General features: G+C 39.6%; 2 protein-coding genes and 1 long non-coding RNA gene across 3 annotated transcripts; 1 reads left to right on the top strand and 2 right to left on the bottom strand.

Annotated features, from left to right (window-relative positions):
• Positions 1 to 48,615: 48,615 nt before the first annotated feature.
• Positions 48,616 to 61,583, top strand: LOC104210648 (protein TPLATE). Its single transcript, XM_009759602.2, has 7 exons — positions 48,616 to 50,039; positions 50,915 to 51,511; positions 53,172 to 53,533; positions 53,947 to 54,250; positions 55,413 to 55,535; positions 60,125 to 60,571; positions 60,783 to 61,583. The coding sequence occupies exons 1-7, from the start codon at positions 48,912 to 48,914 to the stop codon at positions 61,305 to 61,307; spliced, it is 3,486 nt and encodes a 1,161-aa protein (XP_009757904.1). The 5' UTR covers positions 48,616 to 48,911; the 3' UTR covers positions 61,308 to 61,583.
• A 113-nt stretch (positions 61,584 to 61,696) lies between these two features.
• On the bottom strand, positions 61,697 to 64,829 carry LOC104210657 (uncharacterized). Its single transcript, XR_706940.2, has 2 exons — positions 64,043 to 64,829; positions 61,697 to 61,763 (listed from the first exon to the last, which is right to left on the bottom strand). It is a non-coding gene; the product is annotated as an uncharacterized lncRNA (long non-coding RNA).
• Positions 64,830 to 77,501: 12,672 nt separating this feature from the next.
• On the bottom strand, positions 77,502 to 89,113 carry LOC104210638 (putative methyltransferase At1g22800, mitochondrial). Its single transcript, XM_009759591.2, has 12 exons — positions 88,885 to 89,113; positions 88,547 to 88,753; positions 88,311 to 88,391; positions 87,035 to 87,113; positions 84,656 to 84,797; positions 84,482 to 84,551; positions 84,284 to 84,348; positions 84,121 to 84,199; positions 83,063 to 83,150; positions 81,661 to 81,725; positions 81,459 to 81,548; positions 77,502 to 77,823 (listed from the first exon to the last, which is right to left on the bottom strand). Exons 2-12 carry the CDS (start codon positions 88,661 to 88,663, stop codon positions 77,704 to 77,706), a joined length of 996 nt encoding a protein of 331 aa, XP_009757893.1. The 5' UTR covers positions 88,664 to 88,753; positions 88,885 to 89,113; the 3' UTR covers positions 77,502 to 77,703.
• Between the last annotated feature and the right edge of the window lie 55,066 nt (positions 89,114 to 144,179).

Consider the following 144,179-nt stretch of genomic DNA (forward strand, 5'->3'; position numbering starts at 1 on the left):
CGAAACAGCAAACACACAGCAACAAACAGCAACAGTACCCAGCAACAATGGTGAAACCCACAAATGGACGAGCAACAAGCAATAATCCCAGAAACAGGGTAGTGAAAACAGCCGAATACCCAGAATGTTCAATGCAAATAGCCACAGCAATACAGTAGTCACAAACAGCTTGACAAATAACCAACAACAATTGGCAAAGACAGCTTGACCAGTTTAAATTCTTAGACAATTTTCAGACAATAGTTGGTTCAATATCCTGAAATTTCTTCTGTTATTCTTTCTTTTCAGTTTTTCTCACTCACAGAATCTCTCTGAAGACTAAAAAATATCCAGCCCCTTTTAATGTTCTGAAACAGCTCTATTTATAGGCAGAAATGGCAAGCACCCAGCTGCCTTGAACCCCTCCCCTCTTTCCTGCCCATAACTCCTTTTTTAAACTAATCAAAATATTCCCCATGCCCATCCATTCGACAGGCTTTCAGCCTGTATTTTCTGCCCAACAACATGGGCACCCCTTTTTTATTCAATCAGCCTCATGCCAACAAGTTTGGCTCCCCACTATTACCTTATTTTAATCCTAATCCAGTACCCTATTTGTCAGCTCATTTAAACTAATCATTTCTGTTCTTTTTAACACCCAAATTACCCCTGTTAATCCCTGGTTATCACTGTCTTGACCCATTGCAACAGTAGGGCATTTTTGAACTTCTGAAAGTTCAGATTTAGAGCTGCCCTGGACTGAATCTTTTCAGTCGTTTTGCAATGCAAATAAACCAATTTCAAACAATGTCGGGCATTCAGTCAATGACAGGGTTCAATCAGTCATGTGGAGTTATTAGTCCATTTGATCATTTAGTTATAGAATATTAATCGACGACGTTTATCAGGTCGACTATACTAATTATAACCAGATATAACAAATCGATTAAATAAACAATACGTACGGGGTCCTGAATAACTTCAGCTTACTTTGCACAATACTGGGAGGCCATACGAATTATTTATATGACGACTAATCTAATCGAACATGGATATCACAGACTGCATTCAGACATGCACAGAAACAATCGACCAAATAAAAGGCCTTACAAAGACGGAAGAAATCGGAATGAAAAATACCAGAAATACAAAACAATCATAACAGAACATGCTAACAAACTCAATTGGTGTTCAAATAAAACAGAAACAAAAAAGGAAAACTTACTAAAAATGTTCAAACCAAGCCGACCCAAGTCTGAATTAGATTTGACCATTGAGGCCAAACAAACTTTAACCGGGGTGTTCTCAACCAAGAACACCTTGCTTAAGGTCTATTAGACCTCAAGCCCCTATTAAAACTAGCCGGATTCCCCAGGTTCTGGTGTTCTAGGGTTTGGATCTTCAGATTTGAGATTCTAGGAGTTGTGGGTAGATTCGGACCAAACCAAGCTTGGTTTGGTCACGAGGAAGTCAGGGGGTTGTCCAGTGTGAGTTTGGGTTGATTTGGTATAGATCGGGGTTTGGTCTCGAATCTTCAAATCAAGATTCGAGATGATGGAGGGTGATTCGAGGCTAGGGGGTAACAGATTTGGGTTCGGGGTGGTGAGATGCATCAAGGGTGTTAAGGGGGTGGTCACCGGCGTCCTTGCCGCCGGCTTTAATGGTGAGGGAAAAGGGGGCGGCATTAGGGTTTCATGGGGTTTGGGGTTTGGTGAAGAAGACGAGTGAAGGGATGCTTGGATAGGGGGCGTGGGGTATGATGGAGGGCTTATATACGGAAGGGGAAGAGAGATCGTAGCCGTTAGATCAAGTGATCTGAACGGCTGGGATCTATTGGTGGGTGACAGGACGGGGTTGTTTGGTATGGGAACGGGGTCGTTTTGGTTTAGGGGAGGGGTTGGGTTGACCCGAGTAAATAGGTCGGGTTATGGGTGTAAGTGTGGACCGTTGGATGAATGTGATTGAATGGCTCAGATCAGATGCCTTATACGGCGTCGTTTTGGGATGTGCCTGGGCAGGCCTGGTTTGGACCGGATAGCAGACACGGTTTGGGCCTGTTGTTCTAATTTCTGGCCCAATCCGAGTATCCTCATTTTCTTTTGTTTTTCTATTTTAATTTAATCAAAAATATCCTAAATAAAACAAAGTAAAATTATACACCCAAAAATTAACATTCAATAAAAATCAACCAATGACAAGAAACACTTATGCATATATTTTTGATTTTCTTTTCTTTTGGAGTAATTCTCGTGAAGCAAAAATCACGTGCTTACAACATCCACTGCAGAGTGTTCGTATTCATTGTATGATTCTTAGGCTTGATAGTGTTCCCAATGAAAAAGGGAAGAATCCACTCTAGATTGGCCATGGTCGCCAAGACTTTGATGGAAGGGATTAATAGATAGGCATATACCATAGTCCCCATGATCATAGCCGACATCTACAGGGCTCTGGAGTGCTGTCAAAGAGGGTTCAAGCATTTCGAGGGTTGTAACTTGTTGCTGCAGTTATAGTTGTTGGAGCATTTCCAAAAGGGTCACTGTCGCAAAGAATTTCCGTGAAGGGCTTGGAACGACCAGATTGCCTTCCATCACCCCAAGTGGATGACTTACATTCCATACAGATTTTCTCAGCCAAAAAGTGCCAAAGAATGGGTAGCGTTCTTCAACAATCTGACTGATGAAAAAGTGCAATGGATGTTTGAATGGTTCCCAACATATGAATTTATCATCAGATCCAGAGACGCTCCACACTTGGTACTGATTGGGTTGAGAGGGATATACCCTTACATCCCTATCCAAGTTATAAGGCAAGCAAGTAGGAAACAGGTTGTACCCAGGGTTGCCAAGATGAGCCATTTCAGGGCAGACTTTCAAGATGACGACGTCCCTTACAAGTTCTAAGCTCAGCATATATGGCATTGCAAAATCATTGTTGAAAAGAACACCCTTGATCCAGACAGGTATTATGCAGGGTGTGAGCCTCTCTACCCAGCCTGGTTGGAGGACAATTTGAAAGGGATGGTGATGCTAGGAACTGGTCGAGGGAATAGGATCATAGACAAGGAAGTTGAGGCTCACGTTAAATACAACAGGCTGCGCAAGAGGTTCCATGACTCCGAGAATGAGCATCGGTAAATACATGAAAGGAATGTAAGGTTGATTGAAGAATGGAAAGAGATGGCAGTCACTTCCAACAGGAAACTAGAATACCTGGAGCGAGGAATAGTAGAGCTGGAAGGCAAAGTCATAAAGAGGATCGAGGATTGCTAGAACGCTGAAGGAGTTGAAGGAGGACATTTGGCCAGAGCCTACTTGATGTTGGGTCTGCGCGAGCTGGGGTACCTATATGATGGAGTCAGGATGATTGAATTGGGGGAAGGTCCTTCTGGGACCAAATAGGCTAGATTTATTTGCTTTCCTAAATGTAATAATGTTAAATGCCACTAGTGACTTATTTTTATTATCTTAGTGCCGTTTTGGGATTCGTCTATTTTTATATTATGAAATGAAGCTTTATTGGCATTTAAGTTCTCCAAATTTATTTATCGCTAGGCCTATCTCGGGCACAACGAGGTTCCCAACGTAGGACATGAATTTACATTTCCGCAATATGTGTTTAAGTACTGCAAACATTTCAAGATCCTCACTGACTTGTTACCTTTTTGTTTTTGCTTATTGTTTATTATTCCCATCCCCTTAGGTTGGTTCACACATACTAGCCTCATCAGTGTATCATACCAGATCTAGAGGCCCTCCACCTCTTCCTCCTCCTCCTCCAAGCAACACAAAAGCGTTATTATTAGTTTTCCTGATGATCCAGTGACTGTGACATGTAATAAGGCAACGCAACATGAGAATAGTGATTCAGATGAAGAAGATGAGATACCCGAGAAAATTGTCAGGGAGGTTGAAAATTTTGAGAATAAGCCTAAGTCCAATCTAGACGAGACCAAGGCAGTAAATTTGGGAGATGTCGAGATCGTCAAGGAGACTCGCATTAGCATCTACTTGTCACCGACAGAGAAGGAAGAGTACATTCGATTCCTAAGAGAGTATGAGGATATTTTCACATGGTCATATGATGAAATGACCGGTTTAAGCATATCCATAGTAGCTCATAAGCTGCCTACTAATCCCACGTGTCCGCTAGTAAAGCAGAAACTCAGAAAGTTCAAACCAGACATGAGTTTGAAAATCAAGGAGGAAGTTACCAAGAAGATCAAAGCCAAGGTTCTCAGGGTGGTTGAGTACCCAACTTGGTTAGCTAACATTGTTCCAATTCCGAAGAAGGATGGGAAGGTTAGAGTATGTGTTGACTATCGGGATCTAAATAGAGCAAGTCCCAAGGATGACTTCCCACTGCCAAAAACACATTTTGATCGACAATTGTGCCAAGTATGAACTCCAATCCATTGTAGATTGCTTCGCAGGCTATCACAAAATTTGGATGGATGAAGAAGATGTAGAGAAGACAACTTTTATTACACCTTGGGGTGTATACTGTTACAAGATGATGCCATTCGGTCTGAAGAATGTTGGGGCCACTTACATGAGAGACATGACAACTATCTTCCATGACATGATCCATAAAGAAATAGAGGTGTATGTAGACAACGTCATTATCAAATCCAAAAGGGTCACAAATCACATAGCGGACCTGAAAAAGTTCTTTGACAGGCTAAGGAGGTACAATTTGAAACTTAACCCCGCAAAATGTGCATTCAGGGTTCCCACAGGAAAGCTATTGGGATTCATTGTCAGTCGCCGGGGGATCAAGATGGATCCATCCAAAGTCAAGGCTATTCAGGAGTTACCACCACCTAAGAGCAAAAAGGATGTAATGAGCTTCCTAGGATGTCTCAACTACATCAGTCGATTTATAGCACAGTCCATAGTCATATGCAAACCCATCTTCAAGATATTGAGAAAAGATGCCGAAACAAGCTGGACAGAGGATTGCCAGAAAGCTTTTGACAAGATCAAGGAGTACTTGTCCACACCACCAGTTCTGGTCCCGCCAGAACCAGGACAAACTTTGCTACTCTATTTATCTGTATTGGAGGGAGCCTTCGGATGTGTTTTGGGACAACATGATGAGACAGGAAAAAAGGAGCAAGACATATATTACTTGAGGAAGAAGTTCACACCTTATGAAGCACGGTATTCTCTACTTGAACGCACTTGCTGTGCTTTGACCTGGACAGCTCAGAAATTGAGGCATTACTTTTGTGCCTACACTACATACCTCATATCCAGGATGGACCCTCTGAAGTACATATTTCAGAAACCCATGCCTATTGGGAAGTTGGCTAAATGGCAGATAATATTAAGTGAGTTTGATATCGTCTATATAACTCAAAAGACGGTCAAGGGACAAGCATTGGTAGATTACCTTGCCAAAATCCGGTATGAGGAGTATACAAGCCTTTAAAAACATATTTTCCTGATGAAGAAGTGTCATTCGTAGGGGAAGACATTACCGAAGCATATGATGGTTGGAGGATGTTCTTTGATTGAGCTGCAAATTTCAAAAAAGTAGGCATTGGAGCAGTTTTGGTATCAGAAACAGGTCATCATTATTCGGTATCTGCTAAACTCAGATTTCCTTGCACCAACAATATGGCAGAGTATGAGGTCTGCATATTAGGACTCAAGATGGCAGTCAACATGAACATTCAGGAGCTGCTGGTGATCGGTGATTTAGATTTACTCGTGCACCAGGTACAAGGAGAGTGGGCCACCAAGAATTCCAAGATATTGCCATATTTTCACCATGTGCAGGAATTGAGAAAGAGGTTTACAAAGATAGAATTTCGACATATGCCCAGAATTCAGAACGAGTTTGTCGACCCATTGACCACTTTGTCATCTATGATACAACATCCATATAAGAATTACATTAATCCCATTCCGGTGAGGATCTATAATCAGCCGACATATTGTGCTCATGTTGAAGAAGAAACATATGGAAAGCCTTGGTTCCATGACATCAAGGAGTATTTGTCGAAGGGAGAATATCCGGAGCATGCAAACCACACTCAGAAACGCACATTCCGGAGATTGTCCAATCACTTCTTCCACAACGGAGGGAACTTATACAAAAGAACTCCTGATTTAGGTTTACTAAGGTGTGTCGATGCAAAGGAAGCTTCTAATCTACTCTAGGATGTGCATACTAGGACATGTGGCCCGCACATGAATGGTTTCGTCTTGGCTAAGAATATACTCAGAGCAGGTTAATTTTGGATGACCATGGAGACTGATTGCATTTAGTATGTCCGCAAATGCTTTCAATTTCAAGTTCATGCCGATATGATAAAAGTGCCACTGAATGAGCTCAATGCAACAAGCTCACCTTGGCCATTCGTCGCCTGGGGAATGGATGTTATTGGTCCGATTGAGCCCACTACTTCAAACGGACATAGGTTTATTCTGGTAGCCATTGATTACTTCACAAAATAGGTAGAGGCTGCATCTTACAGAGCTATAACCAAGAAAGTCGTCGCAGATTTTGTCAAGGATCATATTGTTTGCCGATTAGGAGTTCCCGAGTCCATTGTTACTGATAATGATGACAATCTCAACAGTGATTTGATGAAGTCCATGTGTGAAATTTTCAAAATCAAACACAATTATTGCACAGTCTATAGACCTCAGATGAATGAAGCCGTAAAAGCCGCCAACAAAAACATCAAGAAGATACTAAGGAAGATGGCAGAGAATCACAAACAGTGGCACGAAAAGCTACCTTTTGCTTTATTGGGATACCGCACTATGGTTCGCACATCAACCGGGGTGACTCCCTACATGTTGGTTTATGGTACCGAGGCTGTCATCCCAGCCGAGATAGAGATTCCTTCTTTAAGAGTCATACAGGAAGCTGAACTCAGCGATGAAGAGTGGATAAGGAACCGCTATGAACAATTGACCCTTATATATGGAAAAAGGATGAACGCAGTGTGTCATGGCCAACTTTATCAGAACAGAATGTCTAGAGCTTTCAATAAAAGGATCAAATCAAGGCAATTTGCACCGGGTCAATCGGTGTTGAAGAAGATTTTCCCACATCAAGATGAAGCCACAGGGAAATTCTCTCCCAACTAGCAAGGTCCGTACATGGTTCATAGGGTGCTGACAGGGGGAGCACTCCTACTTGCAGAAATGGACGGAGAAATCTGGCCAAAACCAATCAATTCAGACGCAGTCAAGAGATACTATGCCTAGATTATTTTACATTTCTCATCTGATGTAATTGAACTATGCTTGACCTGATTCCCGTTTAAGAGGGGATACGTAGGCAGCCTTATGGGTTCAGTCATATCATAATAAAATTTTCATTTCCCCCAAATATCAGAAACTGGGGTAGAATTTTGAGGAGGACCCTCAAAATTCCGGAGCAAGTCCAGCCAATGCCATCGCATGTTAGACGGTCAAGAATCGGTTAACAAACTGGGGCAGAATTTTGAGAAGGATTCTCAAAATTCTGAAGAAGGTTCATCCAGGTCTATCATTCGCCAACAGTCAAAAAAATCAGGCACGAACCAACCTTCCCCTACAAAACTTACAACTTTTCTTTGAATGTGGGCACATTTGACGTAACGGTAGCGCTTGCAAACATATATACATAAAGCAAATTCACTATCTATCCGGCCATCAGACACTGAATATATCTCCAGCTATGACATACACTACCCTAATTTGCTACTCGCACTTTGCATGGGACTAATCCCTCTCCCCCTATATTTGAATGAGGCTAATCCTTGCCTCCACATCTACATAAGGCTAATCCTTGCCTCCATATTTGCATGACGCTAATCCCTGCCTCTATATTTGCACGAGGCTAATCCATGCCTCCATACTTGCATGAGGCTAATCCTTGCCTCCCTATTTGTATGAGGCTAATCCTTGCTTCCATACCTGCATGAGGCTAATCCTTGCCTCCATACTTGCATGAGGCTAATCCTTGCCACCATATTTGCATGAGGCTAATATTTGCCTCCCTATTTGTATGAGGCTAATCCTTGCCTCCATACTAGCATGAGGCTAATCCTTGCCTCCCTATTTGCATGAGGCTAATCCTTGCCTCCATACCTGCATGAGGCTAATCCTTGCCTCCATATCTACATGAGGCTAATCCTTGCCTTCACACCTGCATGAGGCTAATCCTTGCCTCCACACCTGCATGAGGCTAATCTTTGCCTCCACACCTGCATGAGGCTAATCTCTGCCTCCATATTTGCATGAGGCTAATTCCTGCCTCCATATTTGCATGAGGCTAATCCATGCCTCCATATTTGCATGAGGCTAATCCCTGCCTCCATATTTGCATGAGGCCAATTCCTTACCTCCATATTTTCATGAGGCTAATCCCTACCTCCATATCTGCATGAGGCTAATCCCCCCCCCTCCGCATTCGCATGGGACTAAGCATTGTCCCCTTTTGCACAAATTTTGCTCTCTTTCTAGCACTATCTATTTGCTTTTCGATCGGGCTAAGCTCTGCCCTCCATTTCACAAGACTCCATTTCACAAGACTAAGCCTTGTCTTGTTAACATCATTACTGCATATCTTGGGTTGAAATATCACCAATCTATCCGAAGGCGTCATAGTCTAAAGGCATCATCCTCATAGCCGGAAGACACCATGTCATGGCCTAAGGATCTCTCAAATTTGCAAATCATTATTCAAAGGCGTCATGGTTCGGATGCACCATTTTCATGGCCCGAGAACGTCATTTCATGGCCTGCGAATCCCTCACTAAATAATTCATGGCCCAGGATATCATAGTCCAAGGACGTCATCTTTAACCGTCCAAAGACAACCTTTATGGTCCGAAGGAATCTGCATCATGTTTAAATTTTCGCAAATACATGTTTGTAGCATCTTTTATCTGTAGGTAACCAATAAGAAACCGTTATCCTAGCAGGAGCGATCTCGCTCCAGTTCCTTCAACTATCCCGATCCTTAACCACTCACCATAGCCGCTTCCGCATCGCGTGTCCGTTCCTGCAATAATTTCATCGGCATATTCCGCCAATGAATCCAAAACTACACATGGCCTAATTCCTGTAAAACCAGGGATATGTAGGAAACTCGAAGACCGAAGTCGGGCCTCTGTCTTTCAAAATATCCCGCCCGATCAAAATTGGCCATCATTTCTTTACCCGAAAACTCTTTCATCCTTCCCGGGTAAAGAGGGGCAGCTGTTGATACCCAATTTTTCCCTATATATATTTTTAATATATGTAAATACTTTCAAAATAGTGTATATGCATATATATATATATATATATATATATATATATATATATATATATAAGCATGCATAATCATTTTATAATTTTTTCTATAATTTTAAAGGCTTCAAATTGATTTATTTCCTCCTTTTTTACTAATAAAATCTCCAATAATTATCCTCTAAATTATTTTTTGTGGTGAGTTAGCCATCTAAATTCTTTATTTATACCAAAATATTGCTAAAACAATTTTAGTGCATTTTTTACAATTGCATTTGCATTTTTAAGCTAATTTGCATATATTTGCAATACTAGCCCTATTAATGCATAATTACATTTATCCGTAAAAATGATCTTTTATATTTTTAAACTGTTAAATAGCTATTTTTTAGAAATCATTTATTATTTATTAAAAATTATATAGGGTTAAATTAAATATTTAAAACTTAGCCAAATTGTATTTCAATTTAAGCCTAAATTCAACCCAATACCCAGCCCAATTCCTGATTAAATTACCCGACCCAGGCCCTAAATACACCTACCCTACCCAAGACCCCATTAGATCAAGATCAATGACTCTCATTAAAACTTGCCTTTTTAATTCCAAACGACCCCCAACCCTAATCATTTCAACCCACCCTGCCGCCCTAAGGTCCTCTCTACTCTCAAAACACTCTCAACCTAACCCTAATCTTCCAACGCTAATTTCCCATCTCCGGCCATCTCCGGTGACCTCTCATCGTCTCTTACGCCTCCAATGGCTTCTCTCATGCCATTCTCGCCTTCTCTAAGGTCCTCAAGGGCCCAGGTCCACGCCGACTTGCATCTAGGGTTCATCTCCTGCCTGTTCCTAGCTATTCCAGTGTGATTTCAAGCAGAATCATTCTATATTTGCTATGATTCTTGGGATTCTAGACAGGTTTCTTCATCTTTATATGGGTTTCTTTCGAAACCCTAATTTCTTTTCTACACCTCCTAGATCTATATAAATCTAGGATGATTGGAGTTTGTTTCATGAATCTTTTATACTATCCTTGAAGTTCTTTAAAAGAATCATGTGATTTCAAGTATTTTTCATTTTCTTCTAAAACAAGGGTTTTTGGAACTTCTTTTTAAAACCTTGTCTAATTGATTCTTTTTGTTTAAACTTCTATTTCTTACATATTTTGACTAATTCTATGAGTCTACCACGTCTTAACTCGTCTATGCTGAAAGCCGTAATTTTTAGGGTTCTTTCGTTTGGTTCTGTGTATTAGCATGACTGATCGGTCCTCGTTTTTGAGTTTCTATGATTTTTTGTGACTATCTTGCCTTGATATGTTTCTACTGAGTTTCTTAGCCTAAACTTACATTGATTCTCTGTGCTTGTGTTCATCTTGATTGTTCAAGACTTGCCTCTTTCTCATTGAATCAGTATTGTTTTTGCTAGAGTTGTATGTCGACTCTTGACTATCCATGTCTTACTTTATTTATATGCTAAACGCTAACTCTTTTCATGACTTTCTCTTTGATTGATTCTGAATTCCCTGTTTCTTGGTTTGATTTGAAAACTTTCCTTTAAACCTTCGATTTTTACCTTCCTACTCAATGTGATTGATTTGCTTTCCTAAACTAACTTTCCCTTACCTTATCTGAATGGTTACTTGATTCTTACCGACTATCTCCTTAATTAGAATTTTCTGAACCTAGCCCTAATTGTTTACTCTATGACTACTATGTTTGAATTATTTCCTTGTCTATTGTGCTCTAGTTACACATTGATTTCTTTCCTTATTTGCTACTTGTTCTTACCGTTTGAACTGATTCCCTTAATTAAGGGAACACTTGTACTGATTTTGCTCTAATTGGTTCTGAATTCCATAATTACTGTACAATTGTGATTCATGTCTTATTTTACCTAGTTTCGAACTACTATATATATGCTCTCTCATTAACAGTCAACAAACACGGACACATTAGTTCAAAACTCTCTCACACTCAAAACTTTTCTGCTTTCTCTCTTGGGTTACTTGCTATTATTCTGAGTTAGCCAGCTGCAAGCCAAGGCTAATTGTTGTGCTCTCCTATTCCTCACTTTGTGTTTACTATCTCTCTACCGGTATGATCTGATTTCAATTCAAGTCCCAAAACCAATATGTTTCTTTTACTGCTTCATTTTATCATGCTTCTAAGTTGTTTCTATCTGTGGTTCTGTTGTTCAATATGTAATTGACATGTTTACATTACTGCTTCATCTAGCATGCTAGTCTAACCCTCTTAGGGCCTTTCAGAACATGTTCTGCCCCCCCCCTCCCCAATAGTCTGTCTCAACATGACTCTACCTGTTTTGAATGCTTGTCTATTTGTTATCCAGTTTTGATATGCAAATTGATCTGTCACTTTAAATGGTTGATTCTATGATTGTTTCTAAAATTGCTACTGTGTTGGTACCCCTAGCTATTCCCTAATCCCTTAAACCCCCATAAGAACTGTTATGCTCTTGTATACTATGTGCTCTATGTGTCCTCAATTTCCATCACCCTTGTGTGAAGGACTGTTATTTGAGTGTTGCTGAATCTGTCTTGGCTATATGTTTGATCAGTTGTTCGTTTAATTACACAACTCTTGTTAAAACTATTTTACTAAACAACTCTTCTATTTATAAAACTACTAAGTCTTTTCAAATACTGCTTTCCTATTAAAACCCATTTCAAAAACCATGTCAAGCACTCTCTCACTCCATTCTTAGGTTCTTAAGTTCTGCTTCTCCAGTGTGTGACTGCCTTGGGATCCCTATGAGATCCCTCTGAACTCAGATGCACTAGAGCTGGCTCTTCTACACTGCACTTACTCAGTTCTGGTTATAAAGTCTAGGTGTGAGCACTGCCCGGGATCCTTGAGATCCTTAGGGAACTCTGACGCACCTAGACAATGATATTGTCTATGGAATTTGGCATTTAAGGCTATTGGAGGCTTGGGAAAATCATTTGGGCCTGCTTCAGGCTCCCTATAGTGTAACTTCTTATTTTTCTTATTTACTTGTGTAATTCACTCGATATTGGTCTGTAATAATTTGTTGTAAACGAATATTGGGGTTGGATAGTGAAAAGGGAAGGGTAGTCATATAAGTTATCAATATCAATGGGTGAAAACATGCTTTAGGTTTATATTTTCTGTATGTGCATTGGAATTCATGTTTAGGACCAATACATGCAAAGCATATCATGCATTAGATACCATGCTCCTAGGTTTCATGTGTACTGTTTTAAGCATCTCATTTTGAATCTTTATTATCACTTAGAAATCCTATTTCTAGGATAAACGACAACATTAAAAGTAAACTATTACTTATGCATATTTTGAAAATCATGTTGTGCATTTAGAAATCCTACTTTAGGAATTCTGCATATAAACCATTCTAAACCTTATGTATGCGTATTAGATACCATGTTAAGGATCTAGTTCATACTCACTCAGTCACATCTAGTTAAACTATTACTGCATGAAAAGGGTATAAAACAGTTTCCCGACTAATTATCCTATTAGTAATAACCCTGTATCTTTGTAATACCTAGAACAACATGCTCTTAGGCAAAAACAACTTCTAAATTTCTAATAGTTCTGGTAACAACTGTGCACTACCCTACTCATATGCAAGCCTTAGGTAATCAACTCTTATAAAAAACTGGAAACTACTCCTCTGTGTTTACTTCTTAATGATTGACTGGCTTAAAATCAGTAGGCAAACTGATTAGGGCATCTGCTTCTGAGCTTATAAAATAAAACTGCCTACCTTATATGTTTTGATATTCACTTAGACACCATGCGTTAGGATCCTATTTAATAATACTGCCCTTATTTGTGTTTGAGTGGTGTTGCTTATGTGCATTGTTTGTGGAGGTAAACCTGAGCCTCTAGTTGTTTGTTTTCTGCCTTATGTGCTAAAGTCCTATTTGTTCTTGCTTGTCGTCTAGTATTTTCTCCTTTTAAACCTTAGGGGTCTGTCTAGAACTGCATGTAGTTAGAGGTCTTAATTTCCTTCGGGACCATTAAGAAGGGACGGGTAACAGCACGTAATATTACTGACCAACACTCGCTTTAATAACCGCTAAGGGGTGAAAAGGGTAGATATGGGATATGATGACTATGTGCTAATGTCACGCGTAGCTCCTTATTGAAGAGTGTTTACCGGACATTGCCTGGGGTGATCTTGTAGGCTAACCAACCTAGGACCCCTTCTTTCCCAAATTCCTTTTGATTAAAACTTTATTTTATATGTACACAACTTGTTCAAATCTTTTGTCTTATTATCTGAGTCATACAATGTCTAACATACTTTGCTTGCAATTATTTATTTCAACTACTTATTTGTTAAAGGACTAATTCATAAGTGTAAGTTCGGTTGGGACCGACTGTTGTGGACTAAGAGGGGTGCCTAACACATTCCCCTCAAGGTTATTTCAAGCCCTTACCCTAAGTCTCTGGTAATGCAAACGTATTCAGGAGCTAACCGCTCTGGGTGTTCTAACGCACCGTAATTCATTAGGTGGAGACTCTTCAAATACCCAATTCCCAAAAAGAAATGAGTTATTACCCCATATAATGTCGAAACCCAAACTTCTCTCTCCGCGGAGGGAAAAAAGGGGGCGCGACACTGATACATCTTCACGACACCCAGATGGATGGAATACCGCGAGCTATGGGCCTCCTCCAGAATCATCTCCCAAAGCCCATCTACGTTGGGCACACATATCCGGCCCTGGATCCTCAATACCCCATTATCACCAATAGTCACATCTTTGGCATCGTCGTGCTGAACTTTGTCCTTAAGGACAAGCAAATGAGGATCATCATACTGGAGCTATCTAATGCGATCAAACAAGGAAGACCGAGAAACCACACAAGCTAAAACCCGACTAGGCTCCGAAATATCCAGCCTTACAAACCGATTGGCCAAGACCTGAATGTCAATTGCAAGAGGTCTCTCCCCAATAGGAATATATGCCAAATTTCCCATTCTCACCGCCTTCCTCCTTAAAGTATCGGCCACTACATTGGCCTTCCTTGGATGGTACAAGATAATGATATCATAGTCATTTAGCAACTCCAACCATCTCCGCTTGAGATCCTTCTACTTGAACAAGTGCTGGAGGCTACGATGATCAGTAAACACCTCATAAGATACACCATAAAGATAATGCCTCCAAATCTTCAATGCATGAACAATGGCAGCCAACTCTAGATCATGAACATGGTAGTTCTTCTTATGGGGCTTCAATTGATGAGAAGCATAAGCAATCACTCTACCATTGTGCATCAACAAACACCTGATACCAACTCTTGAAGCATCATAATACATTGTATATGAACCTGAAGCTGATGGCAAAACTAACACTGGAGCTATGGTCAAGGCAGTCTTGAGCTTCTGAAAGCTCGCCTCACACTCATCCGACCACCTGAATGGAGCACCAATTTGAGTCAATTTGGTCAAGGGTGATGCTATAGATGAAAATCCCTGAATGAACCGACGGTAATAGCCCGCTAAACCAAGAAAGTTGCGAATCGCTATGACTAAGAATGGTCTGGGCCAACTCTGAATCGCCTCTATCTTCTTCGGATCAACCTAAATACCCTCACTGGACACATGTGCCCCAAGAAATCCACTCAACTGAGCCAAAACTCACACTTGGAGAACTTTGCATAAAGTTTCTCCTCTCTCAACCGCTGCAATACCACTCTCAAATGCTTTGTGTGCTCCTTCTGACTATGCGAGTACTCCAGAATATCATCAATTAATACAATGACAAACAAGTCGAGATAAGGCCGAAACACATTGTTCATCAGATGCATGAACGCTGCTGGGGCATTAGTCTGCCCAAAAGACATCACAAGGAACTCATAATGACTATATCGGGTCCTGAAAGCTGTCTTAAGAATGTCTGAGTCCCTGATCTTCAACTGGTGATACCGTGAATGGAGATCAATCTTGGAGAACACCCTCACTCCCTGAAGTTGGTCAAATAAATCATCAATACGAGGCAAAGGATACTTGTTCTTAATTGTGACCTTGTTCAACTGCATGTAATCAATGCACATCCTCATAGTGCCATCCTTCTTCTTCACGAATAAAACAAGTGCAACCCACGGCGACACACTAGGATGAATAAACCCCTTATCAAGGAGTTCCTGAAACTGCTCCTTCAACTCTGTCGGTGCCATATGATACGGTGGAATAGAAATGGGTTGAGTGCCCGGCACCAAATCAATACCAAAATCAATATCCCTGTCTGGTGGCATGCCCGACAAGTCTACAGGAAACACATCCAGAAAGTCCCTCACTATTGGGACTGAATCAACGGTAGGAGTCTCTGCACTGACATCCCTCACGAAGGCTAAGTAACAAAGACAACCCTTCCCAACCATCTGCTGGGCCTTCAAAAATGAAATTATCCATCTGGGAACAAAATTAGTCGAACCTTGCCACTCAACCCGTGGCACACCCGACATAGCTAACGTCACTGTCTTAGCATGACTGTCCAAAATATCATGCACGGAGATAACCAATCCATGCCCAATATCACATCAAAATCGACCATACGAAGAAACAAAAGGTCCACTCGAGTGTCCAACCCCCAATAGTCACCACACATGACCGATATACACGGTCTATAACAACAGTACCGCCCATTGGAGTAGATACATGAACAGATGAAACAAGAGACTCACGAGGCGTATCTAAATAACGGGCAAAATATGATGACACATATGAAAAAGTGGAACCAAGATCAAATAACACAGAGGCATCTCTATGGCAAACTGAGACAATACCTGTAATCATAGCATCTGAAGCAATAGCATCGGGTCTTGATGGGAGTCCATATAAATGGGCCTGACCACCATCTAATCGACCTCCCTCTCTAGGGCGACCTCTAGCTGGCTGGGTGGGTAGTGAAGTAACTGATGTTGAAGTCGGTGGCTGACTCCTCTGCTGAGATGAACCCCCAAGACGACGAGGACACTGCCTCCACATATGCCCCAACTCGCCACACTCATAACAACCCACTGGCACTTAAGATGGGGACTGAAGGGAACCTCTAGGACCGGAATGACTAGCAGAAGAACCTGGCATAGAAGAGCCCTGAATTGATGGAGCACAGGACAAACTCTAGGCTGGAAGGGTACTAAGTGAGGAATGGCCCTGATGAGAACTGTGAAAACCATAGCCCGATGATTCCCCACAATAAACTGGGCGAGCTGACTGAGCATGCCTGAATGGACGTCTTCTGCCATGCTAAAACTGACCTCCGTGAGGAGTACCGCTGAATCCATCCTGACCACGAGGCCTCTTAGCCTCCCTCTCAACCCTCTCCTAACCACAAACCATCTTAATTTGTCGAGCTATGTCAACAACCTCATCAAAGGTAGCACCAGATACTCTCTCTGGTCATGAGCAACCGAAGCTGAAAACCGAGGCCATCTAAAAACCTCCTGATCCTCTCTCGGTCTGTGGGAACCAACCAGACCGCATAATGATCTAACTCAAAGAACTGCATCTGATACTATGTAACAGATCTATCACCATGATGAAGCTGCTCGAACTGCCTGTACAGCTCCTCTCGGCGAGACTCGGGTACAAACTTCTCCAGAAAGAGAATGGAGAACTACTGTCAAGAAAGGGGCGTTGCACCAACTGGCCTACGCCTCACGTAAGCCTCCAACCAACTAAATGCAGCCCTAAAGAACTGGAAAGTACTAGTCTCCAAAATACCCGCAGCCCAAAGCATCCTCTGACACTTGTCCAAGAAACCCTGGCATCCTCGCCCTCTGCACCACTGAAAGTCGGAGGCTGAAGTATACCAAACCTCTCCAATTTGCGTTGCTCGTCCTCTAGCATAATAGGAGCTACATAGTCCTGAGAAGCTGCAACCGGCTGGGCTGGAGGTGCCCCCGGTGTCTGAAATCCCTGCACAACCTGCTCAGGTGTGCGAGCGGCGGGAGTCTAAGTGCCTCTCCCACCCTGAGAAGTAGATGTAGTTGTAGTAACTGAGAACGCCTGAGCTAGGCTAGTGCACACTGATAGAATCTGGGCCAGGGCTTCCTGAAGGCTTGGGATAACAATAGGCATAGTTGGTGCCTGAGCTGGTACTGCTGGAGCGTTCGGAACTGGGACTTGATCATGAACTGGGGCAGTTTGTGGATTTGCAGGTGCTGCCCTGGCTGTTGTACGGGTTGCACCCCTACCCCTACCATGCCCTCAACTGCGTCCTCAGCCTCTAGTGGCCCCAACTGGTGGTACTGGTGGTCGTCTATCCTAACCGGTAGCAAAGGTCCTCACCATCTGTGAGATAATAGAATAACAGAAGTTTAGTTACCAGAATCAACAGATTCGCACGACAAGAATTCAAGAATGTGAAGTTTTTCCTAAAGGTTCTACAACCTCCCAAGGATAAGTACAAACATCTCCGTACCGATCCACGAGATCTACTAAACCTGCTCATGACTCGTGAGACCTGTCGCGCCCCCTTTTTCCTCGTGGAGTCTGGGTTTCGACATTCATTGGGAACAACTCATTTCCTTTCGGGAATTGGGTATTGAATTTGAAGAGTCGCCACCTAATGGATTTAAGGTGCGTTAGGGCACCTAGAGCAAATAACTCGTGAAACCGGTTTGTATTACTAGAGACTTGGGTAAGGGCTCGAAATAACCTTGAGGGGAAGGTGTTAGGCACCCCTCGAGGTCCACAATGGTGGGTCCTGGCCAAACTCATTTTTTGTGAATTAGTCATTTAACAAATAGGTAGTCTAAGCACACATATAAGATAAAAGAGATTTAATAAATAAGCAGTCTAAGCACACATATGCAAATAAGATGAGGGAAGTCCTAGGTTTGTTAGCATATAGGATCACATCTGTATAATACCCGGTAAACCTTCCTCAACTAGAGGGGTTTCTAGTGGAATTAGTGCACAGGTCATCATATCCTTTACTACCCCAATTATCATCCCCTTGGTCTTAGCCTAAAGCGTTCTAGAAACCTTAAGATGTATCTTATGCGTGCACTACCCATCCTTTTACTTATATAGTCCCGGAGGTATTTAGAACTTCTAGTTAAAGTGGATCTAGACTCTCCTACAGTAATTAAAAGGAGAAAACTCTAGGCGAGAAACAAAACACGTAGGACTGGACCAAGGATAGAACAGTTAAAAGGCTCACATTTTACCTCCACAAATAGAGCAATCAAGTGCACGTCTCAAACAGCAGTGTTTCAGACACTTTTAAAAAATATCCTAATAATAGGATATCTAGGTGAGCACAAATCAGAACATATGCAAAGTTTTATTAAAGTGGGGAACTAATACCTAATCAGTTGCCTACTGATTTTAGAGGGGCTGGAAGCCTCCTTTGCGTCAACGCACCTTAACAACCCTAGATCAAGAGCTCTTCTATACAGGGTCCCTCCACTTTGGAAGAAGTGATTGGATAGCCTCCACAGCATGTGTTTCTGAGTGTGGTTTGCCTACTCTGGATATTCTCCTCTTACCAAATATTCTTTGATGTCATGGAACCAAGGTTTTCCATCTGTTTCCTCTTCAACATGAGCACAGTAAGTTGGTTGGTTGTGGATCCTTACTGGGACGGGATCAATGAAATTCTTGTCTCGATGTTGTATCATTGATGACAAAGTGGCCAGTATCTGTCACTTGGCTAACTTTCTGGTCGGCATGGGCTTCTAAAAGATGTACTTCATAGGGTCCATCCTGGATATGAGGTACGTGGTATAGGCATAAAAGTAATGCCTTAATTTCTGAGTCGTCTAGGTCAAAGCATAGCAAGTGTGTTCCAACAGAGAGTATCATGCTTCGTAAGGTATGAAATTCTTACTCAAGTAGTATATGGCTTGCTCATTTCTCCCTGTCTCGTCATGTTGTCCCAAAACACATGCAAAAGCTCCATGTAATACGGATAGATATTTTATTTTATCAAAAGTCTTTTGACAATCTTCGGTCCAACTTGTTTCAGCATCTTTCCTCAACATTTTGAAGATAGGTTCACATACAACTATGGATTGTGCTATGAAGCGACTGATATAGTTGAGACATCCTAGGAAGCTCATCATATCCTTTTTACTCTTTGGTGGCGGTAATTCTTGAATAGCCTTAACTTTGGATGGGTCCAACTCAATTCCCCGAAGGATGATAATTAATCCTAATAACTGTCCTGTGGGAACCCCGAATGCACATTTTGTGGGGTTCAGTTTTAAGTTGTACCTCCTTAACCTATCAAAGAACTTTCTCAAGTCTGTTATGTGATTTGTGGCTCTCTTGGATTTGATGATGACATCATCAACATACACCTCTATTTCCTTGTGTATCATATCATGGAAGATGGTTGTCATGGATCTCATGTAAGTAGCTCCAGCATTCTTTAGACCGAATGGAATCATCTTATAGCAGTATACCCCCCACGGTGTGATGAAACATGTTTTCTCTATGTCTTCTTCATCCATCCAGATCTGGTGATAACCCGCGAAGTAATCTACAAAGGATTGGAGTTCATTCTTGGAGCAATTGTTGATCAGAATTTGTATGTTTGGTAGTGGAAAGTCGTCCTTGGGACTTTTTCTGTTTAAATCTCGATAGTCGACACATACTCTGACTTTCCCATCTTTCTTCGGAACTGGTAAAATGTTGGCTAACCATGTTAGGTACTCAACTACCCTAAGGAATTTGGCCTTGATCTGCTTAGTGACCTCCTCCTTGATTTTTAGGCTCATGTCTGGTTTGAATTTTCTGAGTTTCTGCTTCACTGGCGGACACATTGGATTGCTAGGCAACTTGTGAGCCACTATGGATGTGCTCAGACTGGTCATGTCATCATATAACCATGCAAAGATATCCTCATATTCCTTCAAGAAATGAACGTACTCCTCTTTCTCTGGCGGTGATAAGTGAATACTTACGCGAGTTTCCTTGACGGTCTCAGCGTCTCCCAAATTTACTACTTCGATTTCGTCTAGTTTGGACTTAGGTTTATTCTCAATGTTCTCGACCTCTGGACAATTTCCTCATGTATTTCATCTTCTTTCTCCGAGTCACTATTCTTATGTTGCGTTGTCTCATTACATGTCATAATCATCGGTTCATGAGGAAAAGTAATAATAACGCTAGGGACTCGAAGGGCCCGAGATGTTGTGGCGGTCCAGTTCCTGAGAACAGCTCCCTTCTCCATAGTCTGAATGGTGATGCCTTCTTCCTCCTCCTCTTCAATTATCGCACTGCAATCCATATCCTCGTCCTCTAGGAACAGATTTCTCAGCCTAGCTAAAGTTTCTTCTTCTGCAGTTCCCCATATTGTATCAGCCTTGTGAAAAATCTGACCCAGATATGGCACTAGTTGCTCGAGAGGGTAATAAGGTCCTCTCTATAGAGGCGACCAATCATCATACTCTTTCCATGTATACTGGTATCTGATCCCAAAGGTTGTACCATGGCATTTCATCTGTATTGGTTTAGTAATGCCCTGGAGATTCTTCTCAAGTCCATTGCCGGGTTCATACCCAGACCATGCCAGTATGCTTTCTAATTTGTTACTTCACAATTTGTCTTTCTCAACTGCATTGACATGTTCGATGCAGTGATAAGTTTCCCCTCCTAGCCTTCTTCTGTTCTCGATAACTGGGATGGTTTGACTAGTGTAAATAGGATTACATTCATCTCTGTGAATGATCACCTCCTGATGGTTCCATTCGAACTTCACGCCTGGTGTAGTGTGGAAGCCACAGCCCCAGCGGCATGTATACAAGGTCAACCCAACAGAAGATTGTATGTAGCTGATATGTCAAGCACTTGGAATTCAATATCGAACCAAGTTGGCCCCATCTGTAGACAAAGATTAATCTCCCCAATCATAGCCCTTTGAGACCCATCAAAGGCTTTCACGTTCATACTTCCTACCCGTATCTCATGAAAACCTTTGTCCAATCTTTTTAGAGTAGACAATGGGAAAATGTTGAGGCTTGAACCTCCATCTATCAGGACCTTGGCAATGAATTTATCTTCAAATCGCACAGTGATGTGCAATGCCCGGTTGTGACTAAACCTTCGGGCGGTAATTCATTCTTGTGGAAGGTAATCTTATGACTTTTCAACACATGCCCTACTATATTCGCCATTTCTCCACATGTGATGTTGTTAGGCACATAAGCTTCATTCAACACCTTCATCAAAGCATTCTTGTGTGCCTCTAAATTTTGCAATAATGATAAGATGGATATCTCGGCGGGGGTTTTGTTCAAATGATCAACAACGGAGTATTCCCTCGCCTGTGCTTTCCTCCAAAGATCATCCGGTCCAGTTTCAATGACAGGTTGTTTAGTAGCAGCCTCCTTACTCAATTCTCCCAAATGTTCAAGTGTATAGATCCTTCCCGTTCTGGTTATTCCTTGTGCAACATTAGATTCTTCCCTTTTTACTTTTCCCATACGCCTAGATTCGGTAACGTAATCCCAAGGTATAGCCTTGGAATTGAAAGGAGGTGTGGTTGATACTGTCACTATGAAAGGCATGGCCACTTCTACCTCAAATGGAGCATGTGTAGCTGTGGACGGAGCTACCTCTACCTCAAATGGAATTGATGTGGTTACCTCAACCTCGACTGACAACTACATCTGCACCACAATAAGAGTGAGTGTGACTGCAAGTTTAAAGTCATCGTCTTCCCGAATAAGCCCAATTGACCCCTCAGGATCCCATTCCTCATCTGTCTCTATCACGTGTATCCCGCCGCCACTATGATCTGGGAGAGGACTGTTGCGGACGTTGGGTGTAACATCCTTGGCCTGTATGATCTTGCTATCAATCAATAATTGGATTTTATCTTTCAATGTTCGGCACTCGTCAATGGTGTGCCTTTTCATACCGGAATGATACGCATAGGTTTGTTTTGGGTTGACCCATTGAGATGGGTTCTCCACTGCCACAGTAGGAATAGGAGTGACATAACCCGCGGCCTTCAACCTTTCGTACAGTTGGTCGATGGGTCCAGCAATAGCGATGTATTATCTGGGTGGTTTGCGATCAAAGTTAGGTCGGGGTTTCTCGTAATTTGGACAAGTTGGAGGTGAGTGATAGTAGGTTGGCTGGGTGTTATAGGTATGATAGGCGGTGGCAGGTTGAGAATGTCTAGGAGGTGAGGGTTGGTATATGGGTTTGGTATGTGGGTGGAGGTGTTTGGTATGTGAGTGGAGATTTTGGGTCTTGAGCCACCATTACTACCCCCATGTCTTTCTTCTTCGATATGCCACCTGATTGCAATGCTTTGTTCGTGGACTGTAGTGCCTCAAAATTTGTCATCATCCCTCTTTTGATACCTTCTTCAATCCTTTCTCCGAGTTTGATGATATCGGAGAATTTGTGAGTCTCAATGACTATTAGCCTTTCATAATGATGTGGGTCATGTGCTCTGACAAAGAACTTGTTCATTTGTTCTTCTTCTAGTGCTGGTCTGACCTTGGATGCTTCTGACCTCCACCGAGTAGCGTACTCGCGGAAGGTCTCAGTTGACTTATTCTTTAGATTCTGGATGTAAAAGACATCCGGTGCATTCTCCGTGTTGAACCTGAACCGGTCCATAAATTCTGATGTCATGCTCACCCAATTGGCCCACTTCTTAGGGTTCTGGATTATTTACCAGGACAGGGCATCTCCAGTAAGACTTCTCATGAAGAGCTTCATTCGGATCCTTTCATCTTTGCCGACCCCCACGAGCTTGTCACAGTAAGTTTGCAAATGAACCTTAGGATCACCTGTTCCATCAAACATTTCAAACTTGGGAGGTTTGTAACCCTCCAGTAGTTCCATGTCCGGTTGTATGCACAGATCCTCATAATTCATATCTTCTACCCCTTTGCCTCCTTCAAAACCCTAAACTCGACTTTTCAATTCCTTGAGTTCCTCGGTCATGTTCTTGATGAGCAGGTCCTTCTCAGCAGATTCTGGTGTATAGGAGATTGGTTGAGTAGAGTGAGGTATGATTTCCACATATATAGGGTTATTTTGATAAGTGTCAGGGACTTAGGTGTAGTGGTGGTCGTTGGTTGAGTTTTGAGGATCGGGAATAGGTTGTGGTGTGTTCTGAGGAGTGTGATAGGTAGTGTCTTGTGGGTATTGGATTGGTTGATGATGGTGTTGTGGTGGAGTGGGTATTGGTAAAGGATTGGGATTTTGAGGTGGAGTTGCATATTGATGTAGTGCGGGAGGAGGTTGGTTTGGTGTGTTTTGGGGAGGTGCTGGGCTTTTGGTATTTTGTTGGTTGATGTCAGGGACGTTGAGCGTGAGGGAGAGGTTTTCTAAGTTGTAGACCTACTCGAGTTCTCCCTGTAACTCTAGTATCTTCTATTCCAACCGCAAAACTAAGTCATTTGGCATCGGAGTACTTCGACCGTCTAAAGTTTCCGCATTCTCAGTGTTTTCATTTCGAATACTACTTAAGTCATTTATCTTAGATTTCCCTCTACTTCTCGTGTTACTTAGAGGAGGAGGAGGTGGAGGGCCGCTAGATCTAGTGTGATATACTGATGATGCCAGTATGTGCGAACCAACATTATGGGATGGGAATAAGAATAAAGAAAAATAAAAGGTAAACAAGTCAGTAAGGATTCTGAAAAGTTTGCGGTATTTAAACACATATTGCGGGAATATAAATTCGTGTCCTAATTTAGGAGCCTCGTTGTGCTCGAGGTAGGCCTAGCGACAAATAGATTTGGAGAAATTTAGTGCCAATAATTGCCTCATTTCATTAATGTAAAAATAGACGATCCAAAATAACACTAAATAAGATATTGTCACTAATGGCTCTTGGCCTTATTACATTTTAAAAAGCAAGTAAACCTAATCTATTTGGTCCCATAAGGACCCTCTCCAGACTGGATGCTCTTGTCGATCAGTTTCCCCAGTTCCCGCAGGTTCAGCAGTAAGAAGCCCTTGCCAAATGTCATCCTTCATTTCCTTCAGCGTTCTGGAAATCGGTGACTCTCTTTCTCATTTTCCCTTCCAATTCCATCAGAATGTACTCCAGATATTCCAGTCTTTCGCTGGATTTAACAGCCCTCTCTTTCCACTCATTAATCATTTCCATGTCGGTCTTATGTTGCTCCATATGCTCAGCTTTAGACTCACGAATTCTTTTGTGCAATTTGTTGTGCTTCACATGTGCTTCGACAACTTCATCTATGACCCTGTTTCCTGGACCAACCCTTGGCTCGAAGATCCCTACTATGTTATCATCCAACCATGAGGGGTAGAAGTATAAATGACCTTCATGATATCAATCCGGCTCAATGGTATCCTTTTCCACGATAATTTTCAAGTGCCACATGTGTTGTGCTTTATTCTTATATGGGATGGCGTCACCCTGAAAATCGGCTATGAAGTGACTCATTTTAGCGACTCGCGGTATGACCAGTCTCCTGCATGCCTGTCTTATAACCTTGAGGAGAGCATAAGGGTATATGCCTCTTAACCCAATCAGTACCAAGTGGGGAACATATCTGGATCTGATGATGAACTCGTCGGTAGGAAACCACTCGAACATCCATTGAACCTGGTCCTCGATTAACTTGTTGAAAACTGCACCCATCCTACAACATCCTTAGGTTGGGCAAACATGTCTATAATATAGGTCATTCTCTTGGGATGATGAAATGCTATGTGATCATTTCACGGCCTTCGCGGAAATTCCTGACGATATTGACCCTTTTGAAGATGTTCTAGCAGCCAAACCTGCAGCATCAAATTGCAACCCTCGAAGAATCTGAACCCCTTCTGACAGCGTTCCAAGGTCTGGTACATATCTACAATGATCATTGGGACAATGGTATATGTCTGCCCCTCGATCTCGTCCATCAAAGTTTTGGCCACGATGGCTAGCCTGGTGTGGATTTTGTCCCCTTGGATCGGGAACACTAGCATGCCTAAGAAACACATAATGAACACAAAGACCCTGCGGTGAATCCAACCCAAGGAGGTGATGGAGAATTCATCATCAAAAATATGGTAAGAGCTGTTGTGATTGTATCGTTCATAGAGGAAGTCGAAAGGTATGTAGGAGTTTTTCAGGCACTCCAAGTCAACATTCTTCTTTAACCCCATCATCTTCAGAAACCCCCTAGTGGTGCGATTTTTAGGTGCCAATAAACTAGGGCTATCCCAAGGTAGCCCAGCAAATCCCCCTATTCTTCCAAGAGAGGGGTCATTTCTAAGTTTCCAAAGTGGAAGACAACCATTTCTTTGTCCCAGAACATGGTGGCAGCCTCGATCAACATTTTGCTTGGCTGTAGGTCTAACAAAGAAGACAGATTTTCGAAAACCCTTTTCAAATGATTTTGGTCACTTGAAGGAAGATCCCTCCACCAATCTAGCAAAAGTGAAGGTATGCTACCAACCATACCGAACCTGAGGACTTCGTGCCCCATTTTCTGGAAAAGAAAATGTAGGTTAGGCCATTTCGTTCTCCATGTTCGTCTATTTATACAATAATGATTAGCATATTGGCACTTATTTCTCCAAAATTAATGCACACAATCGTGGTTGCGCCCATTGGTATTATGGAAAACTCGATGGACTTTTGGGTGAGGCTTGTCTTAAAGGGTTATTATGTGGACAATATATTAACCCGGCTAGGTTTGACCATGATGCATGCACAATTGATCAGAGTAAGGTTGTTATAGAGGTCTAGACTAGAACACTCAAGCGGACAACTTGAGGGGGAAATGCACGGAACCATCAAACGCACCGTTGATCGACTAGTATTACCGCAAATACGCCTTTCCAAATTTAAAAGGGTGATATATAGGAAGAGCACAAACACTCATCAAGCGTTGCTATAGGTTGATTACGCACGAATGGAATATGATGTTGAGCATGATTTATGCAACAATAAATAGCATGTTGTCAAGTATTTGCACGTTTAAAAATGATAAATGCGGTATTTAAATAATTGAAAGACAATTACAAGAAGAAAACAAGGAGACAAGTCAGTTTCGGGAATAAAAGAAATCATAAATACTTGAAAATAAGCAATTAAATCCAAGTAAGGGTAGGGGTGCACAGGACAAATCATGCTTAAGACTAATTCACAAAACAAGTTCGTTATGGTAAGAGCCTAAAAATATCCCCAGCAGAGTCGCCATGTTGTCACGCCCCTTTTTTCCTCGCGGAGTCCGGGTTTCGACATTCATTGTGAACAACACATTTCCTTTTGGGAATCGGGTATTGAATTTGAAGAGTTGCCACCTAACAAATTTAAGGTGCGTTAGGTCACCTAGAGCAAATAACTCGTGAAACTGGTTTGCATTACCAGAGACTTGGGTAAGGGCTCGAAATAACCTTGAGTGAAAGATGGTAGGCACCCATCGAGGTCCACAACGGTGGGTCCTGGCCAAACTCATTTTTTGTGAATTAGTCATTTAACAGATAGGTAGTTTAAGCACATAAATAAGATAAAGAAGATTTAACAGATAAGCAGTCTAAGCACACATATGCAAATAAGATGAGGGAAGTCCTAGGTTTCTTAGCCTATAGGATCACATCTGTACAATACTCGGTAAACCTTCCTCAACTAGAGGGATTACACGTGGCATTAGCGCACAGGTCATCATATCCTTTACTACCCAATTATCCTCCCCTTGGTCATAGACTAAAGCGTTCTAGCAACCTTAAGATGTATCATATGCGTGCACTACCCGTCTCTTTACTTATATAGTCCCGGAGGTATTTAGGACTTCTAGTTAAGGTGGATCAAAACTCTCCTGCAGTAATTAAAAGGAGAAAAATCTAGGAGACAAACAAAACACGTAGGACTGGACCAAGGATAGAACAGTTAAAAGGCTCACATTTTACCTCCACAAATAAAGCAAGCAAGTGCATGTCTCAAACAGTAGTGTTTCAGTCACTTTTAAAAAAATCCTAATAACAGCATATCTAGATGAGCATAAATCAGAACATATGCAAAGTTTTATTAAAGCGGGGAACCAATAACTAATCAGTTGCCTACTGATTTTAGAGGGGCTTGCTGAATCTGGAAAGTTAATAAAAGCATAGTTTTACAGTATACATGATTTTAATCGCCCTACAGGCTTTCCTAGGCGTGTATCAGTGATGTCCTATTAGCATGATATCTAATTAATCAAAAGTACAATAAACCAGTAAACAATTTTGAACAGACAGTTTGGTTCGTTAGACCCTATAGGCATGCTGTCTAGATGTGAGGACTGATTTTAGACAATGGAAACTAAATGCAGCAATTAGTTTTAAACCTTGTTGGCATACCAAGACTGATTTTAAATTACCGGCAAAGTGTCCAGAATGCAAGATTAATTTTACCCTATAAGCATGGTTTCTAAATGCTGAATATGCTGAAATCCTATTTAGCATGACTCCCAAATGCAGGATATTGATTTAAAACTTATAGGCATGGTATCTAAAAGTGCAAGATTGATTTTTAACCAATAGGCATGGTATCTAGAATGCACGCAAACAGACAAACAGCACAATGATATGATTTCTGATTGCAAAAGTTGATTTGAACCCTATAGACATGATATCTATAATGCACACAAGTGATGAACATTGCAATGTCCTATAGGCATGGTTTCTAGGATGTAAACACTGATTTTAAAACCTATAGGCATGATATCTACTCATTCTCAACAAAAATATGTATAATAATCCTCCCAGTTTTACTAATTTCCCCAATATCTATTTACAAAGAAATTAATATTACAACCCCAACATAAATGAATTATAGGAATAAACAACACTATACTATAGGGAGCCTAGATAGGCCCAAAGTAAAACCTGGGAAACCAGGCCTTCAAATAGTCCCAAGTACCATATCTCATAGTGCAAAAGAGGGTACTCTGATGTGTCAAAGTTCCCAAGGACCTCAGGGACCCCGAGTAGTACTCACACCAAGGTCCTCTTTAAAGATCAACAGCTTGTGCAGTTTGGAGTAGCCAGCCCCAGTGTATCAAAGTTCAGAGGGGTCTCATGGACTCCAAAGTAATGCTCACACGGGAGGGGCAGGACCCTAGATGTTCTAAGAATTTTGAAGTAGATAGTGATTTACAAGAGTAGTTTTGAGAAAAGCAGTTTTAGACTTTCAGGAAACAAGAAGCAAATAGAGTCATTCAATTCCTGGAACTTAGGCAACGGTTCCAGCAAACAAACAACATTCAAAAATAGGATTACTTAAGTTATCTATTACTAAGTAACCAAACACAAAGACAAGACATGTTGAGGATCAAACAATCACATACAAAGGTGCAGTAGGGATTGGGGAGCAAAGTTGTGAAAGGTGAACATCTAAATAGGGAGAACATGCTAGTAGGGAAGTAGACAAAACACATATCTAATTTAGACATGAGTAAACATGCAAATTTGTTGAAATATGCTATTGTAGTAAACACATATATTGGGCAGCAGTAGGCATGTTAGTGCAGTAAACACATAGATTGAACGTTAATAGACATGCTAGAAAACGCATAGTTAGACATGCTATTGAACATACAGATTGAACAGAAGTAACCACGTAGATTAGATAGACGCAATCATGTTAGTAAATATATGGATTTAAACATAAGTAAACAAGCTGATAAACACATGGATTTAAACATAAGTAAATATGCTGATAAACACACAGATTAATTGAATGACAGTGGTAGAGGCATACCAGTTGGAAATTGCAATAAAAGAGTGAAGTAAAGAGGATCCAAGATCTAGTCTTGGCTTCCAGCCGACTAGATAGTGCAGTAGACAAGTAACAACAGTTTGCAATATAGAGAGAGCAGGAATTTTAAGTATTTTTTGCTTAGGTATCGGTGTGTGTATGTGTTTGAAACAGAGTCTTGTACTTATAGGAGTCGAGTAGTGTAAAGTAAATAAGGCAAGGCAACTTAATATTGTAAATAAGGTAAAGGAAGAAATCAAATAATCAATTAAGCTTGACAGGGTAGACAATCAGGGAATTATTCCCATATGTAACTCGGATTGAGTTTCAAATAAGGCAAGAAGTGAGTCTAACAGCCAATTAAGGTTAGAACCCATAAATCAAGCAATCAATCACACAAATAAGGTAACCTGAGCAATTAAAGACCATTCTGGGGTCAAACAGCACCCTAAATAGGCAAGAGACGTTAATTCAGTAAATCATTTCAACAAAAATGAAACCCTACATAATTGAGTCAGTCGGTCAGTTATTCAAAACAATAACGGGAAAAATGTTGAAGTGAACAACAAACAGTCAAACAATCAAGCCTGGAACAGAGTCATTACCGAAATATTAAATGAAAACATAAGAAATTTCAGAAAAGCCTTTTGCAAGAACAAACGAAGTAGAAACCCTAATTTTGAAAATACTTAAAGTCGATTAACAGTAGGGAAATCAGAAGACTCTTAAAGAAAACGGTCATGGAAACTTGAAACCACTTCAAACACAGAGATTTGACCAACCAATAATCAAGGAAACCAAAACCCTAAAATAACAAAGTACCGAAATCGATTGACAGAAAGAAACAAGAGATCTTTAAAGAAAAGTCATTGAAGAACTCAAAATCATTCCAGATCTACAAAGATCTGGACGGATTCATGTCCAAAGATTAGGGTTTTGAGGAAAAAAGGGAACGGGTAAGGAAAATCTGGTTTTGAACCAGAGATTTGAACCATAAACATCGAGATAGTAGCACTCACAAACGAAGGTGGCCGTAGGCGGACTCTTCTCGAACAAGATCTGGGCCAGAACCTTGGGATTTCTTTCATGGAATAGAAAAATCGAACAACCAGAAGAAGTAAGAGACCAATGGAGGTCTGAAACAATCGTGGAACCTCATAGAACAGGTACGAATCGCAGGGATTAGGGCTAGGTTTAGGTGGTGGCGATTAGGGTTAGGGTTGGGTCTCAGAGAGAACGGAGAGGAGAGGATTTTAGGGCGGTTGCACGGGAGAAGTGATTAGGGTTTAGGGGTCTCTTGGACTAAAAAGGAAAGTGGAACGGTGGTCGTTGATCTCTGTGATCAACGGCCAAGATCAAAGGGGTTTAGGGCCGGGTAGAGTCTTTAGGTTTGGGCTGGGGTGGATTTGGGCCTTGTTCTAATTGGATTGGGATTGGGGAATTGAAATTGGGCTGGTTTAATAGGCTAGGTCGGAAAAAATAAAAGGGATATTTGTTAAATACTCATTTAATTGATAAAAATAATTTTAAAATAATTAATAGATTATAAAAAATGGTTTTGATGCCTAGAAAGATTTTAAAACAATTACGTAGTATTTAAAAAATACAAAAAGTTATTTTTTTATTAAAATAATGCAATAATGCATGCATGGGTTGTAATTGCAAAGTTATTACAATTATAACCCCAAAAATGCAAATATGGCTATGTGTGAAATAATTAAAACTTAGTATAAATTCAAATGATAAAATTAAGCCGCAAAATTATTATAAAATTATTTGTGATGTAATAAGTAATTGTTTATATAAATAAAAATGCTGGAATAAATTAATTAAAACCCTTAAAATGCAAAAATTATGGAAAAATATTAATTGACGCTAATGCATAGTTTTGGAGGTATATATGCATTTTAAAAAATATTATAAGGAAAAATTGGGTATCAACAAGACCTATGTAACCTAGGCTCTAATACCAACTTGTCACGACCCTAAAACCGACACGGTCGTGATGGTGCCTATCGTGAAACTAGGTCAGCCGACACAATTCCCAAATCAAATAAATACTCTATAAAAGTCATTTTTAAGTCATTAATTAACAAAATCTCATAATATAAGTTTAAATAACCAGTGCGGAAACATAACACAAGCCCGACATCGGGGTGTCACAAGTCACGAGCAACTACAACTATGTCTCAATACAATAAAGTCAGAAAAAGTTTGAAAGACAATACTAAATAAATCTAGGGAAGATATGGAGGAGAAGAACAGGGCTGCGAACGCCATGCAGCTACCTTGTCGACTCCGAACCTTCTGAATGAACGATCAATGCTCACTATCGCGACCTGCACCTCTTGGATATGCACACAAGGTGCAGAGAGTAATGTGAGTATGCCAACTCTGTAAGTAATAAAAGTAAATAAAAGTTGAGCAGTAAGAAAATAGATAATTCCATGTCATATCAGCTCAACAAATACAATACATTTTCAAAACAGTATCAGAATCAATTATCTCGTAAAACAACTCAGTTTCAGTAAAACCTTTTCTTTTAAAATATCTTTCAATAGTTTCAAATAGGTGATGAAACAGTGAGTAAAATGATGGAAACGTAAATATCCCCTCAGGCATAACATGTACCATAAACCGCCTCTCGGGCAAAATATCAATAGAACCAGCCCCTCAGGCTACCTCACAATCACTCGTAATCAGCCCCTCGGGCAACAACATTAATCAACAATAGCCCCTCGGGCAATATCACATCACTCACACTGGGTACCCGTGCTCACTGGGGTGTTTAGACTCCGTAGGGGCTCTTACAGCCCAAGCGCTATCATAGGCCATCTCGTGGCATAATAAATCAGGCCCTCGACCTCTCGTATATCACAAATCAGTACAACATGCCGCAGCGTGCAGCCCGATCCCATGATATCCTCACAAAACAAGACCTTGTCCTCACTCAATTAGAAACCTCTCAAGCCACTCGAGCAACAGATAAAACAGGATGCTCGGCCCAAAATATCATTTAAAGTATCAAAACAGAGTAAATACGACTGAGTTTTGAAATCAGTAAAACACAGCATGACTGAGTACAGATATTAATTCAAAACAGTAAGGAATAGTAGTAAAAATCCCCTAAGGGTCCAAACAGTTGGCACGAGGCCCAAATATGGAATTCAGCCCAAAACATAGTAATACTTTCCAAAACACAATAGTATCAAATAGTTTTCAATCAAATACACGACTTAATAGCCGTACGGGATGGACCAAGTCACAATTTCCAACGGTGCACGCCCTAGCGCTCGTCATCTAGCATGTGCGTTACCTCAAAGTAGCACAACGATGTGAAATCTGAGGTTTCATACCCTCAAGACAATATTTACAATCATTACTTACCTTAAACCGGTCAAAACTCTAGCCCACGATGCCTTTGCCTCTCGAATCGGCCTCCAAATGCTCCGAATCTAGCCAAAATCAGTATTACATCATTAAAACACGCTAAAGGAACGAAGACCAAGCGAAAATAATCAAATCAACTTAAAAATTCCAAAATTAGCCAAACCCGACCCCCAGGCCCACATCTTAGAATTCGATAAAAATCACATCACTAGAATCTGTATCCTCCCACGAGTCTATAAATACCAAGAACATCAAAATCGGACCTCAAATGGCCCCTCAAATCACCACTCAAAGCTCTCCAAAACTCAAACCCTAACCTTCAATTTTAACCCTTAAATCCCATAAATTTCATGTCTAATCAGTTAGAAATTACCCTAGGATCGAGTATTGAGTGCAAAAATCTTACCTTCAAGTGTTACCCCTTGAATCCCTCTTCAATTTCTCTCAAAAAGCTCCAAGTCTGAACTCAAATGGTGGGAAAATGACCAAATTTCGCGAAGGCCTCTATTTATACTTTCTACCCAGCAAAACCGCACCTGCGATACCAATGACGCATCTGCGGTCCACACCTGCAAACAAATCTCCGCTTCTGCGGATTCCACTTAAGAGAACCAACTTCCGCACCTGCGCCCCAAGCCTCGCACCTGCGGGCCCACAGGTGCGGTTAATCATCTGCTCCTACGACTGAGTCCGCTCCTGCGGCTGCCTCCACGCGCCTGTGATCATCGCACTTGCGGTCCCCAATCCGCAGGTGCGGAAACAACAGAAGCATAAATTCTGTAGCACAACTCAAATTCTAAACTTTCTAAAAACCACCCAAATCCGTCCAAAGGCCCACGGGAACTCAACCAAACATGCCAATAAGTCACACATTCAAACTCATACAAACCCTTGTAACACTCAAAACAATGTCGAAACACCAAATCACCCTCGGATTCAAGTCTAAAGATTTCCAAACTTCTGAATTACACCACCAATCCAAAAACCTATCAAACCTCATCCGAATGACCAAAAATTTTACGCACATCACAAATGGCACAACGGACCTATTCTACTTTCCAGAATTCTGATCCCATCCCGATATCAAAATTTTCACTGCCGACCGAAAAATGACAAAATTCTAATTTCGCCAATTCAAGCCTAAATCTACCACGGGCCTCTAAAATATATTCTGATCAAACTCCTAAGTCCCAAATCACCTAACAAAGCTATCTGAACCATCATAATTCACATCCGAGACTTTTTACCTATAAGTCAAAATCTGGTTGACTTTTCCAACTTAAGCCTACTCAAAAGAGACTAAGTGTCTTATTCCTCTACAAAACCACTCAGAACCTAAACTAACCAACACGATAAGATAAAATACAGCTGAACAACACATGCAAAAGTAGAAATTGGGAAATGAAGCGTAACTCATGAAATGACCGGTTGGATTGTTACACGTGTGCGGTCGAATTTAGCTTTCGGATGATTCAGGATCAATTTGGAAAAAGGATTCTTATTTTAGAAGCTTAAGCGGTAAGAGTTGATTGGAGTTCTGACTTTTGTGCAAACGACTCCGAAAAGGCATTTTGATGATTCCAATAGCTTCGTATTGTGATTTTAGACAAAGTCCTACATCCATATTTGGATTTGGAGGTTCGTAGGGTGGCAAAAGTTAGAAAGTTGAAGTTTTGAAAGGTTGAGAGGTTTGACCGGTAATTAAATTTGGTGATGTCAGGATCAGAATGAGATTTAGAGAGTTGGATTAGCTCCGTTATGTCATTTGAAACTTTCATACAAAATTTGACGTCATTCCGGGTTGATTTGATATGTTTCGGCACAAGTTTTGGAAGTTAAAAGATTTGAAAATTCATAAGTTTGATTCGAGGTGTGATTCATAGTTTCGACATTATATGATGTGATTTCAGGCCTCGAGTAGGTCCACATAATATTATAGGACTTGTTGGTATATTCGAACAGGGTCCCGAGTGGCTCGGATAAGTTTCCGACGAGTTTCTAATTCGTTTCCATGTTTTGGCAAGTCTGCTTCTGGTATGTCGCACCTGCGCATTTTTGGAGTACAGGTGCAGAGCCGCTTATATGAAGTGTTTATTGGTTCTGTGATGTTGAGGCCTAGGAGTAAGCTTCGCTTTTGAGGAGTTTTTCACGTAGGTGCGATAACCGCTTTTGCGGTCCAGTGATCGCATATGCGAAGCTATTTGCTTCTACGGCTCGTTTGGCGCTTCTACGCTATCGCAGCGGCTGTGTTTTCCGCAGATGCGGATCCTGACCTAGTAAGTTGGGTTCGTATATGTGAACTCTATCTCACAAATGTGAGGCTGCAGATACGGTGTTTCTGTTCGCAAATGCGAAGAGGCCTGGGCAGAATCATATAAGTCGAGGGTTTGACCATTTTCTTCATATTTTGAGTTATAGACCTCGGTTTTGAGCGATTTTTGAGGGGTTATTCATAAGTTCAATTTGGGTAAGTGTTCTATATCCGAAATTGATTACATTTCATGATTTCATACTTATTTATATAATTAAATTAGTGAATTGAATAGAAGAAAATGGAAAATTTTGTAAAAAACTTTCAAAATGTAAAATGAGGATTTAAAGGGCGATTTGATATCGGAATTTAATAATTTTGGTATGGTTAGACTCGTATCGGAATGGGTGTTTGGGTTTTTTTGAATTTTATCAGGTTTTGAGATTCGGGCCTGGGGGTTGACTTCTGGGTTGACTTTTTAGTTTTAATTAAAGATTGAAGCTTTATTATCCGGAATTATTTCCTATGAGTTTTATTTATGATTTAAGGTTATTTTGGATAGATTTGAGCTGTCCAGAGGTTGTTTCACTCGAGAAGGTCATTTTAGAGTATCAGTCTAGCTTCTTTGAGGTAAGTATCTTGCTTAACTTTGTGTGGGAGAAATACCCCTTAGGATTTGAGCCATTTGTACTAATTGTGTCATGTGAAGGCCGTGTACGCGAGGTGACGAGTACATACTCGGGCATAATTGTGGAAATTTGACTATTTAGGGCTCTTAGATTCTTATGTTCATTAGATATGAAGTTGTTTTGTTATGTTAAACCCTCCATTTACTAAATTCACTTTTACGTGTCTTAGTTGAAATTAATTATTCATGTTCTGCTCTTATTGCCTATTAAACTCTTACGTGCCTTAACTGAAGTTGTTGCCTCTTTTATTGCAATGCTATATTTTTCGTAATTGCTTAACCTTAATTGAAGTTATTATTTTCTTTTTCGTAATTGCTTAACCTTAATTGGTGTTATTATTATCTTTTCTGTAATTGCTTAACATTAATTGAAGTTATTATTATCCTTTCCAAAAAATTTTAACCTTAATTGAAGTTACTATTATCTCTTCTGTAATTGGTTAGCCTTAATTGAAGTTGTTATCCCTTTCATTGTTGACGTATTCTTATTGGGGTCATTGATTCATGATATCTCTCTTATCGTCGAGTTGTACTTTTGTGGAATCATTGTTACATATTATCTCTCTCCTTGTTGAGCCATTATTGTTGAAAACATTATTACCTGTTGCGTCTTGCATTGTGAGCTCGTTCTTACATTCTATTGTGGTTTTTGAAATTCTTGTGTTGATTTAATTGTCGTACTCCCAGGTTATTATTGTTGTTGTTGTACTCAGTGTTGTTGAGCCGAGGGCTATATGTGGTTGTGGTATTAAAATTATGTTTAAGAAATATTGTGGCATATGGGCACATGTGGTGCATGACACACGTGATATTGTTAGGAGGATTGTTTGGGTGTTTGCGCGAGGTTTCTACCGTGCTATTGTTATTTTTGATTTTGAACATGCGGTGTGATAAGGAGGGTATATATGGGGGTTTTCGCATGTGACGAGATAAGGTGAGAACATTATTATACGTGTGTAGAGAGACAAGGCGGGCATTTACTTTACTATTGTACATGTGGCGAGACAAGGCAGGAACATTATTATGCGCATGTAGAAAGACAAGGCGGCATTTACTTTACTATTGCGCACCATGTGGAACAAGGTGGGCTATGTCGGGAATGATTTGTGATGCCTTGTGATGGTCTTGGGGCATTGTTATTGTTCATATTTGTGTAGTGGCGTGCCTACCTTGTGAGTTTTACCTTGTACATTTTGTGGTGATCATTTCTTATGTGCCATTCATCGTCTCTACTCTTACTTGTCGGCTTGAACTGTGATAGAACACTTGCACAAGCATACACGTAATTAATCACCCATATCAGTTTAAGAAGATGAATCCTGATATTATTGACCATTTATATGTACTCTCATATACTTGCCTTCTGTGTGAGAGTTGTTCTATTGGCACGTGAGTTGTCCGTGTAGTCATGAGTCATTTTTATTGTTGGCACGTGAGTGGTTCATGCAGATATTAGATATTGTCACCCTATTGGCACGTGAGTTGTCCATGCATTTTATTGTTGTAATATGGGCACAAGATGCCAAGTGATTAGGGTTCACGAATTGGGACCCGTGATTTGTGATTTTGAGGTTTGGTACCTCATGAAAATTCTTGGATAACTTGGTGTGAAAGCGGTTGTTCTTATTGAGTTGTTACTTGTTTTCCACTATTTGGTGTCACCGGATTTAAACTATGTTCAACTTACTCTACAGTGTTATTATCTATTGTGTCTCATTGCTAACTGTTGCTTTTAGTTCCTATTACAAGTATTGTATTATTATTGTCATCATGCCTAGCTTTATAGTGATATTGTTCCCTATTAGTTCTACATTTATACTTGTTCAGGTTATTTAGACTGGTGGGTGTCTTGATTGTCCCTCGTTACTACTCCACCGAGGTTAGTCTTCATACTTACTAGGTACCGTTGTGGTGTACTCATGCTAAGCTTCTGCATATTTTTGTGCAGATCCAGGTACCTCGGATGTTGTTGATTATTAGCTAGTTGATCGAGCATTGCTGTGGAGACTTAAGGTAAACCGGCCATCTCGTTCGCATGCCTCGGAGTAACCTTCTGAAATTTCATCTTGTACTGTTTATCACTCTTCCGGAACAGTTGTATTTAGGGATTTTCTAGAAAACTCGGTAGAGCTTATGACTTGTACTACCGGTTTTGGAATATTATATCATGTTGGAAATGTCAACTTCATTTAGAAATATATGGTTTCTGCTTAATAGTTCTGTTGGTTAATTTCTATCATTTAATTCAGTAAGTGCTAGGCTTACCTAGTCCCTAAGACTAGGTTCCATCACGATATACTACGGAGGGAAATTTTGGATCGTGACAAGTTAGTATTAGAGCTCTAGGCTCATAGGTGCTACGAGTCATAATCGCATTTAGTAGAGTCTTACGGATCAGTACGGAGATGATTGTACTTATCTTCGAGAGGCTATGGAACTATTAGGATAGTTTCACTTCTTTCATTCTTATCGTGAGAGTTTATTGATCTTGGAGCTTGAGCCTTTGTCATTCTATTCTCTCACAGATGGTGAGGACACGAGCTATAGTTACCGATAATGCTTCCCCTAGAGCTGGTGTTGCTACGGGCCTGGGTAGAGGTCGAGGAAGAGCACGTGCTGCAGCTATAGCACCTGTTAGAGAAGCAGTTGAGGAGCCGCCAGTAGCTCCGGTTGGGGAACAGGTACCGGAAGCACCTGTTGTTACCCATGACTTCAGGTGACTTTAGCATAGCTCCTGAGCATATTTGGCACATTAGCCCAGGTGGGGTTGATTCTGGTTGCACCAGCTACTTCACAGATTGGGGGAGGAGTTTAGACTCCCGACACCTGAGCAGTGATTCCATGTTGGTTTCCAGGTATCATGCCGATACAGCCTGTTATTCCAGTTCAGCTCGTGGTTAAGGCAAAAACATCTAAGGAAAAACACCATAGACTTGCAAGGTTCAGGAAGTATCACCCTCTTACTTTTAGTGGTTTGGCTTTAGAGGATGCACATGGTTTTCTAGAGGAGTGCCACCGCATTTTCCACATTATGGGTATTGTGGAGACGAGTGGGTTTGCTTTTATTACATTCCAACTTAATGGAGCGGCATATCAGTGGTGGTGAGTGTACAAGTTGGGTAGCCCGACGATGCAGCTTCACTTTCATGGGCTCAGGTTTTAGAGATATTCTTGAGAGAGTTTGTTCCCCAGACTCTTCGGGATGCATGGCGTGCGAAGTTTGAGCAGCTGCATCGGGGCACTATGTCAGTATTAGAGTATACCGTTAGATTCAGCGATTTGTCCAGACATGCACCTACTTTGGTTTTTACAGTTAGAGAGCGAGTCCATAGATTCATTGAGTGACTCAGTCATGATATCTGGTTTAGCATGGTTCGGGAGTTACAGTCAAATGTTCCCTTTCAGCAGGTGGTAGATATCGCTCACCGATTAAAGGGCATGTGAGGTTAGGAGAGAGAGGACAAGGATGATAAGAGGCCTCGAAGACCAGTATGATCTACTGGTCCCTATTTTGGAGGCAGGATACGACATGGTAGATGTTTTGTGAGTCAACCAGTTTAGTTTTCACTTCGGGCTTCGCACGGTGTTTCAGGTATTCGTGGGTCTCAAGGTACCCGCACAGGACAGCTTCCACAGCCACGTCAGTGAAGTGGTTGCTTTGAGTGTGGAGATACCAGCCACATGGTGAGAGATTGTCCCAAACTATAGATATATATGTCACAGCAGAGTATTCAAGCTATGAGTTCTACTCCAGTTGTTGATATCCCTACACCGCCAGCTTGGGGTACAAATTAGGTAGGTAGAGGGCGCCCAAGGAGGAGGCCCGACCCGTTTATGTGATTTCTATGGTAGGTTGAGGTCGTTGCACTAGATGATGTACATGTGTGGTTTCGATTTGTTATAAAGGAGCATCATTCGTATTTTGTTTCGGTTCTGCTTATCGGGGTGAGTTCTCCTATCTTGCTTCCCATATGGGTGAGTTTCGTGATTTTGTACCATGCTTATGTGTTTGCTCCTATTGGGAGATTCTATAGTGGTAGCCCATGCCTATCGTTTTGTTTTGTTCATTATTGAGAGCTATGAGACTAGAAGTGAATTTCTATTACTCATTACAATAGGTTTTGATGTGATTTTTGGGTGATTGGTTACGATTTATGATTTAGATGCTCTACTGGTGTGGGAGTTCAGTATGTGTTATGAATTTGTTCGCAAAATTAAATTAGTGGAAGGTTTCAGATGGTATGATGTGTATACTACTTGTGATTTAGAGTTGAAGATGGAACCCTCGCATTTCATATGGTTTGATATATTGAACCGGGCTATGTGGTGCGATGGAAGTCAAATCAGGATGAGATCTGTGTGATTAGTTCATGTGTTTCGATTCTTCCTTGTGAAATTGATTCGTAGTATGATACTGATAGGGGAGTTATGCATGTCGGGCTTGTTTGATAGTTCTCTGATGTTTTCTCTTTGCATATTTAGTCATATTCGCGTTGTGCTTATTGGGTTTTAGCTTACGAGGTGTGTGCCCAGCTGGCATTAGATGTGACTTGTTGATTCGGGTGAATAGTTATGAGGTCTTCATGTTTCTTGTATCGTTGTCGGCATTGTGAAGTTGTAGGACGAGGTTAGTTGTGATAAGGTTATTCGTCGGTGTTATATTTGATTATGGGCAACTATTATAGCCAGAGTATTGTTATGGGCATATTCATGATGTGTTACGTCATTTGGTTGTACCATGTGGGTGTATGCATGAGTTGTTGTAGCTGGTTGAGGCTGATACCATGTGTGGATGTGGAAATCGGGTCCTTTGGGAATGATCGGGTGGTGAGAAATTTGGTTCTAAGATTTATTAGTATGGATAGGAGAAATAATCTTCAACTGAGATGGTATTATCGGGCTTATGTCGATTGGAGTGACGTGGGATCACCCACGAGTGTATGTATGGTAGTTCATTCAATGATTTGAGGACTTTGGAACGGTTCTTGGCATGTTCGAGGACGGATGTTTGTTTAAGATGGGGAGAATGTAACGACCTGACCAGTCGTTTTGATAATTAGCATCTCGTTCGATGTCTTAAGGTCTCGAGCAGCTTCTTATTGTGTATTATGTCTTGCATGTGCGATCGAGTTCGGTTTTTGGATGATTTGGGATTAATTTAGAAGAAGGATTCTTGTTTTAGAAGTTTAAGCAATAAGAGTTAACCGGAGTTTTGACTTTTGTGCAGACGAATCCAAAATGGCGTTTTGATGATTCCAATAGCTTCTTATGGTGATTTTGGACTTTGGAGTGCGTCTGGATTTGGATTTGGAGGTCCGCAGGGTAATTTGAAGCATTTCGGTGAAAATTGAAAAGTTGAGAGGTTTGACCGGGAGTTGACTTTGGTGATGCTGGGGTCGGAATGCAATTCCGAGAGTTGGATTAGCTTCGGTATGTCATTTGTAACTTGCATGCAAAATTTGATGTCATTCCGCATTGATTTGATATATTTCGGCACGAGTTTTGGAAGTTGAAAGATTTGAAAATTCATAAGTTCGATTCGAGGTGCGATTCATAGTTTTGACATTGTTTGATGTGATTTAGGTCCGCGTTATGCTATAGGACTTGTTGGTATATTCGGACGAGGCCCCGAGTGGCTCGTATGAGTTTCGGACGAGTTTCGGATTCGTTTTCATGTTTTGGCAAGTCTGCTTCTAGTGTGTCGCACCTGCGTATTTTTGGAGCGTAGGTGCGGAGCCGCTTCTGTGAAGTATTTGTTGCTTCTGCGATATTGAGGACTGGGAGGAAGCTTCACTTCTACGGAGTTTTGCACGCGGGTGTAATGGCCGCTTTTGCGGCCCAGTGATCGCATATGCGAAACTATTTTCTTCTGCGGCTCGTTTGGCACTTCTACGCTATTGCAGATGTGGATCCTGTCCTGGTAAGTTGGGTTCGCAGATGTGAACTCTTTCTCGCAAATGCGAAGCCGCAGATATAGTGTTTCTGTTCACAAATGCGAAGAGGACTGGGCAGAATCATATAAGTCGAGGGTTTGGCCATCTTCTTCATATTTTGAGTTATAGACCTCGATTTTGAGCGATTTTTGAGGGGTTCTTCACGTGTTCGATTTGGATAAGTGTTCTATATCCGAAATTGATTACATTTCATGATTTCATATTTGTTTATATCATTAAATTAGTGAATTGAATGGAAGAAAATGGGAAATTTTCTAAAAAACTTTCAAAATGTAAAATGAGGATTTGAAGGGCGATTTGATATCAGAATTTGATAATTTTGGTATTTGGACTCGTATTGGAATGGGTATCTAGATTTTGTGAATTTTATCAGGTTCTGAGGTGTGGGCCTATGAGTTGACTTTCTAGTTTTAATTAAAGATCGAAGCTTTATTATCCGGAATTACTTCCTATGAGTTTTATTCATGATTTGAAGTTAATTTGGCTAGATTTGAGCCGTCCGGAGGTTGTTTCACTCGAGAAGGTCATTTTAGAGTATCGGTCTAGCTTCTTTGAGGTAAGTATCTTGCCTAACTTTGTATGGGGGAACTACCCCTTAGTATTTGAATCATTTGTACTAATTGCATCATGTGAAGGCCGTGTACACGAGGTGACGAGTACATACTCGGGCTTAATTATGGAAATTTGACCGTTTAGGGCTCTTAGGTTCTTATGTTCATTAGATATGAAGTTGTTTTGTCATGCTAAACCCTCCATTTACTAAATTCACCCTTACGTGTCTTATTTAGAATTAATTGATTCATGTTCTACTCTTATTGCCAATTAAACTCTTATGTGCCTTAACTAAAGTTGTTGCCTCTTTTATTGCCATGATATCTTTTCCGTAATTGCTTAACCTTAATTGAAGTTATTACTATCTTTTTCGCAATTGCTTGACCTTAATTGAAGTTATTATTGTCTTTTTTGTAATTATTCAACATTAATTGAAGTTATTATTATCCTTTCCGAAATTGCTTAACCTTCATTGAAGTTACTATTATCTTTTCCGTAATTGCCTAGCCTTAATAAAGTTTGTTATCGCTTTCATTGTTGATGTATTCTTATTTTGGGGTCATTGATCACGCCCAACTATGCTTTATAAAAAGGACTAAGCGATCGTTGCAAATATAATCTGGTTTACAAGTCCGTAGTTGAATCCCACATAGAACTAAGGCTTAGCTACAGTTGTTCAGTATCGCTAAGAAACACAAGTCCAAACAATTTCCTAATTATAAAGATTAAAATGTTTATTTTTATCTAGTTAACTAACAAATCTAAAAAGCAGTAAAACTATCAATTAACAAGGATAAGGATTGGAGATAAGATTAAGGAGGTCAAGAGTTATGATTTCCCCAATTGTTGGAATCCTTCCCGCTATGTCTTCTATAAATTTCGCCTAAGTTTTCTCTACTGATCGTGAGTACTTTGGTTGTCGTAATTCTCTCTCGAGCAACTACTATAATTTACTAGATGTATTCTCTCAAACTATACTTGATGGCACTAATTCACCGTTCACTACGATCGCACCAAGGTTACGTTATCTCTAATCCCGCCTTTAAACCCTCTGTATTGATATCTCACATACGTTAGGAGTGATGTTGTTCAACAACTACCTAAATACATACTCTCTCTCTCTCTCTCTCTCTTTCTCGAGCAATATATACTAAATAGGTACAGTCAATTAATGGCCATTCAATCAACAACAACAAATACGTAGTTGAACAAGTAGAGAAATTTAACGGTTCAATTATATAAAAACATAAAAAGAATTCATCCTCCAAAAAGTTCCATCAAAACCCTAGATAACAAATTAGCTATTCATAATAGTATGCAAAACTACAATACTAGAAATCAAAACCAATAATGGAAATAGAAGGAAAAAAAGGAAAAAACGTGAAGTTGAATCCTTCTCCTTCTTGCTCCTAGCGTGTTCTTGCCTCCCCAAAGTCTTCTCTCCTTCCAAATTAGTGTCTATCCCTTCAAACCCAAGTTTTAGGATGTATTTATAGTGACTAGGTTTTGTATGGGGCGGATTTCCCTTCTCCTATTTTCGGGTTGGAGAATCTATTTTTTTTACTATGGTCCCGGTCTGGCAAAGTGAACCTCGTTTCGCTGATCGGGACTTTTCTAGTTTCTACTGCTCCGGTCCCGGTCTGGCGAAGTGAACATCACTTTGCTACCTAGGACTTTTCTCTTCAGCTCTTTTTCACCTATTTCTCTCCTATTTGATTCTTTTCCGCATTAGTTTGTTCCTACACATAAGAAATATGTAATGATCATATTTTCGCTTCAAACACGGTGTGAACTCCCGCAACTCATACAAGAATTAACACACAAACACACTCAAAACATGCACTTTTCAGTATTTATCACCAACCCACACTTAAATATTTGCTCATCCTCAAGCAACTTAAAATTAAGTGCATAGGAAAGAAATACCTTTCAAAACATACTCAAGTATCACACTAATGACAATGGTTTATATCAACGCTTAGAACTCAACATATACACTCTTCATTCATTTCCTCAAGTTTTAAACTCATGCTAAGATTATTTAAAATTTCATGTGACTCTGTCGAACATCCTCGCCTCAAAACTTGACTCTAATACATTTCACACTATGACTCGCTCTTTGTGCCAACTCAAAAATCAAGGTCTCTATCAATCCCTTGCAAATCATTTGTCCTCACTAACAAACCAAAAGAGAGAAAGTAGTCCACACACTCAAATATAAGTTCAAATATATTTAAAGGACTCTCAGATCGGACGAATTTTCTCACTCTCACAAGAAACTCTTATGCCACCAAAGCTCGTACCATAAGCTTGCCCGTAGTGTAAGTCTCTACTAATTTAAGCTCGCAAAATCTAGGATCAAGTAGGACTTTATTGGTTGTAATTTAGGCTAAAGGATGGTAGGATATATTTGAGAAAGTAGTGACCAACCTTCCTAAACACTTTAATACACTACACTTCACTTTCAAATACCTTCTTTTCATGACCAATTCAATATATTTCCATGAAACCATACACATTTAGGACCTTCTTCATTAAGCACATCAACATATAGATATTTACTAGCCTAGACAAAGATATGGAGGTGTTAATCTTTCTTTTTTTCACTATCCTTCATTTGGTATTTTTGGCCAGTAACTTTTTTTGTTTATACATAATTGCACCTTGTCGGCCTTTTTATGGTTCCACCCAAAAGCTACCCAATCTCTTTCTTTACTCTTCTAGTTACTTAAGTGCTTTCGGAGGTAAAGGTTTAACAAGATTTAATTAAGAACAAAGGAAATTCGACTTGTACCGTGGTTGCCAAAAAAAGGTCTACAAGCTCAAAAGGGTTGACTACGGATAGTATTAGCACTGGTAGGAAAATAGGCTAAATGGTCAATCAAAAAAAGCCTATTTCACTTCCCAAACTTACAAGACTTAATCATTTCGCTTTGACTCACACGCAGGGCAAGTTCTAAACTAGCAAGAATGGCACAGAATACACCAACCTCACCTCACACAATGCACATGACTCACTTAAGACGGCTCGGACCCGACTCTCAAGTTAAAGCAACTAGCACAGTCATCATAAAATTGAAGCACATGAGAATTAATCACAAGAGTCAAAAGATGAGCCTCGGTGTCAAAAGAAATCCATACATATTTTCAAGGCATGTAATTACAAATTAAAAATCATGAAGAAATTACTTAGTTCAAATGCTCCAGACTAAGCCCCGATATAAAATATGTCAAAATGCATAGATACATATGTTCTCCCTATTCCTTTATCGGTTCAAAAAAAGCTTTTTATATTTTTCTTTGGATTTAAACCTCAAGAAAACTCTCTACGAAGTCCATCATCGGAAAAAGTCCAAAATTTATTCTACCTAAAAACAATTACTATCTGGTTCAAAGAGTCATCTCTTGAAAAAGAACCATGGCCATAAGAAAAACCAAGAGGGATTATTTTTACCTAATTATTTTTTTTTCAACACACATACAATAACACAACTAAAATAGCATAGGAATACTCAAACAATCACTTTACCCCACACTTAAAATTGGTCATTGTCCTCAATGCACACCCATAAAACAAGAGGGTAAAATAAACTTCTTAGTGGGCCAAAGGCCGAAGCATTAGCAGCTCATGGAGTACTCAGACTTCTCCCAGACTTGGTTCTTTGTGCGGGTACCCCACACTTAGTTCTAACCATCTCACTTGTTTTTGCTTTCTTCCAATAGGGTTGCTTCCCATTCTCCTAGAGAAATCAAAAAACACTACACTAATAATACAATAATAAATAATAATAATAATAATAATAATAATAATAATAATAATAATAATAGAAAATAGTAAAGTTGGGTTGTCTCCCAACAAGCACTTGATTTAACGTTGCGGCACGACGCGAATCACTTTTTGCCTCCATCTCGAGCTTATGAATTGTACCCTAAGTTTTGCTTCAAGTTTTCTACTATGCTCAAAGGGTGGTGGAACAAATCTAACTGTCCCAAGAAAATAATGTAGTATTCTGCACTTCTTAACATTTGTGTGAGGTATGTAATCATGACTTTCTGGCAAGAAGAATTCCAAAATATAGACACCTTGTTCCTCATTCCTTGACTCCTCAATTAGATCGGATGACTCTATTTTCATATCATCATCCAAACATAATGTGAAAAAATACGTGGAGTGTGGACCAATGTGCTCAACTACATGAATATTGGGACTATCAACATCCTCAACACCCATGACACTAGAGCCAACTAAATATGTATCCTCAGTGTCCTTGGTTAGCTCTAGTATCTCTTCTACAACATTGACATCCTCAAAATCTAGTTCGATTGATTGTTGGTGTTCTAATCTAACCAGTGAACCACGCTTCGCTGACCGGGACTTTTCTGGTTTCTTCTACTCGGGTCCCGATCTGGCGAAGTGAACATCACTTTGCTACCTCGGACTTTTCTTTTCAGCCCTTTTTTTTAATCAATTTTTCTCTTATTTGATCCTTTTACGCATAAGTTTGTTCATACACATAAGAAACACGTAATTAACATATTTTCACTTTAAAAGTGGTGTGAACTCCCGCAACTCACATAAGATTTAACACACAAACACACTCAAAACATGCACTTTTTATTATTTATCAGTCATTTATTCATGCTATCTCTCTTATTGTCTTGTTGTACTTTTGTGGAATCATTATTACATATTATCTCTCCTCTTGTTGAGACATTCTTGTTGAAAACATTATTACCCGTCGCATCTTGCATTATGAGCTCGTTCTTACGTTTTATTGTGATTTTGAAATTCTTGTGTTGATTTAATAACCGTACTCTTGGGTTATTATTGTTGTTGTTGTACTCAGTGTTATTGAGCCGAGGGCTATATGTGGTTGTGGTATTGAAATTATGTTTAAGAAATATTGTCGCATATGAGCACATATGGTGCACATTATTATATTGTTTTGTTATGTTTTTGGCACATGTGATATTGTTGGGAGGATTATTCGAGTGATTGCACGATGTTTCTGTCATGCTATTGTTATTGTTGATTTTGCAGATGCGGTGTGACAAGGCGGGCTATATATGTCGGTTTGCGCATATGGAGAGACAAGGTGAAAATATTATTATGCACATGTGACGAGACAAGGCGGACATTTACTTTACTATTGTGCATGTGGCGAGACAAGGTGGAAACATTATTATGCACGTGCGACAAGATAATACGGGCACTTACTTTACTATTGTACACGTGGCGAGATAAGGTGGGCTATGTCGAGGAATAGTTTATGATGACTTGTGATGTCATGAGAGCATTGTTGTTGTTGATATTTGTGTAGTGGCGTGCCTACCTTGTGTGAGTTTTACCTTGTACATTTTATGGTGATCGTTCTTATGTGTCATTGATTGTCTCTACTCTTACTTGTTGACTTGAACTATGATAGAACACTTGCACAAGTATACACATAATTAATCACCCATATAGGTTTAAGAGGATGAATCATGATGTTATTGACCATTTATATGTACTCATGTCTACTTGCCTTCTATGTGAGAGTTTTTCTATTGGCACGTGAGTTGTCCGTGCAGCCATGAGTCATTCTTATTGTTGGCACGTGAGTGGTCCGCGCAAATATTAGATATTGTCACCCTCTTGGCACGTGAGTCGTCCGTGCAGTTATAATATTGCAATATGGGCACAAGATGCCAAGTGATTAAGGTTCACGAATTGGGACTCGTGATTTGTGATTTTGATGTTTGGTACATCGTGAAAATTCTTGGATAAATCTGGTGTGAAAGCGGTTGTTCTTATTGAGTTGTTATTTGTTTTTCTTTATTTGGTTTCACCGGATTTAAATTGTGTTCAGCTTACTCTATATTGTTATTACCTGTTGTGTCTCGTTGCTAACTGTTACTTTTAGTTCCTATTACAAGTATTGTATTATTATTGTCATCGTGCCTAGCTTTAAATGATATTGTTCCCTATTAGTTCTACATTTTATACTTGTTCAGGTTGTTTAGTCCAGTAGGTGTTTTGGCTGTCCCTCGTCACTACTCCACCGAGGTTAGCCTTGATATTTACTAGGTACCACTGTGGTGTACTCATGCTACGCTTCTGCACATTTTTGTGCAAATTCAGGTACCTCGGATGTTGTTAATTATTAGCTAGCTGGCCGGGCATTGCTGTGGAGGCTCAAGGTAAACTCGTCGTTGCGTTCGCAAGCCTCGGAGTCACCTTTTGAAATTTCATCTTGTACTGTTTATCTCTCTTCCGGAACAGTTGTATTTAGGGATTTCCAAGCAAACTCAGTAGAGCTTATGATTTGTGCTACCGATTTTGGGATATTATATCATATTGGAAATGTTGGCTTCATTTAGAAATATCTAGTTTCTGCTTAATAGTTATGTTGATTAATTTCTATCATTTAATTCACTAAGTGCTAGGCTTACCTAGTCCCTAAGACTAGATGTCATCACGACATCATACAGAGAGGAAGGGATTTGGCTATAGGTTAGGGATAAACCATGTATTAAGGCATACGAAGTTTAGGACTGCCCAGCTTAACTTTAGATATACATGTCCGACATTGTATAACAAGTTGATTTTAAAGTGATTAAACTTAAAAGATAGTATTTATAAATTTCGGCTATAACTTAATTAAGGAGTCGCTTGGCATGAGGTGTTAGAAAAAATAATATAAGCATTATTAATTATTATATAATATCTGTATAACTAATGCATTACTATTACACCTTATTCCGCACTATTTTTATAGACCCTGCCAAACGACCCCAAGGGTACCAATATAGACCCTGCCAAACGACCCCAAGGGTACCAAAAATCGGCTATATGTACACTCGCCCGTTAAACTTTTGTGTAGCAAAAAAACATCATGGTCAAAATCAATTTTGCGAAATAGCCCTTAGATAAACGTCCGTTAAAACGGTCCCCCCGCTCGCCGGTAAACCTCCCTCCTTGATGACCAGACAGAAAGGCAAAAAAGCTGAAGATTCAAATCATTTGCAAAACGCAGAAACTAACCAATGGAAACTCAGACGTGAGTAGCCTTCCTCCATTTGAGCTCCGAAGCAACCTACTGGGTAATTTGCTTCAGAGCAAATATACAAATCTGCTCTTCGCTCACTTGAACATTAAATTAACAATTGCTGCAAATGGACATACTATTTGCTCAGATCCAAGCCGATCTCCGTTCAAATGACGCGCTCCGTCAATCAGGAGCACTTCTCCAAGCTCTCCAACAATCCGCCGCCGGCAGAGACATCTCCGTCCTTGCCAAATCCGCCGTTGAAGAGATTGTCGCATCACCAGCTTCCGCCATTTCGAAAAAACTCGCATTTGACCTAATTCGCTCCACTCGTCTCACTGCTGACCTATGGGAAACAGTCTGTACCGGAATTCGCAACGATCTCGACTTCCCCGATCCCGACGTTACTGCTGCTGCGGTGTCTATACTTGCTGCTATTCCTTCTTACCGTCTTGGTAAGCTTATTTCTGACTGTAATAAACAGATCTCTAGCTGTTTTGATTCTACGAGTGATAATCTCCGTTTTGCTATTACTGAAACACTTGGTTGTATCCTTGCACGTGATGATCTGGTTACATTGTGTGAGAACAATATGAATTTGTTGGATAGGGTTTCTAATTGGTGGATTAGGATAGGGCAAAACATGCTTGATAAATCTGATGCTGTTTCAAAAGTAGCGTTTGAGTCTGTAGGGAGATTGTTTCAGGAGTTTGAGTCGAAAAGGATGAGTCGTTTGGCTGGTGATAAGCTTGTGGATAGTGAAAATTCTGTTGCTATTAGGTCTAATTGGGTTTCTTCTATGGTTGAATTTGTTTGGAGGAGGAGGAATGCATTAATGGCACGGTCGTTGGTTCTCCCAATAGAGAACTTTCGAGCTACTGTTTGTCCGCTTGTGTATGCTGTGAAGGCAGTAGCTTCGGGTTCGATAGAGGTGATCAAGAAGCTATCGAGGTCTTCCAAGAGTGGGAATGCTAGTTCGTTAGAGACTGTGAGTGCGGAAAGGTTTGTGGGTGTATCTGATGTTGTTTCACATTTGGCACCTTTTTTGGCATCGTCTTTGGATCCATCCTTGATATTTGAGGTGGGAATTAACATGTTATACTTGGCTGATGTTCCTGGAGGGAAACCCGAGTGGGCATCCACTTCCATCATTGCTATTCTCACTCTTTGGGATAGGCAAGAGTTTTCTTCTGCAAGGGAGAGTATTGTAAGAGCTGTTGTCACCAATTTGCATCTTCTTGATCTCAGCATGCAGGTTGGTGTATCTGTTGCCTTCTTGTTTATCCTCTTTTGAAGACAAATCGGAATTGTGGATTTGGCTTATTGACTACTGACCCTGTATGATGATAATCTCTGAAACTGATAGTAGATTCTGAGTACATCATTTCACTGTTCGGTAGCTGTTATTGAAATCTTGTCACATTCAAGAATTACATTAATTATTTATCAAAATAAATAAGTATAACATTAACCGTTGAAAGGGATAACTGGGTTTCCTGATGCAAGCTACTATAATCACTTCTCCATGCCTCAGTTCTGCATTATGCTAATGTTTGCTGCGAGTTGTTCAGCAATCTAGCCGGTGTATATTACTCTTCAAATAGATTATGCTCTTCATTTGAAGTTTCCTTCTCGAGAATTCTATATATCAATATGAATTGACTACACACAAATGGTTTCATTTCAATCCTGTGTGTAGAAATCTCTTCGTTTGCTTTGCTTCTTTCTTTTTTCATTTGTCCTTAGGCTAGTACAATCTACCTTCATTCTTGTGTCTTTTCTGAATTCACTGCACATGCCTTAGAGATCATTGTTGGCTTTTTTTGCTTGTTAATTTGATTTCAAAAGAAAAAAGAGAAACATGAACTATAACTCTAGTTTCACCCTTGGAGTTCTAGCCAGTTTGACATGTTTGTAGAAACATTGTTCAATTTCCATTTCCCGTCACCTCTATGACCTTGGTGTATCAGAGTTGGATCTTTTAGTGATACAATCGTGCATTTGGTTAAGAATTATACTGATTCGACTATGAAGGAGAAGTGATATACTTCCAATTTTCATGATGGCCTTGTCAATTCGTCATTCAGTCATTGTCTGGAAAACACCTATTAATTAATTTACTTCCTGCAGGTTTCTTTATTTAAAAAGTTGCTTCTTATGGTGAGAAACCTGAGAGCAGAGTCGGATCGCATGCATGCTTTAGCATGCATCTGTCGAACTGCTCTATGTGTTGATCTTTTTGCAAAAGAGAGTGTTAGAAGGGGGCAAAAACCTGTTCCAGGAACTGATATTGCTTCACTTTTTGAGAATGCAAGAATAAAAGAGGACCTCCATACTGTAACTAGTAAAAGCTTGTTTAGAGAAGAACTAGTTGCAATGCTGGTTGAGAGCTGCTTTCAGTTATCACTACCACTTCCTGAACAAAAGAATTCAGGTATGGAAAGCAGAGTTATTGGAGCATTAGCCTATGGAACTGGTTATGGTGCGTTAAATTGGACAGAACCAGCTTTGGAAGTAGTGGAAGTTTGTAGACCATGTGTCAAATGGGATTGTGAAGGTCGAACATATGCTATTGATTGCTATCTGAAGTTGCTTGTCAGGCTTTGTCACATTTATGATACAAGAGGGGGTGTGAAAAGAGTCAAAGACGGGGCTTCTCAGGACCAGATTCTGAATGAAACACGGTTGCAGAATTTGCAAAGAGAGCTTGTCAGAGATCTACGTGAGGTTGGTAGAGCTTTAATAGTTACCTAATGCCACGTGTAAGATGCATTTCATCATTTGAGCTTGTTCTATGCCCCTGAATTGTACGTTGTAACATTAATTGCCTCGTATTATTTTCCCAACATAGCCGAAGTTACTCAAGTTGCCTAAGGATTATGTTGTCTTCACACATACTGAGCAAGTCTTTACATATGTTCTTGTCTTGTAGATCCTACCTTAGATATTAGTCTTTCTAAAATTACACACGAAATTTCTTTGATATTGAATGGTTTTGGATAATTATAGCCTAATATTTTTCTTAGCTTTTTCAATTGATAATTTTTTTTAAATATTTTTTTATAAAAAAACCCGTGCTATGATGAAATTGAGCTGCATTGGAGTCTGTTCACCAACGTGTCATCAATTAAAGAAACTCTATACCTTTTCCGACTGTATCCCCCTTCCTCCTAGATAAAACTGAACTGACGGAAAGAGAAGTAAACCTATATAACCTGAAGTTATTGTTGATGCTTTTCTTCTGCTTTTATGTTTTATTTATTTATTTTTAATTTATTTGTTTATTTATTCATTCATGTTTTTTCTGCAGCAAGCTCAACTTTGTCATGTTCCAATCGAGTCAATTCCCCAAATGGTCATCCAAGTTATAGGAATAACTCACGAAATTACTTTTGAATTTTTTTGGAGAACAAAGTCATCAAACTTTTGCCCATATCTCCAACAAAAAAATACAAGCTGGAAAGTCTAGTTCTCTCACTGAAAGTTTACAGTTGGCTTCCCATTTTTTAACATGAGACCCATTAACCCATTTTAAATTATAAGACCCTTTAACCCATTTCAAATGGGTCTTTCATAAAACAAATGAAGTCCGTGTATTAAGGGACTTACTATACAAGCGTGCAATTAAGAAGATTTTGTATCTAAGAGATTCCTTTTGACTGGAAATAAGAAACATGTATAGCAAAAAAGAGACAATCATCTGAACTGCATAATTATTATGCATTTGTGCACATCTAAAATACAATAAATTTTATTGTTACATTGGCTTTTAAACGAAGAAACAAATTAAGCTTGCTAGTAAACACCCTCCAAATTCAGCGGACACACATTATATATTGAGGGCCAAGACAAGCTATATATGAAGAGCAGTTTCAGAGATAACTGCTAAAATAATGAAGTTACAAAATATATTGCAACTTCAACATAAACAAGACAAGCATAGATAGCAAAAAATATTGACATTCCATTCCAATAACTGCTAAAATATTGCTTATTAGACAACACTAGCAGACCTTAAAAGTTGATATAAAATATATACCAACACCAGTTTTAGCAACAGAAGACATAAATATTGTATCTAAAGATGTGCTCCACGTAACCAACTTTCAGTGCCTATGTTTTATGGGTCTTATGTTAAAAAATGAAAATCAACTGTAAACTTCCGGTGAAAGAATTAGATTTTTCAGCTTGTTTTATTTTATTGGAGATATGGGCAAAGTTTAATGACTTTGATGTCCAACAATATTCAAAAGTTACTTTAGCGAGTGATTTCTGCAACTTGAATGACCATTTGAGGATTTGACTCTGTTCAAATCTTTTGTACTTTGTACTTTGCTAACCAAGTCACATTCTGTTTCTTAATTTGTCTGAAACTTACATCTTGCAGGTGAACACACCTAGAGTATGTACTCGGCTTATTTGGGCTATCTCAGAGCATATTGATCTAGAAGGTTTGGATCCACTTTTGGCTGATGATCCAGAAGATCCCCTGAATATAATTATATCAAATATACACAAAGTTCTCTTCAACATAGATTCGTCTGCCAGCACCACAAATCGCCTTCAGGATGTTCAAGCAGTTCTTCTGTGTGCTCAGAGGTTGGGTTCACGTAATGCCCGGGCAGGGCAATTGCTAATAAAAGAACTTGAAGAGTTTAGGAGCAATGCATTAGCTGATTCAGTGAACAAACATCAGTGTCGGTTAATACTGCAGCGGATCAAATATGTCTCCAACCACTCGGAAAGCAAGTGAGTAGAACGTCATTCTTTCCTCTTAAATGGTAATGTAGCTCACATGATGCCCAGAACTGATTACCCTGTAAAATGCCTGAGATGAACGGAAAACTCTTCATTGAAAGTTGAAACTCAAACTCCTCCAAAACCATTTGGCCTCTAGATTGCTGTTCAGAATCCCTCGTCCGTTTTGGTGATATAATGTGAGAGTTAACCTGAAAGGATTATTGTAGTTTATTTTATTAACTTCCACAGATAGTATCCTCTCTGCTCCTCCAGGGGGAAGGTTTTGTGTTTAAATTAGCTTGATCTGTATAAGCAAATGAGGGGGCTTAGTTGGTTGTAGGATATAATTTATTTGAAAAACTTTATTAGCAAAGCTCTGAAACATTGTTGGATGATACGTCTGTTTTCTTCTCTTCTCCAAGGTGGGCTGCGGTTGGTGAAGCAAGAGGAGATTATCCATTTAGCCATCACAAGTTAACTGTTCAGTTTTATGAAGCAGCTGCTGCTCAGGACCGAAAGCTGGAAGGATTGGTTCACAAGGCTATTTTAGAGCTTTGGAGGCCTGATCCTAGTGAGCTAGCACTATTGCTGGCTAAACGAGTCGACTCAACTTTACTCAAGGTTCCTCCAAGTGCATATACTTTGACTGGTAGCAGTGATCCTTGCTATGTTGAAGCATATCATTTAACTGATCCAAGTGATGGAAGGATTACTCTGCACTTAAAGGTCAAGATCTCTACTTCTCTTTATTGTTATAGTTGATCTTCATTTCTTTTATGCTCTGCATCTTTGTAAATTGTAATCATGAAGAAAACATCTCTGGCCGTTAAGGCATGCCATCAACATCTCTTATTATAGCTTTGTTGTCCAAAGTTACACATTGGTTAAGCGTATGGGCTATTATCTTTTTCATATGGTTTTGGACAATTCTTAGTGTTTGAGCTAGCTTTTGTTATGAGTTAAGCCCAAGATCCATTTTCTTAACGTGGTATCAGAGTCGAATCCACCATGCTATTCTGCTATTCATTGTCGGGCCACTCATGTTATGTTACTTTGTGCTCTATATGTCGAGCCCTGGGTATGCAGGGGATGTTAAAATCGCACACCAGTCAAATGTAGGGCTGTAATCTCCTCGTGCGGTTTTGAATAATTCTCACCACTTGAACTAGTTTTCGGGATTGAGTTTGGCCAAAGGTCCACTTCCTTAACTAGTTTAATGGTTTTTATACAAAATTGGCTGCAACAGTGCCAATGAGAATATGTCTCCATTTTATCCTCTTTTACTTGTGCAATCATAGTGGTCTGTTATTAATTTTTAGAAGTGGCAGCAATCCTATTAAAAATACTCTTGATTTTCTTTTCTAAAGAGTGCAAGCCTGTGTTTGGACGAAAAACGGTTGCAAGATTTTTTCCAATCTGAAAAACTAGCATATTCCTTTAGTTTTAATCTTGTTATTGGTAGCATTTCTGAAACACGTAGAAGCTTTTTAGGACATCTAAAAACTTGTCAACTTTTCTCTATTTAGAAGTTCTGCAAATGGTGTTTAATGTGTTCATGCGAACTAAAACTCTTGTGTACATAAGCCCCCATGCAGAAATAGCGGATTTCTATGTGTTGCCAAAGCGTGGTGTTAAAGTTACATTTCTTCATCTTTTAGCATAAAATCAGTTTTGGATCTATCAGGTTGTAAAATTGGTTAAACACAAAATTGTTAAAGGAGTTTAAATAATGAGAGCATAGTGTATCATAATGGGCCAAGAGCCGACCGGTTTCGATGAAATATGGGTTGCATTGTTTGAGTGGAACTATTGCTCAGGTGAATCACTATTTATTCGTAATTCTTGGAAAGCTAAGAGGCAGCATCTACTGACATTCATAATTTTGCAGGTTCTAAATTTGACTGAGATAGAACTTAATCGGGTGGATATACGAGTTGGACTTTCTGGTGGATTATATTTCATGGATGGATCTCCTCAAGCAGTACGCCAGCTGCGCAACCTTAATTCACAGGTTAGACCTTGTCCTGAGACCGTCATGCTTATTTATCAAGTTCAGTTTCCTCCCTCATGGGTGTGTTTCTCCTGCCGACAAAAGGCAAAACTACTTTGCTCATTGAACACGTTATATTTGTCCCCCTTCTAGATGCATCTTCTCCTCTGACTTTTGTGTCATGACTATGGTTACTGTCAAACGCTAACCCCATCAAATAGGTACGGTTGTTCCTTGAGCCGACTTTGGCAGCAGTAGCAGCTAATAGTATGTAAAGGTATTAACATCATTTTTATCAAAACTGCTTCAACTTCAAGATACCATAACTAGAAAATACTATTGAATGATTTACATTATTACTGTGTCAAGTGGTGAAAATTACTTACCGCAGATTAACTTGTTGAAAACAAAAGAAAAAGACATAATAAAGAAGTGAAAACTAAAAGACTGCAACTGCATAATAAAAGCCTATTGATGATGTGGCATGGTAATACATCAGCAATGTTGACACCTACTGGAGGAAGGTGTTAAATGCTAAACATGGAGGCAAAATCAGTGGTGCACTAGCGCGGTGTCCTTCCCGTATGGCTTGGGACCCTGGAAGCACATACACAAAGCTATTGGAGACTTCAAAAATAATACCTGCTTTGAAGTGGGTAACGGAGAGAAGATAAGGTTCTGGCATGACTTACTGGATTTGACACTATACACTGAAAGTGGTGTTTCCAGTCTTATTCCTGTTTTTCTCTTACCTAAAGCTACTATTGCTCAATGTAGAAGATGGAACATTGTCTTCAGGAGAAACTGCCCAGACTTGAAGATAGGAAATCTCTTGGCTGTAATGAGAAAGTTGGACCAGGTGATTGCGGATATGCTGGAAGAGGACAGACTGATAGGTGGCACAGATAGCAAAGGCATTTCCACAGTACGGCATGCTAACATGCCCGCTTAGATCCAATAACTGGAAGTTAATCTTGAGAACCAAAGACTCAACAGAAATTACACGTGCCTTAGTTGGGTAATGTTGCATAAGGCTTGCCTCACTTGAGTTAAATTTAAGAGAAAGCTCTTTGTTTTCCTGCATATATGCTATCTTTGTAATGCTGAGTGCAGATAGGGAAGATGCCTGCTACCTCTTCCTGCTTGTTGCAAGGGATAGTTGGAACATGTACTAAAATCTTTTTGCCGTGCACCATAAAGGCAGCTTATATCAGTTCCGATGAATGGAGGATGGAGAAACTATCTAGGAGTTACGGCAAACTATCCCTAGGTTGCATATTTTGGATGTTATGGAGAGAATGACGTCTGAGGTGTTGAGGGGGTATCAGCTCCCATGACTTCCCTAGGCGCAAGATATCTTGTGAACTTGTTTTGCTGGTCTAATTTTTCTTAGTGCTGTAAGTGACATAAATCGGTTTTTGGATTTTGTTAGCTTCTTATGTTTTCTTTAGGTTGTTCAACATCTGGATTCTCAGGAGGATTCCTTGAGATATATATATGTATACACACACATACACACTTCACCAAGAAAGTAAAGAAGTGAAGACAGTGCTGCATTGCAGTTTAGTGACAATGACCTAAATAGTAATATGTAGAAGGATGACAAGAAGATAACTAGGATACACTCTTGGAATTCCCCCAAGTAAGGTTGCTACGGTGCAGGTGGAATGCGGGAGGGAGTGAAGACAGTGCTGCATTGTAGTGTAGTGACAGCGACCTGAATAATAATGCGTAGAAGGATGACAAGAAAAAAAATATCTAGGACACTCTTGGAATTCCCTGAGCAAGGTTACTACAGTGCAGGTGGAACGTGGGAGGTAGGACTGTTCATGTTAGGCTCTTAGTTAGAGGAAAACTAAAGGAAGTGCTGAATAGAGGTTGGGTATCATATCATTGGAATTCTTGACAAAAAGTGAAAGCAGAAGGATCAGTACTAATAATGATTTAGATCTACAGTTCTTGAACTCCTAGATCTTGAGTAACTGACTGAAAAAACTCTTGGGCCTTGTATTTGAAACAGATACAAATATACAATGTGCTGGGACTGACCGATCTCAAAAGTTAGTTATGGTGCACCAGGGGAACTCAAAATTTCAGTCTAATTCGTAACGATTGATGACTTGACTGGAGCTTTAGTCCTTCTGCTGTTAATTTCTCGGCGAAATGGCTTCTTGGCCACCTAAACTTGCACCGGATTTTAAAACCAATATATGAACTTTCGATTTTCCCATTTTAACACTTCAACTCAATCGATTACTTATAAGTGAACACCTTTGACCTTTGACTATGCTTATGTGGCAGCAGCACAGCTGACGTTGTCAAAGTGCATATTAATCACGCAGAAAAAGAGCGTCACTCGAATTACTGAACTTAAAAATATTAAATCTGAATAAGAAAAAGGAAAAGTAAATAAAAGACAAACAAATAAAAAATAAAAAAAGTCTTGAAACTTAAATCCCTCCCTGTAACCCCTTTCTTATCTTCTTCCTTACACCCCCCTCTCCCAAACCCAATTTCTTTATCCCATTGTTTCTTCCCGATCCCCCACCCCTACCTCCTTTTTCTTCATTGCAACTTTGAACAATCCCTTGGCCAGTCTTCATTTCTCCACAAACTAATCATTTTAGCGTTGATTGGTCTATCTCATTTTCTCGGTTTGACGACAGGTATGGTGGTGACAATGTTTCCGGCGATCTTCTTTGGCCGGTTGAGACTACGAAATTACTGGAATTTCAGGGGTGGGAAGTAATAGGTGCGCTCAAGGAGGTCTGTTAATTTTGATTTTGACGAGTGCCACCAAGATGCCATTTTTTCAGATGGAAACCTTGTCGGAATGGTTTTGATATATTTTTTTAGAAGATCTAATGGCTTGTTTGGACTAATTTCTAGATTGAGGTTTGGTTAAGATATATATATACTAGGATATGAATTGATCATATTTGAATTTTTACCATTGGAGATAGTGGTTGGGGAAGGGAAAGTTTTGGAGCAGCTATGGCGAAGAAGAAAGGAAAGAGAATAAAAATTAAAAATTTGGTAAATTAATTTTAAAAGGCATGGGACCCAGATATTACAAATGTCAAACAATAAATGGTCTTAGTATCTGGCGTGGTTTTCATGTCAGGCAATTGAGATACACGCTCTAAGGGAGGGGTTTATTATAAGTATTTTTATCGAGTTGGGGTGCTAAAATGGGAAAATCGAAAGTTCATGTATCGGCTTTAAAATCCGGTGCAAGTTTAAGTGGCCCAGAAGCCATTACGCCTAATTTCTCAAGAGTGCTACTTTGGCAACATTGAGTGCCTAAATTAGATCGTGAATCGAATGATATAGTAGGATAACTGCTCTATGCAACAGTGGTGTTAAAAGACAACTAATTTTTTTCTAATCGTTTAAGTTTTTAGATGAGTTGGTATAATGTGATAAGAAACAGAGAGAAGTTGTGTAGTTGAGTCTTATTTATACTAACCAATAAAATGTTTTTACATGCTTAGTCAATAATCAGGCCTGCACATTAGGGAGTGTTTTTATGCTTAAAATAAAGATTTATCTAATTTAGTTAAAATTAATAGAAGATATCAGAGTGGGTATAGGTCATTCACTTGAATCATGCTGTCTTATCTAAAAGTTTAAACTATTGGAGGGAGATAGCTTCATTTAATTGTTTTAGAGTGCAACAAACCTTTTCTTGTTGGCTTGATTCTTTTTTCTTGGGTTAACCACATGGAAATATTAGATCTTTCAGTGGTGCTGGGACGTGAATCTAGGGAATCTAACTATTCAGCTACTATATTGTATTGTGTGTACAATATAATTTTGCAATTTAAACGGTTAGGGGGTGGCTATGTTATTTACTTAATTATATCTTCACCCTCATCACATGTGGACTGATCTCTTCTCCGTAGACCAAGCACGTAAAACTTTTTTTGGACAACCCAAGAGATCTACATGCTCTAGTACCAAGTGAATTGAACTGTTGGAAAAGAAATATATCTATTTAACAGTTTTATTTTAGGTTGCCACAAATGAGCATGGTATAGTGACAGTTCTTCATTGATTAAATTGACACACTGAGATGTCAAGGTTTGTGAATCTCTTTGTTGTTTTTCTGAGTTTTCTAATCTCATTTCTTTCATTACCATGTTCGCCACTTTCCAAAATAGAAAAATGTAACTCTTATTTGCAGATGCTATCTAATTAGAGGCCTAAGATTGTTTCTTGCATATTTTGTGTGGTTACACATCTTTGGTTTAGCTTGACATTTGTGGATAGATATTCATTTAATTGTTTCATGTATTTAAATTTTATTTCCCATATGGAAAATATGGGAAACACTTGTGATTGGTTGTTCCAGGGTTTCGGACCAAACATCGCCTTTTTTTAAGGCTGTTCCCTATCTTCGACTGGACAAAAGAAGGGGGTAGGGAAGGGGGTTTTCTGATTAACCTGAAACCTTTTATGCTCATTTCATTGCTCGATATTGAATAACCTTTTTGTTCACATTTTTCATTATCCTTGTAAATTGACTGTTGGACCCTAATGCTCATTGGTGGTACTCTATACATTGATAGTTTCTTTTTCATAAATTGACTGGACTTGGATGAATCCAGGAACCAGTGCTGAGCAGTGTAACTGTGGGCGTTTCCCATTTTGAGCGTTGTGACCTTTGGGTTCAAGTACTTTACTACCCCTTATATGGTTCTGGTCCCGCCGATTATGAAGACTCTGAAGAGGATCCACAAGTTATGAGACAAAAGAAAAGCCTGAGACCTGAATTAGGGGAACCCGTCATTTTGAGATGTCAGCCATACAAAATTCCTCTGACCGAGCTTCTTTTGCCACATAAAATTTCACCAGTTGAATATTTTCGTCTATGGCCTAGTTTGCCTGCTATAGTTGAGTGTACTGGTACATATACATATGAAGGAAGCGGTTTCATGGCTACTGCTGCTCAGCAATATGGGGAGTCTCCATTCCTAAGTGGCCTGAAATCTCTGTCTTCCAAACCTTTCCACCGAGTTTGCTCACACATCATCCGGACAGTTGCTGGATTTGAGGTCAGTAACTTTGTTTTTAAAGGAACATCTTCTGATTTTCTTTGGGAAGATTTTACTATGTTGGATTTAGAAGCCACATTTAAGTTTTTCAGGCACTTCTAATTGGGTATTTTACATATGGAGATTGTCCTTTCCTTTCTGCTTGGATTTATGTTCAAATTCAATGCATTCCATTTTCTCTTTATCTCATTTGCCGCTTGGTATTGAGCAGCTCTGTTTTGCTGCTAAAACCTGGTATGGAGGGTTTTTGGGCATGATGGTTTTTGGTGCAAGTGAAGTGAGCAGAAATGTGGATCTTGGCGATGAGACGACCACAATGATGTGCAAATTTGTGATCCGAGCGTCAGATGAATCCATTACCAAGGAGATTGCTTCAGATTTTCAGGGTTGGTTGGATGATCTAACTGATGGTGGTGTTGAGTACATGCCTGAAGATGAAGTAAAGGTGGCTGCTGCTGAAAAGCTAAAGATTTCAATGGAACGGATAGCATTACTAAAGGCGGCAAGACCTCGCCCGAAGTCTCCAAAATCTGATGATGAAGAAGAAGAGGAGGAAGACGAGGATGATGAGAACCAAAAGAAAGAAGACATGATTAACGTTGAAGATGGTAAAACTAAGGGGCCAACTACTTTATTTAAGTGGACGGCAGAAGAGGTTGAGCATCGGGCACTTCAAGCAGCTGTAATTCAGGAATGGCATATGCTCTGTAAAGATAGGGATGCCAAAGTAAATTGATTTTGCACACTTTCTTTGCCATTTTTTTGTTTTGATAATTTGATTTAGGTAGTTGGTTGAGATGAGTTCTAAGTTTGTTTTCTGTAATTCTAATTTGTTTCTTTTGTCCCAGTTCTGTATTTTTTCTGTATCTTTCTGAAGCACTCTGAGGCTGTAAATTAAGAAGGCCTGACGCCTTATACCATCTTGTACCTTTATACTCTCCTCTATTGTGTACATTCTATTACCATCTTTTTTAGTTTTGCAAACTTAATAATTATCAATTTGTGTCTAAAACTTCCACTGGTGCTAATAGTTGGCAAACATATGGTTGGATGATATTTCTCAATACATCGATCCGAGGATATAAATTGCCATGCCCATGCAGACTGATAGAGGAGAACAAATGATTTGGAATTGGGAAGCTTCTGAGAAATGGAGACTGAAATCTACTTAAGCCATATGTCCGTTGAACTTCTGCATGAAAGGCAAGAATGTTAGACGACTACTTAATTACCTGGTAATACAATACAATATAGATCATCGAATGCATGCACGAAGTAGATATTAGTGAAAATTAAATGCAAAGGTGGGTCAAAATTTAAACCGGGCAACCCTCCTGAAACTGGGTTCCCTAAATTCAGTGGTTAATGAGATTTGTAAATCGATTGTTTCTATTTGGAGAAGAATCAAAAGAATTGCTAATAGCATACAAACCAATCCAAGTAAAGTATAAATGAACAACTCATCTGATCTTTATGTCTCGAGTAGTATTTGGCACATACAAAGTACTAGTATAATTTCTCGAGTAGTATTTGGCACATACAAAGTACTAGTATAATTTTGCGACGAATACCAGTTGAAGTGATATTGGAGGCGCATATAAAAGGGAGATGAGACTCCAACAACTTGTCACGTCGAATTACAATCCTCCATCCTTGTGTAGTTTATGTTTCTTGCGTTCTACTCTTTTTTTTTTTCAAACTTGTAACTATCTGTTTCTATAATTCCAGTTTTAATTGACTAACTTACTGTAATAGTTGATACAATTCATCCCTTCGCGAAAATCTTATTGCTTAGATGTTTACTACAGTCGCCGGGGCTATCTCGCAAAAATATTATATCCAGAAATTCTGCATCTAATCTTTCTTGGAGGATGAACCAAGGGCAGGTAATGTAAGATGTTCTAGTTGATATGTGGGTCAAATATTTTCGCATATCCAATTAGTTGTCGTTTGCTCCTTTTGTTTGTGTTTTCCCTTTCATGGAATTTTTCTTTTTAAATGTTTACAAATTCTCTTAACGAATTTGTTGTTGATTCTTATTTTGGGGAAGAGTCTACAAATGAAAAAGAAAGATCATTTTTCTAATTTTGTCTAAAGTCAAAGTGTTATTTAACTTGACTAGTCTCTTTCCACGTGCATTGCATAATTTTTAACATGCACGCATATTTTAAAAGTATTTGATTTTGTTGTAAATTAAGCAAAATCCAGCATTGTAATATAACCTTAAGAACCTTGATAAAGAAAGTCAAACGGCATACTCTTCCACCAATTCTATCTCCGTTCTTCTGGTCATTATACTATCAATAAAACTTTGGTGTATTTCCCTTTGAAATAGGGAGAAATTCAAAAAAGCAACATTTACAGGTGGTCATTCAAAAATAGCCACAGTTTCAAAAATAATCAAAATTTAGTCACTTTTCATGTAAAGATAAATCTGAACGAAAATACTGTTCAAAATCCGGAAAAATACTCCAGCATAATATACTGGAGTTCCAGTATATATACTGGTCCAGCATAATATACTGGAGTTTGGAACACCGATGCTCCAGTCTCCAGTATATTATACTGGAGCCAGCAAAGTATACCGGTCCAGCATAATATGCTGGAAGTTCATACACAGGTGCACGAACTCCAGTATATTATGCTGGACCAGTCTTTGTTGCAGCAAAATAGTGGCTATTTTTCAATGACTTGGCAAACGCTGGCTATTTTTGAATGACCAGTCTGAAAACTGGCTAGACCGTGCTATGTGGCCTTTGAAATATGATTGCTCCGGTAGACGATACAGGAATCAACACTCTTAGATTAGCTTTATTTCTCTATCTCCTTCAGCTATTACAATATTCATTCCGTCTTGATATAATTGTCTTTTCAAGGTTAATTATTTTTAGCTGAAATATTCAAGCCTCGATTTTTCCACTTTAATGTACATGGCATGCACAAAATCTTCAATTTCAATATATACACCTATAAGTAATATTTATGCACCGATAAGTATTAAGAGTTCAATTTGATCGGTATTTATGAAATATTGAGTTGCATGATGAGTCCTTTATCTACTAAATGAAAATTAGGAAATCAAGATAAAATTAAGCAAAAAGTCCGAATGTGCTCATGTACTATTCAAATTTTCTCTCTCTCTTATACTTTTTAATAAGATTTTAGAGCTTGATATTTTTCTCCGATGATTATGGTCCTTTTTTCACATTAAGTTTATAAATGGAACTTAGATAAACGCAACTTAAATTAAACAAGGAAATATTTACAAGATGCGGAAAGAAATTAATATGTCTTAAATAAAGAGAAAGGAGTAGGAAGAGTTGATACATTCATCACATGACAGACTTTATTGTTAGCCTCTAGTTTCTAGATCTAGTAAAAATATTACCACAATTTATAGGAGGCATATTGTCAATAATGTAACTTCAAGAATGCAACAAAGAAAAAGTATGCAATAGAATGACGACTCACAATTTAATCTTTCTCAACATATACAGGATTTTGTCGGAAAGAGCAAGAAGTTGGAATAGGCCCTCAATCACTGCAATTTGTTTGGCATAGTGCAATTGGACTCAAAATTTAAAAAAGGAGCAATGTACAAAAGTGATTCTATCATAAGGACCGCAAAACTATAAGAATATAAAACATAAATATTTCGTAACAAATGTACCCATTTTCTTGATAACGAACAAACAAAAATATTAATCACTCTTGAATATATAGGACTATACTATATATATATCTAAAATATTGTGATAAAACATGATTCTTGGTAGTTCTTATTCACCTGGTTTAAAATTTAAATACTTCTTATAGGTAAAATTGTGATGTTGTAATGGAAAGTCAAATTCTTTTATCTATACTCTGTATGCTAATTGTGTGTGCTCTGTGTTAGGACCCGGTGGCACTAAACACTACTGCACAGCGGAAAAATAAATGATCAACGAAACCAAAAATAAATGACACAATATTTAACGTGGTTCACCTAAAACGTTTAGGCTACGTCCACAAATCCGACACCAACTTCCACTAAAACATTTAGCAGGCATACAAAGAGAGACTTCCCCAATAATTTGGAGGTACAACAATTCCTGAGCTCTACCCAAAATAGTGGCGCACACAAAAGTGTTTCCCGAAAAATACCCGACTAGTATTTCTACTCACTATTTTGTCACTCCCCTGTTAGGAAACATTCCTAAAGGAACTATATCTCTCTCCCTCTCAAACTCTTTCTTCTTGAGTTTTGATATATTTTTTTGGTGTGTTATACAATGAAATGGAAGGGGGTATTTATAGTTTTGAGATAGGGACCAAAAGTGCAAATCTCACCTACCAAGAAGGATCAATTTGCAATATTCCCATCTCACCTACCACTCATTGCATCATTGCTTATCTCACTAAGGAGAGTTGCATCATTGCTTACCTCTCCCATACATCACCATAATTGTTGGAAAAACTAACAATTCTCCCCCTTCCAACTATATGGTGGATCCACTATCCCTGCAGCTTCTCTACAGAACTCAAACTTCCCTTTCGGTAAAGTCTTGGTCAACATGTCCGATCCATTTTCGTCTGTATGGATCTTTTCAAGCCGCAACATCCTCTTCTCCAACACATCCCTGATCCAATTATATCTCACATCAATATGTTTGGATCTGGAATGGAATGAGGCATTCTTCGCAAGGTGGATAGCACTTTGACTATCACAAAATAACTGATAACCGTCTTGCGAAAATCCAAGTTCAGTTAAGAACTTCTTCATCCATATCAATTCTTTGCAAGCCTCCGTTGCTGCGATGAATTCAGCTTCAGTAGTTGATAATGCAACACATTTTTGCAACTTTGATTGCCATGACACAGCTCCCCCTGAAAAGTTAATCAAGTATCCTGAAGTTGATTTTCTAGAATCAACATCTCCGGCCATATCTGCATCAGTATAGCCAACCAACACAGGGTTGTCTTCTCCAAAACATAAGCATAGTTTGGAGGTTCCTCGAAGATACCTGAGAATCCACTTAACAGCATCCCAATGTTCCTTTCCTGGATTAGAAAGAAATCTACTTACCACTCCTACAGCGTGAGCGATATCTGGCCGTGTACAAACCATGGCATACATCAAACTTCCTACTGCTGAAGCATATGGAATCCGCTCCATCTTTCTTCTCTCATCATCTGTTGACGGGCTTTGCTTGGTGCTCAATCTAAAGTGGTTAGCAAGAGGACAGCTAACTGCTTTAGTTTTCTCCATGTTGAACCGTTGAAGTACCTTCTCGATGTACTTCTCCTGAGACAACCATAACTTCTTGGCTTCTCGGTCTCGCATAATCCTCATCCCAAGGATCTGTTTTGCTGGCCCCAAGTCTTTCATGGCGAAGAACTTGCTTAGCTGTTCTTTTAAGCTATTAATTCTGGAAACATTCCGGCCAACAATCAACATATCATCCACATAGAGCAATAGGATGATGAAATCATCGTCAGAAAACTTCTGAGCGAACACACAATGGTCTGAAGTTGTCTTCTTGTAGCCGTGTTGCCCCATCACCGACTCGAACTTCTTGTACCACTGCCTTGGTGCCTGTTTTAAGCCATAGAGGCTTTTCCTCAATCTACAAACGCAGTCCTCTTTCCCCTTTTGCTGGAAACCGTCTGGTTGCTCCATGTATATCTCCTCTTCCAAATCACCATGTAGGAAGGCGGTTTTTACATCCATCTGCTCAACCTCCAGGTTGAGGCTTGCTGCTAATCCCAGCACCGTGCGTATTGAGGTCATTTTCACAACTGGTGAGAATATTTCATCAAAGTCAATGCCTTTCCTTTGATTGAAACCTTTGACGACCAATCTTGCTTTGAATCTCGGAAGGGAATTGTGTTCATCATGCTTCATCTTGAACACCCACTTATTCTTCAAAGCTCTCTTGCCTTTCGGCAACTTCACCAGCTCAAACGTCTTGTTCTCATGCAAGGATTTCATCTCGTCTTGCATGGCTTCTATCCACTTCTCCTTATGTTCATCATCAATAGCTTCTTCAAAGCTGTCGGGTTCTCCCCCGTCAGTGAGTAACACATACTCATGTGGAGAATATCTGGTAGACTGTTGCACAACTCTTCCAGATCTTGTGTGATAAGGAGGGTTATTGAGGATTGGTGGTTGAGGTTGATCCTCCTCGTCTGCATCATCATCACCATTGTCCTCGTTACCTTCAGTATCTGCTGGTTCATCTTCATTAGGAAGATCAGGGGCTTCAGGTTGATTATCCTGAACATCATCTCCAACTTGTCTCGGCACCACTGTTGGAGGCAACTCAAACTCAGCAGAATCATCAGTGGACTTCTCTACTTTGTCAATGTCTTCAATTGTTTGGTCCTCAACGAACACGACATCTCGACTCCTGACGAGCTTCTTCTGCACCGGATCATAGAACTTATAGCCAAGCATGTCTTGACCATAGCCGATGAATACACACTCCCTTGTCTTGACATCAAGTTTGCTCCTTTCATCTTTCGGAACATGGACATAGGCTTTGCAGCCAAATACCCGTAATTGATCATAAGAGATATCTCTTCCTGACCAAATCTTTTCTGGAGCCTCGTACTGAAGAGGGACACAGGGTGAATGGTTCAGCACATAGGCTGCTGTAACTAGAGCTTCACCCCAGAAAGCCTTTGGTAACTTTGAATGAGAGAGTAAACATCTGGTTCTCTCGATCAAAGTTCTGTTCATCCTCTCAGCCAAGCCATTCAACTGGGGAGTTTTAGGAGGTGTGAACTGATGTCGAATACCATGCTCTTTACAGTAAGCATCAAATTGACCCTGGTATTCACCGCCATTGTCTGTCCGGATGCACTTCAACTTCTTACCAGTCTCTCTTTCCACCAAGGTCAGAAACTGTTTGAAAACTTGAAACACTTGATCCTTGGTCTTCAGCGTGTATACCCATGTCTTTCGTGAATGATCATCAATAAAGGTCACGAAATATCGGGCACCACCGAGGGACTTCTTGAAAGGTCCACATACATCTGAGTGTACCAGATCCAACACATTTTGCCTTCTGGAAGGAGGGAATCTTTTGAACGAAACTCTGTTTTGTTTCCCAGCTAAACAGTCAGCACACTTCTTCAACTGGATCTGGTTTAGACCTGGTAAGGCGTTCTTCTTTACCAAACGCGCCATTGACTTCTCACTCATGTGGCCAAGACGTCTATGCCACAACTTGATATTGCTATCATTCTCCGCAACATTTATAACTTGTTGGGAGATGCTCGCCTGGGTCACGTACAACTTTGACTGCTTCGTGCCCCGCGCCACCACCAATGAGCCCTTCGTGAGCTTCCATTGGCCATTATGGAAGGTATTGCAGTAACCTTCCTCATCGAGCTTGTCTACGGAGATCAGATTCAGGCGCATATCTGGAACATGCCTGACATCTCTTAAAAGTAGCTTCATCCCATTCATGGTCTCTAGGCAAACATCACCTTTGCCTACAACTGTTGAGAAATTGGCATTTCCCATCTTTACACGACCAAAGTCTCCAGGTGTGTAAGATGAGAAGAGTTCTCTCCGTGGCGTCGCATGAATGGTAGCCCCACTATCAATCACCCAGGTCATCTCTTGGGTTGTCAGATTGATAATGTCGTCATCGTAGACAACGTTGAACTCACCAAAGGAGTTCGTTTCATCATCACTGCTTTCTTCGGGCTTCACCTTTTTGCCTTTGTTCTTCTTCTGGTCATTCTGGAACTGTCGGCAAAATCTTTTGATATGCCCCTTCTTTTTGCAGTAATGGCACTCAACATTTGCAAATTTGTTGGATTTACCTCTGCTCTTATCTCTGTTACTCTGGCTCTTATTTTGACTTCTCCCCCTGGTCGTAACAGCCAACACCTCTGACTGTGAAGAAGATGTTCCTTGTGATCGGCGTCTCATTTCTTCATTCAGAATGCCACTCTTGACTGTCTCCATGTTTACCACACCGTTGGGTGCAGAATTGGTGATTGAAACCTTCAAGGTTTCCCATGACTCTGGGAGTGTTGCCAGCACCATAAGAGCAAGTACCTCGTCATCGAACTTTATGCCCATTCCCGACAACTGGTCGACAATCCCTTGTATTTCATTAAGGTGATCTGCCACAGTTGTCCCTTCTACATATTTTACTTGCATTAATTTTGTCAAGTAAAATAATTTGTTGTTACCTGTTTTAGAGGCATACAACTCTTCGAGCTTGTCCCATAACGACCTTGCATGTGTCACACCAGAAATGTGGTTGTACACATTGTCTTCAACAAATTGCCGTATGTAGCCGCACACTTGGTTGTGCTCAAATTCCCAGTCCTCGTCTGACTTATCTTCAGGTTTCTGAGAACTGAACACCGGCAGGTGCATCTTTGTCACGAACAGGAGATCCTTCATCTTGTTTCTCCATAAGTGATAATTTGTGCCATTCAGGTTGACCATCTTGCTTGTCCTCGCCTCCATTTAGATCAGAATTTGACAGACTTCTGCAATCTAAAAAAATTCCGACGGTGAATAGTAACCGTGGATATGAATAGTACTCGTACGTATGAATAGTACCGTACGTATGAATAGTACTCTAACCAAAGCTCTGATGCCACTTGTTAGGACCCGGTGGCACTAAACACTACTGCACAGCGGAAAAATAAATGATCAACGAAACCAAAAATAAATGACACAATATTTAACGTGGTTCACCTAAAACGTTTAGGCTACGTCCACAAATCCGACACCAACTTCCACTAAAACATTTAGCAGGCATACAAAGAGAGACTTCCCCAATAATTTGGAGGTACAACAATTCCTGAGCTCTACCCAAAATAGTGGCGCACACAAAAGTGTTTCCCGAAAAATACCCGACTAGTATTTCTACTCACTATTTTGTCACTCCCCTGTTAGGAAACATTCCTAAAGGAACTATATCTCTCTCCCTCTCAAACTCTTTCTTCTTGAGTTTTGATATATTTTTTTGGTGTGTTATACAATGAAATGGAAGGGGGTATTTATAGTTTTGAGATAGGGACCAAAAGTGCAAATCTCACCTACCAAGAAGGATCAATTTGCAATATTCCCATCTCACCTACCACTCATTGCATCATTGCTTATCTCACTAAGGAGAGTTGCATCATTGCTTACCTCTCCCATACATCACCATAATTGTTGGAAAAACTAACACTCTGTTGTTTTTGTTTTATTCTTGAGGATTTTGGCCTAATATGCTTTGTGTTTGGCAATAGATTAACGGGACAGTTAAGCAAGTCTACAGGCAAATAAAATTCAGATTTTTATTTAGTTCTTTCTAGTACACTATAATGGTCATTAGTGATATCTCAAGCAGTATTATGGGCTCTTCAAGTATTCCTGGAAAATTTTGTTAGAAGTCTATTAAGAATTTGTATGAACACAACAAGCTATGGCTCTTCCTCCGAATTTTAGCCTAATCTACTATATATGTTTGGCAATAGATTAAGGGGATTGTCTGTAGGCAAGGAAAAATTAGTTCTTGTTAGTAATTTCTCAAGTAGTATTCTAGGTTCTTCAAATACACTTAGTTTCTCTAGAAAATTTTCTTTAAAGTCAATTAAGAATATTGTCTCATATGGACTTTTGATATGAAAATAATATATCAAAAATTGCTCTATGGCATTGATGATGTGCAATTTCAGATTATGAATCACTTTGTAGAAACATTGACAAATTACTGTTGGGATTTTAAGTATATGATATGCTTAAAATAGGGTGAATGGGAAATGGAGGGAAATGAAAATTTTAAGTGTCTCTCCTTGGCAAAGGGACATTATCCCATATTGGAAGAGGAAGAGGTTTTTTATGAGTATATAAGCAATTGATCTTCTTCTAGCTCTTAAAGAATTGAGAAGAAGGCAAGCCTCATGCCGTCGTCGCTCAGCTTCGGCTTCGGCTTCACCAAATTTATTTGTTAATAGTAAAATATTAACATAAATGTTATTAAATATTTGTTTTAATAACAGAATATTAATATTAAAATAAATATTAATATTAAATCCAATCCGTTTTTCAGTTGTGTAACTGAAAATTAAACTATCCTCTTCAATTTTTTCTCTTTATTTTCCCTCTTTATTGTTGAGTAAATAGCCATTTATGTTATGGCATTTATGATGTGACCGTTTTGCATAAATAGGCATTCTGAAGAGTTGCACCTCTTCAGATTTCAGCCCAACTTTGGCTATAAATACAAGACTATTCTGCTCAAAATTTTCATACGATTTTTTGAGTTTTTCCTACTTCTGCATACTTTTAACATCAAACAAAGCAACAGTAAGTGTGATTTGCTACCGAACTTTGTGTTCGCTGAAACACTGTTGTGGTTTTGTACTCTATTGGAGATTAAAATCTACGTGATTTTAATGTTTGTGTCATTCTTTTACAGAAATGACTAATGATAATGTGAACCAAGCTGTTCCAATGGTGACTGCTAATACCTCAACGAGCCGAACAACGCCGCCAGCATTAGCACCGGCGGAGAAACCCGGAAAATTTTTGGGATTGATTTCAAGCGCTGACAGCAAAAGATGTTCTTCTACTTGACTACACTAAGTATCCAGAAGTTCGTCAAGGAAGATGTTCCTGTGCTGTCCGATGAAATTCCAGAGACTGAACGCTTTCTCGTGATTGAGGCGTGGAAGCATTCAGATTTTTTGTGCAAGAATTATATTCTAAGCGGGCTGGAGGATGCTTTGTATAATGTCTACAGTGGCGTGGAAACGTCAAAAGAACTGTGGATTGCGCTTGAAAAGAAATAAAAAACTGAAGATGTCAGGTTGAAGAAGTTCGTTGTTGCAAAGTTTTTGGACTACAAAATGGTAGATAACAAGTCTGTTATTACCCAAGTCCAGGAATTGCAAGTGATTATTCACGATCTCCTTGTTAAAGGTATAAGTAGAATTAATACTAGTGTTGGTAGTATTAATTTTATTATGTTTACTAACAGAATTTTCATTGAAGGTCTTGTCATCAATGAAGCATTCCAAGTAGCAGCGATGATTGAGAAGTTGCCTCCGTTGTGGAAAGACTTCAAAAATTATTTGAAACACAAACGCAAGGAGATGTCCATTAAAGATCTCATTGTTCGGTTGAGAATCGAAGAGGACAATAAAGCTGCTGACAAGAGAGGCTGTGGAAACTCAACAATAATGGGCGCAAATATTGTTGAAGAGAACAAAAAGAGGAAGAAGGCTTCTGGGTCGAAATACAACCCAAGCAAGAAGTGGTTTAGTGGAAATTGCTATAACTGTGGAAAAGCCGGACATAAATATACGGAGTGTCGTGCTCCAAAGAAAGACAAGAAGAAGGGTCAAGCAAACATGGTTGAAAAACATGATAATGTTGATGACTTGTGTCTCATGCTTTCCGAATGCAACTTGGTCGGCAATCCTAAAGAGTGGTGGATTGATTCTGGAGCCACTTGCCATGTTTGTGCTGTTAGAGAAGCTTTTTCTACTTATGCTCCTGTTGGACCCGATGAGACACTTTCTATGGGAAATGCTGTAAAGGCCATGATTGAAGGATGTAGGAAGATATTTCTCAAAATGACTTCCGGCAAAGTGGTGACTTTGAACAGCGTCCTTCATGTTCCCGAGATTAGGAATAATTTAGTCTCTACTGGAATTCTTGTTAAGAATGGTTTTAAATGTGTATTTGTATCCGATAAGGTTGTAATAAGTAAGAACGAGATGTTTGTAGGAAAAGGTTACCTCACCGAGGGCCTTTTCAAGCTGAATGTAATGGTTGTTGAAAATAATAATAAAATTTCAGCTTCGTCTTACTTACTTGAGTCAAATGAATTATGGCATATACGTTTGGGTCATGTCAATTATAAAACCTTGCGGAAAATGATTAATTTGAAAGTATTGCCTAAGTTTGAATGTGGCAAATCAAAATGTCAAGTATGTGTGGAATCTAAGTATGTTAAACATCCTTATAAGTCAGTTGAAAGGAATTCAAATCCTTTAGATTTAATTCACACATATATTTGTGACATGAAGTCAATACCATATCGCGGTGGAAAGAAGTATTTCATAACTTTTATTGACGATAGTACTCGATATTTCTATGTTTACTTACTTAATAGTAAAGATGAAGCAATAGACGTATTCAACCAATACAAAAATGAAGTTGAAACGCAACTTAACAAGAAAATCAAAATATAAGAAGTGATAGGGGGTGGTGAATATGAATCTCCTTTTGAACAAATATGTTTAGAATATGGAATTATTCATCAAACAACGGCCCCTTACACGCCCCAATCGAATGGGATTGCAGAAAGAAAGAATCGCTCATTAAAGGAGATGATGAACGCATTATTGATAAGTTCTGGTTTGCCATAGAACTTGTGGGGGGAAGCCGTTCTTACGGCTAGCCGAATACTAAATCGAGTACTCCATAGCAAAACACAATCCATTCTATATGAAAAATGGAAAGGAAGGAAGCCCAACTTGAATTATTTTAAAGTGTGAGGGTGTTTGGCAAAAGTACAAGTTCCTAAACCCAAAAGGATAAAAATAAGACCTAAAACTGTTGATTGTGTTTTCATTGGATATGCGACTAATAGTAAAGCATATCGATTTCTGGTTCATAAATCAGAAAATCTCGACATTCATAATAATACTATTATAGAATCAAATAATGTTGAGTTCTTTGAAAATATATATTCATATAAAAAGGAATGTGAGTCGATTGGTGAAGGATCTAAACGACCTCGAGAAGAAACAAAAGAAAGTACACTTAATTAGGAGGATCCAATATGTAGTAAACATCAAAGAACGTCTACTTCATTTGGACCAGATTTTGTGACTTTCTTATTGGAAGATGAGCCTCAAACATTTAAAGAAGTTATGTCTTGTTCGGAATCATTGTTTTGGAAAGAGGCAGTCAATAGTGAAATAGAATCCATACTGAACAACCATACATGGAAATTGGTTGATCTTCCTCTTGAAAATAAACCGTTGGGGTTCTAAATGGATCTTTAAGAGGAAAGTGAAAGATGATGGCACTATTGACAAATTTAAGGCAAGACTTGTGGTCAAAAGGTATAGACAACAAGAAGGTCTTGACTATTTCGATACATACTCTCCAGTTACAAGAATTGCGTCCATACGAACGTTAGTAGCGTTAACTGCAGTTTATGGTCTTGAAATTCATCAAATGGATGTTAAAACAGCCTTCTTAAATGGAGAATTGGAGGAAGAAATTTACATGGAACAACCTGAAGGGTTTGTGGTTCCAGGTAAAGAAAAGAAGGTATGTACACTTGTTAAGTCCCTTTACGGACTAAAACAAGAACCCAAACAATGGCATGCGAAATTTGACCAAACAATGTTGTCAAATGGTTTTAAAATAAATGAATGTGATAAATGTATGTACATTAAAATGTTTCAAATCACATAGTCATTATTTGCTTATATGTGGATGATATGTTGATAATGAGTAATGACATTGCCAACATAAATGCGACTAAGCGCATGCTAACTGGCAAGTTTGATATGAAAGACTTGGGAGTTGCTGATTTAATTCTGGGAATTAAGATCCATAAGACTTCTCAAGGTTTGGCATTGTCACAATCTCATTATATTAAGACAATACTTGAAAAATTCAAGCACTTGGGCTTTAAAGTTACAAATGCTCCAATTGACGTGAATCTTTCATTAGCAAAGAACAAAGGCCAAAGCATATCACAATTGGATTATGCTTGTGTGTTGGGTTGCTTAGTGTACATCATGAATTGTACACGACCAGATATAACTTGTGCTATAAGTAAATTGAGTCGATATACGAGCAATCCAGGTCAATCTCATTGGATGGCCATGAAACAAGTTTTGGGGTATTTAGTACATACCCAGGACTTTGCTTTGCACTACAGTAAATATCTTGCGGTCATTGAGGGATACTATGATGCAAATTGGATCACCGGATCACCTGATTTCCAAGTCCACAAGTGGATATGCATTCACTATTGGTGGAGGAGCGGTATCTTGGAAGTCATCCAAACAAACTTGTATTGCCCGCTCTACAATGGAGGCTGAATTCATAGCCTTAGATAAAGCCGGTGAAGAAGCTGAATGGCTCCAAAATTTCTTGAAAGATATTCCACTTTGGCCCAAACCGTTGGCACCAATATGCATACATTGTGATAGTCAAGCGGCAATTGGAAGGGCTGGGAGCGTTATGTATAACGGTAAATCTCGTAATATACGACAAAGACATAAAACCGTTAGGCAATTACTCTTTAGAGGAATTCTCACGATTGATTATGTAAAGTCAAGTGATAATATATCAGATCCACTTACAAAAGGCCTAACTAGATTGGTAGTTGAGAAATCATCAAGGGGAATGGGACTGTGGCCGAGAACAAGTCATAGTGGCGGTAACTCTACCTAGAAGACTGGAGATCCCAAGATCTAGGTTCAAAGAAATCAAACAAAGTCACTAATGACGGTTCAATATTGCCAACTAAACTTTTGGTCCATTCTCGTGATGAGACAATGTTCAGTACCAAGGATAAAGCATTAAGGCTTTTTAATGATTTCTACATTTGATAGGAAGTATATCAAATAATGTATCTACGGGATGACACGTTTAGGAATCACCTATGTAAGTGTGAAGTGTTAGCCGCTTCAAGGAGAACTTTGTAAGGCCAGTTCTCTAAGCACTTATGAAACCAGGCGGTTTTCATGGCTGAAACGAACACAACAATGAGAACCAAAGACAATTAAGGGTTGGTTGTGTGACTTATGGTTGTCTAGGTATACACCAAAGTTCGACGGTTCAAAGATATCAAATCTACCGATTGACCGAGTATATCCGATATAAGTTCACTACGGAAAGTTCAAAGGGAAACCTATTTATCCAGATGCAATTAATCCTTGATTGCGAATCACACAGTTTTTCATGCATATTTCCGTGATATAGCCATTCCCTATTCATGTGGGGGATTGTTGGGATTTTAAGTATATGGTATGCTTAAAATATGGTGAAACACTGTGAATTCAGTGAGCTCGGATTAAAATTCTGTTTCTGTTTTTCATTTTTGTTTATGTTCATTTATATTTTCCAGAATTATTTTACAAATACAGTTTAGTAACAATTACAACCATAATCTAGAAAAAGACATGCCACAAAGAAACATAAAAATCTAAGGGCATAAATTTAAAACTCAATTAAACTCTAACCAGGCTAGAAAAACTCAAACTAAATTAAGGTGCAATCATCTCCAATTTATAAGCATTTTGGAGACAACACCCGCAAATCATTGGACAAAGCAGCATAAGAAGTTTGTACATATATGAACGTTTTTTTTTTTTTGTGCAAATAAAAGTGAACTTACAATCAACTTCAACAGAGATATATATGCTAACAACCTGACAAATAAATGAAGGACATAGTAGCAACGCGGAAGATACAAGTGAGACAAACTATGAAAACAAATAAGTATAAAAAGAAGATGAGAGTTTGGTGAAGGAAAGATAAGAGGCAAACCTGCGTTATCAAAGAAGATGGCGAATTGCCGAGAATTTGATTTTTAAAGATAACAGAATAAAACGGTGGCAACGCTTCAGGGCTAACAGGCGCAGAGGAACTACAGACGTTGTAGGCAGGGGACTCTTCAAACAGGCGTCTGTTTTTATACGGGATTTTTTTATTTTATAAAATAAGTTAATAGGATATTAAGTTAAACAATAGGGGTATTTTAGTAATTTAACTTTTAAGTTAGGAGTTTCCTGTTTTTATATTATATATTAATTAATATATTATATTATTATTATTATTATAGATTATAGATTAGTGGTCTATAAATTTTACCCTATACTTACTATTATGATAACTTGAAGTAATGAAGTGATTGGAAGAGTTTGAGATGAGTTGATAAACTTGATATTGGATTGTAAAGATAATATGAGATACCGTTATGACAAAGACTTAATCACACCTACTCGGCATTGGCTATATGAATCTTTTGCTTTTATTTTGTTCCGTTAAGTCTACAGTGTTTTGAGAGATTATCAGTCTTTTGAGATAATTTCCTTTCATGTAATTTTAGATCTATTTCGCCCCTTTTAGCACTTTCAGTTGTCATATTTCACCTACGATTAGGGCATTTGAAGGTCTATGTTTTTGATCGAACCATCTTAAGCGACAGCCTCATATTTTATCCTTTAAATGTACTAGTTGCACTTCTATCAATTGCAACAAATATCTAATCACATTTGATCTTTGTATGACGAAACCTTCATCATAAAATTTGCATTATTGCAACATTGATCTTGTTGATAATTGGAAAGGTTCAACATTCTACTCAATATGATATTGCTTATTTTACGATTGTCCTATAAAATTTACAATTCACTTTGGTAGGTATCCTTCAATCGCATAACATTAACATACTCCACTTTTTTATGTGTTACATCTTCATCTATTACCATTCTCCTAGAATATAGAGTATAGATATCTTAAATGTTTGCTTTATTCATTGCAATCCCATCTAATCTCATGTGCACTTTGCAATTCTTCTGTTGGTTAGACTTGCAGTGCCGTATATTATGTCTTAGTTTTACCCGTCTTAAAACACTTACTCTTTGGAGTGCCTCCCCACAGTTCAACATATGTATCAGCCAAATACAGAATCCTTCCCTTCAACTCCTTTCTACTGTGGATCTCGTTTCTTGATTTAATCGGTTCATTCATTGCCTACTCAAATTCTTAACTCTGGAGAATGATTTGACTTTGTGGTAAAGTAGTAAAAAAAAAAAAATTTTTTTTTGGGGGGGGGGGGGGGGGGGGATTGTCCTAATACAGCCTTACTAGTGGTTACTGAACAGCAGCGTGTCTCGATACAGACGTACATTAGTGTTTTTTTTGTAATGACAAGAAAGTTGGAAGTACCGATTATTCAACTAAAAGTTTATTACTATTACTTATTATTTTACAGGATTCAATGCATGAGTAAAAAAAAGCTTGCTAATAAAACTTTTAGGTTTTGAAAGAGAATATCTAAAATACGGGCGGTCTCCATTCTCTCATCTCCTAGCTGCTGGAAAGCATCAGATAACTGGTACAGAAATGCATAGCCAAAGAATGTCAAGAGAATTCAGCAGCCACCACTACTGCCAAATTGCTTTTGGAGATCCTGGAAGGACACTGTGGCTGACCCCCTCTTCTTTGCTTTCTGTTGAGAATGATGTTCCCTCCATCCTGTCATGTATATTATCTGAAAATATAACGAGGGTACGAACACAGTTCATACTTGAATGACGTACAATATAGCAAAATAGAAATATCTTGCTGAAGCAAATAAAAAAGATGTGGTTAACCGAGCCAAGTAGATCACATTGTTGCCACTAACAATTTAGTAAAAAATAGGTCACTTGTTTTTAAGTGCCGGTCCAACTTAACACAACTAAGGAGCTCAGTTGTGTTACGCCAGATGAACTAGATATGATCCCATTCAACTTCAAAAACAATAAACATCTTTAAGATCATTTTGTATTGAGTTACACTTGCTTCTACTTGAGATGCTATGGTGTCAAGGCATTGTTATCCAATATGAAATGACATTCTTTTAAAACTTGCAAACTATTTCCAGCATTGAGTTCTAGAAGAACAGTGGTAGCCCCTCCTTGCACATATGATCATCTTACAGATATTACACAAAAGCTTGATGGAATATTGAGATACCTTTGAACTGTAACTACTCCCACATATGAGGAGCAAGCAATCAGATTACTCTTGAGAATGCACGACAGCGCAGAGGGTGAGATGAATATATAGCAGCTAGAAAGCTATCACAAAAGTAGGTATTTGGAAGGGGAAAGGAGTTAGCAGCCTAAGATAAAACTTGTAATCTGAATAAGTTTAGACAAAAGAATAAATCACCTCTAACATTTGCAAGTACTACTACTACTACCAAACATGCAAGTACTTTGGGAAGAGAAACATGGGAGCACAACCACAGCTTAAACCTGGGGTGCATAACGAAGAGAAATTGGAGAAAATGCAAGAACGGCGAATGATCACTCTAGCCGGAGAAAAACCTTCAAAGTTTCTGAAATCAGCGCAAATGCAAGAACTAGTACATGATAGTAGGGAGAAGAAAAAACATTTCCAGCAAAATCGAAGTAGATGAAGACAACCTGATATAGATATGTGAACTGTTAAAGCAAGCATCTAATGGAAAAGGTAAGCTGTGTTGAAAATTGGGGAGCAAGGTCCAGCTGTACATAGTTAGAGGTTTTCAGAACTTCCGCATATTTGGGAGGTTCGTCAAAACCGAATCAAGGTTGGGTAAGAGCAATCAGCAATAGTCATACCAGAGATTAATAGAGATGCAGGGTGGTCGGAGTATACAGATAAGAGTTTAATGTTTTTAGAAAAAGGTACAGCAAAGGGGAGAAACAAAAGATTGCAAGGCATCAAAAATCATATGCAAAAGATGTCGCTATCAAGAGTTGGCCATGGGGGTGGAGGAGGCACACCTAGACCTAAACAGTATTGTAGTCCATGAAACAGAAATGGGGTGAGCTACATAGATTTCTGGCGAGATGCTTAGTAGGTCATTCTAATGACTCTTTTACAGCCCCCAATGACAAGTCATTCAAAAGTGGTTCCAGAGTATGGAAGGTACCAGCTGGGATCAAAGTTTTGGAGATGAAGATTAGTATTTTCTCTTTGAGTTCCCACCGAGGGTCGAAGCAGAGCGAATCAAATAGGGAATGGTTCTGGAAAGGAAGAAAACTGAAACTCCAAAGGTGGTCGCCAATAATGGGTACTAGAATTTCCAAGGCTCACATGAAGGTGGCAGAAAACCAGCAACTGGAAATATGGTGGAAGAATTCTGAGGGGGAAGAAGCTTCGGAGGACGTGCACAACAAGAAAGTCAGAAAAGATGACATGTCAGGCCACCATGTGTCAATAAACTAGTCTATTTTTTTCAAACGGATAAAGGTCCTCCTTCATGCCAAATGAAACCCTCCTATTGCAATGGGACAATTCTGATTCTACCAATAATGGATACTCTGGTGAACGAGGCTTAAAGGTGGATGAGGAGAAACATATTGACAGCTAACAAGCAGCTCAGAGTTCGCCTTGAAAGGTTTGAGAATGAAACATTCGACTATTCATGAAGCTGGAGGCAAAAAAGGGTTTGAGACATAAGAGCACTGAACAGAGATCGTAGAAAGGGGAAGAATGAGGTTAAGAAGCTGGGATTCAAGACTAACTATGGGGAAAGTTCTGAGGAAGCAGGGGTAGGAAGAACAAATGAAGATTAAAATTATTTCATGGAACATGCGGGGATTAAATAATCAAGATAAATGGAGACTACCGATCAACTTCATAAATGGAAAGCAGGGGTGCTGTGCATACAGGAAACAAAGGTGGAACAACTAATTAAGCAGGTCTGGAGCTGTACATGGGCAGATTGGAGGGAATAAAACCATCAGGTAGTAAAGGGGGTATCATTATTTTATGGGATGAAAGGCAATATCATGCGTGGAAATTCAAGAGGGCAGCTTCACACTGTCATGCTTATTCGAGAGTGTAATGAAGAGTTAAAATGGGGCTTCTCAGAGGTGTATGGGCCACATAATGACAGCGACGGAGAAGATTATGGTTGGAACTGGCAGCAATAGGAGGCCTATGGGATGTACCATGGGTTCTGGCGAGTGATTTTAGTACAACCAGACAAGAGGAAGAAAGGAAAGGATGCAGAAGAACAAGAGCAATACAAAGATTTATAAAATTTATACAGGAGATTACTTTAGTGGATCCTCCTTTACATGGTGGATTTTACACATGTCCCGGAGATGATAATAATTCCAAAGCATCAAGAACTGACAGATTTCTCATGTCAATAGAATGGGATGAAGTCTTCAGAAACATCAAGCAGAAAGTTTTGACCAAAGCATTTTCAGACCACAAACCTTTGATGCTGGAGTGCGGGGATCGGGAGCCAAGTAGCACATAATAAAATTTGAATATATATGGCTAAGGGCTGAAGGTTTTCTTGAAAGTGCCAGCACGGTGAGATGGATATGCAGGTCAGTGGTACTCATGATTTTATCTAGGCACAAAAACTCAGACTTCTAAAGACAGGCATAAAAAAGTGGAAAACTGAAGTGTTTGGCAAACTGGAGGATAACAATTTTGTAGGAACTTACAATCATTGAATGACAAGCAGAGACAAGGGTACTAAGAGCCCATTTGGATTGGCTTATTTTAAGTGCTTTTAAGCCAAAATAACTTTTAAGCTATTTTGTAGTGTTTGGATAAAGTAAAAAAGTACTTTTAAGCACTTATTTTTAAGCTAAAATGACAAAATTAAGCCAAAAGCCAAAAGTTAGAATTCCTAACTTGTGGCTTTTGGCTTAAAAGTCACTCACAACAAGCCCATCCAAACGGGCTCTAAGTCTGGCAGAAAATGAAAAGGTGGAAATTATTTCAGAACTTGCAAAATAGCGAAGTAAAAATATCCCTTAAGGAGGCTAATGTTGGAGCTCTCTTCCTTGTTTTCAACCTTAGTTTAAGTTAATTCTATTTGTGGCCATGGACCAGTGCCTAGCAATTTTTTTTGATAACCGTGGTGTCCGGCCAGCTTGCTGGCATCTCCACTATTCCACGGGGTACCTGCTACCTCCCACCAGCATAGGTACGGGTTAACTCTGTCCACCAAAGCTTGGACATATGAGAAAAATCACCTAGTGTTTTTGTCTCCGCTATTTGAACCTAAGACCTCATGGTTCTCAATCCACTTCATTGACCACTACCACTAGGCCACACCCTTGGGTTCATGCATAGCAATTATTGGCTTTAAATGAAAACTTTCAGCATCAATTCCTCTGAAATCACCTGAAAGGTTGCTGGAATTGTGCCATCTTCGGCACCAAACATTGACTCATAAATAGCTGCTGTGGCCAGGGCAGTATCCTTTTTCAAAACCTAATCCATGGAGAAGATGGATGTTAGAAGGCTGAATCCAATAAGAGAATTAATTAAGTAATTTGGATTCTTCATCAAGTTAAAAAGGTAAAAGAAATTTCAGCAGAATTACCTTGCTCCTTTGCAGTAGAGCATTAGTTTCGCCCATAGCACGGAGATGTTCTATCAACTCCAGGGCTACCATACAAGCAAAGAGAAAATAAGCATAGAAATTCATACAGCCCAAATGGCATTTACAGATGTGCAGACTTATCCACATCCAAAATACAGCAATGTTAATAGCTATTTTGAATAACAAATACGTGGAATTTAATGACGACCACAAAACGAACATGGTACACTCGAATTATGTGCATATTAGCTGCACATTTTCAAAATAAGTAATCTCAAATTTAGAAGTACTTTTACGAATTTCCTTTAGGAAAATAAAGTAGTCGGATATAAATGAGAATAATAACATAAAATGCGAGAGAGATTCATGGAACATTTTGTTTAGAAGACATTGCCAAGACTGAGAACAGGATAAACTGTTGGATTTTCTAGTAAAATACAAAGGTTCCAAACTGAATTGCAAGGAACAGACAAGCTAATAGGGGGGAGAAAAGAAGAGGTGATAGTTCAGTGACAAAGTATGCCATTGATTGCCCAGCAGAAACAATTGCATGCTTGATCATTGGCCTTGAAAGTTGATTTGAGACCTAGATACCCCAAAAGTGGCCTGTTATAATTAGCTGGACATTAGGGGAGCATAGTTAACTCAAGATAATATGCTATATGCAGTAGATGCGATCTATGCCTAGAAGAGGTGGAGAACACAAGCCATTCATTTTTTGCAGTGTAAAATCACACAAGATGTATGGAATATGTTTCTTTGTGGGTGATGCCATATAGTATGAAAGAAGCCCTTGTAGCTTGGGGAACTGGAGAGTTGGAAAATCCATCGTCAAATTGTGGAAGATGGTTCCTGCAGTGATCATATGGTGCATTTGGAAAGAAAGAAATCAGCGCTATTTTGATGGAATTTCAACTCCAACTCCTGTTCTAAAGGCTAGAATTTTGATGAATCTTTTAGCTGGGAGTAAACTTTTTAATGTAAATAGCACCGAATCTTCTTTTGGATTTTGTTAGCTCCTTAAATTGTTTTTTGAATTCTAAAAAAGAAATAAGCTCCTTAAATTTTTGTCAGGTGTCATCTGACATTGTACAGGAGCTGACTTCTTTTGTAACCTTTCTACATCATCTGGACACCAAATGAATGAAATCTACCTTTGCTCGAAGCAAAGAAAAAGTCCATCACTCAGAAGAAAATATGTCCATATAGATGATATGAATTTTTTTTACAGAAAGCTAGAAAATTGTACGAGCAGAAAGTGGAGAGCAAGGGAGCACCACAAGCAGTGCTGTTGAAACTTAATACATATTCAGATGTGGATTCATGCAATGTACAAGAGGCTCCTGTCAGGCAGATACTTGAATACGAGGTCGGAAACTAAAGCACGAAGTATAACTCTTACCACTGCTATATCGAACTGTATACTCATCAACATCAACCCCTGGAAGAGTAAAGCCTGCTCTAGTCAAGAGATTGCCAGCATCCCGCACCTGCAGCACAAGATTATATAGGCTCATTCACATGAATCTTTTACTTTCCAATAAGTTGCTACTCCGATAAACCTTTTCCTCATCTAACGAGCAATAATACAATATTTATTTATAGCCTAAATTACCAACAATGAAGTGATAGCTGACTCTTCACCTACCCAGATGGCAGTTCGTTACAAAAATAAGACAGATTCTCAGTCCTATTTCCAGTGTTCATTGTGATTACGTTATATATAACTAAAGTTTCCCCATTCCCAGGGATGAAGAGGAGTACAAGGTAAAAACACGAAATGATGTGTTGCTCCCGGAGAAGCAGATAACCCTACTGCAGACCATGAGCCTTTAATGTGTAAAAAGAAAAAAGTGCACGTTGCATACTGTAGTTGAACGATAGTTTTACTGGATGGTTCAGACTGAAATCCACATTTGACAATGGACAAATGCTGCCTCATTCCATATATTCCCCCACTCCCTTCCCTCAAATAGAAGTAAAGTTAAACTGAAACCACTCCACGTGCCAAAGTCATACTACCTTTAACGGAATACAATAGCATTGTGTATCTAAAAGAGAAACAATATTATTATATGGAAACGTGTATCAATTGAACTAAAAAAGAAGCTTAACAGAAAAGAAATTTGGTTGACCCACTGACATGAAACAAAAAAGAATGAGTAGAGTCAATTTTACACTAAATATTACAAATTCAGCTCATGTAATAAGTCCGTAAGCAATAAGACCTATCTTTCTGAAAAATAATCCATGATACAGTGGCTGAAATTGGTCACCGTGCCAAACTGAAATTTCTAGAAGTGTCTGATGTAAGATCTTATAAACAATAAAAGATTGTTAAACACGCATTACTTAAGGAATCTCAAGATTGTTTCTAGTTTTGACAAGATCCAGAAATCCAAGCACCTATGAAACAATTATCAAAATCAGTGTCCTATAGCCAAATTTTTTATAACATACTTGGGCCAAGGGTGATAGTCGTGGACTTATGCCCCCTTCACGCTCCATTTGTGCAACAGTGCAAGCTATTCGCAGCTCCCTAAGATAGTAGAAATATGATGACAAACATTAGACAACTACAGACATAGAGACTGCATGCACTTAATAAAACGGTAGTGAATACTTCAATGTTTCTCCACCAAGAATAGCTGCCAAAAATAGGCCATCTGACTTTAAAGCCAATCTGCACTGGTAGAAGTACAGTTATAGTAAGTGTCTTTTGGAGATGTTGTCATTTTGAGTTCAAGAATAAAATAAAGGAAAATGACAACAACTAGAAGGACATGTAATCTGGTTGCATCCAACCAAACACAGCAAGCACCTGTATCATTGCTCCAGGAAGATCATTTGTCCAATGGAGTCCCAAGCAGCTAATGACCAGATCAACAGAACTTCCCATGTGAAACAAAAGTATCAAAAAAGGATGTTATTCCTTAGTCCACCAGTAATTTATTCCATTCATTCATCAAGGAAAGCATCAGATAGTTATACGTACTTTTCTTTCACAGGCAAATATTCTTCATCGCCAATAATGTATGATGTTTCAATGTTATCATTAGGAGTTTGCTGCTCAGCATCTTTACACAATTTTACCATATCACATGATGTATCCATCATTAGTAATTTCTCAATGCCACCTGAAAAGCAAGGGTTATGCCCATAATCATGCTCTAGCTTCGTGAAACAATATAAGCATGTTCATCAAGTGGTTCGTGAAGGCCAAATTATTACTCAATCCACAATGAGCCAAGGTTGGTTTAAGCATCATCTTTGGTTGAAGGGCTAATTTCATCTAAAAATTATTACACTGAAGTGATGGAAAATTAGTGATAGATTAATGAGATCTTTCTTGCCTAATGGAGACATTTTATGTAGTAATGTTATTTTCTTTTTTGAAAAATGCAAGATAATTTTGTATAAAGTTAAAAGGAAAATCGAGGATGCCCAAAAAGGTTACAAGGCTAAGTGAGGCTGGATGCAGACCAAAGCAAAAGAAAAGTCATCTTTTTGGGCCATAGAACCCTAGAAAGTTTTCTAGCAATCATCATCATCTTCAGCTGGTTTGTTTTGGTTCATAAGCACCTTTATACTCCCCCAATTGCCTAGGTGGAGTACGACTCTAGTACTTTTTGTGAGAGACCTCTATTAATCATTTTTCCAAGAAATTTTTGCAGTCCCGCAAGCCTAAACCTCTACTCAACATATAAAACATTAGACAAAGCAACATAACTTTTCTTAAGCAACTTTTACCCGAATCGAAAGTCTTCTTTGCTTGGTCTTTTCCCTCCTAAGATCAACATCAATGAATCAACTATAACTCAATCCCAAACAAAATTAGAGATGGCTATATTAATCCTTTGTAGAAATTCTACTCTGTTCGGGCCCAAATCATTTCTTGCTTATAAATAATATAATTTCTCGGGCAAATTGGAAGTTATCTAAAACTAGAGGTTCTTTAAATCTCAAACTTATTCATATATTTCGCACTAGTCCATAACCATATCAAAAAGAATTTTGAAAGACACTAATCCTGATATTAGTAACACATAATGGCTAAACCTTAATCCAAACTACTCCCTCCGTTTCAATTTAGAAGAGGTAGTTTGACTCGGCCCGGCGTTTAAGAAAAAAGAAAAAGATTTTTGAAACTTGTGGTTTTAAAAGCTTAAGGGGTAAAAGCTTTGTGGGGCCATGATATTTGTGTGGTTATAAAAGTTTCTCATTAAGGGTAAAATGACTAAAATGAAGAGTTTAAAGTTGAATTATTTCCAAGTTTAGAAATGTGTCATTTATTTTGAAACAGATAAAAAAGCAAAGTACCTCATCTTATTTGAAACGGAGGGAGTAGTTAGTGTCACCTATATGGATTCTTTGTTTCCTTGTATTTTGTACTTAGCTAAGTCCGCACTGCACAACAACAACAACAAATCCAGTGAAATCCCACAACTACCTCCATGTGATTTTATGTTTACCTTGAGCACCTTCAATCATCATAGTATAGCATCTATGAAATGGTTGTGGATGCCTATGAAGATCATGGTTTAAACCATCTTAGTCGATCTTCCTTCATTTCATGTGTAGTACTTGCATCCTCTCTCGGATGTGTCCATTTCCATCTTGTCCATTATTGTATGATTGCACATCCATTTTAGCATACACACTTCTGCCACACCTATATTGTAGATATGTTAGGCATCTCGCCCCCATATCACATTAAAGGTCTCACCGCCATTCAATAAAAGTTCCCTTTTACTGTGTCAGGTATCTTCCTATCGTATAGCAATCCCATAGTACTCCTCCCTTTTAGCAATCCTACTTTCATGCTCTTTATTACATCTTTACCTATCATGCTCTACTAAATTGAGCCTAGATAGCTGAATCATTTAAATTCACGTACCACAATTCCATCTAATTATACTTCACTTTCATTCTTCTTAAAGAAAAATAATTTATTAAATAGTGCAACCCTATAAAATCAAGTATACAACATCCAGGAGAAGTTAAAAATCCATGGAAGTAACTTCTTCAAGCTAGTATAATTTTCATTTCTTCCATCACGTAAGACATATCGGAAATAGCCTCTTTACCTTCCCAAGTAGGGGTAAGGTCTGCGTACAGACTACCTGCCCCAAACCCAACTTGTGGGACTCCACTGGGTTTGTTGTTATTTTTGCATCACATAAGACATGTTTAACTACTCCTACACTAACTAATTAAAATTGCACTATTTTCCTTGACAATTGTGCTATCAAAATGAAAGGTTAATTATTTCATAAAATATGTTGAATATGAAAATTTTGAACTGAGAAGTCAAAACCAAGTAATATTAAGCAACAATAGTTAAAACATGTGCCTCAAGAAACATTTTTCTCACCACGTCCGCGCAATAACCGTCTGATAGCTTCCAGCGAACCCCCCATACACAATGCCGTTGGAAATGTTCTCTTACAATCCTACAAAACACAAAAAAGATGTAAGGCTACACTATTAAGCACAATTAACGCTTTTAGAGAAGCGATTAACGTATATCAACAAGAAAATCACATAATTTTTTTTTTCTTTTCTATGGGAACAAATCAATGGCATCCCAATGTTAGGGATCATAAAAACAATCCTAGCATAAAACATTTGGTTTGCAATATTTAACTACGCATACTAATAAAATCTCGAGATAACTAATACAACATTTGGTTTTCAACATAACACCACTAATGCAGCTTTTGACTTTTGGCATTGAACTCTGCATTACTAATATTGTCATAACTTATGCGAGAATTTATGTATTATATTTTATGAAATAGAATGTGGAATAATATTACATGTATTGGCAATATGCCAATAAGAGTATCTAAAGAAAATAAAAACTTAAAGTAGGTAATCACTGCAGAACAATTTGATGTATCGTTATACGCTTATAACAATTCCTACATTGTTATTCACAGTCACAGGATCAATCCTATATTTTTAATCAGCATAATAATCCATGCATTATAATTTGCAAATAATTAGTCCATGAATCAAATGACACCCAGAGCACCTTTTACTTATCCAGGATCCTAGAGGACATGCAAGCCAACAAGCCCCAGCCTAAGCCCATTAGGAAGTGTTTCTCCTACCTCTTCATCTTCTCAAACCAAAAACTGATTGAAGTTGTGTCTTCAATAATAATGACATATCTTATATTGACATCACGTTCATTAGAGCACAGGATGTCGAAATTACTTAAGTAATTAGGCATCATTCACCAAATTTCAAAAGTCACTCAGGCATCATTCTGAACATAATGGCTCAACCATAATATGATAGGCTCATCCAATCTTTATCTCAAGAACGGCATGACTGTATTTTAGATCTTAAACTATGCTCATAATGTCCTCCCACTCACCTTTTTTTTTTTGGTATGAGATTACTTTCGCTTCCCTAATGGTTGTCTCTGTCTATTTTTTTGTCAGTGTCAACTTTTCAGCATGGCTGGAAGGAGAAATTATATCCAAAGTAGAAATGAATCAGGACGAGAAATGCAAATATTACATTTTCCAATGGTTGAAACATAAATACAGTCCTAAACCAAATACTACTTCACACAAAATTTAAACATAGTTGCTTAGGAAAAAGAAGTATTAAGGAAAAGAAAAGTTTAAGCTGAATACCTCTAATCGATCCAGTAGATTCTCAGCCACAGTATCAACAAGAGAATCCTTGGGCTTCATCAACCATGCTGCTCTATCACGCTGCCAACCATGAAAATCAATTAAAAATGCATAGTATAAGCGGAAAAGAGAAACTGACTTTTTTTTAAAAAAAAAATCATTCTTTTACACAAATAATTTGTATGTTTATGGTTGAAATCGAGGTAAATGGAGTTGTGAGATAGAAGAAGCTTTACTTGCACGCGCTTAAGATGACGATCAAATATTTTGAGTTTGGAGCTCTGAAAGCCATCTCCGGCGTCAGTACAGTAGGATCTTAGGCCTCTCCGACAAAGAGCAATGCTTCTTCTCATTGTGGATTAGGTTCGCAACAGAAAGTCGGGTTATTTATGGGCTAACCGAAACTCCAGTCTCTTCCCGAGTATATTTTGCACCTTTTATACCTGTTAATTTTGAAACATAGTCAGTGTATTTTTTAGCTTTGACCTGATCGGAAATTTCACACAAAACCAGCGTTACTTCTGCTTCTTCTTCTCACACAAATCATGCCCATAAATACCCAAATAGTCCCTACCTCCAAACTCTTATTGCGAGGCTGTAGTTATCCGGCGAGTAGTTCCGGTGATCGGTGGAAACTCCGTAAATTAAAAGTTATCAAGGCGCCGACGCCGGAAATCGACGGCGGCTCTTTCAAGTGAAAGAGGTAGGGCCGGCCATTAATGCGGACGATCTTAACGAAGATTTTGCTCAACAAAGTGACACGACATTAGTTTGTAAACTTAACTTAATTTGTGTTTGGTAGATTTAAATTTCGCCGTATAAAAGAGATTAGAAAGAAGTAAGAACTCTACATTTAATTATCTTTCACTAATTAGATAATTGAAAATAGTAAGGCTTATTCTTCGTTTCTATTTGTGGGAAACAATATGCTGGTCACGTGCTTGATCATGGCGGGTTATAATCTATATTTATATCTATCTATATCTATATTATTATAAAAGCATGAATATATTGTCAGTAACGATCCAAATTCCACTAAAAGTCGTGATGGTGTCGGACACCGCTATCATGCAAGCCACCCAAAATACTTAATTAAATTCTCGTTTAAATAATTTTGAAAACTATGATTTTTCCTTCAATTTACCAGTAGAAGATAATCATTTCAAATCAAATATGAATGTTAAGAAGTTAATACAAGATACCCTAATAATCATCCCAGAACCCGGTGTCACAAGTGGACGAGCATTTACTAGAGAATGCAATAAATACAGTAACTGTCCGGAATACAAGTGGACAGAAATGAAAAACACAGTAAAATACTCTGAAGGGGACTCTGCTGGCTGCGGGTCGTCTCGATAAATGCAGTTCACCTAAGTCTTCGTATCAACCATGCCGCTATGCCACTAAGCCACTAGCCACACTAGAACTTGTGCAACAAAAATGCACAGCAAGTGTAGTATAAGTACGAAAACAACGTGTACCCATTGAGTATCACATCCAATCTCGAAGAAGTAGAGACGAGAGGTCGACTTCGACACTTACTAATGGTCCAATAGTAATATATTATTAATACGAATAATCAGAGATTTATTAAAAACGGCAGTAAATTCAAATAAGTCACGAAACGGGTAAATGTTCCTTTTTATATTAAAAGTCTCCAAATTCATAATCTATTAATTATCAATTTATCTCAAGTCAGGAAGAGCAAATATCAATTTCTATAAATCTCAAGGTAAGTAATACAAGCATGCGCAAAATCATGCCGAGGTCGTACGTCCCGATCCAACAATATTTAAATGGTGCACTGCCAGAGAGTCGAATGGCGCGAACCATAGATGCATCTATTTAATCTACCGAGGCGTTCGACCCGTTCCAAAATTAAACACACATAGACAGTCAATCAAGAAGTCAACAGGGAACAATTATCCAAAGAAAAGCCAATTCTCTTTTAACAATTTCAGAAACTAAAGTTTAATCCTTTTTTAGAAATTCATTTACTAATTCGATGTGATTTAAGCAATTCAAATTGTCCAAAAGATTACAAATATTCCAAGTATAGCATGTTTTTCAGTCCTAGACTACCTAGACTTACACATAATAGTAGCTACGCACGGACTCTCGTCACCTCGTGCGTACGTAGCCTCCACAAATAGGAGCACATAACCAATTATATCATCTATGGGAACAATTCTCTTACAAGGTTAGAAAGGAGACTCACCTCGCTTCGAATATTCATAACCGGCATTCCACGCTCTTTTGAAGACTCGAATCGATGCACAATGCTCCAAAACTAGCCAATAATTATGCAAATCCATTAATGTATGTTCAATTACTCATTACAATCCAATTTATAACAATTCCTAACCCCGATCGAAAAGTTGACAAAATTGCCCCCAGGCCCACGTGCCCGGATTCCGAAATTTTTCGAAGATACAGTTTACCCATAACCTCACGAACTAAAATATGCCATTTACTTTTAATTTCATGCCCAAAATCGTGGTCAAAATCCAAAAATTTTAGTTTTTTAGGTTTTCCCTCAAACCCCAATTTTTCCACTAATTTTCATGTTAAAATCTACACATAATTAATGTATTTAACTCATAATAGGTAGGATTAACTTACCTTCAAGTTGCTAAGTGGAAGCCCCACTCAAGAAGCTCCAAAAATACCCAAAGTAGAGAAAAATGGGTGAAATGAACTCCTTGCTGCCCAGCGACTTCCGCACCTGCGGACTCCTTGCTGCTTCTACGAGTCCGCATCTGCGGAGCCCTCATCGCATCTGCGCCAATCACCGCTTCTGCGGTCCTCCGCCTCGCATCTGCGCTTGCGCAGATGCGGCCAATACCCCGCATCTGCGGTCCTTCCCTTGGTTGTCCCTTTCCGCTCCTGCGGCCACAACCTCGCAGGTGCAGTTACACCAGATACCAACTGTTGAAGCCCTTCTTCAAACTCCAAATTTGATCTGTTAACCATCCGGAATCCACCTGATGCCCCCGAGACTCAGTCCGATCACACCAATCAGTCCCAAAACACATTACGGACTTGCTCGAGGCCTCAAATCATATCAAACAACGCTAAAATCATAAATTGACCTCCAATCCAAGCTTAATGAACTTTAGAATTTCAAACTTCTACATTCGATGCCAAAACATATCAAATCACGTCCGATTGACCTCAAATTTGGCACTCAAGTCACATTTGACATTATGGACCTACTCCAACTTCCGGAATCAGAATCCGACCCCGATATCAAAAAGTCCACTTCTGGTCAAACTTCTCAAAAACCTTCAAATTTCTATCTTTAGCCAAATAACTCCAAAATGACCCACGGACCTTCGAATTCACTTTCAATCGTGCTCCCAACACCAGAATCACCATACGAAGCTGTTCCCAGACTCGGAACCCCAACCGGACATTGATAATACTGAAATGCCTTCAACCCAAACTTATGAAATTCCTCCAAAATGCTAACCTCCATAATAGGCGCCAAAGTGTTCCCATATCTTCCAAAACCCGATCCGGACATAGGCCCAAGTCCGAAATCATCATAAGAACCCGCTGGAACCTTCGAATCCTGATTCCGAGGTCGTTTACTCAAAAATCCAATCTTAGCTAATTCTTTCAACTTAAAGCTTCCGAAATGAGAATTCTTTTTCCAAATCAACTCCGAACTCCACGAAATTCAATTCCGACCACGTGTACAAGTCATAATACCTGAAATGAAGCTGATCATGGCCTCAAACTGCTAAACGACGCGCTAGGGCTCAAAACGACCGGTCGGATCGTTACATTCTCTCCCACATAAACATACGTTCGTCCTCGAACATGCTAAGAACTGCGCTGGAGTTGTTCGAAATCACTGTTTAACACCTCGAGCACCTACCCATGCTACTACAACTCAGCTGAGCACCCTAGCTCAATCAATCTGAAGATATCCTTTTTCACTTAAGCAAATAAGCCTTAGAGCCCAATTCCTACATCCGGAATTCTCTGCCAGGCCTATTCCAACATACGCTCCGCGCATTAATAACTACCCCTAGCACCAAAACATGGCTGCATACCTTAGCTGAATTCACGCCTTGCACCACTTTACTCATAGGACCACAATAACATTCTCTGATCAAATTAGTCAAAATTTCACGAATTTGATGCTCTCATTGCACCTCATGACCTACATAGGTCTTGCTCTAACTCTTACAATACCGCCAAGACGGAAGAGGTGTGTAGAAATTCATACCCAACTGCCGAATCAACAAATCATTGGGTATATACTCCTGATAAGAACCATCAACTCATTTTGAACCAAATAATGGCATAGCTCCTTAATATACTTCATATAATCAGATTGCACTGATCCTAAATCCACTGATCTCGTCTTACCTAGTACGAACCGCTCAGGCAATAAGCCACCCCGGATATGATCACAAGTCTCATATGATGCCACAATGTGCCAATAGGCTATGAACTCGAACGTGACAAAAGGAAAACGAACTCTAGAAGGAACTACTCAACTCACGCACTAATATGGACTTTCCTTAGAAAATAGGAAACAAGGCATACAAAAATAGCATATAGAAAACTATACTCAACATCACACTATTGCGGCGTGCAACCCGATCCAAATAACATACCCATGGCGGCGTGCCGCCCGATCTACACATAGAATTCACATAACGAGATATTTATCGAGCTAAATTGCTCATTACAACAAAATATCAAATATCGACCACAAGCACGCTAAGTGCATAATACCATCCCTAGGGAGACATATAGTGCCATAGGCTACAAAACTCAAGCACAGCTGAGGTGCAATATACAATCTGAATCTCGAGAGCCATCCTACTCATATAATATCATCTCTATGCGGAACCTCAACACATAAGAAATTCACCAAGCTATTTCATTACATGAAATAGTTGATGACGAAATAGTACCCCCGACTACTTGTCCAAAGGAGCGCATTGCTGAAATGAACACATCTGACCTGATATAGAGCCCATATTCACATTTAGATCTATCCACAGACCTCAAGTTGATTCTGATCACACTGAACTTGGCTAATAACCTTTCGAAGGTCCATAATAACTCCCTTTTTCTCATAACACACGAGAAATACCATCATAAGTCATAACCGGGGCAATCCTCCACGATCCACAACCCAATAAGTTGAGTGCCCTCCAAGCATAAATTCTCAAATTAATAATATCACCACCGTCTTCATACTTGGTTTAAATCTTCAATCAATCAAGTGACTACATGGCACACTTATACAATCTTCCTATGGGGCACGCTCCCATGACCTTCTGTAATAGACAACAAGTATGCGTATCCATACCACCAGCCGCACTAACGCTGAGAAAGCGTTCAAGAATCCATAACCAGAATGCAAGGCCTTTTTCACAAAACACCGATCTCAGGTGACGCTGAAGACGATACCCACTTACTTTAAACATCGAACTCCTTTACTGCTCATCCGAGCTCGTGACATCCTTGTCAATACCAAACTGAAACCTTAATCCTCACTTAAAATTCCATACCACTCACTACACCCAACATGCCAATATATGATAGAACACGATTTTCACCATAACTCCATAACCACTAATAGATTAACACTTCATCATATAAAACCTTTCACTTAACTCACTTCAGGAGAACTATAGCAACACACAGGTGAATTCTCATAACCGTAGAATATGCAAATCTCTAAGTACTGGTCTAAGCCACCATAGCCCTTCTGGGATCCACCTACACATGACAGGCTATAACAGTGGAATACTTCTGAATAACATTAATCACAGCGGTCGACAAGCCTCACACGTGCCGTCACAAATCATTTGCATAACTTGATCACGTTGAAGGAACTGATCACTACCACCAATATGCCAATTCAACTATGGCTAACCAATTTATCTTCTTCTAAATTAATTCTCGATTGCCTTAGAAATAATAATAACTCCATTCAACATATAACACACTCTATCCGTACTTATCCCGAGTGACCTTGAATCACGAGACCATGCTATCTCAAATCCCACGAACCATTTCATACTTCCCAAATGCTACACTGCAAGTCAAAACATCATAGAACATTCTGTGCCTCTTCTCATAAGCTGTTTCAAAGCTTGATTCTTAACAGTACCTATAGGCTCGCAATCATTAGGCACCACACTTTGCCCTTTTGAATCCACTAGGATCGTTGTTGAGAGCCACCCGCTCTGACTTGGCCTCGAATATAATCAACTCCATGAATCTTCTAGCACATGAATACCCTCTCGACGAAGCACTCAGCAGAATCACTTCCTTTGAAACTCGTATCTATACAAGGCATAAATCCTGAATCCTTCCCCAAGTCTGAACATGAGCCAATAAGGCCAACCACAACATACCTTTAATAATTCCTTTGCTCAAATTACCACTTAGCTTGAAGCCACTATTACACAACTCTGAAATTCATCAGGATTCTTTATCTCTTATTGACATAACCTTGTCCAATCAACTGCCATAATTCTCAGAATTTTTCTGTAAAACCCCTTTTTATACTCTAAATCATCAACCACATTCGCATGACCGATCTATTTGCTGTATAACCAATAGAATTCTTCGCAGAAGCTTTGCCAATCATGCGACCGCCGATCTGCTCACTGGAGATAACCCCCCTGTGGAATTTACGTGCCAACATCTTCCAACGCTGTTGCACGAGGTACAATCACTACGACATCAATAACCCATCTTGAGTCCGAGCTCACTCTCTAGCTGCACAAGTCCATTCACCCCTCGTGGACATCAATTAAATGTACGGCAACATCCTTCAAATTCAAAGTTACGTTATATCCTTCTTCATTACAAGTAGCTTCTTTCCGTTATATCAAATCTCCTGCCGCATAATAGCTCATGCTTCAAATTAAATCCGTAGACCTAGTCGTCGTCTGCTAAATTCCCTAAATCATTCAAAACTTTCATTAAGGTGTGTGGTCATCCTATCACAAAACCTATATACAACTCCGCCACTCTCCCACTTTGGCGGAAATCACTCCTTTAATTAACTACTCGACCTTCACTTCTTATACCTGGCCTTCTAGAAATGTTAACCACCGCCTGACACTCCTCACATGTCCTTCCCCATCCTTTGCTACTCAGTTGTTGCCTTAAATAAAATCTATCTTCATAGCACTTGAACCCACAAATCTCTACTAACTTTAAACCCTTCCGAAGATCATCCTTCTCGAGCTATCAACATTAGAGACACCGATTCAATCTTGAACCACCGCATCCCGCGATCTCTGACAGTCGTTTCTCCAATATTATTTAACAATATCTTTCCCCAAAGGCAAGTTGCAGTAGACCATAACACCGGCGAACTTAACACATACAATCGAGGACGACGACACTACATCGTAGATGAAAATTCCACCACGCTCGAAAATACCAAGCCTCGTTACTCCATCACCCCAATCTGGACATTCATAGGCCAATTACTTTTCCTCCGCCGGAAATGAAATATCAGATCTCTGAATCGTGCACTAAGTAGACTTCCTTTCAAATCATTCACCGCCCCAACACATAGGCAAGTATCCTACCATCAAGTCAGTAGTGTCCGATATCCAATTGTGAGCATCATAGTAACCCGTACATAGCCTCAAAGCTCTCAGAAGCACAACTACCGAGCCAAAACAATAGAAAAAATCCTTCCGCAAGGCGACGACAATAGCCCAACCAACTATACCAGGAGAAACATCCCGCACCACATCTGTAGTACCATTACAATTCTTCAATTCTCGATTTATAACAAGCAGTTCGCGTTGCGTAAGGTTGAGTAGGAAGAAAACAAGGGCATAAGCCTCAAGGAATCAAATCAGACGATGAGGAATCAAGAAAGGAAGTACTCCTAATAGCCCTGTAGCCTCCCGAAGATAAGTACAGACGTCTCCGTACCGATCCGCAAGACTCTACTAGACTTGCTCATGACTCGTGAGACCTAATGGAACCTAGTGCTCTGATATCATGTTGTCACGACCCAAATTCCACTAAGGGTCGTGATGGCGCCGGACACCGCTGTCAGGCAAGCCACCCAAAATACTTAATTAAATTCTCATTTAAATAATTTTGAAAACTATATTTTTTCCTTCAATTTTTCCAGTAGAAGATAATCGTTTCAAATCAAATATAAATGTTAAGAAGATAATACAAGATTCCCCATAATCATCCCAAAACCCGGTGTCACAAGTGCATGAGCATTTACTAGAGAATGCAATAAAATACAGTAACTGTTCGGAATACAAGTGGACAGAAATGAAAAACACAGTAAAATACTCTGAAGGGGACTCTGCTGGCTGCGGGTCATCTAGATAAATGCAACTCACTTAAGTCTCCGTATCAACCATGCTACCTGTGCAAAAAAATGCACAGTAAGTGTAGTGTGAGTACGAAAACAACATGTACCCAATGAGTATCCCGTCTAATCTCGAAGAAGTAGAGACGAGAGGTCGACTTCGACACTTACTAGTGGTCCAATAGTAAAATATTATTAATACGAATAATCAGGGATTTAGTAAAAATGGTAGTAAATTCAAATAAGTCACGAAATAGGTAAATGTTCCTTTTTATATTAAAAATCTCCGAATTCATAATCTATTAATTATCAATTTATCTCAAGTCAGGGAGAGAAAATATCAATTTCTATAAATCTCAAGGCAAGCAATACAAGCATGCACAAATCATGTCGAGGTCGTATGACCCGATCCAACAATATTTAAAATTGTGCACTGCCAGAGGGTCGAATGGCACGAACCATAGATGCATCTATTTAATCTACTGAGGCGTTCGGCCATTCCAAAATTAAACACACAGAGACAGTCAATCAAGAAGTCAACATGGAACAATTATCCAAAGAAAAGCCAATTCTCTTTTAACAATTTAAGAAACTAAAGTTTAATCCTCTTTTAGAAATTCATTTACCGATGTGATTTAAGCAATTCAAACTGTCCATAAGATTATAAATATTTCAAGTATAACATGATTTTGGGGCCTAAACTACCCGGACTTAACATAATAGTAGCTACGCATGGACTCTCGTCACCTCGTGCGTACGTAGCCCCCACAAATAGGAGCACATAACCAATTATATCACCTATGGGGACAATTCCCTCTTACAAGGTTAGAAAGGAGACTCACCTCCCTCCGAAGATCCATAACCGGCATTCCACGCTCTTTCGAAGACTCGAATCGATGCACAATGCTCCAAAACTAGCCAATAATTATGCAAATCCATTAATATATGTTCAATTACTCATTACAATCCAATTTATAACAATTCCTAACCCCGATCGGAAAGTTGACAAAATTGCCCTCAGGCCCACGTGTCCGGATTCCGAAATTTTTCGAAGATACAGTTTACCCATAACCTCACGAACTAAAATATGCCATTTACTCTTAATTTCATGCCCAAAATCGTGGTCAAAATCCAAAAATTCTAATTTTCTAGGTTTTCCCTCAAACCCCAAGTTTTCCACTAATTTTCATGTTAAAATCTACACATAATTAATGTATTTAACTCATAATAGGTTGGATTAGCTTACCTTCAAGTTGCTAGGTGGAAGCCCCACTCAAGAAGCTCCAAAAATCGCCCCAAAGTAGTAAAAATGGGTGAAATGAACTCAACCCCGATTTTTAAAACATTCTGCCCAGCGACTTCCGTACCTGCGGACTCCTCGCCGCTTCTGCGAGTCCGCATCTGCGGAGCCCTCATCGCACCTGCGCCAATCACCGCTTCTGCGGTCCTACGCCTCGCTTCTGCGCTTGCGCAGATGCGGTCAATACCTCGCATCTGATGTCCTTCCCTTGGCTGCCCCTTTCCGTTCCTGCGACTCCCATGTCGTTTCCGCGGCTCCGCACCTACGGCCACAACCTCGCAGGTGCGGTTACACCAGATACCAACTGCTAAAGCCCTTCTTCAAACTCCAAATTTGATCCATTAACCATCCGGAATCCACCCGAGGCCCCCGGGACCCCGTCCAATCACACCAACCAGTCCTAAAACACATTACGTACTTGCTCGAAGCCTTAAATCATATCAAAATAACGCTAAAATCATGAATCAACCTCCAATCCAAGCTTAATGAATTTTCGAATTTCAAACTTCTACATTCGATACCAAAATGTATTAAATCACGTCCAATTGACCTCAAATTTTGCACACAAGTCACATTTGACATTGCGAACCTACTCCAACTTTCGGAATTTAAATCCGACCCCGATATCAAAAAGTCCACTTCCGGTCAAACTTCTCAAAAACCTTCAAATTTCTATCTTTAGCCAAATGACCCACGGACCTCCGAATTCACTTTCAATCGTGCTCCCAATACCAGAATCACCATACGAAGCTATTCCCAGACTTGGAACCCCAAACAGACATTGATAATACTGAAATGCACTTCAACCCAAACTTATGAAATTCCTCCAAAATGCTAACTTCCATAATAGGCGCCAAAATGTTTCCGGGTCTTCCAAATCCCGATTCCGACATACGCCCACGTCCGAAATTATCATACGAACCTGCTGGAACCTTCGAATCCTGATTCCCAGATCGTTTACTCAAAAATCCAATCTTAGCTAATTCTCTCAACTTAAAGCTTCTGAAATGAGAATTCTCTTTCCAAATCAATTCCGAACTCCCCGAAATTCAATTCCGACCACACGTACAAGTCATAATACCTGAAATGAAGCTGCTCAAGGCCTCAAACTGCTAAACAACGCGCTAGGGCTCAAAATGACTGGTCGGGTCGTTACATTGTCGGTTTACAAAATAACCTTATATTATTAAGGATAATAACTCATAATAAAAGAACATAACCGGAATTTTAGATATTATCCTTATAATCCAATTAGTATCATGATATAATACTAAACGTTAGGAATACTATATGATTACCTTTAGGAATTCTATTAGTATAATTACTTTGGGGCTGTTTAATTCATATAAAACTGAACAAGTAAATATCGTTAGTCATGTAATACTATTACTTTTAGGATATACTTCTTTAAAATTCCTATTATTAATTTAATTTGAAAATGTATTATAATTTTCTATTACTAATTTAATTTACGAATGTATTATTATCCAAATCCATTTAGAAAAAATGAGAGCCTATATTATTATAAAATTACAATAAAATATTAATACATTAAAATATCCCTAAAATATTAAATGAAAGAACTCATAAGGAAAGGATATAACTGCAATAACCTATTTTTTAGATTATATACATTCTATGCTAATTTTTAATATTTAAGATTTTAAAATTAATAAAATTTTGTCTATTAAATTCTCATTAAAATATGTAGGAAGGTTTAATAAAATAAATTTTATAAGAATCCTTCGTATTGGCAGTACATTACCACTGCATAATGTCTAATATGAAGAAAAAATAAAAGTAATATTAAATGGACTGCAGTCTGCATAAAGAGTTGAAATTGAGAAAACGATACCCCCATGATTATTTTAGTTTATATTCGAACTATTTTCCTACTCAAATAATATTTTTTAATTAATTTTTCGTGTAATATTAAAAATACCCAATTATTAAACAATAACTAAGGGGTCGTTTTGTCACGACTCGGATTTTTCACCCTCGAGAGTCGTGATGGTGCATACTAGTGAAAGCTAGGCAAGCCTATTCCATTTTAATTACCCTTTTTAAGTCTTTATAATTTTCAAAACAACACATTAAAATAGCAGAAATGATAATATCAATAACAAGTGGAAGACGAATCTGATAATTTAACTTAATACAAACTGCGGAAGTCTAAATACAACTCTACCCAAAATTTGGTGTCACAATTTCACAGACTGTCTAAGATTACTACAAATAAAGTCTGAATAGAAATACACGAATCTGTCTCTAAATAAGTAAAAATAGAAAAGTAATGTTAGAAGGAGACACTAAGGCTTGCGGACACCTGCAAGACTACCTCGGGTCGCCTGTTGGACTGAAGGCAGCAACCTCACTGTGGTACCAGTATCTTCGGTGCCAGTATATGCACACAGTGCAGTGCAGAGTGTAGTATCAGCACAACCGACCCCATGTACTGGTAAGTGCCTAGCCTAACCTCGGCGAAGTAGTAACAAGGCTAGGACCAGACTACCAAATAAACATGTACAGTTAAATCATATACAACATAAAAATAAAAGCAGATAATTACAGCTAAAGTTGACCGAGGGAAACATACTGCAGAGAGTAACAGATAACAACAGAATACCAAAATAGGAATGTAAAGAAACCAAAATTTAAATGCCAACAAGAACAAGGAAAACAAACACAATATTCACTTTTACTTCTTCCTTGTTGCAGTCGTGCAACCAGATCCCATTTCATATACCTCATTGTAGGCATGCAATCCGATCCCATTTCATATATCTCGTTGCAGGCGTGCAACGCGATCCGATTTCATACATCACGTTGCAAGCGTGCAACCCGATCCCACTTTATATATCTCGTTGCAGGAGTGCAACCCGCTCCCATTTCATATATCTTGTTGTAGACTTGCAACCCGCTCCCATTTCATATATCTCCGTGGAGGCGTGTCACCCGATCCCATTTACAAGTCAACATCAATCACAAAGAATCCCGGCAAGGGCCCAAAAGTACAATAACAACATCCCAGCAAGGAAGACAATATAGTAAACAATAACGTCTCGGCACGGGAGACAATGTCATAATAACAACATCCCGGCAAGGGAGACAATATCATAAACCATAACATCCCGGCAAGGGAACAAGAATATAACAACAACATCCTGACAAGGTAACCAACAATGATAATCGACATATTAAGCATGAATAAATCACAACGAAGTCACAACAATTGCTATACGAGATCCACGGGCATGCTTGACACCTACGTATAGATACTCGTCACCATGCTTATACGTCGTATTCCACAATTAACACATATCAAATAAGATACAACTCATAATCCCTCAAGCTAAGGTTAAACCAAACACTTACCTCAAACTTCTACGGTCAACTCAAACCTCAAACACCGCTTTCCCTTTAGAATTAGCCTCCAAATTACTTGTATCTAGTCCAAATTAATTTAACCACATCAATAAATGCTAAAGAATCCATACCCATTGCTTAATTATAGGTTTTCTATCATTTTTCCCAAAAAGTCAAAAATTGACCCCTAGCCCACTTGGTCGATAGGCCTGTCGCATTTGCGATGGGTCAGGCCCAGCTGACCATCGTGTTCGCGTTCAACGGCTTGCGTTCGCGGAGCTTCAGCTCCTAGAGCCTTCGTGTTCGCGGTCAGGTGGCCGCGTTCGTGTAGAACAAATTTGAAATCCCTCCCCTAGGCCACTAACCCTACGCGTTCGCGAGGGCCTGGACGCGTTCGCGAAGGGTAAGTCCCCCACAGCTTCGTGTTCGCGTCCTAAGCTCCGCATTTGCAAAGAACAAACTGGCACCTGAGGAAGTTTTCCTTACGCGTTCGCTAGTGGAGCCACGCGAATGCGAAGAACAACACCTATGTGCACCTCAGATAGCAAAACTTGCAACTTTTCTAAGTTTAAAAACATTCCGAAACCTATTCGAAACTCACTGAGCCCTCGGGTGTCACGACCCTAAACCCAGACCAGGTCATGATGGCGCCTCTCGTGAAGATAAGGCTTGCCGACACAACACCCAATTAAATTAATAGATAATAATTCATAATTAAATCATTAATAATGATAAATCCCATAATAAAGCAAAATACATCAACTGCAGAGAACCAAACACAGCCCAACATCGGGGTGTCACTACTCATGAACATCTAACATAAGTCTAGGAATACGGAAAAAGGACTATGCAGTCTATTACAAAATCCAGTACAAGGGATAGAAATAATGATAAGAGGGAGAAACACTAGGCTGCGAATGCCGAGCAGCTACCTAGTGGACTCCAAAAATCTGCTGGAAGCTATCAACCCTTGCTAGGATGACCTGAAGCTCCTAAATCTGCACACAGGGTGCAGAGAGTAAAGAGAGTACTCCAACTCAGTGAGTAATAATAATAAATAAAGACTGAGCAATAAGAAATCACGTAAAACACAACAACATGCTATAAAGAAGTAGTGTAAAAACCCATAAAAGGAAAAGAAACAATGAAATCTTATAAAAACACCTTAGTTCAGAATAAGCTTCTTTAAAACACCCTTTTAATAGTTAAACAAGTAAATGACAGACAACTAGAAGAGATAAACACATAAAAACTGCCCCTCGGGCACAATACCAATAGAATCAGTCCCTCGCGTTATATCTTATATCACAATGGTACCCGCGCTCACTAGGGGTGTATAGTCTCCGGGAGGGGCCCCTTACGGCCCAAACGCAATATCAAGCCATCTCGTGGCATAATCAAATAGGCTCTCGGCCTCATATCAAGCCACCTTGTGGCATACAATCTCAGGCCCTCGGCCTCATAATCATAAATCAGTGTACCACTACTGCGGCGTGCAGCCCGACCCAAATATATCCTCACAACATAGGCCCTCAGCCTTACTAAGTCAGAATCTCATAAGCCACTCGGGCAACAGTAAAACATGATGCTCAGCCCAAAATATCATTTAAAATATTATTTAATGTGTTAAAACAGAGTAAACCTGGCTGAGTTTTGAGAACGGTATAATATAGCATGACCGAGTACATATATTAAAATCAAAACAGTGAGGAAATAGCAGTAAAAATCCTCTAAGGGTCCAAATAATTGGCACAAGGCCCAAATATGGCATTCAGCCCAAAACATTATGATAGCAAACAGTTTTCAATCAAATACGCGGTAAAACAATCATTCAGGATGGAATAAGTCATAATTCCCAACGGTGCACAATCCCACGCTCGTCATCTAGCGTGTGCGTCACCTCAATATAGCACAATAATGTGAAATCCGGGGTTTCATATCCTCAGGACAATATTTACAATCATTACTCACCTCAATCCGGTCCAAACTCTAGCCCGCGATGCCTTTGCCTCTCGAATTGGCCTCCGGATGCTCCAAATCTAACCAAAAATCAGTGCAAAACCATCAAAATATGCTAAGGGAACAAAGCTCACTCGAGAGAAATCAAATTACAACACAAATCCTGAAATTGGCCAAACCCGACCCCCGGGCCCACGTCTTGGATTCCGATAAAAATTACATCAATAGACTCTTTATCACTCCCCAAGTTCATTCATATTAAAAGCATCAAAATCCAACCACAAACGACTCCTCAAATCCCAAATTCTAGGTCTCCAATTACAAGCCCTAGTTCTTCAATATTAGGCTTAAATTCCATGATTAATTAGGTAGAATTCACATTAGGATCGAGTATTAAGTCCATAAATCTTATCTCCAAGTGTTCCCCCTTGATTCCCTCTTCAATCCTCTTCAAAAAGCTCCAAAATTGTTCAAAAATGGTGAAAGTTAGACCCAAAATCGCGGACCATGGCTATTTAAACATTCTGCCCAGGCATTCAAAACCTTCTTCGCGAACGCGGTCAAAGCCTCGCGTCCGCGAAGCACAAATTGACGTTGACCACAAATTCGTCTTACGCGAACGTGACCACTCCCTCGCGAGCGCGATGACTCCATAGCTCAAACCATCGTGAACGCATCTGATACCTTGCGAATGCGATGCTCAAAGACCCCAGCCCTTTGCGAACGCGGGACCTTCTTCGGGAACGCAAAGGCCAAATCCTCAGCCTCACCTGCTAACCCTTCGTGAATGCGAGGGCCTACTCGCAAACGCGAAGGTCATTTCTCTGCAACACACACACAACAGTTTCTGCAACTTTCCACAACATCAAAAAGACCGTTTGACCACCCGAAACTCATTCGAGGCCCTCGGGACCTCAACAAAACATGCCAACATATCCCATAACATTATTCAAACTTGTTCCAACCTTCGAAACGCTCAAAACAACATCAAAACACCAAATTCGCATTGGATTCAAGCCTAAGAATTTCAAAATCTTCTAAATTCCACTTTCGATCAAAAAGTCTATCAAACCACGTCCGAATGACCTGAAATTTTGCACACACATCCCAAATGACACAACGGACCTATTGCAACTTTCGGAATTCCATTCCGACCCCTTTATCATAATCTCACCTATCAACCGGAAAACGCCAAAATTCCAATTTCGCCAATTCAAGCCTAAATCTACTCCGAACCTCCAAAACACATTTCGATCATGCTCCTAAGTCCCAAATCACCTCCCGAAGTTATCCGAACCATCGAAACTTACATTCGAGCCCTTTAACACATAAGTCAACATCCGGTTGACTTTTCCAACTTAAGCTTCCTCAAAAGAGACTAAGAGTCTCAAACATTACCAAAATCTCTCCGAACCCGAGCCAACTAACCCAGTAATACAAAATACAACTGAACAAGGCAATAATAAGCAGAAATGGGGGAACCAGAGCGGTAACTCATGAAACAATTGGCTGGGTTGTTACATCGGGGCTCCAAACCAAACATGCATACTAACTCAAAAACATCATATGGACTTACTCGTGCGATCAAATCGCCAAATTAACAACTTTAAAAACAAATTTAGCATCAAAATCAAAGAAAAATCTCAAGAACACTTAAGTTTCAAATTTCACAATCGAGGGTCCGATTCGCGTCATTTCAAGTCCGTTTCTTACCAAATTTTACATGCTCAACTTAAATCATATATAAGACCAGTACGGGGCTCCGGAACCAAAATACGAGCCCGATACCATCAAAGTCAACTACATTCAAATTTTCAAAAACTCTAAAATTATCAGTTAAACAATTTTTCTTCAAAAATTCATTTCTCGGGCTTAGGACCTCGGAATTCAATTCCGGGAATACGCCCAAGTCCCATATTTTTTTACGGACCCTCTGGGACCATCAAATCACAGGTTCGGGTCCGTTTACTCAAAATGTTGACCAAATTCAACTTAAAATAAATTCTAAAGGCCAAATTAACATTTTCATCAAATTTCCACATAAAAGCTTTCCGGATATATGCCCGGACCGTGCATGCAAATCGAGGTGAGGAAAAAGGAGGTTTTAAGGCCTCAAATCACAGAATTTAGTTCTAGAAAAGGTCATCACATTCTCGACCTCTAAAACAACCGTTTGTCCTCGAACGAACATAAGAAGGAAGTACCTGGTCGGATAAAAGATAGGGATAACGGCTCCGCATATCGGACTCGGACTCCCAGGTCAATGCCTCAGCAGGCTGACCTATCCACTGAACACGAACAGAATGGAAACTCTTCGATCTCAACTAACGAACCTACCGGTCTAGAATAGCTACCGGCTCCTCCTCATAGGACAGGTCCTTATCCAACTGGACAGTGCTGAAATCTAACACGTGGGATGGATCGCCGTGATACTTCTGAAGTATGGACACATGAAACACCGGATGCACAACTGATAAGCTCGGCAGAAATGCAAGTCTGTAAGCCACCTCTCCTACTCGATCAAAAATCTCAAACGGGCCAATGAACTTAGGGCTAAGCTTTCCCCTCTTCCCAAATCTCATCACGCCCTTCATGGGTGACACCCAAACCAATACCCGCTCACTGACCATGAATGTCACATCACGAACCTTACGGTCGGCATAACTCTTTTGCCTAGATTAAGCTGTACGAAGTCTATCCTGAATGATCCTGACCTTGTCCAAGGCATCATGCACTAGATCCGTACCCAACAACCGAGCCTCTCCCGGCTCAAACCATCCAATCGACGACTGACACCGCCTACCATATAAAGCCTCATAAGGAGCCATCTGGATGCTCGACTGGTAGCTGTTGTTGTAGGCAAACTCCGCTAAAGGCAAAAATTGATCCCACGAGCCTCCAAAGTCAATGACACAAGCTCGGAGCATATCCTCCAGAATCTGAATAGTACACTCGGACTACCCGTCCGTATGAGGATGAACTACTATGCTCAACTCGACCCGTGTGCCCAACTCACACTGAACTGCTCTCCACAATGTGAGGTAAACTGTGTACCTCGGTCCGAAATGATAGATACAGGCACACCATGAAGACGAGCAATCTCCCAGATATAGATCTCAGCTAACCTCTCAGAAGAATAGGAGACTGCCACATGAATGAAATATGCTAACTTGGTCAGCCTATCAACAATAACCCATACTACATCGAACTTCCTTTGAGTCTGTAGGAGTCCAACAACAAAGTCCATAGTGACACGCTCCCACTTCCACTCGGGAAGTTCAGTCCTCTAAAACAAACGACTAGGTCTCTGATGCTCGTACTTTACCTGCTGACAGTTCAAACCGAGCCACATACGTAACAATATCCTTCTTCATACTCCTCCACCAATAATGTTGCCTCAAATCCTGATACATCTTAGCGGCACTCGGATGAATAGAGTACCGGGAACTATGGGCCTCCTCTAAAATTAACTCTCGGATCCCACACACATTAGGCACACAAACTCGACCCTGCAACCTCAAAACCCCATCATCTCCTAATGTAACCTGCTTGGCACCACCGTACTGTACCATGTCTCTAAGAACACACAAATGAGGATCATTATACTATCGATCTCAGATACGCTCCAATAAAGAAGAACGAGTGACTGTGCAAGCTAATATACGGTTGGGCTCAAAAACATCCAGCCTGATTGGCCAAAGCCTGGACATCCAAAGCAAGCGGTCTCTCACCGACCGGAATATACGCAAGACTGCCCATACTGGCTGACTTCCTACTCAAAGTATTGGCCACAACATTGGCCTTTCCCGGGTAGTATAAGATGGTGATATCATAGTCTTTCAATAGCTCCAACTACCTCTCTGCCTCAAATTTAGCTCCTTCTGCTTGAACAAATACTGAAGACTCTTGTGATTCGTGAACACCTCACATGCCACGCCATACAGATAATGCCTCCAAATCTTCAATGCATGAACAATGGATGCTAACTCCAAATCATGAACCGAATAATTCTTCTCATTAATCTTCAACTAACGTGAAGCATAAGCAATGACCTTGCTATCCTACATCAACACCGCACCAAGTCGAGATGCATCACAATAAACTGTATATGACACTGAACTTGTAGGCAAAACCAACACTAGCACCATAGTTAAAGCTGTGTTGAGCTTCTAAAAGCTCGACTTACACTCGTTCGACCATCTGAACTGGGCACCCTTCTGGGTCAACCTGGTCATCAGGGCTACAATCGATGAAAACCCCTCCACAAATCGATGATAATAGCCTGCCAAACCCAAGAAACTCCGGATTTCTGTAGCTGATACGGGTCTAGGAGAGTTCTTGACTGCCTCTATCTTCTTCAGATCTACCTGAATACCCTCTACTGATACAACATGACCCAAGAATGCAACTGAACTCAACCAGAACTCACACTTCGAAAACTTAGCATATAACTGACTATCTCTCAAAGACTGAAGAACCACTTTCAAATGCTGCTTATGCTCCTCCCAACTGTGGGAATAAATCAAAATATCATCAATGAAGACTATCACGAACGAATCCAAGTAATCTTGAACACTCGGTTCATCAAATCCGTAAAACTGCAGGGGCATTTGTCAACCCAAACGACATCACCAAGAACTCATAATGCTCGTACCGAGTGCAGAAAGCTATCTTAGGGACATCGGATGCCCTAATCCTTAACTAATGGTAGCTAGATCTAAAGTCAATCTTCGAAAATACCCTGACACCCTGAAGCTGATCAAACAAATCATCAATCCTCGGCAATGGATACTTATTGTTGATTGTAACCTTGTTCAACTGCCAGTAATCTATACACATCCTCATCGATCTGTACTTCTTCTTAACAAACAACACTGGCACACCCTAAGGTGAGACACTAGGTCTAATGAAGCCTTTATCAAGCAAGTCTTGCAACTGTTCCTTCAATTCTTTTAACTCAGGTAGGGCCATACGATACTGCGGAATAGAAATGGGCAGAGTGCCCGGAGCCAAATCAATGCAGAAGTCAATATCTCTGTCGGGTGGCATACCCGACAGGTTTGAAGGAAATACCTCAGGAAACTCACGAACTACATGCACATAATCAATAGAAGGAACCTCAACACTAGAAACACGAGCATATGCCAAATAAGCCAAACACCCCTTCTCGACCATACGCCGAGCCTTTATATATGAGATAACACTACGGGTAGAATGACTAGGAGTCCCTCTCCACTCTAAACGAGGTAAACCCGACAAGGCTAAGGTCACAGTCTTGGCATGACAGTCCAAGATTGTGTGGTAAGGTGATAACCAGTCCATCCCTAATATGACATCAAAATCAACCATGTCCAAAAGTAATAAGTCTACTCGGGTCTCAAGACCCCCAATCACAACTATACATAAACAATGGACATGATCTACCATACTAGAATCACCCACCGGTGTAGACACACATACAGAAGCACTCAAGGAATCACTAGGCATGATTAGATACGGTGCAAAATAAGATGACACATAGGAGTACGTAGATCCTGGATCAAATAGAACTGAAGCATCTCTACTACAAACCAGAACAATACCTATGATAACTGCATTGAAAGCCTCAGCCTCAGGCCTGGCTGAAAGAGCATAACATCGGGGCTGGGCCCCACCACTCTGAACTACATCTCTAGGATGGCCTGCTGCTGGCTGGCCTCCGCCTCTAGCGGCCTAAGCTCCACCTCTAATACCTCTACCTCCACCTCTAGCACCCCTACCTCCACCTCTAGCTGGCTGAGTGGGAGGTGGGACACTCGGTGCCTAAACCATGGCACGGGAACCCTGGTGCTGAGAACTGCTTAGTGCTCGAGGGCAAAATCTAGCAATATGCCTCGTGTCGCCACAAGTAAAACAAGCCCTCGGCTACTACGACTGACGACCCTGAAAACTCTAAAGAGGTGCACTGATAGGAGTTGGCGATGCACTATAGGACTGCTGATCAGAATACTGCATGTGAGAACCACAGCCACCTGGGGCACCGTGAGAAGCCTGTAGTGCTGAATGAAACGGCCTGGTAGGATGGCCCCTACCAAAAAAATCCCTGCCTCCAGAAGAGGCACCACTGAATTTTCTTGAATGACGAGGCCTCTTGTCAGACCCCCGACCACCCCCATGTGATAGAACCATCTCAACTCTCCTGGCCACATTGGCCGCCTATTGAAAAGAAATCTCACTCCCCGTCTCCTTAGCCATCTGCAATCAAATAGGCTGAATGATTCCCTCAATAAACTCTTTACTCTCTCTCTCTCTCTCTCTCTCTCTCTCTTAGTGGGGAGTATAAGAAGAGCATGACGGCCAAGTCAATAAATCTGGTCTCGTACTGAGTAACAGTCGTAGAACCCTGGTGGAGACGTTCAAACAACCTCTGATATTTCTCCCTCTGAGTGATAGGAAGAAACTTCTCCAAAAATAACTGAGAGAACTGATCCCAAGTCAAAGCTGGTGACCCAACTGGTCTAGCCAAACAATAATCTTTCCACCAAGTCTTGGCGGATTCAGATAAGCGAAAAGTAGCAAATGGACCACATTGGTCTCTACTATCCCCATGTTCCTGAGAACCTCATGACAACTGTCTAAATAATCTTGGGGATCCTCAAAAGATGCACCGCTGAAAGTGGTAGTGAAGAGCTTGGTGAACCTGTCTAATCTCCACAAGGCATCAACGGACATAGCTACTCCATCATCGGCTTGAGCTACCACACCTGGCTGAGCTGCTGGAGTCTAAAACTGGGGAGCCATCTGCTCCGGAGTGCGAGTAGCAGGAGTCTGGGCTCCTCCTCCAGCCTGAGAGAGGGCTGGTGCTATAGGAAGCAAGCCTGCCCGGGTGACACTTGTGAGCACATGATTTTGGCCCTATATGAATTACTCTTACAGAATCCCAAAGAATTAGATTTTTCTTTTATTTGTTTGCCATTTTAGCAATTATTGTTGAATTTTCTTAATTATTTGCAATTTTCTTTGCGTGTTTAATTTTTAGTTAAATCATGAAAAATACAAAAAATACTCTGCATTTGTATTTAGGATTTATTTTAGATTTTTAGGTTAATTAGTAAATTAATTATTTAATAAAAATGAAAAAGTCACAAAAAATAATTCACTTTGCATTTTTAACTTTTTAATTTTAAATTTCGTAGTTTTTCTTTTAATTTGGAAATTAATTAATTATTGTAAATGCTATGATGAGTAATTAATCTAATTTGGTAAGTTAATTTAGTTTAAGAATTAATTTAGGTTTTTATTTTAATTTGAAAAAGAAAAAGAAAAATGGAAATTAAAAGAAAAATAAAAAAACAACAAAGGGGCTACTTGATCTGGGTCAATTGGGCACAGGCCCAAACGTTTTTGCCCGAAAAAACCGTTCAGTCCAGCCCAAACCATGCCCCAACCTGGTCCGTCCCATTTAATTAACTAAAAGATTTCGTTTTGAGTTCATCTGGGCTAAGCAATCTTGGCCCTTCTTTTCAGCGCATCCAACGACCTTAAATACTTTCCCCTATTTTAATTAAATATGTCTAAAGTTCCTAAAAACAACCTAGTCCAAATGCCCCTCGTCTGTCTGTCTCATCTCCTTCTTTCAAACCCTAACGCCGCCTCCAAATTCTGCCATTCCCACCGGTTTGAAGCTCCAATCAACCCCAAAAATTCACCACACACCACCCATAAGCCCTCAAACGCTAGACCACTTTCAATTTCCCCAAAATCCCCTCCATTTTTCTCTAATTTCAGATCTTAAATGGAACCCTAGATTCGTTCCCACCTTTGATTCCTCATGCAAAAGGCCTGGTTTGATTTTCTCCCAAAGCGTTGAAGAGATTCCGACCTGAAACAAGTGTTAGATGGTTGTTCTCACAAGAACAACCCGAGTAACACTCATTTTTGGTTCAAATCGAAACTGCCGGTTAGTCCGTTCAAACCCATCGTCCATCTGTCTCTTTCAGGTATTTCAGGTCCTTTGTTTTTCGTTTTGATTTCATTCTCAACTTCGTCTGATTCTTTCCTTTTTTTTTCTTATTTTTCTGTTTTTCAAATCATGCCTGTTAATTTTAGTTTATTTTTCTTTTAGTCAGCATTTTTTTAGTTTGTTTGATTCTGTTTTCGCTTAAGTTTCCCTTCTATTTTTGTTTTATTTGGAATCCTTGGTTCCAAGAGTTCATATAACTCCGGTTGGCCATTTTCTTAGGTTTTCGTTGGTTTTGGGAATCAATGTGGGCTCTGTCAATAGAGGCCCAAAGAGGGTGGGTCAGTCCGGCTTATTTTATTTGTTGGGTCAACTTGACCCATATTTGGTCTTGAACATAAATAGTAGAAGCCTAAAGGGTAGTTTAGGGTTTTTAGTTTAGGGGAATCTTGTATAACTGATTTGGAAACTTCCTGGAAGGTGGGGTTTGAGTGTAGTTTAACAAGCAGGTTAGAAATTCTGGGTTAAAAATAAATAAAATTAAAAATTAGAAGGGGTAATGGTTAAAATTGAAAACATTTCTGCTGTCCTAGAGGGTTCTCTATAAGAAGTTGTTTCCTTCTTTTTCAAGGGGGATTTTAGAGACTAGAACACTGAAAAATTTAGAAAAATGGCTGAGCTTTCTTTGAGACTCTGAATATTGAAATTTGCTTGAAATTTGTTTGGTTTTGCTCTTTGACTTCCTCTGTCAGTCGGATTCTATTGAAAAACTCAAAAGCATTGTGTTAATCTGGGTTCAAATGGTGTAAAACTGGCTGTGGGTTGTGTTGCTTTGTTGCTAATACATTGCTGATGTCCTCTTCTTATTTTCGAGCTCATTCTCTTGTTGTTTTGCTGCTGCAATCAGGTACTCTCTAGACTTCATGGACATGTGAAATGAAAGGGATTTGCAGCTATGCTCTCGAGTCAAAAATTTGTTATACATTGTTTCTTTTTATTGAATGTTATATCTATGCTCCTAATTCCATGTTATTCTGTAATCCATCTAGGTTTCCTTCATGTGTTTTATTTGTTCATTTCGATTGATAGCTTTAAGTTATGTTTGTAAGCTGGACAAGTTCTTTTATTTAGTCATCTTGTTTGTAAATAAGTTTGAAGTCCTGTTTGTATGTATGGACTGTTGGGATTATCGCAGTAGAAAGTTCAGTCTAAATTAGACATGTTTCAGACCTATTCAAGTTCGCTGAAATTAGTGTTTGTTTTGGAATTTTGCTTGAATTTGTTAAAGTGATATGTATGGGCATGGAATAAGAACATTCAGTTGTGGTTCATGTTAGTAACTGTATTCTTTTATTTGGGAATCATGTTAGTGTTTCGGTTATAAGTCATGAATTATGTTAGATTTCAGGAGATAAGGTAATTGTGTATGAATTATTATAACACCAGGATTACATTTTATTATAGAATGGGATTTGGCATTAAAATATGCTTTGTATCTATTTGAGGACTATTATTATTTGTTTAATTTCCAGATTTTCATGAAGAAATGTAGTTTGCCTCAATTATTTGTGCTGAATACTATAAATGGGCCGGTGGCGTTTGGCCCAGTTATGTCAAAAATGCCTTCTTGCAGTTTACTTACGTGTTCTGGGCTTCATGTGAGCCCAGTCACCTCTTGTGTCTTAATATATAAGCTCCCAAGAGAAAGGTGGGCATGTTGCTGGCTTTAGCCTTTTCAGGCAATCAAATGCTTAGTTTCAATTCAACACAAGTCCACTAATTGTTAAGTTGGTTTAAACATTTGCTTGAAATAAATTATAATACCTTTAAGTCTTCTTAACTAATTAATTAGCCCCTTTTAAAATTAGACTTGAGGCGTGCCATATTAAGCAAGCTATAACTTATGGCCCTCAAAAGATTAGTTCAAACATCCTTTTAAAAATAGACTTGAGGTGAGCCATTTCATGTAAATAACTCATGGTCCTCGCATAATTATTAATAATTTCTTAAAATCGGGGTGTGCCATCAATTAAATTTTCCATGGCCCTCGCAAGCCTTGTTATTAATTTGAAATTTCGTAGTTGCTTTAGGCGCGCTATTTAAATTAATTTCCTTTATTCATTAAATTCGGGTGTGCATTTCATGTGACCCAATTTCAATTCTCAATAACGTTAAACAGAACGTGTCGCGAACCGCGGGTGCATTTCATGTGGCGTGGTTCAAAGCATATTTTAAATAACGTTGAATCTTCCTAGAATAATTAAAAGCGGTCAATAAAATGCATATAGGTTTAAAATGTGTGATTAAAATCAGATAATAGGCCAATTATATTAGTTTAAGTGACCGTGCTAGAACCACGGAACCTGGGAATGCCTAACACCTTCTCCCGGTTTAACAGAATTCCATACTTAGAATTTCTGGTTCGCAGACTTCAAAAGGAAAGTCGAATTTCCTCGATTTGGGATTTTAAAATAAACCAGTGACTGGGGACATCCATTAAAATATTCCAAGTGGCGACTCTGAATAAACAAAATAATCCCGTTTCGATTGTCACTTAAATTGAAAAAAACTCCTTTATACCCTTTCGGGGGTAGTAAAAAGGAGGTGTGACAGCTCTGGCGTCTCCGCTGGGGACAAGAACCCAGAACTTCTGGTTCAGGGTTCAAGAATTCGAGTTTAGAATAATTGTTATATTTGACTTTATTTATTATCTGGTTTTATTTACATGTTTGGGCCTAATCTGCTAATTGCTGCTTTTTACCGCTTTGATATTGTTGAATTGTATATAAATTGTTATGAACCCCTCCTCCCTTTGAGTTTTCTAAATCATCTGGGAAGTGTGCACTTCGTGTGACTTCTTTTCTGTTAGAGTCATATCCCAATTTTAGAACGAGGTTCAGACAAGTTGCAGAGCCGGCGAAGCTTCTATATTCTGGTATGCTGCCCCCCAGCTCGAGCAGTCCGCTCGGTTAAGCCAGGTCTAGAACAAATAAACCCAGGTTTTCAAACCTAGTATAACGTAGCCTTATGTCGGATCCCTAGTAGGAGCGCTTGTTTGCATCATGTGCATTTTGACTTTGGGGACTCAACACAGGGGTTGAGTCCGTCTAGGACAGGTGCACCTGAAATCAAAAGACTATTCTGATTTATTTTGCTTGCTACTTGCGCATTTATTTGATTCGAACTGCATGTTGACCGGCTTCTAGAATAAGGGAAAAATTGAGAAAAGCCAAATTGAGGTGAGAGAGAGGAAATTACCCGTCTGTGAAAAAACTTGGTGTCTAAAATACTCCGAAACACTGCCGAAATTTTCAGAAAAAAAGCTATTTCAAAAGTTTGTGTTTTCTGTTGCATCAAAATTGACCGAACTACGCAAGTTTGATTCTCACCGGATATGAGATACATAGGCAACCCTCATCGGGTCCAACTCCTTTTGCAAAAATAACCCAAAAATGTGAAGTGTCCCTGTTTTGTCATAAATAAATTAGGCGGCGCCATTCTTGTCCAAAATAGCCAAAAATGCCCAAAAAGCACCGGAAGGCTATTTTCGCAAGAATAGCCACCTAAGGTGCTTTTTCAAAATTTTTGGTTGATTAACAAAAACAACCCTTATTTTTTTATTATTATTATCTTGAGGTGTTGAAGGGTTGTATTCGCAAGAATGTTTAAAATTTTGTGAAAATGGGTGTTTTTCTCTTGAGTCAAAGTAAACCAAAGTCTTTTATTCAATCACCTTAAATAAATGTGTAGGATGAGCACAATTGAAAATGAACCTTTCACAGTCCGCGAGGAAATCCTGTTAAAACTACATATGTGGTGGAATGATTTGGGAGAAGTCAGCAGAAAAACTGTGATAAAAGATTTGAGTGGTCTTGTTGGGATTCTAAAGATTAAGTCGAGGAAGGATATAATTGAGGCTTTGATACCCTTTTGGGACTCAAAACATAATGTATTCCATTTTGCTAATTTTGAGCTAACTCCTACGCTTGAAGAAATAGCGGGCTACGCTGGTTTTAGCGAGAATCTCAAAAACCAATACCCAGTGACACCTAGAACTGAGGCTCCTCATAAGTTTTTGGTCCTTCTAAGCATTAGTCGGAAAGTTCAAGACGGAAATTTGTCCAAGGGGTTCTACACATTCTACTTCTTGTATCGATATTACGGGAGTCCCCGCAGTTTTTAAATGCCGGATACCGACCTTACTCATTCGGTGAACAAAGACAAGTGGGAAGTTTGGCGGGGACTGGCTTTTATAGTGGCATTCTTGGGTGTTTTGATTTGTCCAAGAAAGGATGAAAAAATAGAATTGGGGCTTGTGGGAATAGCTGACTTCATGACTAAAAAGGCAAATGGCACCATTGTACCATTGATCTTGGCGGAGATTTACCGAGCTCTAACCATCTGCTGAGAAGGGGGAAAGTTTTTTGAAGGATGCAATATGCTTCTACAACTCTGGATGGAGGAACACCTTTGCCACCATCCGGGGTACATGAATTGTGGCATGACCGGTCTTGAATGCATTACAAAACATGAACAACATGTAGAGGTCTATGAGTTCCCGGATGGTACAGAAGCATGGTTTGCGCACTTGAGATCCCTGACTGCAAACAAGATTGAATGGACATTCGAGTGTCTCTCGATCAACGAAGTCATTTATATGTCGACCGAGGTGTGTTTTCTTCTATTGATGGGTCTTCGGAGCATTCAGCTTTATGCCCCGCACAGAGTTGTACGCTAGTTAGGCAGGTATCAGACCATCCCACATGACGAGGCTTTGAGTCGGCAGGTCATCGAATTGGAACTAAAAGCTGCTTTCCCAGAAGAAAGGGTGCATCGAATTTGGCACCAATGCAGGTTCTTAGAGCCAAAGACTCAAGTACGAGATCTATTCAGAGGCGAATTGGAGCCTAGTTACACATCTTGGTACGGTAAAAGGTCCCAAATCCATCTAGAGCCCAAACGACCTGCAAAAAGGCCCTATGTCTAACAATTCACTGATGGAGCGCAGAAGCAATGGGATTGGCTGGAAAAAGAGGCAAACTACAGAGCCGCCATAAGCAAATTGGAGGGACATATCCAGGATCTTAAATTTGACAAAATTGTACAGGCCGTGGCCGATGAAGGGGAGAATAAAAAATTGGTTCAAGAAAACAAGGCCCTTCGAGCACAGATCCAAAAAATGAGAATAACTGCTGAAAATCAGGAAATAAGCCGGAAGGATGAAAGACTCATAAGTGGTTTCAAGAGAAAAATAACTGAGTGTGAGGATGATATGGAAAAATCCGAGAGTAACCTGGCAAGAACCCGGGCACAGTTAGCGAAGAACGCAAAGGGGCGAGCAGAGTTTGTTTGGCAGTTGAAAAGGAGATACGAGGGAATAGTCACCAATTTGAAGAAAAGGCTGACTACCCTCGAAAATGAGATGTCCAAGCAAGCTAAGAACTTTAAGGCAGAAAGGGAACATTGCTATGCATTAATGTCCCAGCTGGAGGAAGATATGCAATAGTTGCAAGGTCAAAACCATCGTGATACCCAGGTTCTAGAAGCTAGGACTCAGCAAATAGGGCGTTTGCTCCTAGAAAAGGGTATCATCAAGGAGAGGGTTAGAGCCATTGCTGACTACATCGTCATGAAGTTCCATGAATGTGAAGACATGACTAGAACCACCTTCTTTGCTGCGGTAATGACCTTTGTTCGCCAAATAATGAGTAACCTGGAGCGTCTTCAAGGGATCTTGTGCATAGGCCTGTGGCGAGACCGGCTAATGTCCCACGGGCCCCTAGAGCAGTTGAGGCATTCATGTATTCATAATTTTCATTCAAGTCTGTATTTTCACTTTCTTTGTTGTAGCTTGTTAGTCTGTTTTCGAGTCTGTATTTTCATCTTTCTATTGGAGTCTGTTAGTCCCCCTTTTCGAGTCTGTTAGTTTTTATGATTAAATTCTATAGGATGAGTCATTGTAATCAAGAAATTTTTATTTTTATGGAAAATTTGAGAACCCCAAAATATTTTTTTTATTATTTATTTTTACGCTTATCCCCCAAAACTACGCTTGGTCTGATTCATGCGGTGTCATGATACGTAGGCAATCCCTATAGGATTTGATCATAAACATGAAAAAAAAGAAGATAAAAAAGAGAAAAAGAGAGAAAAAACAAAAGAAACGAGAGAAAACAAGAAAAATCGGAAAAGAAATAATGGCAAAACAAGAGAGGAAGATGAGAGAATAAAGAAAAGCAAGAATCAAGCATAAAAAAAAAACAGGAATGAAAAGAAAAAAAGAGAGAAGTTGCAAAATGAAAATTAGGAAAAGTCGGGATGATGCAAGCAACTGGTCAAATACATAATAGAAGTGGTGAAATGCTTAGATGCATCGCATCAACAAAATGTGGTTGCCTATCTGTTAAGCCCTAATCGCTAACAAGTTTGTTGTTGTCATCAAGTTTAGGCAGGTGGTTAGTTTGTTTGGAATTCTGGCAACTCATCCGTACAATACCAGGTCCAAAGACAAGTTGATCATGGCTAACCAAGAACTAGATACAAGTGTTATTGACCCGTGAAGAGAGGGGCACGAGTCTGATATTAACCTGAAAGAGGAGTTGTATAAGTTGAAATACCAGATGGCAGAGATGTACCGTGCATGGTTAAAAGGGCATCCACCACCGTCCTACCCCGCTCACCCTACTTTTGTCCCGCTGCTGGCTCAATCCCAAGAACCTCCCACTGTTGATTAATCTCCAGGCTTCCCCATTTACCACCACTACCAAGGCACCACTTCCCAAACCCCACAAGCTCCACCACCCAAACCGATCCCATACCCCCTACCAACCACCCCTGTTTTCATAGCACCCCCACCCGCTACACTCCACTAATCCTCCAGTGAGCCCTTATTCCAGACCTAGGATAACCAATACTACCATCTGGAGCCTACTTTTGAGGCCCCAGAGCATTACTCCTACACTCCTCATTTTGACCTCCCAGGTGAGATTGAGAAACCACCTAAAAACCCAGAACAGGAGGAGATGTTCATGAAGGTTAAAAGCCTGGAATAGTAATTCAGAAACATGCAGGGATTGGGAGGTCAGGTGAGCGTTTCCTACAAAGATTTGTGTCTATTTCCCGATGTTCAACTGCCGGTGGGATTCAAGATGCCTAAATTCGATCTATATGACGGGCACGGAGACCCGGTGGCCCATTTGAGAGGATTTTGTAGTAAATGAGAGGAGCCAGTGGGAAACCGGAACTATTGATGGCATACTTTAGCCTGGGTCTGAGCGGCGCGGCGTTGGAGTGGTACACTCGTCAGGATCACAATAGATGGTATACATGGGATGATTTGGCCCAAGCATTCACTTGTCATTTCCAATACAACCTCGAGATTGTTCCAGATCGTTTGTCTCTGACTAAAATTGAGAAGAAGCCTAGTGAAATTTTCAGGGAGTACGATTTTCGTTGGAAAGAACAAGCGGCAAGAGTTGACCCTCCGATGAAGGAGAGCGAAATGGTGGATTATTTTATGCAGGCTCTAGAGCCTACCTACTTCGTCCATCTAGTATCGACCATAGGCAAGTCCTTCAACGAAGTAGTGAAGATGGGTGTCATGGTGGAAGAAGGGCTTAAATCAAACAAAATCATGAGTTACTAGGCTATTAAGGCAACTACCCACATTCTAAATGGTACTGGGGGAGTGATCGTAAAGAAGAAGAAAGAAGATATGGCAACAGTTGATTCAAGATCATGGTTTGGACCTAGGGGCCTGTCACACCATTATACTCAGCCTCGACCCCACCATCAAACCTACACCCAAATGCCGTATAATCTACCCCAGCATTACTTCCCATCATCAGACCCTCATATTTCTGTCCACCATGCCCAGACATATACTAAACCTCCTACTTACGCACAATGGCATGCCCCAGCCCCACAAAACACCTACCCAGCTCCACAAAATGCTTACCCACCTCCACAAGCCTACCGAAACCCTGCTAGTCCAGGTTTTCGACCCAATCCAGCATTTAAAAATGAGAGGATGCAGCGGAAGAAAACCTTTACCCCATTGGGGGAGTCTTATACCAGTTTGTTCCACATACTGAGGCAATTGGATATGCTGAGGCCAATTGAGTCAAAATTGCCAAACCCTCCTCCAAAGAATCTTGATTACTCTATAAGCTGTGAATGTTGTTCTGGTACTCCGGGGCATGATACGGAGAAGTGTTGGCACTTGAAAATGCCATCCAAGAGCTCATTGACATCAACCGGATTGAAGTCCAAACTCTAGAGGCACCCAACATCAACCAGAACCCACTGCCAGCCCATCAAGAAACAAACATGATTGAGATAATACATAAAGGAAGGGAGCCCAAGAAGCCTTCACAGAAGGTCATGATGATTCAGTCCAGTGAGGTCAAGCTAGTTAAAAAACCAACAGTTGAAGGATCAGTGAACAAGTTGAGCAGGGCAAACAGTGAACCATCTGTGGTAGTCAAGGAAGGACCCCCAAGTGATGTCGCGGCGAAGCAAGAAAAGTCAAAAGTGGTTGTGATAGGAGTGGCAAACAAGCCTATCATAACTGTAGAGGGTGCCTGTATGGATCTTGTCATCATCAAGCTTGTAACCCAGTTGCCGATAGTCAATAGCAAGGCTATCCCATGGAACTATGAACAGATGATAGTGACCCACAAGGGAAAGGAAGTGAAAGAAGAAGTCAATGAGGCCCAGGGACTAACTCGTTCGGGGAGATGCTTTACCCTGGAGGAGTTAAGGAAAGCTAAAACATCCAGAGATAACTTGTCCAAGTGAAAAAAGCAGTGATTGAAGAAGAGGCGGAGGAGTTTCTGAGAAAAATGAAGGTACAAGATTATTCCATCGTGGAGTAGTTGAGAAAGATGTCTGCTCAGATTTCATTGTTGTCATTGTTAGTTCACTCAGACGAGCATCGTCGGGCCTCGATGATAATTCTGAACGAGGCTCATGTTCCCAACAAAATTTCAGTAAATCATCTGGAAAAGATTACCAACAAAATGTTTGAGGTGAACAGGGTCACCTTCTCTGATGATGAGTTGCCTGTGGAAAGTACTGAGCATAACAGAGCTCTCTATCTTACGGTAAAATGTGAAGATTCTGTGGTTACCAGGGTATTAGTTGACAATGGTTCCACGACAAACATCTTCCCTCTCTCTACTCTAAATAAGTTGAAAGTGGATGATAAGAGGATTCACAAGAACATCAATTGCATTCGGGGATTTGACGGTGGAGGGAAAGATTCAGTTGGTGATATAGTGCTTGAATTAACAATAGGGCCAGTTGAATTCACCATGGAGTTCCAGGTACTAGACGTGGCTGTCTCCTATAATTTGCTGTTAGGTCGACCTTGGATTCATGCCACCAAAGCAGTCCCGTCCACCCTGCATCAGATGGTCAAGTTCGAATGGGATAGGTAGGAGATCGTCGTGCATAGCGGAGATAATGTATGTGCTCACAGTGATGCCTCTATCCCGTTCATTGAGGTTGAAGATGACAAGGGGCCTTGGGTCTATCAAGTTTCTGAAATAGTGCCGTTCGAGAAGGCTCTAGAGGGGAAATGTGTTCCAACTCCAAAGATAACCTCCGCATCAGTCATCATGGCCTTTAAAATGCTGAAAAATAGTTTTATGCCCGATAAAGGTCTAGGTGCATCTCTTCAGGGTATCATACAACTAGTATCTCTCCCTAAGAACTTGGGTACGTTCGGTCTTGGATTCAAACCCACAACAGCAGATGTGAAAAGGGCTAAAAGGTTGAATCAGAAGGCGTGGGCACTTCCAAAGCATGTTCCGCATCTCTCCAGGTCTTTTGTCAAGCCCGGTGCCAGGAAACGCCCAGTGACAACAGTTCCAAATTCTGTGGTTGACGTTGATAAGGAGTTAATTGAAAGGTTCTAGAGGTTGTTTGGTGATGTGAACATGGTAGAGGTTGGAGAAGGTTCTAGCAACGCGGACGTGCAGTTCGTTGGGCCGAATACAAAGCTTAACTATTGGAAAGCTACTCCTCTCCCTACCCGAAATGAGTCTTGGTAGTTTGTTTTATTTTCCTTTCTAGCTGGGTCATTCCAGGGTTGTGACTCAGACTTTTATTTTTGCTTGTTGATGTACAAACCATGTTATCCTTTATTTTCAATGAAATGCAATTTCCCTTTTCCATCATTCCTGATAGTTTTATTTTTGTTTTTCTTTTCTTCCATGTATAGTTCTTTTTATGCTGATTTCAATGACGTGACATGCATGAGGAATATTCGGCCCAGTCTTAAAAGTCAATCTAATTCTAAAATAATAATCCAAGAAATAGAGTGTGATGACGAATCAGAATATGATGAGGATGAAGCCTTTGAAGAGATTAGTAAGGAACTAAGTCATTTTGAGGAAAAACTCAAGCCTAACCTGAATGATACAGAAACAATCAATCTAAGGGATCCAGATAATGTCAGAGAAACTAAGATAAGTGTCCATCTTGAACCACAAATTAGGGAAGAAATAATTAAAGCACCGTTTGAGTACAAGGATATTTTTGCATGGTCGTATGCCGACATGCCAGGCTTAAGTACCGATTTGGTGGTCCATAAATTGCCATTTGATCCAGCATTCCCTCCCATCAAATAGAAGTTGAAAAAATTCAAAACTGACATGAGTGTGAAGATTAAAGAAGAGGTCACAAAGCAACTTGATGCAAAAGTCATTCGGGTCACGCGGTATCCCATGTGGTTAGCCAATGTTGTGCCTGTGCCAAATAAGAATGGTAAGACCAGAGTGTGTGTTGACAACCGTGATCTCAACAAGACAAGTCCAAAGGACAATTTTTCACTGCCAAACATCCACATTTTGATCGATAATTGTGCCAAGCATGAGATTGGATCTTTTATGGATTGCTATGTGGGGTATCATCAGATTTAAATGGATGAGGAAGATGCGGAAAAGATGACATTTATCACGCCATGGGGAACATATTGCTACATGGTCATGCCTTTTGGTTTGAAAAACACTAGGGCAACTTACATGAGCGCAATGACAACTATAATCCATGACATGATACACAAGAAGATTGAGGTTTACGTGGATGATGTGATCATAAAGTCCAGGTAGCAGTCTAACCACGTCGGAGATTTGAGAAAGTTTTTCTAGAGGCTCCGCAGGTACAATCTTAAGCTCAATCTTGCAAAGTGCGTATTTGGTGTTCCATCTGGAAAATTGTTGGGGTTCATTGTCAGTCATCGAGGCATTGAGTTGGACCCGTCAAAGATCAAAGTTATCCAAGAATTGCTGCCTCCAAGGAACAAGACTGAGGTGATGAGCTTGCTCGGGCGACTGAACTACATCAACAGGTTTATTGCTCAACTCACGAAAACTTGTGAGCCTATCTTTAAGTTGCTAAAAAAGATGTTGTGGTCAAGTGGACCGACGAGTTTCAGGAAGCATTTGACAAGATAAATGGGTATTTGTCAAACCCACCTGTATTGGTCCCGCGGAACCTGGAAGACCTTTGATTCTTTATTTGACGGTATTGGATAACTCATTTGGTTGTGTGCTGGGTCAGCATGACATCACTGGCAGGAAAGAGCAAGCCATCTATTATCTCAACAAGAAATTCACATCTTATGAGGTTAAGTGTACTCTCCTTGAAAGGACATGTTGCGCCCTGACTTGGATATCACAGAAATTGAAGCATTATTTGTCATCCTACACTACTTACCTCATCTCTCATCTGGATCCTTTAAAGTATATCTTTCAGAAGCCCATGCCCACATAAAGGCTCGCAAAGTGGCAGATCTTACACACAGAGTTTGACATCGTATATGTGACTCGGACAACGATGAAGGCCCAAGCTTTAGCCGATAACTTGGCCAAGAACTCGGTAGATGAAGAATATGAACCTTTGAGGACTTACTTCCCTGATGAAGAGGTAATGCATATCGACGAGGTAGAGAAGGATGAAAAGCCGGGTTGGAAAATCTTCTTTGATGGGGCTGCCAACATGAAAGGTGTTGGGATAGGAGCTATACTCATTTCTAAAATGGGGCATCACTACCCGGTTACGGATCAGCTTCGTTTCTATTGTACCAACAACATGGCTGAATATGAGACATGCATTTTGGGTTTAAGGCTAGCTGTAGATATGGGAATCCAGGAAGTTTTGGTCTTGGGAGACTTGGACCTTCTGGTGCACCAGATTCAAGGAGAATGGGAGATGCAAGATTTGAAGCTTATACCATGTCGACAATGTCTGCATGATCTCTGCCAACGGTTTCGGTCTATAGAATTCAGGCACATTCCAATGATCCATAATGAGGTTGCCGATGCCTTGGATACCCTAACGTCAATGTTACATCATCCAGACAAGGCTTATGTTGACCCTTTGCATATTCAGGTCTATGATCAACATGCTTACTGTAACATGGTGGAAGAAGAACTTGACGGTGAGCCTTGGTTCCATGACATCAGGGAGTATATTAGGACGTGGGTGTATCTAGTACAAGCCACAAGTGATAAAAAAAGAACAATTCGTCATTTGGCAAGTGGATTTTTCTTCAGTGGAGGAGTTTTGTATAAAAGGACTCTAGATCTTGGATTGTTAAGATGCATAGATTCTAGACAGGCCACAGCTATCATGACCGAAGTACATTCTGGAGTCCGCGGACCGCATTGGCTACCCTGGCGTCGATGTTACATCATCCAGACAAGGCTTATGTTGACCCTTTGCATATTCAGGTCCGTGATCAGCATGCTTACTATAACATGGTGGAAGAAGAACTTGACGGCGAGCCTTGGTTCCATGACATCAGGGAGTATATTAGGATGGGGGTGTATCCAGTACAAGCCACAGGTGATCAAAAAAGAATAATTCGTCGTTTGGCAAGTGGATTTTTCTTCAGTGGAGGAGTTTTGTATAAAAGGACTCCAGATCTTGGATTGTTAAGATGTATAGATGCTAGACAAGCCACGACTATCATGACCGAAGTGCATTCCAGAGTCTACGGACCGCATATGAGTGGGTATGTTCTAGCAAAGAAAATTCCGAGCAGGTTATTATTGGCTCACCATAGAACGAGATTGTTTCAGTTTTGTGCCCAAGTGTCATCAATGTCAAGTACAAGGAGATTTGATTCATTCTCCGCCATCGGAATTACACACAATGTCTGCACCATTGCCCTTTGTTGCTTAGGGTATGGATGTCATAGGACCAATTGAACCAGCAGCATCCAATAGACACAGGTTCATTCTGGTGGCCATTGACTATTTCACTAAGTAGGTTGAAGCTAAAATTCCAAATCTGTGACCAAGAAGACAGTGGTCGATTTTGTTCATTCAAATATCATTTGTCGGTTCGGAATCCCAAAAGTGATCATCACAGATAATTGGGCTAATCTTAACAGTCATTTGATGAAAGAAGTGTGTCAACAATTTAAGATTACACATCGCAATTCCACCCCATATCGTCCCAAGACGAATGGAGCAGTCGAGGTAGCCAACAAATACATAAAGAAGATACTTCGAAAAATGGTGCAAGGTTCCAGGAAATGGCATGAGAAGTTGCCCTTTGCGTTGTTGGGTTATCGCACTATTGTTCGCACTTCGGTAGGTGCAACCCCTTACTTGTTGGTATATGGCACAGAAGTAGTGATATCCATGGAGGTTGAAATTCCATCCCTTCGGATTGTTGCTGAACCCGAAATTGATGATGATGAGTGGGTCAAAGCCCGCCTGGAGCAATTGAGTTTGATTGATGAGAAGAGATTGGTAGCAGTGTGTCATGGACAGTTGTATCAAAAGAGAATGGCAAGAGCATACAACAAGAAGGTGCATCCGCGGAAATTTTAAGTGGATCAACAAGTATTAAAACACATCCTTCCACATCAGGCTGAAGCAAAAGGCAAGTTCGCCCCAAACTGGCAGGGGTCGTTCATTGTAACAAGAGTGTTGTCCAATGGTACTTTATATTAACCGACATAGAAGGAAAATGTGTAGATATGACTATCAATTCTGATGCAGTCAAAAGATATTATGTATTATTTCTTTGGTTTAAATTGTGTTTGTTTGTACTTGACATGTTTTGAAGATTGGAATGACGAAGGCATTTTATTCTGCTATCTAAATACTTTATCCTTTGTTACCCCTTTTAAGCCTTATTTATTTCCTTTCATACCCCTCTTTTGGAATTAGTAGCAAAGTTTAGAAAAACGAGCACAAAAGGTGAGTAAAGAAGAAAAGAGAAAAGAAAAGAGAAAAGAGAAAGGAAAGAATGGAAAAGAGTGAAAAAAGAAGAGAAAAGAAAAAAAGGAAAATAAAAGAGAAAAGAAGAAGGAAAGAAAATAAGAGAAAGAAAAAAAATCACAACAACAAAGTAATTCCTATGTCATGAACTACGTTTGACTTGATTCCTTTTAAGGATACGTAGGCAGCCTCACGGTTCGGTCCCATCAAAATAAAAAGAAAATCAAAAGTCCCCAAGCAAAGAAACTGGGGCAGAAAGTTGTGGTTGTTGTAAGAAATCTGATTCCAAAAGTTGTAATTTTGAACTCATTCAAGTTGTTTTGAGCCTTTGTGATACCCTTCCTTGCTAACCCTATCCAAAAGCTCACATTACGGTCCAAAGAAAGACCTTCTGACCAGTCTTCGAGAGATGTCGAGTCGAGCAAGTAGAGGTGACTCATATCAGGGCCAACACTCCGTTCTGAGTAAGAAAATGAAAAATGGGAGAGTCTTATTGGTGAAAACCCTCACGGGCACCGTAAGGCAATGGGAAGTTGAGAGAAATTAAAATGAAAGAGTCTTATTGGTGAAAACCCTCGTGGGCATCATAAGGCGACGGGAGTTGAGAGATGAACAAATGAGAGAGGTTTGTTGGTGAAAACCCTTCAGGGCACCGCAGGCCGAACAAGGTCAGTGATTTGGCGAAGAAATTGGGTTTTGGAGATCTCAGGGCATAAAGTATGACAACTGAAAGGTGATTGGTTGAATAGGCTGGGCTCATTAATTCGAAATGCATATCACGATCATTGGTGCCAGCTGTTTCACTCAGATAAGTCTCTTTCCTTTTTCTCCCTAAAAAATAATCATCTAGTTTTGGATTTTCTTCTTTATTCCTAACTCTCGAAGTCATTGCATTTCATTTCTCTTGGGTTTATTTCTCTAAGGTTTTTCCAGTGTCAGTTTTGTTTGAGTAAGTGAGAAGGGATTTCAAAGCTTACTACCAACTTCCAAAATTGCACAAAGCAAAGTGCAGCCAAAGCATACCAGAGATAACATGATGTAAAGTGGGAAATAAGGTGTCAGTAAAAGTTCCATTGGACGAATGATTTAGTAATCTTTTGGGAAATACAGGGGTTCAGGTAGAAAGGTCAAAAATATAAAACAACGGTTTGGGTGTAGAACACTCGGGTCATCCAAGGTCCTGCGTTTGAGAGTCAGTTAGAAAGTCAAACGGTTCTTGGCCACTTCAAGGCAACCAGTCAAAGCAAAGCGCGATAGCGGAGAGGCCACCTTCAGCAAGAATGCCACAAACTAACCACCATATTTTTAAACTAACAAGATTTTTCTTTGATTTGAAACAGAGGCAGAGAATTCCATTTGTTCGGAGAAACCTTCTGTAAGGAAAGCGATGTACCGGATAGGTTCGATCGTAAATTCTCAGGACCCTCCTGGATAATGAGATTTAATTTGAAGTTCTCAGGACCCTCCTTGACAATGAGACCTAGTTTTAAAACTCAAAACATTCACGAGTAACAAGATCTAGCATAAGCTTACCTTGAGGAAATATAAGTTGGCTTTGAAGTTTTCATTATTAGGATATGATTCAATTTGAAATTTTCAGGACCCTCCTAAATAATGGGACTTAGTTTTAAGACCTCCATTACATGGTGAGATTTAGCATAAATTTCACCTTTAAGAAATTAAATTTAGCTCTGAAGTTGTCACCATTGAGGTGAGATTCGATTCTAATTTTCAGGACCCTCCTGGATAATGGGACTTGGTTTTGAGACCTTCATAGATAACAAGATTTAGTGGAAGTCATACCTTTAGAAAATATAATTTAGATTTAAAGCTGTCTTTTAACTAGGAGTTTTCAAGACCCTCCTGGATAATAGGATCTAGCTTTCGAATTCTTAAAGATATTGGGTAACATGATTCAATTAACACTTAGAGATGTGCCCAGCTAACAAACTGAGGTATTTCTTTGTTTTGTCTATTCTATTGTAGTCAGGCACCCAACTGGAGAGAAAGGGAAAACAATATGAGTTTTGAGAATAGAAAGTAGTTCAGGTTCAAGCAATCAAGCACCCACCTGGAGAAATAAGGGAGGATAGTTCAAAGGAAAAGCAGTTTCAAGAAAAGGACCATTCAAGTTTAAGCAATCAGGCACCCACCTGTAGAAACAAGGGAAGGCAGTTCAAAAGAACATCAGTCGCAAGAGGAAGTAGTTCAAGTTCAGTAAACAGGAGCCCACCTGGAGAACAAAGGGAAAACAAATCAAGTTCCGAGGAAGAGCAATTAAGGTCTTTGCAATCAGGCGCCCACCTGGAGAGCAAGGGAATATGGTTAGAGTTTTGGCAATCAGGCGCCCACCTGGAGAATAAAGGGAAAAGCAATTCAAGTGTTGGTAATCAGGAGCCCACCTGGAGAACAAAGGGAAAAACAATTCAAGTGTTGGTAATCAGGATCCCACTTGGAGAACAAAGGGAAAGTGATTTAAATGTTGGTAATCAGGATCCTACCTGGAGAACAAAGGGGAAGCAGTTCAAATATTGGTAATTAGGAGCCCACCTGGAGAACAAAGGGAAAACAGTGAAAGTGTTGGTAATCAGGAGCCCACCTGGAGAACAAAGGAAAAACAATTCAAATGTTGGTAATCAGGAGCCCACCTGAAGAACAAAGGGAAAGCAATGCAATGTTGGTAATCAGGAGCCCACCTGGAGAACAAAGGGAAAATAGTTCGAGTGTTGGAAATCAGGAGCCCACCTGGAGAACAAAGGGAAAGCAGTTCAAGTGTTGGTAATCAGGAGCCCACCTGGAGAACAAAGGGAAAGCAGTTCAAGTGTTGGAAATCAGGAGCCCACCTAGAGAACAAAGGGAAGCAATTCAAGTATTGGAAATCAGGAGCCTACTTGGAGAACAAAGGGAAAGCAATTCAAGTGTTGGTAATCAGGCGCCCACCTGGAGAACAAAGGGAAGTTGTTCAAGTTTCGAGGAGAAACAGTTCAAGTGATGGAAATTAGGAGCCCACCTGGAGAACAAAGGGAAAATGAGTCAAGGGAAAAGCAGTACGAGTGTTGGAAATCTGGAGCCCGCCTGGAGAACAAAGGGAAAGCACCTCAGAATACAAGTCAAATCAGCAACAAAGGAATTTCACCTGGAGAGTACAAGTCAACAGAGCAGCAGAAACGGCAAGAACAAGTTTGAAGATATAGATAGAATTCGTGTAATTCATAGATCATAGTATAGTCTAGCTTCTTTTATTTTGTTTTGGTGTAATAAGGAGTTCAACAAGCAGTAGCAGCAACAACAACAGTGAAATCACAGCTTCATGGTAATCCTAGCTACCGAAACTTCTTGAACTACACTGACTTGATATAGCCAAGGTTATGTAAGCAACCTCGAAAGCAGGGTGCGGTCAAATCTTTCAAAAATGCTTCCCACGGAGTATTCAAACGGGCAAAAATCGCTTGTATCCGCTCATTTTATCTTTGTACGAAAACTCTTCGTGTTTCCGAGCAATGAGGGGTAGCTGTGAGCACGTGATTTTGTCCCTATATGAATTACTCCTACAGAATCCCAAAGAATTAGATTTTTTCTTTTATTTTTTTGCCATTTTAGGAATTATTGTAGAATTTTCTTAATTATTTGTAATTTTCTGTGCGTGTTTAATTTTTAGTTAAATCATGAAAAATACAAAAAGATACTCTACATTTGCATTTAGGATTTATTTTACATTTTTGGGTTAATTAGTAAATTAATTATTTTATAAAAATGAAAAAATCACAAAAAATAATTCACTTTACATTTTTAACTTTTTAATTTTAAATTTCGTAGTTTTTATTTTAATTTGGGAATTAATTAATTATTGTAAATACTATGTTGAGTAATTAATCTAATTTGGTAAGTTAATTTAGTTTAAGAATTAATTTAGGTTTTTATTTTAATTTGAAAAAGAAAAAAAATTGGAAATTAAAGAAAAAGAAAAGAACAACAAAGGGGCTGCTTGATCTGGGCCACTTGGGCACATGCCCAAATATTTTTGCCCGAAAAAACCATTCAGTCCAGCCCAAACCATGCCCCAACCCGGTCCGACCCATTTAATTAACTAAACTGTGCCGTTTTGAGTTCATCTGGGCTAAGCAATCTTAGCCCTTCATTTCAGCGCATCCAACGACCCTAAATACTTTCCCCAATTTTAATTAAATATGTCTGAAGCTCCTAAAAACAACCTAGTCCAAACACCCCTCGTCTGTCTCTCTCTCATCTCCTTCGTTCAAACCCTAACCCCGCCTCCAAATTCCGCCATTCCCACCGGTTTGAAGCTCCAATCAACCCCAAAAATTCACCACACACTTCCCATAAGCCCTCAAACACTAAACCACCATCAATTTTCCCGAAATCCCCTCCATTTTTCTCTAATTTCAGATCTTAAATGGAGCCCTAAATTCGTTCCCACCTTTGATTCCTTATGCAAAAGGCCTGGTTTGATTTTCTCCCAAAGTGTTGAAGAGATTTCGACTTGAAACAAGTGTTAAACGGTTGTTCTCTCAAGAACAACCCGACTAACACTCATTTTTGGTTCAAATCAAAACTGCCGGTTAGTCCGTTCAAACCCATCGTCCATCTGTCTCTTTCAGGTATTTCAGGTCCTTTGTTTTTCGTTTTGATTTCATTCTCAGCTTCGTCTGATTCTTTCCTTTTTCTTTCTTATTTTTTGTTTTTCAAATCTTGCATATTAATTTTAGTTTATTTTTCTTTTAGTCAGCATTTTTTTAGTTTTTATGATTCTGTTTTCGCTCAAGTTTCCCTCCTATTTTTTTATTTGCAATCATTGGTTCCAGGAGTTCATATAACTCTGGTTGGCCATTTTCTTGGGTTTTCGTTAGTTTTTGGAATCAATATGGGCTCTGTCAATAGAGGCCCAAAGAGGGGGGGTCAGTCCGGGTTATAAGCCCAGGTTTTGATTTTATTTGTTGGGTCAACTTGACCCATGTTTGGTCTTGAATGTAAATAACAGAAGCCTAAAGGGTAGTTTAGGGGTTTTAGTTTAGGGAAATATCGTATAACTGATTTGGAAACTTCCTGGAAGGTGGGGTTTGGGTGTAGTTTAACAAGCAGGTTAGAAATTCTGGGTTAAAAATGAATAAAATTAAAAATTGGAAGGGGTAATGGTTAAAATTGAAAAGATTTCTGCTTCCCTAGAAGATTCTCTATAAGAAGTTATTTCCTTCTTTTTCAAGGGGAATTTTAGAGACTAGAACACTAAAAAACTTAGAAAAATGGCTGAGCTTTCTTTGAGACTCTGAATATTGAAATTTGCTTGAAATTTGTTTGGTTTGGCTCTGACTTCCTCTATCAGTCAGATTCTATCGAAAACTCGAAAGCATTGTGTTAATCAGGGTTCAAATGGTGTAAAACTGGTTGTGGGTTGTGCTGCTTTGTTGCTGATACATTGTTGTTGTCCTCTTCTTAATTAGAGCTCATTCTCTTATTGTTTTGCTGCTGCAATCAGGTACGCTCTAGACTTCATGGACATATGAATTGAAAGGGATTTGCAGCTATGCTCTCGAGTCAAAAATTTGTGATACATTATTTTTTTTATTTAATATTATATCTATGCTCTTAATTCCATGTTATTCTATAATCCATCTAGGTTTCCTTCATATGTTTTATTTGTTCATTTCGATTGATAGCTTTAAGTTCTATTTGTAAGTTGGACAAGTGCTTTTATTTAGTCGTCTGGTTTGTAAATGAGTTAGAAGTCCTGTTTGTATATATGGACTGTTGGTATTATCACAGTAGAAAGTTCAGTCTAAATTAGACATGTTTCAGATCTATTCAAGTCTGCTGAAATCAGTGTTTGTTTTGGAATTTCGCTTGAATTTGTTAAAGTGATATGTATGGGCTTGGAATAAGAACATTCAATTGTGGTTCATATTAGTAAATGTATTATTTTATTTGGGAATCATGTTAGTGTTTCGGTTATAAGTCATGAATTATGTTAGATTTCAGGAGATAAGGTTGTGTATGAATTATTATAACACTAGGATTACATCTTATTATAGAATGAGATTTGGCATTAAAATATGCTTTGCATCTGTTTGAGGACTATCATTATTTGTTTAATTTCCAAATTTTCATGAAGAAATGTAGTTTGCCTCAATTATTTGTGCTGAATACTATAAATGGGTCTGTGGCGTTTGGCCCAGTTGTGTCAAAAATGCCTTCTTGCAGTTTACTTACGTGTTCTGGGCTTCATGTGAGGCCAGTCACCTCTTGTGTTTTGGTATATAAGTGCCCAAGAGAAAGTTGGGCCTGTTACTGGCTTTAGCCTTTTAGGCAATCAAATGCTTAGTTTCAATTCAACACAAGTCCACTAATTGTTAAGTTGGTTTAGACATTTGCTTGAAATAAATTAGAATTCCTTTAAGTCTTCTTAACTAATTAATTACCCCTTTTAAAATTAGACTTGAGACATGTCATATTAAGCAAGCTATAACTTATGGCCATCAAAAGATTAGTTCAAACATCCTTTTAAAAATAGACTTGAGGTGAGCCATTTCATGTAAATAACTCATGACCCTCGTATAATTGTTAATAAGTTCTTAAAATCATGGTGTGCCATCAATTAAATTTTCCATGGCTCTAGCAAGCCTTGTTATTAATTTGAACTTTCGTAGTTGCTTTAGGCGCACTATTTAAATTAATTTTCTTTATTTATTAAATTCGGGTGTGCATTTCGTGTGACCCAATTTCAATTTTCAACAACGTTAAATAGAACGTGTCATGAACCGCGGGTGCATTTTATGTGGCGTGGCTCAAAGCATGTTTTAAATAACGTTGAATCTTCCTAAAATAATTAAAAGCGGTTAATAAAATGCATATAGGTTTAAAATGTGTAATTAAAATTAGATAATATGCCAATTATATTAGTTTAAGCGACCGTGCTAGAACCACGGAACCCAAGAATGCCTAACACCTTCTCCCGGGTTACAGAATTCCTTACTTAGAATTTTTGATTCGTAGACTTCAAAAGGAAAGTCGAATTTCCTCGATTTGGGATTTTAAAATAAACCGATGACTGGGGACAACAATTAAAATATTCCAAGTGTCGACTCTTAATAAACAAAATAATCCCGTTTCGATTGTCACTTAAATTGGAAAAAACTCCCATATACTCTTTCGGGGGGGGGGGGGTAGTAAAAAGGAGGCGTGACAACACTCTCCATAAGGCCCACTAGACGGACCAGAGCATCCTGGAGTACTGGGGAGAAATGAACCCTCTGGGACCTAAGCTGGGCCCACCGAAACTGCCTAGTCTGGAACCTCATCATCAAACTCAACCTGAGCCTCCGCCACTGGTGCTGCTGCTCTAGGCTAAACTTTGCCCCTGCCTCAGCCTCTAGCGCGACCTCGCCCTCTACCCCTCGTGGGAGCTGCTGCTGGGGGCTCGGGCTGCTGATTAGTGGATGAGGAAGCATGTGTTCTTGCCATCTGTGAAAGAACAGAGTAGAAATTCAATTAGCATTGAGAAACCAAACCGCACGACAGGAAAAAATAGATGTGAAGTTTTTCCTAACTCTGTAGCCTCTGGGGAATAAATACAGACGTCTCTGTATAGATCCCTTAGACTCTACTAAGCTTGTCCGTAAATTTTAAGACCTAAGTAACCTAGAGGTCTGATACCAACTTGTCACGATCTGAATTTTCCACCCTCGGGAGTCGTGATGGTGCCTACTAGTGAAAGCTAGGCAAGCCAACTATTCTATTTTAATTACCCTTTTTAAGTCTTTAAGTCTTTATAATTTTCAAAACAACACATCAAAACAGCAGAAATGATAATATCAATAACAAAGCGGAAGACGAATCTGATAATTTAACTTAATACAAACTGCGGAAGTCTAAATACAACTCTACCCAAAATTTGGTGTCACAATTTCACAGACTGTCTAAGATTACTACAAATAAAGTCTGAATAGAAATACACAAATCTGTCTCTGAATAAGTAAAAACAGAAAAGAAATGATAGAAGGAGACGCCACGGCTCGCGGACGCCTGCAGGACTACCTCGGGTCGCCTGTTGGACTGAAGGCAGCAACCTCACTACGGTCCAAACGCTCCGGTACCAGTATCTATACATAGTGCAAAGTGTAGTATCGGCACAACCGACCCCATGTACTGGTAAGTGCCTAACTTAACCTCAGCGAAGTAGTGACGAGGTTAGGACCATACTACCAAATAAACCTATGCAGTTAAATAATATACAGTGAAAAATAAAAGCAGATAATTACAGCTAAAATTGGGCGAGGGAAACATGCTGAGGGGAGTAACAAATAACAACAGAATACCAAAATAGGAATGTAAAGAAACCAAAATTTAAATGCCAACAAGAACAAGGAAAACAAACACAGTATTCACTTTCACTTCTTCCTTGTTGCAGGCGTGCAACCCGATCCCATTTCATATATCTCGTTACAGGCATGCGATTCGATCCCATTTCATATATATCGTTGCAGGCGTGCGATTCGATCCCATTTCATATATATCATTGCAGGCGTGCAACCCGCTCCCATTGCATATATCTTGTTGCAGGCGTGCAACCCGCTCCCATTTCATACATCTTTGTGGAGGCGTGCCACCAGATCCCATTTACAAGTCAACATCAATCACAAAGAATCCTGGAAATGGCACAAGAGTACAACAACAACATCCCAGCAAGGTAGACAATATAGTAAATAATAACGTCCCAGTAAGGGAGATAATGTTATGACAACAACATCCCGACAAGGGAGACAATATCATAAACCATAACATCCCGACAAGGGAACAAGAATATAACAACAATGTCCCGGCAAGAGAACCAACAATGATAATCGACATATTAAGCATGAATAAATCACAATGAAGTCACAACAATCGCTATACGAGACCCACGGGCATGCTTGACACCAACGCATAGATACTCGTCACCATGCCTATATGTTGTACTCCATAATTAACACATAGCAAATAAGACACAACTCCTAATCCCTCAAGCTAAGGTTAGACCAAACACTTACCTCAAACTTCCACGACCAACTCAAGCCTCAAACACCGCTTTTCCTTTAGAATTCGCCTCCAAATTACTTGTATCTACTCCAAATTAATTTAAACACATCAATAAATGCTAAATAATTCATAACCAATGTTTAATTATAGGTTTTCTATCATTTTTCCCAAAAAGTCAAAAATCAACCCCCGACCCGCTTGGTCGAAACTCGAGGTTTGGACCAAAACCCGATCACCCATTCACCCACGAGCCCAAATATATAATTAGTCTCGAAATCCGACCCCAAAACGAGGTCTAAATCCCAATTAATCAAAAAGCCCTAACTCTACCCAAATTCCTAATTTCTACCATAAAAACCCTAGATTTTTGGATGACAATTGATGAAATGCAATGGGAAATCGAAAGAAAAAGGTTCAGAATCATATACCAATGCATTGGGGAAGAACTTGTTCTTTGAAAATCGCCTCAATGCTCCCAAATTTTTAAAATATAAAGTAAATGGGTTCTGTCCGTTTTTGCTACTGTTTTAAAAATGACTGGGCAGGCCTTCATCTCGTTCACGATGGGCCTGTCGCGTTCAGGATAGGTCAGGCCCATCTGACCATCGTGTTCGAGTTCAACGGCTCGCGTTCGCGGAGCTTCAGCTCCTAGAACCTTCGTGTTCATGGTCAGGTGGCCGCGTTCGCGTAGAACAAATTTGAAATCCCTCCCGCTGGCCACTAACCCTAAGCGTTCGCGAGGGCCTGGACGCGTTCGCGAAGGCTAACTCCCCCACAGCTTCGCGTTCGCGTCCTAAGCTTCGCATTCGCGAATAACAAACTGGCACCTGAGGAAGTTTTCCTTACACGTTCGCGAGTGGAGCCACGCGAACGCGAAGAACAAAACCTCTGTGCACCTGAGACAGCAAAAACCTGCAACTTTTCTAAGTTTAAAAACCTTCCGAAACCTATCCGAAACTCACCCCAGCCCTCGGGGCTCCAAACCAAACATGCATACTAACTCAAAAACATCATATGGACTTACTCGTGCGATCAAATTGCCAAATTAACAACTTTAACAACGAATTTAGCATCAAAATCAAAGAAAAATCTCAAGAACACTTAAGTTTCAAATTTCACAACCGAGGGTCCGATTCACGTCATTTCAAGTCCGTTTCTTACCAAATTTTACAGGCTTAACTTAAATTATATATAAGACCTGTACCGGGCTCTGGAACCAAAATACGGGCCCGATACCATCAAATTCAATTACATTCAAATTTCCAAAAACTCTAAAATTTTCAGTTAAACAATGTTTCTTCAAAAATTTATTTCTCGGGCTTGGGACCTCGGAATTCAATTCCGGGCATACGCCCAAGTCCCATATTTTCCTATGGACCCTCCGAGACCGTCAAATCACGGGTCCGGATCTGTTTACCCAAAATGTTGACCGAAGTCAACTTAAATTATATTCTAAAGGCCAAATTAACATTTTTATCAAATTTGCACATAAAAGCGTTCCGGATATACGCCCGGACCATGTACGCAAATCGAGATGAGGAAAAAGGAGGTTTTAAGACCTCGTATCAGATAATTTAGTTCTAAAACAAGTGATGACCTTTTGGGTCATCACATGTTTGGTTTGAATACGGCTTATGCTGGGATAAGTTATACTGGTATAAGTTATGCTGGGATTATTTTTTATCCATTGTTTGGCATGTTGTATTAAATATAGCAATTTCATAATTTGTAAGAAGAATGTATATGCTATACTGGCGCTAATTACCCCACTCTCTATAAGATATAAGTTATCTCGGTGTTAATTTTAATCTTGGAATAACTTATGCCTGGTTTGCTCACCAAACGAAGTATTAAGGTGGTATTAAATTTTTATACCATCATATACCTTCTTATACCTCATACCAAACGACCCCTAAGAGAATATTCAAGAATATAAATGTATGAGAAAGAGAAAAAAAATGGTTAGTAAGAGTCAATACCACTAATGATTCTACAAACATAAAGATCTAAAAGTGAAATGTCATATCAATCTTTTACTATTTAAAAATAAAATTTATTGTGAATAAAATTATAATTAAGATTAAATATTCAAAACAAGAGAAGAACTACTATTAAGATCTGAGTCAACATAGAATAAATTATCTTTTATGTTAAAACAAAATAATTAAATCTTTTAATTATTTATTTAGCAAAGAATCCAATTCAATTATTTCTTAAATTCATCATATGAGTAAAATTCTTTTTCAAGTTTAAAAAAATCTTAAGCTATATAAATTTATTCCATAAAAAAGAGCGTTAGAACACAAAGTGAAAAGGTCTGTATATTATTATGAATCAAAATGCTATTCAAGTGTATGAGGAAGAACAATCAAAGCTAAATCCTAAACAAGAACAAGCTTTCAAGACTATATTATAAAGAGTCAACTCTGGTATAACATGATTATTCTTTGTAGATACCTGTGGCTGAATCGAAATAATATTTCTACGTCATGAATTACTTGCAAATATCATATCAAGCGATATGACACTGTTAGCAATAATGACAAGTGGCATACCAACAACGATTTTATTGTGAGGCCACCCACTTTAGATTTGATATACCTCTTTAAAAAACTTAAATAACTGTCACACCTCCTTTTTCCGCACCCGAGGGAGTGCAAGGGAGTTTTTTCCAATTAAAGGACAATCGAAACGGGATTTGTTTATTTATTTCAGAGTCGCCACTTGGGAGATTTAGGGTGTCCCAAGTCACCAATTTTAATCCCGAAGCGAGGAAAATGATGACTCCATATTACAGTCTGCGTACCAGAAATCCGGATAAGGAATTCTGTTAACCCGGGAGAAGGTGTTAGGCATTCCCGAGTTCCGTGGTTCTAGCACGGTCGCTCAACTGTTATATTCGGCTTGATTATCTGATTTTATACAAGTCTGAACTTATGTGCAAAATTTAACTTTTAACCGCTTTTATCATTTACTGTTTTTATCAAGAATTGCAACGTTGTGAAAATGTATCTCGAACCGCGTTACAATCAATGTACCCGCGGTCGTCGACACACTTTGACTCCGTTGAGATTTGGATTTGGGTCACATCAATGTGCACCCGAGTTTAAGGAAATTAAATTGTTAAAGGCGCGCCTAAAGCGACTAGCGTATTTATTTTGGGTAAGACCGTGGAATTTTACTAAATGGTCCATCCCGAAGTCTAAATAATTTTTAAAGCAAATATTTACTGAGGGCCCCGCAATTGTATTTTATTTGGCGAGGCTCATCTCATTCTTATTATTTTTTTCAAAAAATGAATTTGCAACGTCATGGACACGCATCTCGAACCACGTCACAATCAATGTACCCGTGATTAGAAACACATTTCGAATCCGTCGAGATTTGGATTTGGGTCACATAAATGTGCACCCGAGTTTAGGAAGGTAAGATTTATTAAGGCGCGTCCTAAGAGTCTAACGTATTGTTATTTTTAGGGAGGTTGTGAGATTGGCTAAACAACCCGTCCTGGAAACTAAATGCTTCACTAATATGCATTTAACAAGGGCCCCGTATCTGCGTTTTGTTTATTTTTATCGAGGCTCATCTCGTTGTTATTTTTAAGGGATATCCTATAGCAACTATGTTTCTCGTCGTGTTTGTCTCTATCAATTGAAAGCAGTAAATAGCCTTAGTTGATTATAAAACCGTATTTAAAGTGCTACTACAGAATAATAAAATGTGACTGCATTTATGGCCAACTAGTCGCAAATTATGGGCCCAAATCCAGCTCATGCGAGATGGCCCGACTTGGGCCCTGTTTTTCCGATACAGGCCTAGCTGACTTTCGATTTGGGCTCGGCCTTCCTGGGGTGGAGGCCTAGAACCGATTCTTTGTTCTTTATCAATTTATATGTGACAAACTAGCAAAAGGGGAAAGAACTATACTAGCAGTGGATAGTTTACATGCCTGGCCTACATTAAAGAGTATGTTACACAATTTAAACCTAAGTCTGGGATACAACCTACTGCATTAGGAATATTCATCTAACAGCCTACATATACAACTAACATTCAATCCCCATACATTGATATTTACTATGCGTGCAAGTTGCCTTCAGTATCCAAACAAATGTAAACTATCATGCATTACATGATATTCAATACAACAGCCTATGCTTAAAGTAAACAATCTTCAATTCTTCTCTTTTGCATTCGTACTCAACTTCAAGTTACATTGACAGTATTAGTCGTGTACCTGGATATTTGCACAATAAGAAGAGGAAGAGAGAGAGTATCAGCAGCAAGTAATCAACAGCAACAACAGATAGCAACAACGCAGCAACACAACCAACAGCAACTATGTAGCCCACAGGTGCTTGAGCATCAGACAGACAAATCCCAGAAAAAGAACAATGAACCAACCGAAAACCCAAGATACCAAATGTAACAGCAACAGAAGATCCAATAATCACAAAACTCAGCAAGTACTCAGTACAGTTCCAACAATCAAGAAGGCTAAAACTCAATCCACAGCTCACAGAAAACTCAGTATAGTAACAATCACAGCAGAAAACACACAGCCTTCTCTTAACGGAACAGTGATGACCCTAGTTAGAATAACTGACTTGGCCAGAACAGCTCAACCAACTTAGTTCCTTGTGCAGTTTTGGGCAATGTTTTAGTCAAAGTATTCTGAAAATTTTCACTTTGTTTTTCTCTTTTCTCCAGACTAAAATCTCTACCCCTGTTTAAGTTATCAAATGGCCTATTTATAGGCCAAATGAACCAGTACAGCTGAGCTGCCTGCCCTGCCAATTGGCAGAATGCCCATACCCTATAAGCCCATGCCTAAGCATCTTTGGTACCAGCCCCTTTGTTCCCCACGCCTGGTCTTTGTTTAATCAAGGGTTATGGGCTCGTTTTATTTATTCATTTTAAGCCCCATACTCTTATGTCTTGCTCCCCATGGGTATTAGTTTAATCCTAAATTAGTACCCTACTTGTCAGCTCATTTAAACTAATCATTTTTGTCCTTTTCAAACCCCAGACTACCCCTGTTAAACCCTGGTTATCACTGTCTTGACCCTTTGCAGCATCAGGGCATTTTTGAACTGATGAAAGTTCAAATTCAGGACTGCCTAGACTGAACCTTTCAGTCATTTTTCAATGCAAACAAACTATTTCAAACAATGCTGGGGCCTTCAATCAGTGGCAAAGTATCAATTAGTCATGCGACATTATTAGCTCGTTTGATTCATTAGTTATAGAAACTAATCAACGACATTTATCGAGTCGACTATACTAATTATAGCAGGTAATAATCAGTCGCTCACATAAACAATATGTTCAGGGACCTAAAGGGCATCAGACAATTTTGTGTTCAATTACTGGGAACCTATATAAGTTTATTCATTTGACGACTAATCTAATCGAACATGTTCATCACAGAATACATTCAAATCATACACAGAAAACAATTGACCAAATAAAAGGTCTTTACAGAGATGAAAGAAATCCAAAAAAAATAACAAAATAACAACCAAACACAAAGAGATATGCTGACAACTTATTTAGAAATAAAACAAAAGAAAGGAAAACTTACCAAAATGTTTAAATCAAACAGACCCAAATCTGATTCAACTTCGACCTTCTGAGGCCGAACAAACTTTAATCAGGGTGTTCTCACATGAGAACACCTTGATTAAGGTCTATTAGACCTCAAACCCATGTCAAAACTGGCCGGGTTCCCCAGGTGCATGTGTTTCAAGTTCTGGATTTCCAGATCTGGATTTTTAGGAGTTGTGGGTAGATTCGGACCAAACCAAGCTTGGTTTGGTCACGAGGAAGGTCAGGGGAATGTCTGGTATGAAGATGGGGTGGTTTGGCATAGGTCCGGGTTCGACTCAAATCTTCAAACGAAGATTCGAGACGAGGGAAGGTGATTCGAGGCAAGAGGGTAACAGATCCATGTTCAGGAGAGTGAGGGGGTCTTAGGGTGTTCAGGAGGTGGTCACCGGCGTTCGTGCCGCCGGCTTTAATGGCGAGGGAGATGAGGGCGGCTAGGGTTTCTAATGGGAGGTCCGGGTTCGACTTGGGGACGAAGGGGTGGGGTGTTGGTATAGGGGGCGTGGGTATAAGGGAAGGTTTATATATGGTCTATGGGATTGGATCTGAGCCGTTAGATCAGATGATCTCAACGGCTTGGATCTGATGCTGAGAAATGAGACGGGGTCGTTTGGCAGTTAAACGGGGTCGTTTGGTTTAAGTGAGGGGTTGGGTCAGGCTGGTTATTTGGGTCGGGTTTGAACATGGGTCGCTGAAAGAGGTCCTGAACCGTTGGATCGGCTGGGACGGACGGCTTAGATCATCTTGCCTGAAACGACGTCGTTGAGGCGAGTTGAACAGCCTGATCTGGACCGTTCGTTTGAATCAGATCAACGGCTTTGGTAGGGATGCCGATACGGCGTCGTTTGAGTCCGTGTTTGGGCAGGCCTGTTTTGGACTGGATCAGAGTGCTGGTTTGGGCCTGTTTTATTTCATTTCTTTTGGGCCCAAACCGGTTTTCCCTCACTCTTTTTTTTTTTCTTTTTTTTTTCTTTTAATAATAATAAAAATAGTGAAATTAAAATCAACAACACTGTGACATTTCCACATAATTATCACAAAATAGTTAAGTAAGTTAAATCACAACCTAGAACGAACGACGCACATATATTCATATTTTTGAATTTTCTTTTAACGACACATATACTTTATATATATATATATATATATATTTTTTTTTATTTTCGTTTGATAATGACTAGATGCAAAATGGACAGACCCACAAACACATGTCACGGACAGATCGAAAAATTGTACAGCGAAACCATTTGTCACTATTTTTATTTTCTTTTGGAGCGATTGTCCGTAAAGCAAAAATCACGTGCTTACAGCTGCCCCTCTTTGCCCGAAGACACGAAGGGTTTTCGCGCAAAGATAAAGCGAGCGATTTTTGCCCGTCCGAATACTCCGTGTGAAGCATTTTTTGAAAAAGATTTGACCGAACCTTTGCTTCAGAGGTTTCCTACATATCCTGGGCTGAACAGGAATCAGGTCAATGTAGTTCGGGAAATTTGGTAGCTGGGACTACCGTGTGACTGTAGTGCTTGTTGTTGTTGTTGTGCGCTGTTGTATGCTGATGTAGGATGCTACTGCTCAACCGATCTCCCTATTACATTGCTCAAAGGAAAACAAGAAGCTAAGCTAAACTGAGGATCCTGAAATCTCATCCATCTTCAACTTGTTCTTGTTGCCTTGCTTTCTTGTCGGCTACCACTTTCCTCCGATGCCTTTATCTTGTGACTTTGGGAGATGATGCTGGTCCTTTGCTGACGTTTGAATGCCAGTTTCATCACTTTGCTTGATCCGCTGGGGACACGACTTTCTTCTTTAAATTTTCCAATGGTTTCTTCAGTGGTATGTTTCTTCATCAACCGTCATACTGGGCATGCCACAACGCTCCCAAACTGCTTCTTTTGAGATGCGTTCCTTTTTCCTTTTGAATTGCGCGCTTGCCTCTGCAGTTGTCTGCTTCTTGGTGCTGGGGATTTTATGGTTTCCTGCTTGGGGCTTTCTGTTGTACCCTTCCGTCTTCAGGTGGGGTGACTGATTCCAAAATCTAGAGCTGAATGTATTCCCGCATTATACTGGTGGGCGACCTAGAACTTAAAAGTATTCCCGCATTATACTGGTGGGCGACCTAGAACTTAAAAGTATTCCCGCATTATACTGGTGGGCGACCTAGAACTTAAAAGTATTCCCGCATTATACTGGTGGGCGACCTAGAACTTAAATGTATTCCCGCATTATACTGGTGGGCGACCTAGAACTTAAAAGTATTCCCGCATTATACTGGTGGGCGACCTAGAACTTAAAAGTATTCCCGCATTATACTGGTGGGCGACCTAGAACTTAAAAGTATTCCCGCATTATACTGGTGGGCGACCTAGAGCTTAAATGTATTCCCGCATTATACTGGTGGGCGACCTAGAACTTAAAAGTATTCCCGCATTATACTGGTGGGCGACCTAGAGCTTAAATGTATTCCCGCATTATACTGGTGGGCGACCTAGAACTTAAATGTATTCCCGCATTATACTGGTGGGCGACCTAGAACTTAAAAGTATTCCCGCATTATACTGGTGGGCGACCTAGAACTTAAAAGTATTCCCGCATTATACTGGTGGGCGACCTAGAACTTAAAAGTATTCCCGCATTATACTGGTGGGCGACCTAGAACTTAAAAGTATTCCCGCATTATACTGGTGGGCGACCTAGAACTTAAATGTATTCCCGCATTATACTGGTGGGCGACCTAGAACTTAAAAGTATTCCCGCATTATACTGGTGGGCGACCTAGAACTTAAAAGTATTCCCGCATTATACTGGTGGGCGACCTAGAACTTAAAAGTATTCCCGCATTATACTGGTGGGCGACCTAGAACTTAAAAGTATTCCCGCGTTATACTGGTGGGCGACCTAGAACTTAAATGTATTCCCGCATTATACTGGTGGGCGACCTAGAACTTAAATGTATTCCCGCATTATACTGGTGGGCGACCTAGAACTTAAAAGTATTCCCGCATTATACTGGTGGGCGACCTAGAACTTAAAAGTATTCTCGCATTATACTGGTGGGCGACCTAGAACTTAAAAGTATTCCCGCATTATACTGGTGGGCGACCTAGAACTTAAAAGTATTCCCGCATTATACTGGTGGGCGACCTAGAACTTAAAAGTATTCCCGCATTATACTGGTGGGCGACCTAGAACTTAAAAGTATTCCCGCATTATACTGGTGGGCGACCTAGAACTTAAAAGTATTCCCGCATTATACTGGTGGGCGACCTAGAACTTAAATGTATTCCCGCATTATACTGGTGGGCGACCTAGAACTTAAATGTATTCCCGCATTATACTGGTGGACGACCTAGAACTTAAAAGTATTCCCGCATTATACTGGTGGGCGACCTAGAACTTAAATGTATTCCCGCATTATACTGGTGGGCGACCTAGAACTTAAAAGTATTCCCGCATTATACTGGTGGGCGACCTAGAACTTAAAAGTATTCCCGCATTATACTGGTGGGCGACCTAGAACTTAAATGTATTCCCGCATTATACTGGTGGGCGACCTAGAACTTAAATGTATTCCCGCATTATACTGGTGGGCGACCTAGAACTTAAAAGTATTCCCGCATTATACTGGTGGGCGACCTAGAACTTAAAAGTATTCCCGCATTATACTGGTGGGCGACCTAGAACTTAAAAGTATTCCCGCATTATACTGGTGGGCGACCTAGAACTTAAAAGTATTCCCGCATTATACTGGTGGGCGACCTAGAACTTAAATGTATTCCCGCATTATACTGGTGGACGACCTAGAACTTAAAAGTATTCCCGCATTATACTGGTGGGCGACCTAGAACTTAAATGTATTCCCGCATTATACTGGTGGGCGACCTAGAACTTAAAAGTATTCCCGCATTATACTGGTGGGCGACCTAGAACTTAAAAGTATTCCCGCATTATACTGGTGGGCGACCTAGAACTTAAATGTATTCCCGCATTATACTGGTGGGCGACCTAGAACTTAAATGTATTCCCGCATTATACTGGTGGGCGACCTAGAACTTAAAAGTATTCCCGCATTATACTGGTGGGCGACCTAGAACTTAAA

Source organism: Nicotiana sylvestris, chromosome 11 (genome assembly GCF_000393655.2).
Source record: "Nicotiana sylvestris chromosome 11, ASM39365v2, whole genome shotgun sequence".
Taxonomy (NCBI): Eukaryota; Viridiplantae; Streptophyta; class Magnoliopsida; order Solanales; family Solanaceae; genus Nicotiana; species Nicotiana sylvestris.

Excerpts from the sequence above, each read along its gene's own strand:
- LOC104210648 (XM_009759602.2), top strand. The coding sequence starts at position 48,912 with ATGGACATACTATTTGCTCAGATCCAAGCCGATCTCCGTTCAAATGAC. Across the intron at positions 50,040-50,914 it reads TTCTTGATCTCAGCATGCAG|GTTTCTTTATTTAAAAAGTT; the intron begins GTTGGTGTATCT and ends TACTTCCTGCAG. Across the intron at positions 55,536-60,124 it reads TGCGCAACCTTAATTCACAG|GAACCAGTGCTGAGCAGTGT; the intron begins GTTAGACCTTGT and ends GGATGAATCCAG.
- LOC104210638 (XM_009759591.2), bottom strand. The coding sequence starts at position 88,663 with ATGAGAAGAAGCATTGCTCTTTGTCGGAGAGGCCTAAGATCCTACTGT. Across the intron at positions 87,114-88,310 it reads ATCTACTGGATCGATTAGAG|GATTGTAAGAGAACATTTCC; the intron begins GTATTCAGCTTA and ends TGTGTTTTGTAG. Across the intron at positions 84,552-84,655 it reads TATTTGCCTGTGAAAGAAAA|TTCTGTTGATCTGGTCATTA; the intron begins GTACGTATAACT and ends TCACATGGGAAG.